Here is a 144,179-nt window from a genome sequence, read left to right as displayed (position 1 = left end):
ATTCAGAAATTTGTCCAATTGCCGCAGTCTGGCTGGGCACAATTCACGAGCCACTGTCAAGCAGAAACTAACTTTATTTTTAGAACACACACGCCATACCACACAAGCTCTTCAGGAATTCCCTCAGAGCCCAACTGCCACCACAGGCTTCCCACAAGCCTCTCAACCTCCCCCACTCCTCCTGCTCTTGAGGCCGATTGGCTGGGTCGCGTGGGGGAGCCAAAAAAAGTCCCCCAATGAGCAGCTCCGTGGTCTGAAAGGGCGGGGAAACAGCCCAATGAGCATCACCACAGAGGAGCCACTCAGTTGGCAGCTAGAAGTTTGCTGGGGACGCTGTGAGCCAATCATCAGCTGGCAGCTGGAAGTTTGCTGGGGCCCCTTCGGCTGTGGCTCTCAACATCCAATGATATAATAAATAACTTCCCATGAGCAAATTTCAATAATATAAGACCAGCCTGGCTTAAAATGCCATATATGTTAAAACCAAATAATTTTAAGCAAGTTCTATATTTCTATATATCAGGCAAAATTAGTGAGTGTCTAGGGGAAAGTTTTTTCTTGAATTACTTTTTTAAAGATTTGCTTAAACCATAAAATTAGTAGTAGCAAATACAATTGTTTTTATAATATATGAAATAAAAATTACAATTAAGTGAATAATATAACAAGCTGCATTGGTCAGCTTTCCATTACTATAACAAAATTCCTGAGATAATCAACTTCTAAAGAGATTTTTAACTGGCTTAGTTTTTACTCCCAGTCCATGATTGGTTGGCCCCATTGTTTTAGACCTGCAGTAAGGCAGTATGTCATAATGGAAGCTCTAGGCCCCACCTTAAAGATTCTACCATCTCCCAACAGCACTACAAAATGTCACATAGACATTTTGAGGGGACACATAAGACCTACACTATAGTACAGGCCTGACCTTAAATGCAATATCATGAGAAAGTGAAATTAAGTATTTTTAAAAAATGTTTATCTTTTAGTTGTAGGTGGACACAATAGCTTTATTTTATTTTTATGTGGGGCTGAGCATTGAATCCAGTGCCTCATGCATGCTAGGCAAACACTCTCCTTCTGAGCCACAACCCCAGCCCTTGAGTATTTTTTATGTTTAATTTGGTTGACTTCTGAAATGGTCCTTATATGAGAATCAAGCATACCTCAATATAAAGAAGTGGACTAACTTTTAAGTCCAATAGAGCCTCAATTTCAGTTCAGCCACTTAGTACTTATGTGAGTTTGAGCAAGCTGATTAAGCTATAAGAACCTTAGTTTGATCATTTGTAAAATGATGTACTTACCCCTCAGAAATGTTTATGACAGCATCCATCACACTGAACTTCTCAATAAATGTTATAGGTTCCTCTTCTTTTTTTCTTTGGAAATCTCCTCCAACCCCTTTGGAAATAATGATCATTAAGTGAAAGAAAAATTAAGTAAATTGATTCTTCTGGCAGGAAAATAGGATAGGTTTCAGAATATCTAGCTATCAAAGAAGAAGGAAGTGAAGGATTTCAGTTAACACCTAGAAGTACATAACTTCTAGATATAAGTTGAATAGTTCTTCCTTCTACAACTCTTCTGAGAACCTCATCAGTGAAAGCCTCTGAAAAGGCAGGATGACAGGAAGGAACAGAGAGAGAAAAAGGGAAGGAATGTACTATGGTTTGAATGTTCATCTCCGCCCAAACTAATATTGACCCTTAATCCTCACTGCAATAGTGTTCAGAGATGGGACATCAGAAGTGACTGCCTCATCTACTAAATAGATTAATCCAGTTATTCTGGGAGTGGACTGTTTTATTGGGAGTTCAGCCCCCTTTTTCCTCTGTCTCACATGTTCCCTTCCACCTTCTTTCTGCCTTCCTCATGGGATAAAGCTCTCACCAGATGCTGGTGCCATAATCTGGGACTTCCAGTCTCCAGAACCATGATCCATCATCATAAATTATCATCATAAATACCAGTCTGTGATATTTTTATAGCAGCAGAAAATTGACTAAGACAGAAGGAGAAAGCAATTTGAGGAAGGACTTTTCAGCCTTTTTACTGGGCATATTAGGGGAAAAAATGATGACAGGAAGATAAGATGGATATAAAATATACAGTTATAAGGTGATCAAACTATTCTGTAACCTATGTTTTCTACTTAACAAAGCAAGGATATCCTTTGATACCAATATTTGTTCATTCATCTATTCAACAAATATTTAGTGAACTACTCTATACCAGGCACTGTTCTGGGGAGAAATTGACAATTAGATCATTAAATCCTCGTATCTAATAAAAGGAACTCATGTTTTTGCTTTTTTTGGTCTTTGAAAATGCAAACTTTTGACTTAAATAAGTCTTATATAAATTCTGTCTTGTTGAATTAAGAGACCTGAAGTTTATTCTTACTTTACATAAGCCAATATGATTTAGAAAAAGATTTCCTTTAAGAACCAAGTGTCAAATAGGAATCTAACAGAACCGCTGGCATTACACACTTAGAAACAGTTTTATTACCTTGCATATCTCATTTCCATGAGCAAACTGATTCTGTTTTATTACCACTTGCCCCTAACTGGAGGGTCAGGTGGGTAGATCCATCACCTCACTCCAGTTCATAGACCTCACTTTCCATGGAATTTCCAGTCCATTTTGGAATTCTAGAGACATACAGAAGAGAAAGCATAGTATAAAATGTTAAACACCTGATCACAGAACTTCATAGCCAAAAGGAATATAGAATATCAGCTAGTTCCTAGTTTTCTATTTTCTAGATAGGGAGATCTACAAACAGGACTACAGATTGTGATTGTGATTGAATATTCACTTAAATAGAGCACTTGGCTTATACTAAATTATTATTTTTTTCTGTTTTTATTTTTTTATTGGTAGTTCAAAACATTACAAAGCTCTTGACATATCATAGTTCATACATTTGATTCAAGTGGGTTATGAACTCCCATTTTTACCCTGTATACAGATTGCAGAATCACATCGGTTACACATCCACGTTTTTACATATTGCCATGCTAGTGACTGTTGTATTCTGCTATCTTTCCTATTCTCTACTATCCCCCCTCCCCTCCCCTCCCATCTTCTCTCTCTACCCCATCTACTGTAATTCATTTCTCTCCCTTGATTTATTTCCCTTTCCTCCTCACATCCTCTTATATGTAATTTTGTATAACAATGAGGGTCTCCTTCCATTTCCATGCAATTTCCCTTCTCTCTCCCTTTCCCTCCCACCTCTCATCCCTGATTAATGTTAATCTTTTTCTCATGCTCTTCCTCCCTGCTCTGTTTTTAGTTGCTCTCCTTATATCAAAGAAGACATTTGGCATTTGTTTTTTAGGGATTGGCTAGCTTCACTTAGCATAATCTGCTCTAATGCCATCCATTTCCCTGCAAATTCCATGATTTTGTCATTTTTTAGTGCTGAGTAATACTCCATTGTGTATAAATGCCACATTTTTTAAATCCATTCATCTATTGAAGGGCATATAAGTTGGTTCCACAGTCTAGCTATTGTGAATTGTGCTGCTATGAACATCAATGTAGCAGTATCTCTATAGTATGCTCTTTTAAGGTCTTCAGGGAATAGTCCAAGAAGGGCAATAGCTGGGTCAAATGGTGGTTCCATTCCCAGATTTCCCAGGAATATCCATACTGCTCTCCAAATTGGCCGCACCAATTTGCAGTCCCACCAGCAACGTACAAGTGTACCCTTTTCCCCACATCCTCGCCAGCACTTGTTGTTGTTTGACTTCATAATGGCTGCCAATCTTACTGGAGTGAGATGGTATCTTAGGGTGGTTTTGATTTGCATTTCTCTGACTGCTAGAGATGGTGAGCATTTTTTCATGTACTTGTTGATTGATTGTATATCCTCCTCTGAGAAGTGTCTGTTCAGGTCCTTGGCCCATTTGTTGATTGGGTTATTTGTTTTCTTATTGCTTAATTTTTTGAATTCTTTGTATACTCTGGATATTAGGGCTCTATCTGAAGTGTGAGGAGTAAAGATTTGTTCCCAGGATGTAGGCTCCCTATTTACCTCTCTTATTGTTTCTTTTGCTGAGAAAAAACTTTTTAGTTTGAGTAAGTCCCATTTGTTGATTCTTGTTTTTAACTCTTGTGCTATGGGTGTCCTATTAAGGAATTTGGAGCCCAACCCCACAATATGTAGATTGGAGCCAACTTTTTCTTCTATCAGACACAGAGTCTCTGATTTGATATCAAGCTCCTTGATCCATTTTGAGTTAACTTTTGTGCATGGCGAGAGGAGGGGATTCAGTTTCATTTTGTTGCATATGGATTTCCAGTTTTCCCAGCACCATTTGTTGAAGATGCTATCCTTCCTCCATTGCATGCTTTTAGCCCCTTTATTGAATATAAGATAGTTGTAATTTTGTGGATTGGTTTCTGTGTCCTCTATTCTGTACCATTGGTCCACCCGCCTGTTTTGGTACCAGTACCATGCTGTTTTTGTTACTATTGCTCTGTAGTACAGTTTGAAATCTGGTATCACTATACCTCCTGATTCACACTTCCTGCTTAGAATTGCTTTTGCTATTCTGGGTCTTTTATTTTTCCATATGAATTTCATGATTGCTTTATCTATTTCTATAAGAAATGCCGTTGGGATTTTGATTGGCATTGCATTGAACCTATAGAGAACTTTTGGTAATATTGCCATTTTGACGATGTTAGTTCTGCCTATCCATGAACAGGGTATATTTTTCCATCTTCTAAGATCTTCTTCTATTTCTCTCTTTAGGGTTCTGTAGTTTTCATTGTATAAATCTTTCACCTCTTTTGTTAGGTTGATTCCCAAGTATTTTATTTATTTTTTTTTTTGAGGATATTGTGAATGGGGTGGTTTTCCTCATTTCCAGTTCAGAAGATTTGTCACTGATATACAGGAATGCCTTTGATTTATGCGTGTTGATTTTATATCCTGCTACTTTGCTGAATTCATTTATTAGCTCTAGTAGTTTCTTTGTAGACCCTTTTGGGTCTGCTAGGTATAGGATCATATCATCCGCAAATAGTGATAACTTAAGTTCTTCTTTTCCTATCTTAATACCTTTAATTTTTTTTGTCTGTCTAATTGCTCTGGCCAGTATTTCGAGAACTATATTGAATAGAAGTGGTGAGAGAGGGCATCCCTGTCTTGTTCCAGATTTTAGAGGGAATGCCTTCAGTTTTTCTCCATTTAGAATGATGCTAGCCTGAGGCTTAGCATATATAGCTTTTATAATGTTGAGGTAAGTTCCTGTTATCCCTAGTTTTTCTAGTGTTTTGAACATAAAGGGATGCTGTACTTCGTCGAATGCTTTTTCTGTGTCTATCGAGATGATCATATGGTTCTTATTTTTAAGTCTATTGATGTGGTGAATAACATTTATTGATTTCCGTATATTGAACCAGCCTTGCATCCCAGGGATGAATCCTACTTGATCATGGTGCACGATCTTTTTGATATGTTTTTGTATCTGATTTGCCAGAATTTTATTGAGGATTTTTGCATCTAAATTCATTAGGGATAAATTGGTCTATAGTTTTCTTTCTTTGAGGTGTCTTTATCTGGTTTGGGAATCAGGATGATATTGGCCTCATAGAATGAATTTGGAAGTTCTCCCTCTTTTTCTATCTCCTGAAATAGATTGTAGAGTATTGGTATTAGTTCTTCTTTAAAGTTCTTGTAAAACTCTGCTTTATATCCATCCGGTCCTAGGCTTTTCTTGGTTGGTAGTCTTTTGATGGCTTCTTCTATTTCCTCACTTGATATTGGTCTGTTTAGGTTGTTTATATCATCCTGACTCAATCTGGGTAGTTCATATGTCTTAAGGAATTTATCGATGCCTTCACTATCTTCTATTTTATTAGAGTATAGGGTTTCAAAATAATTTCTAATTATCTTCTGTATTTCTGAATTGTCTGTGGTGATGTTGCCTTTTTCATCCCGTAAGCTAGTAATTTGGATTCTCTCTCTTCTTCTCTTTGTTAGCGTGGCTAGTGGTCTATCAATCTTATTTATTTTTTCAAAGAACCAACTTTTAGTTTTGTCAATTTTCTTGATTGTTTCTTTTGTTTCAATTTCATCTCTAATTTTAATTATTTCTTGCCTTCTACTGTATTTGCTGCTGATTTGTTCTTCTTTTTCTAAGGCTTTGCGGTGTAGTGTGAGGTCATTTATTTGTTGGCTTTTCCTTCTTTTAAGGAATGAACTCCATGAAATGAATTTTCCTCTTAGTACTGCTTTCATAGTGTCCCAGAGTTTTCGATATATTGTGTCTGAGTTCTCATTTACCTCTAAGAATTTTTTAATTTCCTCTTTGATGTCTTCTGTAACCCTTTTTTCATTCAGTAGCATATTGTTTAATCTCCATGTGATGAAGGCTTTTTCCTTTCTCATTTTATTATTGATTTCCAATTTCATTCTATTATGATCAGATAAAATGCATGGTAATATCTCTACTCCTTTGTAATTGCCAAGATTTGCCCTGTGACATAATATATGGTCTATTTTTGAGAAGGATCCATGTGCTGCTGAGAAGAAAGTGTATCCGCTTGATGTTGGGTGGTATATTCTGTATATATCAATTAAGTCTAAATTACTAATTGTATTATTGAGCTCAATGGTTTCTTTATTCAACTTTTATTTGGAAGATCTGTCCAGTGGTGAAAGAGGTGTTTTAAAATCTCCCATGATTATTGTGTTGTGGTCTATTTGACTCTTGGACTTGAAAAGAATTTGTTTGATGAACGTAGCTGCACCATTGTTTGGGGCATATATATTAATGATCGTCAAGTCTTGTTTGTGTATGGTTCCTTTGAGCAGTATGTAGTGTCCTTGTTTATCCCTTTTGATTAACTTTGGCTTGAAGTCTATTTTATTTGATACAAGTATGGACACCCCTGCTTGCTTCCGGGGTCCGTATGAGTGATATAATTTTTCCCAACCTTTCACCTTCAGTCTGTGTATGTCTTTTCCTATCAGATGAGTCTCTTGTAGGCAGCATATTGTTGGATTTTTTTTTATTTATCCATTCTACTAGCCTATGTCTTTTGATTGGTGCATTTAAGCCATTAACATTTAGGGTTACTATTGAGATATGGTTTGTATTTCCAGCCATATTTGATTATGTATGTTACTTAACATGATTTGTTTTTCCTCTATGATTAGTTTTTCCTTTACTGTACTACCTCCCGCTGTTGGTTTTCATTGTTATTTTTCATTTCCTCTTCCTGTAATGTTTTGCCAAGGATGTTTTTGAAGAGCTGGTTTTCTAGCTGCAAATTCTTTTAACTTTTGTTTATTGTGGAAGATTTTTATTTCATCTTCAATCTTGAAGCTTAATTTCGCTGGATACATGATTCTTGGTTGGAACCCTTTTTCTTTCAGCGTTTGAAATATGTTGTTCCAGGATCTTCTAGCTTTCAGAGTCTGTGTTGAAAGATCAGCAGTTATCCTGATTGGCTTACCCCTAAATGTAATCTGCTTCCTCTCTCTTGTGGCTTTTAAGATTCTCTCCTTATTCTGTATGTTGGGCATCTTCATTATTATGTGTCTTGGTGTGCATCTCTTATGATTTTGTACATTCTGTGTCCTGTAGGCTTCTAGTATTTGGATTTCTTTTTCATTCTTTAAGTCTGGGAAGTTTTCTAGTATTATTTCATTGAATAGATTGCTCATTCCCTTGGTTTGGACCTCTATACCCTCTTGTATCCCAATAACTCTTAGGTTTGGTTTCTTTACGTTATCCCATAATTCTTGGATGTTCTGCTCATGATTTCTTAACATTCTCGCTGAGCTATCTATGTTTTTTCAAGTTGAAAAACTTTGTCTTCGTTGTCTGAAGTTCTATCTTCTAAGTGTTCTACTCTGCTGGTAATACTCTCATTTGAGTTTTTAATTTGGTTTCTTGTTTCCTGCATTTCCAGGATTTCTGTTTGTTTGTTTGTTATATCCTCTATCTCCCTATAGAGTTGATCTTTTGCTTCTTGGATTTATTTATGTAATTCATTGTCAAAGTGATCTTTCATTGTCTGAATTTGCTGTATAATGTCTTCCTTGAGACTCCAGATCATCTGAAGCATGTATATCCTGAACTCTTTGTCTGACATTCCATCAGCTGCAGATATTATCTCATCTAATGTTGAATTGACCTGTATTGTTTGTGGTCCTTTCTTTCCTTGTCTTTTCATACTGTTCATGATTCTTTCTAGTTTTGTGAAACTGTTGTGTTAATGTTTTTCCCCTTATATATTTGTATTGTTCTTGTATAGCTCCAAAATCCCTCTTTTGCAGAGAAAGACAATGTTAACTGTTCCCAATATCTACAGTACATTATCTAAGCACAAGTTTTCATTATTAATACATTTATAGTTAGATTCTAAGTCTATAGATATTGGTTTTAATTATTACTTAAGAATATACTCATTAGTTTCATAAAAGACATACCATATATGGTGGCATATAGAAAACTTAATTTCAGATGAAGGATGTTATACTTAGAGGGAAAGGAGTGAGGGTATGAGGTTAAACTAACTTAGCACCTTTGGAGAACTCTAACCAATAGACTGATAATTTATGGAAGAATGTATAGACTCAACCTCCTATCTGTATTTAGATAGTTACCCTATGTATAGATAGCAAAAGTTAGGAGATTGAAAGTGGGATAGAGAGAATACGAATGAAAAAAAAGAAAAAAAATAACTAGGAAGAAAAGAGAAATAAGAGAGAAGGAAAAGGAAAGTAAGATAGAAATAAAGAAAAAAAAATGGGGGGAAGGTGGGGTATATGCAATTCCTCTATATTATATTACTTTGGTAATTTGGTTGTTCATGCACAGTTCTTGGTTTCACATATGTTGAAGTTGTGGAAGAGAGAGAAGAGAAAGAAAGAGAAAAAAAAAGTCTCTCAGAACACTGTTTTCCTTGTTTCCAGTAGGTGGCGTTGTCTATTCCTAGCTTGAGCCTCTGTATTCAGGGTGGTGGGTATAGCCAGTGTGAAAGGAAATGAGCTTCCACCTGTATCTTCCCTACTCTAGTCTCTGAGGTAGAAACCAGGTGCCTGTACAGTTGTTGTTTTGTGTTGATAGCTACAACCCCCCAAAGCTTGTGGGAAATATTTTGAGTTATTGCAGCTAAGGGTGGGGGAGTTGGGTTAGGGTTAGGGTTAGGGTTAGGGTTAACCAGGTACCTGGATCAGCCACAGAACCATGCTGGTAGCCACACCCCCTTTGGTGGGTTTTAAGGGTTGATGGGCTTCCTCCAGACTAGCACACGGGGCGGGGCCGGGCTTCCTCCTCCGGTCTGGCTTGGTGCCAGGTGGCTTCCTCCTCCAGTCTGGCTTGGCTGGCTTATACTAAATTATAAAATCATATTTCCTCATTATCTTTTATGATAGGGATTACAGAGCAAATCAATTCAAGCAATCCCTAACATTCCTAATCATTATCGTCCACTTATAGAAGCTATTTGGTAAAGTCAGGATTAAAACTTAGACAGTTCAACTGCAGAGACAAAGCTCTTAACTACCACCTTTCAGTGGTTGCATGGCCTTTGAAAATTGCTTCACCTCACTAAATCTCAGTTTCCTCATGCAAAAACCACCTTCCTTATGAGGTTATTAATTATTATCCATGCCTGTATACTATTATGTCTGAAACTTTAAAGAGTCTGAAATTTTACTGTACTTTCAAGTTAACAAGTTAGTCACGGATGTTGACAAAAGACACGAGACTCCTGGGCCAGAACACAGGATAGTCTATTACTCACAGCAACAGCAATGGCCAGAATATCAGCATTTGTATCAGTTCTTAGGCCCTAACTCCCCAGGGTGATTTAAAGAAGACCAGGTGTCACCTACACAAACAGTAGGGTTGTGTTCCAAAACAGTAACCCTGAGCTTAGTGAACCCAACGATTTTTCTTATTCTAGACAAAAATAAACCCAACTTCTACTCAGATTTTTGTATGACCATTTGCTTCCATTTCTCTTAGGTAAAGGCTTAAAAGAGGATTGCTGTAACATATGATAAGTTTATGTAAGAATGCATACCAGTGTATGCATCTTGGAGGATAGCCAGTAATAATAGAAAGCAATGCCTCTTCTTGCAAGACAGGCAAAAACATGAAAGATGCATTAAGAACTGCCCCGAACACCTGAGAACAGTAAATGCCATAGAGTTAAGTATTCAATAAAGATTAATCATTATTATCACAAACATAACTGCCCATGAATAGATTTGGACAAGATATTAGGGCATTTATTCATTCCAGAGAAAGAATCAAGAATTCTGATGGACTGTTACTTCCTACTTATTTCCATTCCTCTAAATCAAATACACCATTATAATGGAATCCCACATAGGGAGCCAATAGATACGCTTACTATGTTGATGGTGGCTGCTTGACTGAGACTTGCTTTCTGTAATACTTCCAGATATATAACTATTAGATCAAGTGACAAAGTTGAGGATGCCTATGATTAGAATGTACTATAGCTTTCTTTTCCTCAAATTAACATATGCTATTTATTTTTATAATCTATTTAGTCTCCCCAATCATACTGATTATGTCTCTGAGCAGTTTCCTTAATCTACTCACTACTTATCATTTCAATGGCCACCTGAACTTAGTTCAGGCTCAGTATTTCCGGGAATATCTTTATTTCAGCCTTTTCATTTTTGTTATGAATTAAGCCTGATTGAAGTATCATTTATATAAGTAAAATTCATTATTTTTTTGTGTACAGTTATATGAATTTCAACAAACATACAGATATATAACCACCATCACAATCAAAATATAGAAGAGTCCCAGCACTCTAAAAATTCTCTCAGGCACTCTTGTGGTCAAATACTCAATCCCTAGTCCCTGCTAACCAGTGATTTGTTTGTTGTCCCTAACATTTTGCATTTTTCAGAATGCTACATAATTATAATTTAATACTGTATTATGTTTAGAGTGTGGCTCCTTTCATTTATTATAATGTACTTGGGATTTATCCATATTGTTGTACATATTAGTAGTTTGTTCTTTTATTGCTAAATGAATGCACCATAGTTTGTCTGTTAACAAATTCATGAGTATTTGTGTGGTATGATGGTTTTTGAAAGTTAATATTGCTAGCTGAACTGAATTCCCCAGGTAGTCAATCAAAAACTAACCTAAGTGATCAATAAAAGGATTTTACAGATGTGGTTAAAGTCCCTAACCAGTTAACTTTAAGCTAACCAAAGGGAAGATCATTCTAAGTGGGCCTGACCTAAAAAGATAAGCCTGTTAGAAGAGGACTTAGGACTTTCATGAGCTTAGACAACCTCTGCCTCTAGAATTGCTCTCTCCTTTCACTCTGCTTTCCTGACTGCTCCTGTGGATAAGAAGCTTCCATTCAAGCTGTTCTTAACAATCTTTGATTCCCAATAGCCCATTAGCAGCATGCTTCTGAAACTGATGTCGCTCATGATTTTCTTTTCTGCCCTAAGTCTTTTGGACACACTTAACCAGCCTTTAATATTGTATAGGCTAATTTCTAGTAAAACTCCACATATATGTGTATCCATGTACATAAATAAATAAACACAGTACCAGCTATGTTTCTCTGGCTGAATTCTGAATTATAGAGAATTTTAGTACCAGAAATTTAGTATGAAAACTAAGGATGGTTCTTTGAATTGGCCCTGGATTTTCAGGAATTTATTTTTTAATGTAATTATATTGGTTGGAAAGCAGGAAGACATGAGCTCACATAGATTTTCAACTAGTCCCTCAGTAATTTGATTTTCTCCTTGAATCCCTTCCTGCAGATACCTAAGATGGTGACTCTTCTACTCTTAGTCAGTTTTGATTCTTCAAAATCTGATTTTCATATATAGAAACTGGCAAAGTCTCTTATTTTTTCTTCTTCCACTCTTTTTTTTTTCTTTTTTCTTTTTTGTAGTGCTGGGGATCAAACCCAGACCCTCATGCATACTAGGCAAATATATTGCCACTAAACTATACCCCAGCCATCTTCCTCTTATCAGCTTCTTATTATTCATCAACTTAGTGGCATTTTGGAAAAGAAAAAAAAAATGTGTTTCCTATCAATAATGTTTAACCAGAGTTTCATAATCTTACTTTAGATATGTCAGTATTACATCTATTTCCTTATCAATATTAATATCAATATTAGGAAGTATTATTACACAGAGATCTGACGTTTTAATCCTATTTACACTTGCTTGTATGTTTTTGTATGTTGTAGATACTGTTTTAAGGATTCTGTTGTCACTGAGTGTACTATTAAGGCAGTGTACTATTGCCACAGAATATTGAAATTACTCTTGTCAGGTGACATCCTTGTATATTATTGCTGAATATTCATTCAAAAAAGACTTTAGAACTGAAGAGAGAGGAAGGCAGACCCATGCCCAGAGCCTTGAAATTCAGGGAGTGCCAGAGAGCAACACTGGAGATCTGATGTGGGAAGCATGTTCCCCAAGTGATGAAAGTCACAGGAGCAAAAATCTCTAGAGCATGGGAGGTCTTTGCTCACAGGGACTTAGTTCTCCTCCAAAAAATCTAGGACACAATGTTCAACTGGACTGCTTCTGTACAATTTTTTTAAAGGTCATATTGTCACAAACAGCAACATAACAATAATTTTTAAGGTAAGAGAATCAAAAGAATTCATTTTATTTTTCCTCTGATTTTGTGTATGTTTGAAATTTTTCATAAAGGTTAAAATATGTGGTTAAAAGGTTAAAATATAAGGTTAAAAAGATAATATGTGCTTAGTGATTAGCCATTGTTTGAATTTGTAATATTGAACCTAAAGAAAATTTGCATGAATATATACCCTTTACACAGATTTTTCACTCTTTTAACTATTTGTTCCTTATACTATCTTTTCTCCTTCCCCATTCCCACTCTCTTCAGATCGATAAATACGATTATGTTTAAAAACATTTAGGGATAAGTTTTCCCCTAAACCCCTAAGTACTAGTTTCCTTATTATCTTTTTGTAAAGATATTCTTTACTCTATATACAACCAGAGATATGAAAAACTGTGCTGTATATGTGTAATAAGAATTTTAATGCATTCCACTGTCATTTATTTTTTAAAAAATAAATTTTAAAAATAATAAAATAAAATTTCATGTTATTTTGTTTTAAAAGAAAGATATTCTTTTATATAACAGTACACACAAACTACAATAAAGTTATCATTGATAAAATTTTAATCTGTTGTCTATTAACATCTGTGTGTGTGTGTGTGTGTGTGTATCTATGGAAAATAGTACTGGAAAAATAGTACTGAAAAAATAGTACTAGAAATTGAACCAAGGGGCACTCTACCACTGAGCTACATCCCCAGCCATATATACAATTATATTTATAATATATATAATTATTAATTATTTACATTATATGTAATTATTGATATTTCACACAGGGTCTCCCTGTTGCCCAGGCTGGATCCAAAATCATCCTCCTTCCTTGACCTCTTGAATCACTGGGATTATAGGCATGCACAACTATACCTGACGTCTTTATTAAATCTTGGCAATGTTTATAGACTTTGTCTGTAAGGAGAGCTAGCAAGAAAGTGTTTCATCTCCTCTGAGGGAGAATATTTCCTACATGCAGAATTGCTCCTGTACAAATAAGGAAAATTAGTTACCTGCTACCACATCCTCTGAAGAAAATGTTCTCTGTTCTGTTTTCTCATAATCAAGCATATTTATTTTTTCCAAATGTACCTGTTCCTCTGATAACCAAGTACTATCTTCTGTCTGTGCTGTGTTTGGTTTAAAAGTTTGAGCTCAAAGGAAGGGACGAATTCACTGCAGCCCCTCCTGAGTGCCACTTTGGCTTTTTAGATGTGACTAGGGGCCCAGAGGGAGTTTAACAGTGACTTTGCACACTCTCCTATCTCAGTGGAATATAGGCAAAGGCAGAGGGCACTGATGGGTCTTGTTAATCCTCCTGAATCAAATGAAAAGTGGCTCATTTCCTGTTCACAGGTTACAAACCTTCCTCTCTTCTCTCACCCTAGAGAAGGCAAAAGAGCACAGTGTGAGAAGTTCTAGTACATGAGAATATGCACAGTAACCTTGGCTCTCTGAATACAAGATTCTTTATATTCAGGGTGGGAAGAGAGTGGCCAAGCAGTATCTATTATTTCTTGCCCTTCCCTAAGTCCAAAAAGGGGAGGAAAGTCCAGGAAGCAAAAGAAGACTTAAACACCTATCTCTACATATTTTCAGGTAGCATACAAGTCACTTTCTACCACTCGAGGGTGAACAGAATTACAAGCTTGATACATAAAATGAATCCTAACCTAGGCCTATCTCTTTTCTGCTCCTCCACTCCAAGAATGCCTAGGTCAATATAGTCCAGGGACAGGACAATTTTCTTGAAAACTATGGGTGTTTTGCATTTTAGAAAAGGTCTCCAATATCATTGAACCCAGGCCACAATCTAGAATAAGAGTAAAGTTACTTAAGGGTTTGTCAAGGTGATGTTAATCTGTCTGGGAAGCAAACTTTAAATGTGACATAGGTCTCTCTCTGAGGTGGGTACCCCAGGAAAATAAATATCCTCCCCAGAGTCTCTCCAAGTGCCTGACTTGATAATAGTATCGCTGGGCAATGTTATTACCTGAGAATCCATGGTGGAAGTGTTTTTGGTGCCACCTCTCTCTATACCTAGAGGAAAATAAAGCAGAAAACGCTTTGAGTTTCAGTAAATAAGGTGGAAGAGCAAAGGGGAGAAAAAATGATTCAGCTGGTTGGAAGAAATGGGACTGTTCTTATCAACCCCAATCAAACTCCTCCACACACACACAACCTGATCCAGGCCCTGCCTCCTTAAGGCTAGGTAGGCACTGTGAACATATTGGTATCATCCTGACGGAAATATGCAAGGGTCTAGTCTTTGTGCACAAAAATGTTACCAGGAATATTGTCAGGCATAGCAAGGCACTCTTTCCCCTGTGTGAAGATCACCATGGTGTGTTTCCCTTCCGTCCTGCTTGATGACAATGTACAAGAGCTTATCCTAAGCATACACTTCAGTCATGATGGTTGAAACACCACTTTGTGAATTTTATGGTCTTGGTGGAGACTGGGTATGCCTCCTGAAGAGATTCCCACAGTTCATACATCACAGGTGAGTCTTATACCATGCTTCAGGAAATCAGTGGTTCTAAAAGTTACCTTGGAGTCCAGGCAACACTCTGAAGCCAAAGTCAAAGACACCATGTGGCCCTCATTTTTGCCTTCTATTAACCATTTTACCTTGAATTGCCTTGCTCAATATCATCTGCATTAAAGCCACAGATTTCCAAAGGAAGTATCTAAAGGCAAAGAAGATATCAAAAGGATGGGGCCACAAAGAAGGAGGCAGAGGTGATTTGGAGGGCCTGGTAAAAAGTGAGAAGAGCCCCCTGGAGTCACATGATGTGACTATTGTCGCTAAACTATAGGCCTGGCATAAGAAGTTGGGTTGTGTGGCTTATTCTGTCTTTATCCAGAACAACTAGATTTTAACATTTTATCTGCCACTATTGAAATTACCCTCTAAGGAAATACTCTTTAAAAGGTTTCACTATAACAAATGTCCACCCATTTGTTATAGTGAAACCTTTTAAAAAGAGTATTTAAAACACAAAAACTCATGTGTTAATCTTAAACAGCAGCATTATTCATAAAGGGTAAACAATGGTATATGAATATCATTTGGCAATAAAAAGAAATGCAGTAGTTGTAAATGATACAACATGGATAAACCTTCACAACACTATGCTAAGTGAAAGAAGTCAGTCACAGAAACTCTCATGTCATTCCATTCAAATGAAATTCCAGAACAGGTAAATAGAGATATCGAGTAGATAAGTTGTTGTCTAAGTCTGGGGATTCGGGTAGAAGCAGGGAGTGATGGCTAATAGGTATGGGATTTTGTGTCAGTATGATGTAAACATTGTGAGATGGAATTTGGTGATTGTTGTACAATACCAAATATACTAAAAACAATTAAATTATATACTTCAAAGGGTAAATTTATGCTATACAATTTATAACTGTTAACAAAAAATTTTAGATGAAAAATTCATAAGTACAAATAAACAACATATTAACAAAATAAAAGATAAATTTTAAAAACTGTCTATATCTAGAATACCGGTGGAAAAGGTAAATATTAAAATTTGATTTGGCAATACATTGTGCTCCACAGAGACTATACTGAGGCAAGTGAGAGCTACAAGGGCACGGAGTGATTCTGTATCTAGCTGAGGAAAAAGTAACTAAACATGAGCTCAAGAAAGACCCTAAGAATCCAAGCAGCAAGACATCATCATATGCATTCTTTGTGCAAACTTATTGGAAAGAACAGAAGAAGCACTCAGCTGCTGCAGTCAACTTCTCACAGTTTTCTAAGCTCAGAGAAGTGGAAGACCATGTCTACTAAAGAGAAAGATAAAATGTGCAGAAATGGCAAAGGCAGATAGGGCTTGTTATAAAAAAGAAATGAAAATCTATGCTCCCCGCCCAAAGGGGAAACAAAAAGGAAGCTCAAGGATCCCAATGCACCCAAAAGGTCTTCTTCAGCCTTTTTCTTATTGTGTTCTGAATATTCCCCCAAATTAAAGGAGAATACCCCAGATGGTTCACTGACAATGTTGCAAAGAAACTGGAAGAATTGTGGAATAACACCATCACAGGTGACAAGCAGCTTTAGGTTAAGAAGGCCATTATGGTAAAAGAAAATACAGAAAGGAAACTGCTGTGTACCAAGCTAAATGAAAGCCTGATGTAGGAAAAAAAGGAGGGGAAGATCATCAGAGTTTGCTCACCCAGCTCTGATGGTTGGAGGAAAACAAAGAAGACGAAGAGAAGGAAAAGGAGAAAGATGATGACTATTAAGTTGGTTCTAGTATTTTTTTTTCTTGTTATTAACCCCTCTGCACATAAATTCACTCCTTTTTAAAGGAAATTTTGAAATGTACAGCTGTGTAAGATTTGTAAGATTTTTAAAACTATATGGTGTCCTTTTTGTACCATTAACACACTACCATGTCTTTAGATAGCTGTCCTGGTAGTATTTTCAATAGCCACTATTTCTTTTCTTGGTACAGTACAGGAATTGTAAATTGGCATGGAAATTTAAGGCAGGTGTTTTCCTGGCACACAGTACAAATGAGTCGTATTTGGGGAGCCTAGTTTTTTCATCTGCCGCTGTCTTTGTTACAGCTTATATGAAATAACTGCTGTTTTAATAATTGAATTCTACTCCGTAATTGGGGAAAAGAGTTGTAGTTTAAATACTTCTAAAAAATATAGTTTTATTAGTATTATTAAAAAAATTGATTGGCTTTGAGAAGTGGAACTGTCAATGATTTTTTTCTTTCTACTATTTTATATTTTCTACACCTTTAAAAAGTAGGCATGTATGAATTTTAAATGAAAATAAACATAAAAGTAAATACACGTGGACAATCAAACACTAAAAATAAGTACACAATAAGTTAATGAAATTTGGGGTGTTTGTTTCTTCTTTTTGTCTTTATTTCCAACTTTTAAAATGTTAAGGCATTTGCATAAGCAAGCACTGCTTATTGTGTCAATTAGCTTTGCATTGCTGTGACCAAATAACTGAGAAGAACAACTTAGAGGAGGAAACATTAATTGGGGCTCACAGTTTCAGAGGTTCAATTCATAGTCAGCCAACTCCATTTCTCTGGGCCTGAGATGAGGCAAACCATTATGGTGGAAAAGTGTGGACCAGGAAAGATTCTGAGCTCATGACAGCCAGAAAGCATTGTGAGAAAGTGGAGAGCAAGGGACAATATATAATTCCCAAGGGCATGCCCCCAATGACATTCCTTCAGCTATGCCCCACCTGCCTATAGTTACCACCCAGTAGTTCATTCAGATTAATAATCCATCAAATGGATTAATGAGAGATTACAACTCTCATAGTGTAATCATTTCACATCTGAACATTCCTGCATTGGGGATCATGTTTTCAAAACATGAGCCTTTCAGGAGATATTTCTAGACCTGAACTACAACACTTATGTAAATAAAGGGGAAACCCTGGATTACGGACAGGGCTGAGCTGTTTTTCATGGTGTTCTCAGTCACCGTAGGCTTGCAGATTCCTGGGAAAGTATTCTGAAGGTCTGAAAGAAAATTCTAATGACTTTCCCAAGGAGGATGGCCAATCCCTCACATGTCCATTCTGGTGATGAAATATTTGCTCACCCAGCTCTGATGGTTGGGATAGTAGGTTACACAGCATGAAGATACTTCATCAGAAGTTACCACCAGAAAGAAAGACACTGCACTACAGTCTATTTATGGTGATTATGAGAAAATACATTTACTTTCCTCCCTTTTCTCTTTGCTTTCACAATTTGTCTAGCCAATGTGCCTTTTTTCCAGTCTCATTTAAGACTCCCCATGAGTTTTCCCTGACCTCTGTGTACCCTACCACTTCATCTATTTGATCTCTTTGTATATGCCCCATGGCAAGCTGCTTTTTCCATGTCACAGTCATTATCACTTCAGAAGATAATTTTCTGTTCTGCCTCTCTGTCTATATCACATGCTTTCAGGAAAAGACAGCCGTCTGTCCTATTCACTATTATATTCCCATTACCCAGCCTAATACAAAATACAAGGTAACATTTATTTCTGGGCTGAATAAAACTACATTCAAAACACATTCTTTTGTGACAATAGGAGCGAACTAACTCTGATTCTCATGATGTAAAATATTATACAAACTTGCTGATCTTCAGGGGAAAATAAATAAAAACAATTCTCTGAGAAATCTTTGAGCAAGCAATTCTTGAGATGTGACTCTCAACTCTTTCTTAGAAATCAATTAAAAAGCAAAATATTATCTTTGCTTTTCCTCAGCAGGGATAGAAGGAAAAAGAGAAAGGGTATGAGACCGAGGAGGAGGAGGGCAGGAGGGGCAGCAGCAGCAGCAGCAACAGCAGCAGTCGCCGTTCCAGGATCAAATTCCCAGTACTGAAAAAAAATATTATGAAATTCAGTTTTCACGAATATATGTATATAGTCTAAACATAAATACTAAGAAATAGTAAAAAGATTAGATGAATAAAATATCAGCTTCAGAATAAAAAAAAGACTTTATCTGTTCATCTTGATGTTTTATAAATGTCTTTAATGTTTTTAGAAGAAACACATGGTCCTTCACTATTCAAGCTGAACAGCTAAATCAGTAGGCCCTTTCAAGGGGGTATCTGAAATAGCTGTCCCCTTCCCATCTCTCCCCATCCATTCCTCCCATGAACATACTCTTGCTACAACCACAGCTCCAGTAGGAAAAATGAATCCTTGGGACCATGGGATGCCCTTTCCCTGATCAGCTGATTAAATCAGCACAGATACCTTCTTCCACCACACAAAATATGTTCTCTCAGTTTAAGGCAAAATATAAATAGCAAAGTCAATTTGGTTTTAGTTCATTCCCCTTTATAGAAAAAGCAAACTTCTGCTGCTTGAATTACTAATTTAAACACTATTTCATTATAACATAGCAAAGGAAAGATGTAAGGAACAGAAGTAGAAAGGAAAAGAAACTAAGGATTTCCACAGAGGTGAAATAAATACACATTCACCCTAGATATGTTCTCTAAATGATTCAATACATTTTGACCTATTGAGAACATATTTTGGGACTGAATATGTGTAGATACTTAAGATATGTACTACAAAGTGATTTATTTATCTTGATATTCCTAAAATAAGTTTCATGGCTTCAATTAAAAAATGTGTACTATACAAGTTAGTCATAAAATTATGAGATAATTTTGAATTTGAAAATGAAAGAACTCATTTCCTTTAGAAAAATAATAGCCAGGCGTGGTGGTGCATACCTATAATCCTACCAGCTCAGGAGCCTGAAACAGGAAGATTGCAAGTTCAAAGCCAGCCTCAGCAACTTGCTGATGCCCTAAACAACTCAGCAAGAACCTGTCTCAAAAGAAAATATAAAGAAGGGCTGTGGATGTGGCTCAGGGGTTAAGCATTCCTGGATCTTGGTTTCAATCCCTGGGAAAGAAAGAAAGAAAAGGGGGGGGGGAGATGCATGGATGAACAGAGGGAGAGAGGGATGGAGGGAGGAAGGAAGGGAAGAAACTCAGGAAATAAAGCTATTTCCAAGAATATTCAATTATTCGGTTTTCAAAATTCTATTAATAGGTACAAATATGGTTAACTTAACTGAATTGTAGGTAAAATAGGCTCCTTGAGATTTCATTTGGCTCTGTTTCTTCCTGTGTGTAGCACAAGGGCTTTTTCATCTTACAGACGTTTTTAAAAATTGCAACAAATGTGCATGCCCAAGTTGGTGACAGCTACACAATGGTTAAACAGACATCTCAATATCCTAAGCCAATTCCAGATAACCATTAGTACTACTGCAATTGGCCAGATCACCCCTGAACCAAGAGTAGGGTACTTCCATCTATAAGTTCTTTCAGGGCTTCTCAGGGCCGACAGGAAAAAAAAAAAAAAACATTCAGAGACCTTAGCCAGGTATTCAAGATTTATAGGATTTGGGCCTTCTCCACTTTCCCAGCTTCCTCTCCAACAACTTCCCCACACCTCTTCTATTCCAGGCATGCAGTTGTGATTCCATCCTTAAAAGCCATGTCTCTGAGCCTCTGCAGTCCTTTCCTTTTGTCTGAAGTGCTTTTATTCTTCTGTATCTGGTAAATCCCCACTAATCTTAAGAGTATGTTCTAGCTTCCTTTTCTCTGAAAAGCCCTCCCTGATTTCAGTACATAATGTTATAATGTGAATAACTTAAATGGAATAACTTAATCAAGTAATCTTAACTGGGAGTGGTTTTGCCCCCTAAGGAACATGTCTGGAACCACTTTGAGTTGTTACAACTTGGAGGATGGGGTTGCCACTGGCATCTAGTGGGTAGAAGCCAGGCTTATAGCTAAACATTTACAAAGCACAGTTCAAGCACCACAACAAGAAATAATCTGGTCTCAAATATCAATAGCACTGAGGTTTAAAATTCTGACCTAACCCTTCTACTTCAGGAAACTACTTTTTATAAGTTACTATAATGAGTAGGTTGGGGTTGTAGCTCAGTGGTAGAGTGCTTACCTAGCACATGTGAGTCATTGGGTTCCATTCTTAGCACCACATATAAATAAATAAAATAAAGGTAATGTGTCCATCTACAGCAAAAATATTTTTAAATAATAAGTTACTATAATGATATTTAATAAAAGTTATGATGGGCTCTTATGCAAATATAGCTGCTTCCCCAGTCAACTTCTAGGAGTGTATAACTTCTAAAATGAACTATAAAACATGTACTCTGAACTACGGGAAATATGAGTCAAGGAGAAAGGGAAGGGTTGGGTTTTTGCATTCCACATTTGATCAGTAGCAATTTGAACTCTGTTAAAACATTTAGATGATAATAAACATACTCAATCTCAGAACATTTGAACGAATTACTAATAATCATTCATTAAAGTATTATTGCTGATAAAATAGATGATGAATTTGGAAAGAATCCTTGGCTACCTGGGAACAAGATTACCAACCTTCGTGACATTTTAGCATGGTATACAAGAGCAGAGTAGTTTTAAAATAGGCAAATACAGCAAAGCAGAATCTGAACATACTCTAAATGATGTCACTTAAGTTTATTTTTCACCCAGATCCCAGAATATACATCAAGAATACAGTGAGAGTAGCAATATTCCCAATTGACCTACTTTATTCCAGTGATACAATAGTAGTATAGTACAAAAGCTAATCTACATTTCTGTCTCCAGCTTCTTATTGACTATAATTTGATGATCTATGGGTGAGCTTAGCTTAGATTTATCTTTCACATATAAAGGCATAACCTTCCAAAGGTAAATCTGTCACTTTCTCATGACAAAATGAGAATTTCTGCATTAGTTTCAATGTCACAATACAATTTTAGAGTCCCTGGGCTCGCAGTCCTATTATCTTTCATTTCACTCTCTGCACTTCAGCTTCAATATCAAACTACTTGTGGATTTGTATAATGTAATGTCTTGGTTTGACTCTTTGCTCCATTTATTCCATTTTACCCCTGATTTTAAATACAATACCTTTGCAAAGGTTCTTTTAATTTACACCTAAATTTCTATAACCTCAGCTGATCTCTCATCTTTAGTGCCTCCATTAATGCTATTACATGATAATGCAATAACAACAACCACAATAATACTAATGGCAATTCTAGGCTGCTATAGCTTGGAGATTTACAACTCAAGTTTAGGAGTCAGAATGCCTGAGTTTGAAACACCTACACACATTAACTCATTTACTCCTTATAACAATCCTATAACGTAACTACTGTGACTACTATGATTATCTTTATTTTACAAATAAGAAAACCTAAGTATAGAAGGTGGAAGTCACTTTCCATAGGTCATACATCAAGTAAGCACTGAGCTGTGTTCTGGTTCCATGGTCTTAACCACTAACCTAGGTACTACACTGCTTATGCTCTAGCCTACCCAGCCCAGGATTTTATGTAGGCATCCATACCATGGGATCACTCTCTCTATTGGGCTCTTTGCACCCAACTAGTTTTCTCCTTCAGTATCTCTTTTGCATATAAAGAGGCAGTCACCTTTACCTTATTTTGCAAATGAGTTATTTTGCAAATATTCTTAGGTAGCTCCATTTGCTTATATTTTATCTCTTTATTTACATTTAGTGTTTTAAAGTTGTTCTGCATTTTCCCAAAGTACTTCCTATAATTCCCATGAATATTAAGGGCTCTGAGTCTACCCTTCTAATAACTTACATGAAAACCTTTACAAATTAAAAAATATATAATACATTTAGGTGAATACCTAATTGTAGTTACAGTAGTCCCCACTTATGCACAGTTTCATTTTCCATAGTTACCTATGGTGCACTATGGTCTAAAAATATTAAATTTAAAAAATCCAGAAATAAACAATTCAAAAGATTTAAATTTCATACCATTCTAAGCACCATGATGAAATTTCATAACATCCACCCTGCCCACATGGGATGTAAAAAAATCCCTTTGTCCAGGGTACCCAGGCTGTATATGAAATTTGTTAGTCACTTAGTAGCTGCCTTGACTGTCAGATAAATGTGGCAGGGCGGTACTTGTTATAGAGATCAGTACTTTAGTTAGTTTCAGGCATCTACTAGGGAACTCAGAACATATTCCCAGAGGATAAAGAGAGATTACTGTATTATTATGAACATAAAAATCAAGTTGGAGGTTGGGTGCAGTGGCACACGCCTGTAATCCCAGCTATTCAGGAGGATGAGGGAGGAGGACCTCAAGTTCAAGACCAGCCTCTGCAACTTAGCAAGGCTTTGCCTTAAAATTTTTTTAAATATTATTTTTAAAGGGATAGAGATGTAGCTCAGTGGTAAGGTGCCCCTAAATTCAATCTCCAGTATTGAAAAAAATAAAATCAAACTTGGAGGCTTCCAGTAACACTTCCTGATAATTAGAACAAGTTAGATTTAGAGATCCTGTAAACAGTAATCTTAGCCTTGATTTGTTAATGCCAAGTACAAGGGCTGAAAAACCAAAGACTTTATTTTCCTAATTCATATTATTGATACAATTGTTTCAGACTACTATCCATTTTGAGGGCATAAAAACTCCCAACACTTTAACTGAAATTGCAATTTAGGTTAGAAGTCAGAATGGGTGGACCGTTTTTACAATCTGTATAGTAGTGGCCCATGAGAAAGAATCTCAGGGAGAATAGAGTAATATCTTGTTCCACCCAGTACCATGGGCACCACTATCATACTGCTTTGAGACACCATCACCATTCAGAAATCTTTAATTAAAATGATAGCTATAATAACTATTCCATTTGGCTTACCCATGTTCTGAGAAGGGAGAAAGTCAAGAAGTTTAAAATATCAATCAGGCACCTGATTTTGTTGAATTAATGAATGGGTTCTAAAATTTACATTCCCTTTATGTAACAGTAATAGTAAAAATCATATCATTAATTATATTGATGATATAACATGGTAGTTAAAATCCAGCTCTCTAGATTGTTCTTTCTGAATATATATACCCGCTATTTGTTCTAGTGAGAGTTCTTGATTTTCCAGATCCCCAATTTCTTCACATTTGTGGGCCAAATAAAAGTAACCACCTTCCACCAGACTTCTGAAAGGATTAAAGTAGAAAAAAATGTTACACACTTAGTATAGTCTTACCTGTATTAAGTGCTCTAAAAATGGTAGCTATTTTATTTTATGTCAGGCAGTATATCAGAGTTTGACATTTGGGGCCAGAAAATTCTTTATGTATAGGACTATCATGTTCATTATAAGATGTTTAGCACATTCCTGGATTTAGCACGTACTAGATTGCCAGTAGCATCTCCCCAGTCATAATAAATATGAGTGGGAGCAAAATTATCCCTGGATGAGAGCCAGTTAGATTCAACTGAACTTTTTACAAACATCTTATTGATTCCTCAAATCAATCTAACAAATATGGAAATTATGTTCTCTCTATTTTACAGAGAAGGAAATACAGTCTTCAAGATGTTACCAACTTGTCCAAGGTGACACAACCTGCCCAGGTTCAGCTAACTCCATAGTCTTGACTTGCTACAAGCTCCATAATGTAGGTGTTGTCTCTCTTCACCCAAAGGTACTACCTATAGACAGAAATCACAGGACAACCATTAGAAGATAATAACAAAAATGAATGTTACCTTTACAGAGTTGGGAGATGATATCAAGAATCTTCATCTTATGCCCATGTCCCTTATACTAAATATGCCTATGCAGAGCAACAGAGTTTTGGTAAGTTCCAACAAGAGTGGGTAAATAATGGCATTATTCTAAAAATACACTTAGAAATGTGAATTCATATAGGGTCTCATCTTCCTCTTTGTCAGCTTCCCTGCCAAGCCCCTCACTGAGTAATACAGATTCTCTTCTCTTTAGCTTCTTTTTGTTTCTACAAACTTTACTTTATTCCTGGACCTCACAAGAGCCCCTTCCCTAAATGTTGCAACGTGCCTGTGTCAATCCAGAGTTTTCAGCATCCTCCTATCAGAGTAAATAAATTTACAAAGTTACTTACCCCAGTAGAAAAGCACAAATAAATCCTTATTTTCTGGAGCACCAGATTTAAATTTCACTAATTGATATTCAAGGCCCTTCAAACATTATCTCTTTCTCTACCCATTGTAATTCTGTCTCTCCTCCCCTCACATTATTCTTCACTATACTACATATTTGAAGATGGGAAGACAGTTTGAACTCCTCATCCTATGGCTTCCTTGCTTAGCAATGCCCTCTTTTCTCTATGTCCCACCCCCTTCTCTCTCTCTGTCTAAATCCTGGCCACTCTTTTAGTTGAAGCCCCTCCCCAAAGCATTCTGTGATTACTACAGCTTCCTCAAGGCCTTTCTATTTAAAGACATTCATAGCTCTGATAGTCCAACCCATTCCACCTATCACCTGCATTTTCACTCTCAACTATCTGCTGGGGTTTTATGTTTTTCAAGTGGATTGTCATTTTGCTGCATGCTAGTATCATATCTCACACTTATCCGTTATCCTCACAGAAGGTTCTTGGTGAGTCCTCACAAATGGACTCCATAGACTCCTCCAGCAGCTTTAGGAATAGGCAGAACATTCAGAGAAATACGTGTCTCTGATCTCATTTTTATGTCTGGGGCTCCACCCAATATGAGGTCACCTCGTGTTCACTCCTACCATTTGCCAACTCATTTCCAGCCTAGGTCTTGAACTGCCCTTAGCTTTCAAGTCTCTGGGTGTCTCTTTCTTATCAGTACACTTGACTTGTGCACCATGGTCTTTGATACTGACCTTCTTCCTTGGGAGTAAACCCAAATCACTGTGCTGGATTGGCTCTTTATGGCCTCTTTACTGGCATCTCTAGAGGTGGAAATTATGACATCATCTAAGCCAATGATTCCCAACATAACGGATGATAAGATCACTTGAGTATTTATTAGACATTCCAATTCCTGGGCCCTGCTCCATACCTACAGCATCAGAATATCTGAAATAAAGCCTTGAATTAACAAGCATCCCAGGTGAGTCTTGTGATCAGATGAGACAAAGAAACACCTAAAATATTGAATAATATTTTACCAACTGATCTGATGATTTTCAGGCTCAATTGACAATCAGAAATTAGGCACTCTGGAGAAAGAGATCACTAATTTTAGGGACTGAGAAGCATTCCTTCTTATCAGTTCCTAGTTTTCCAGCTATTAATATAAGGAAGTATATTTCCTAATGGACCACTAATAGAGACACTAGCTGTGTTATCTAGAAAAAGTCACTTAGGAACTCTGAACTTCAATTTCCTCATTTATAGAAAAAGGTAGAGTTAGACCAGATTAATAGTTATCTTTCATGCGTACCCACTAGAATCACTTTAGGAGATTTTAGAACCTATCTCCTGCAGGGATTCCAATTTAATCAATCCAAGTGATTCTCCTATGTAACTAAGGTTAAAATAAAGTCAATTGGTGATTTTTAAGATGGCTTCTAGGGCTAGGGTTGTGGCTCAGTGGTAAAGCGCTTGCCTAGCATGGGTGAGACACTGGGTTTGATTCTCAGCAACCCATAAAAAAATAAATAAAAGGGGCTGGGGTTGTGGCTCAACGGTAGAGTGCTCGTCTAACACGTGTGAGGCCCTGGGTTCGATCCTCAGCACCACATAAAAATAAATAAACAAAATAAATGTATTGTGTACAAATTAAAAAATAATAATAATAAATAAATAAAGTCATTGTGCCCATATACAACTAAAAATAATATTTTTTAAAAGATGCCATATAGGCTGGGGTTGTGGCTCAGTGGCAGAGTGCTTGCCTAGCATGTGTGAGGCACTGGGTTCAATTCTCAGCACCACATAAAAAATAAATAAAAGATAAAGGTCCATTGACAACTAAAAAAAGTTGAAAAAAATGCCTTCAGGCTCTGAAATAGCTCTTTGATTTTATAATTGTATCATTAAATTTTTGTATCAATTGTAGACATTTATTTTTTGCCCTATATAAAAAATAATGATAAGAATATATTTATCCATCCCTTTAGTATTTCAACAATTTTTTGTTGTGGATCGCCTACAGTCGAGCAGCTCCTGTGCTAGTTACTGGGGATACGGCAATACATGAGAAACATATCCAAACCCACATGGAAAAATAAATATTGGGCCAACATTACAAATGTGATAGTGATCACAAAAGAATACAGAGAGATACAAGGACACATAAAAAGGGACTTAACCTACTCTTTCAGGAAAGGCTTGTAGGAGGAAGTGACATTTAGGTTGAAACCTGACAAATGAGTTGGAATTCTCGGTGTGTGCTGAGCTAAGGAGAACAGCATATTGGAAGCACCTGAGGTGAAAAGACGAGTATACTAGAAAGAGAAAGAACACCAAAAAATCTGAAACTAGTAAGCAAAAGGGAAAAAAGCACAAGTGAGGACCAGGCAAGACCCAGAAAGAGAGTTTAGTACTTATCCTAAGAGCACTGCTGAGAATTTGAATACCTTAAACAGGTGCTAACATGATAAGATTTACATGTTTTAAAGTCCCTACAGTTTTGGAGTGCAGAGATGCCTGAGTGAGTGGCCACTGGGAAAATAGGCAGTTGCAGTAGTCAGGTAAAATATGTTGGATTAAAGTGACGGGAGAAAAATGGGAAAAGGTGAATAGATTCAAGATATCCACCTGAGAAAAATTCAGATGATGTTGGTGACTGATAGTACATAAGAGATAAAGAATCCTGAGTCAAGGTTTCAAAAACTTGAGTAGTTAGGACACGTCATCTACAGATAAAGAATCCTGGAGGAGGAGCAAAAGTAGAAGGGTCATGAATTCAGACTGGGACACACTGAGTGCAAAACACTTGTGTTTCATCTAAGTGGTGGGCTTGAGAAAAATGAGTCTGGACTCAGAGGGAAGACTTGGACTAAAGTTATAAATCGAGAGCTGTCAACATATAAATGATAATGGAAGTCACCAGAGGTGAATGAAATCTCCTACAACGTGCCAAGAGCTATGGAAGGCACTGGGACTACATGCTCAAATGGTTCACAGTCCAACAAATAATATCATGCATGTGCAAGGACAGAATTTTAATTTAACTTACATGAAAACTACATTCAAAATTCCCATTACTGATCACAGCTGGTATATCTCCTCTCTGTTCTACTCTCTGGAGGTTTACCTGTCAATTCATCCAAAAGTTGGCATGTCAACACTGTAGACTTCAATAAAGAGTATCTCTTAATTTACTTAGAGATCTCACTCAACTTTTAAAAGTAAAATTTGCAAGTTGAAATATATTTGCACTGATTTTACATCTTTTAAATATCATTGAACAAGACAATCTAGGGAGTAAGATTTCATGCTTGGTCATTCTCATAATGATGTGAACTTTATAGTTTACAGGGCTGTGATCACAAAGCCCAAGGTCTGTTAGGCCTGTGCCACATGTAAATAAGTTCACAGTCTACAGAGTTCTTGGGACATGATCTGTTTTTTAAATGTACTTTGTAGCTTAAAAGAGCACTGCACCAAACTGCCAAGCCTTCTTTTTGAAATTTCACTTGATACCATAAATAATTATCTATCAATCTAATAAAATTGACATTTCTAATATTCAACCCTTCTCCAGTAATTCTTTTTCCTTCCTCCCTTCTTTTTATTCTTCCCTCAATCCTCTCTCCCTCTCTTTTTTTCCTTTAATTCTCTGCATCCCTTCTTTCATTTTTTCCTCCATCCTGCCTTCATTCTCCAAACAGTTTCTGCCTCAAAGCTTTTATGGAATAAAATAGGATACACATATAAAATATACACACCATATACAATAATGTTAATTGTCTCTTTTTTGCAAAGCACTTAGAACCACACCTAATGGTAGTTCTGATGTTAATATATCAGAAGTAGAAGAGCTGGCATAGAATATTTTATCCAGTTTACCCATTTTATAAATCAAGAAAAGGAAACTGTTTTCAACCAATGTGCTTGAAAATCATCTTAAGATTGATTTGGCCAGAATGTTAGATTTCACACAAATAATGGCAGACACTATATTGTATTATTTTATTAAGTCAGCAGGTCTAGTATAGAATTGAGATGTGCTATGTGTAAAATACCTAAATGAATTTTGAAGTCAATATTTTAAAAGGTAAAATACCTCAATTTTTATATTGATTTACATGGTAAAATAATAATGTTTTGAATATTGAGTTAAATAAAATATATTATTGAAGTTCATTTTACCTGTTTGTATTTACTTTTTAAATGTGGCTACTAGAAAATTTTATATTAAATATGTGACTTGCCTATTTGATTCATGCTATATTTCTATTGAACAGAAGTATTCCAGAATAATATTATTTATCTCATAAGGTTTTTGTTAGTTAATTAACATTTCAGGTCTTCGTAAGTTCCTAAGTTCATCCAATATTGCTAAAGAAATTCAATCACCTACAAAAAATATTAAACCACATGTTCTAAAGAATGCTGAGAATGTACTGGTCACAGATCAATATTGCCCCCAAATTTAATGATTTGTCCAAGGTTACACATCTTATTAGTACAGAGATGATATCGAGGCCCAGGACTATTTATTTTCTCATTGACCTTTTATCGTAGTAGAGTACCATGAACAAAATTGTGAAATGGTTTTCAATGGCTGCAAAACTGGTTTCAGTTGAATTCAACAAATATTTGAATACCTAATAAAAGGTGCCAGCTGGATGCCATGGTACATGCTTGTAATGACAGCAACTTGGGAAACTGAGGAAGGAAGATGCAAGTTCAAGAACAGACTCAGTAACTTAGATCCTCAGTAACTTAGTGAGACCCTGCCTCAAAATAAAAAAAAGAAAGACAGAGAGAAGGAAACAGAGAGGGAGAGGGAAGGGAAAGGGGAGAGGGAGAGAAGAAGGAAAAAAGCGAGAGAGGAAAGGAGAAAAAGAATGACGGGTGTAACTCAGGTAGAGTGTCCCTGGGTTCAATATATAGTACAAAAAAAAAAAAGGTGCAAAGTACTTTGCTAAGTAGTAGTAATTATAGGGCTTAAGCTTTATCATTTTAATGTCTGGGGAACTTTCCTTTAAGTTTAAATGAACAACAAGATTATTTTCATCACACATTTCTCATATTCATAATTTAAGTATGACTTAAATTTCTCATAATCATAATTTAAGTACATTCATGTAGGCATGTTTTCCTAAACTTAAAACTCTACACTGAATATTTGATACATGCAAAAAAGCTATTATGTTGATATAAAACATTAATTTTTACTTTTAGAAATATACATTAAGCTGGTGTTGTGGTTCAGTGGTAAGAGCACTTGCCTAGCATGTGTGAGGTACTGGGTTCAATTCTCAGCACCACATATAAATAAAAGAGTAAAATAAAAGTCCATTGACATCTAAAAATTTTTTTAAAAAGAAATATACATTAAAACCATTATTAACATTTCCCCCAAACAGTAATAATTCTTCTGATTAAAATTTAATTAAACAGACCTGCAGTGTAATATCTGAAATGTACTATTATGAAATCTTTCCTTATAGAATCAGATTTTGATATCTGTTGATATCATTATGTGTTCATGTGTGCTCACCTGCTACTAAAAAACACCTATTAGTTTTTACTTTGGGAACTTTTATAAATATCCTTGATGCACTTAGAGTAATTGTACTTCACCCAGGATAATTCTTGGATGCAAGAGTATTAAGAAAATTACTTTAATTACTTTGTTTAAACTCTCTGAACACTGTTGCTTAGTTGTCTTTTTCTAGTAACATCTTGGTTTTATTTAGAACATCAACAAGGAAACCATCCTTTGTTATCTCAGAAAAATTCTACTTTGTTGTGGTCTTCTTCCAATATGATAATGGATTCAATATATTTTTAGTATTTTTACTTAAATATTTGCATCTATATGTGTAAATATTGGGACTTAAACCATGATAGCTTCAAAAATGGGAGTTTACTCCTTATTACAATGTCTCAGACAGAGTCCAAAATAAAACCCTCCATAACTTGAGGTATATGACCTCATTTTATGTTTTATTACCAAGATATTAAAATAGCATGGCTTCCCAGAAGTAAAGATGTTATTCTGGGAATTTTGCTTAACTTGGAAAAAATGGGAAAGAAGTAGCTTTAATGCCCTCACCCACTTTTAGTAATAAGTGATAAGAAAGACAAAACAGTGCTGGGGTTGTGGCTCACTGGTAAAGCATTTGCCTAGCACCTGTGAGGCACTGGATTCAAGTCTCAGCACCATATATAAATGAAAAAAAATAATGGTCCATTAACAACTAAAAAATATTTTAAAAAAGAAAGACAAAACAATGCACATATTAAAGAATCCTCTTAAAAGACTTGTGCCACTTCTTAGCACAAAAGAAAAACAAATGATCTCAAAGATGTGGAGAAAATATTACATTTCATTAAAAAAACAAGATAATACCATTTTCCCCTCTCCCCATTAAATTTATAACACAAAGGATGGGGAAAATATTCAATCTCCTATCATACCAAGGAATCCAAGAAGTAAATGGGACTCTGGTATTTACTAATGTATCTATAACATCTTTTCTGCAGGGCAATTTGTTAAAATGCATAAAAGGTTTAAAAATACATATTTACTTTGTGTTGGGTACTCCACTTTTAGGAATTTCTCTTAAAAATATGAGATACATACAAGTAATTATGTATAAAAAGAATGTTCAGTAGTGTTAGTTATAATAGCAAGTGTTTAAAACAATCTAAATATCTAACAATTAAAGGTAAATTTTAGTTTAGTTATGGTTAGACTAAAACAGAAAGACTCAAATCATAAGTGAAAAAGGAAACTACAAACTGACACCACAAAAAATAAAAATAATTAGACATTATTATAAACAACTATAAGTCAACAAATATAATAATTTAGAAGAAATGAACAAATTTTGAGACACATACACTGTACCAAGATTGAATCATAAGGAAATAGGAAACTTGAGCAGTCCAGTAGTGAGTGATGAGATTGAATCAACAATTAAAACTTTCCCATAAAAGAAAAGCCCAGGACCAGATAGATGAATTGCTGAAATACATAAAACACTTGAAGAACTAATACAAATTTTTCCTTAATTATTTTAAAAACTTGAAGAGAAGGGAATTCTTCAAAGCTCATACTACAAGGACTGAATTACCCTGATATCAAAATCAAATTAGGATACAGCAACAACCATAAAAAATAAGCTATACATCAATATCTATGATTTTGAACACAGATTCAAAAATCCTTAACAAAATACTAACAACCCAAATCCAACAGCACATTAAAAAGACTGTTCACTATGATCAAGTGGGATTCATCCCAGGGATGCAAGGATAGTTCATAAATATGAAAATCAATAAGTGTTACACACCACATCAACACAATGAAGCACAAAAACATTATGAGCACCTCAATAAATGGAGAAAAAGCATTTTATAAAATTTAACATCACAGGCTGGTGATGTGGCTAAATGGTAGAGTACTTGGCTAGCATATATGAGGCCCTGAGTTTGATGACCAGCACCACAAATAAGTAAGGAAAAAAGGAAGTAAATAAATAAATAATTCAACACCTCTTTATGATTAAAAACTCAGAACTAATAAATTAAGTTATAAAAGAAATATACCTCAACATCATAAAGGATATATTTAATAAACCAACAACCAACATCATACTGAATAGGGAAAAGCTGAAGGCTTTACTATCTAAAATGTGGAATCAGACAAAGATGCCCATTTCAACACAAGAAATCAGTCAAGAGAGAGAAATAAAGGGCATTCAAATGGGAAAAAAGGAAGTCAAATTGTCCTTGTTGACAGCCAACATGATCCTACAGAGAGCAAACCCCAAAGACTCCATCAAAAAAAGAAAATTTCTAGAACTAATGAATTAGCAAAGTTCCAAGATACAAATGTACATATAAATTCAATAGCACTGTCCTACACCAACACAAAATTATCTGAAAAAGAGATCAATAAAAATCAATCTCATTTACAATAGCTACAACAAAATAAAATACCTAGAAATACATTTAACAAAAGAGGTAAAAGATCTATACAATAAAATTTATAAAACAATGATGAGAAAAAATGAAGAGGACACAAATTAAAAGATAGCCCACATTCATAGGTTGGAGGAATCAATAACGTTAAAATGTCCATAAAGATTAAATATTCAAAGTGATCTACAGACTCAATGAAAGCCTTATCAAAACACCAATGGAATTTTTCACAGAAAATGTAATACGAAAAAATATATATTTCATATATATGTTGAAATATATGAAAATACCAATTTTCATTTTTCATGGGAAAAAACAATCCTAAAATTTGTATTGAAGTACCAAAAACTGGGAATAGTGAAGGCCAACTTGAACAAAAAGAACAAAGCAGGATCCATTATACTGCCTGACTTTATATTACAAATTGGCATAAAAAACAGATACACAGGCCAACGGAACAAAATACAGAATCTAAAAGGAAACCCATGCATCCATAAACTGATTTTCAACAAAGATTTAAGTAGTGGAAAAAGGACAGTCTTTTCAATAAATGATGTTGGAAAAAAATGTATACCCATGGGAGATTAATTAAACTAGACTCCTGTCTCTTAATAGTTACAAAAATCAACTCAAAATGGATTAGACTTAACTGTAAGACCTGAAACTACAAGAAAAAAATGGGAAACACTGAGGACATTGAAATGGGCAAGAACTTTTCTTGACAAGACCTCAAAAGCACAGGAAATAAAAGCAAAAACAGATCAATGGTATGACATCAAATTACAAAGCTTCGCACAGGGGTGGGTATGTAGCTCAGTGGTAGAGCACTTGTCTAGCATGTATGAGGCCCTGGGTTAGATTTGTATCATTGCAAACACAAAAAACTTCTGTCCAGCAAAGGAAACAACCATCAGAGTAAAAAAACACCCTACAAAATAGGAGGAAATATTTTCAAACTATACATCTGACTAGAGTTTAATACCCAGAATATGTAAGTATATTAAAAAAAAAAAAAAACTCAGTAGCAAAAAACAAGTAACTTACCTAAATAGTCACTTCTCAAAAAAAGACATATAGAAAAATGCTCAACATCATTAATCATCAGGGAAATGTAAATAAAACCACAATGAGATAACACTTCACTCCAATAAGAAAAACTATTATTAAAAAGACAAAAAGAAATAAGTAATGGCAAGGATGTAGAGGAAAATTAATTCTTGTATGCTGTCAGTGTACATGTAAATTATTGCAGTCACTGTGGAAAACAGTATGGAGGTTCCTCAAAACATTAAAATAGAACTACTAAATGATACAGCAATCCCACTATGAGGTATATATCCAAAGAAAATGAAGTCAGCATATTGAAGAGCCATCTGCATGCCTATGTGCACTGCAGTACTATATAATAGGCAAGAAATGAAAACAATCTTGTTAATCAGTGGTTAATGGATAAGGAACATATGGTATAAATATACAGCAAAATACTACTAACCCTTAAAAAGATTGAAATCCTGTCATTTGTAACAACATGGGTGGAGTTAGAGGACATTATATGAATTGAGATAAGCCAGGTACAGAAAGACAAGCACCGCCTGATCTGATGCTATAGTTATACCTCACACCCACTACAAAAATGAACCCAAAATACATTATAGGTCTAAATGGAAAATCTCAAGCTATTATAAATATTTGTGATGTTGGTTTAGGTAAGAACTTTTAGATTAAACCACAACAGCACAATCTATAAAGAAAAAATAAGTAAACTGGACCATACAATTTAATAATTGGCAGGGCGTGGTGGCGCACACCTGTAATCCCAGTGGCTCTGGAGACTAAGACAGGAGGATCGTGACTTCAAAGCCAACCTCAGCAACAGCAAGGCCCTAAGTTATTCAGTGAGTCCCTGTCTCTAAATCAAATACAAAATTTGGGCTGGGGATGTGGCTCAGTGGTCAAATACCCCCAAGTTCAATCCCCAGTAACCACCCCCCCAAAAAAAAATCTATCAAGGGCATACTAATTAACTGTAAATATTTAGTGAGAGATTCCCTGAAGAATCATATTGTTGCTGGTCATTTTATTATTATTATAATTTAAAACCTTATCATCTATCCTAAAGAATTAAAGTCATCATACTATGGTAATACATGCATACCCATGTTTATAGCAGCACCATTCACAATAGGCAAACTATAGAACCAGTCTAGGTGTCCATCAATTGATGAATGGATAAAGAAAATGTGTTTTATATACACAATGGAGTTTTATTCACCCATGAGGAAAAATGAAATTGTGTCATTTTTAGGAAAATAGAGCTTGTTATGCAGAATAAGCCAAACTCAAAAAGTCAAGGGTTATAAATTCTTTCTTATGTGGAAGCTACACAAGAAAAAGGAAGAGAAAGTTGGCAGAGGATCTCCTGAAAATTGAAGAGAGATCAGTAGAGAAAAGGGACCAAAGGGAGGCAAAGGAGAATGGTACCAGCCAAATTATATTGTTCTACTGTGTGTATGTACAAATACATAACAATACATCCCACCATCATGTATAATTATAATGCACCAATAAAAATATGGAAAAACCTTTTAATCCTGATTTAAATTAAAAGTATTAGTATGGCTTCATGATGCATTTTATCTTTAAAAAATCATTTCCTAGCTTTTTACTCAGAGAAGACCTAGATACAACAGATATGATCATCTCATTAGCAATTAATCATCTCCCACATCAGCACCAAGATTGTGTCTCTAACACTATTTTCCAACTAAACAATGCAGGGCTTCTTGGAAAATTAACTGATCTTAAGTCTAGGGCAAAAAATACACAAAGTGAATCTGCAACATCTTTTCACATTCAACTATCAAAGACTACCATCATGTATAATTATAATGCACCAATAAAAATATGGAAAAACCTTTTAATCGTGATTTAAATTAAAAGTATTAGTATGTCATGTCAAAGGACTCAGGAGTTAACTTAAAGAAGCTCTCACTGACAAAGATAGAATATTAATAACTTCAGTGGTTTGGAAAACATGATACGTGTTTAACCCAGACACTGTTAAATTCTACAGAACAACCCCATTTCTTTTTTTTAATTTTTTTTATTCTAATTTGTTATATATGACAACAGAATGAATTACAATTCATATATATATGAAGCCACTTATATAGAGCACACTTTTTCATATTTCTGGTTGTATACAAAATATATTCACACCATTTGTGTCTTCATACATGTACTTTGAATAATGATTTCAATCTCATTCCACCATAATTTCTTACCCCACGCCCTCTCCCTTCCCCTTCCATTCCTTTGCCCTAACCAGAGTTCAGAACAATCCCATTTCTTATCAAATAAACTGTGAATGAGCAGAGAGGAAGAGATTGAAGGAGAAAGGGTAAGAAAAGGAGGAAATCTACAGATTTAAAGAATTGAGGGACATAATAATCAACTGTAATCTACACATATATGTAGAACATTATTTGGACAAAGTATAAAAAGAGAATTTATGAAACAATCTGGAAATTTTAAAATAGTATTTGGATATTTAATTATAGTGAATTGCTGTTATTTTTATAAGTAATAACTTGATAATATTTTTTTAATTTTGTAGTTATAGATGGACAGAATGTCTTTATTTTATTTATTTTTATGTGGTGTTAAAGATCGAACCCAGTGCCTCACACATGGTAGGCAAGCGCTCTACCACTGAGCTACAGCCCCAGCCCTTAATTATATATTTTTAAAGTTCTTATTTTAAAAAGATGCACAATGAATGATTCATGCACAAAATGATATGGAATCTGCGGTCTGCTTCAAGATGAGGGAGAAGACAAGGGGTTGGGGACATATATGAAACAGGAGTCCACAAGTTGAGAATGATTAAAGCTGAGTAATAAGAACATAGAGGTTCTCTATTCTCTTCGTGTTTTTTGTATATGTTTGAAAGTTTTCATGATAAAAAGTTTTTCAAAGAAGGTGCTAATTTCTACCAGGAAAAATAAAACTGAAGCTTGTGAACAAACAGAAGTAATACTTCTCAAAATGTGGTCTAATGATCAAATGCCTCTTCACAAGCACTTACAGGGCCTGTTTCAAAATACAGATTCCCTTCAAATCTAGAACCTCTGGGAATCTACTTGGGAATTTTAACTGTGTGTTGAATTTTTTATAACTATTGCTTTATAGATAAAGCACTTAGGAAAGAAAGGTCTTCCTAGGTGGCTTATTAAGACTGCATGCTTAGAGATGAACTGGATCTCAAAAGAGCATTTCAAACTCTTTTTCCTGGAAATTTATTTTTGAGTATTACATATCCAAAGGATTTACAATATTAGTTTGTTTTTATTTTTTGTCCTATTCATATTTAAGTAACCCTTTTGTGAGTTTCATAACACTCTTATAATGCAGATACTTATGATTACACTTATTTTGCAGACAAGGAAACTGAGGCATAGAGTTCTTAAAACATTTTCAAAGTTGTACAGTGAATTAGAGCTATGTCAGATTTAAAAGTTAGGACTTTATATTTTTAGGCTGGAATTTTCTTATCCAGAGGTGTGAAATAATTTCCTAACTACTTCAAAGAGGAATTGACGGGATGCTACAGGTTTTTTTTTTCTGCTTTTGTTGCATTTTGTTTTATTTATCGATAGGGATTAAGTTAATTTTTATAATGAAACTCTTCTTATCAGAAATTATGATTTTAGAATCTAAAACCACTAGTCATGAATAATAAAGACAAAAATAATATATTGTATAGCTCGGAAACTTCTATTACTCTAAGAGAACTTATCTCTCTAATAAAGGATTATATTACACTAGCTTCAGAGATCTAGCTTCCGATTGTGTTTCTCAGGAAGGACATGTCTTTCCTTTCTAGTTCTTTCTCTAGATCTTTCTCTATTAAGTAACTTTACTTGTATTTCATAAGGGACATAATATTTTGGCTACTGTCCTTATGAAATTCATTAAAGATTTCATGTTCTTCAAGAAAACAAAGTTTATGAATGAATGAATTCCTGAACTGAATAAGTGAAAAAATGATTCAGGATCTCATGAGTCTTCTGAGAGGAATGTTCAACCTAGATAAAGGTTTCTTAAAAGAGTCAAACTAAACACTTTAATTTAAACCCTGTACATTGTAGAAGAAAACACAATAACTGGTTTGTACCCACAGAGGACTCTATCTACTTGTTTTTTGTCTTAACTTGACTCCAAGTAAAATCACAAGTGGCATAATAATTTCTGATTTTTCAAACAAAATAGCATCCCAAGTTCTAAGTGCCCAACTTCCCTCAAACACTTTCATCTCCTCCCACTTCCCTTGATCCTACATACATTCCTCCTGCAAAAGCCATCCTGTGACCCTACTTTCAGAAGGCTTCAACCACATAGCCTCAAGCACAGTGGAAGTCACACCTATGATTAACATTAAACCAACAGTAAGTATTGCTTTGGTGATCCAGAATTTAACCTCAGCCTTACACACCCAACTTCCACTCTAAAATCATTGGGCACTCAAACACATATCCATGTGTTGTTTTGTTTTGTTTTCCTAGGTCAAGTCAACATTGCAATGATTTTTAAACCAAACAAAACCTACAGGCAAACACAGGTGAACTGAGGTAACTTGCTTGCTTACACCATAGCAATACAGGTGGAATTTTCCTGACTAGTTGCTTCACAAAGAGAAACTAATTTAAGATGCCACGACAGAAATGTATGGTGGCCATAAATAAATTTTGATTAATGACTTGTTAAAATTTTATTATTGCCAGCTAAGGGTAAAACCACCTCAGCTAAGAAGACTTCTGTATTATAATGAGGGGATTCTATAAAGAAAAATATACTCTGAATTTGTAAATAGTTATCACTACTATATCATGTATACTTTACTTGTTCTTGTTGATTCACTCAGGTGGACACATATCTGCATGATTTTCCTTCCTTCATTTTTTTTTTTTACAGTACTAGGGCTTGAACCCAGGACCTCATGCATCAAGCTGCATTCCCAGCCATTTCTATTTTATTTTGAGACAGAGTCTTGCTAAATTGCTATGTTGTAAGGTTGGCCTGGAACTCTTGATTTTTCTCCCTCAGCCTCCCCAGTAGCTGGGATTATGGTGTGTGCTGCAGCATCTAACCTTCTGCATGTTTTAAAAGTGTCAAATTACAAATTTGGTACAACAAATGCCTAATCACTATTTGCTTACTCCGCTGATATTAAAGGTTCAATAACTACTTTATTTAACTGACTCAACCATGTACCATGATCTAACTCACAGAGATGGCTGTATTTAATTTTGCTTTTTCAAAAATGTAAACCAGGGTAGGGGTTGTGGCTCAGTGACAGAACACTCGCCTCACATATGTGAGGCACTGGATTCAATCCTTAGCTCCACATAAAAACAAATAAAGAAAATATATTTTTTAAAATGTAAAATAAAACATTTTAAGCGTGTTCTTAGTTGTTTGGACATTCAGAGGACAGTGGCATCCATGTGGCAGAGTTCAAAAGAAGATAAGATAATTTTGATAAACAGACATGTAAAGGTATGTACGGCAAGTACAGGCAGCTTGTAAAGCATCTTTCACTAGTGTCATTCACAAGCCACACTGACTGCTAGATTATAAGACAGAAACACCAATAAGAACTCTTTGAATGGAGGTAGGAGGAGAGCAGAGTTGAGACCAGGATAAGAAACGTGAGGTGCCTGGGTGGAAAATTCAGAGAGACACACACTTGCAGGACCTGAGAGTGAGTGCATCTTTAAATTTTGCACCCTAGGCACACACTCATCTCATCCTAAGCCCCTGACCTTACCAAAGCCCCAAAGCGATTGTGGCTACAGGATCAGGTACAAGGGTCCCTAATCTTCACATTCCACAGCTAAAGCTAAACTTCAGTATCAATTTTATCTCAAACAGAAAACATCTACTCACCTCTAGCCCAGTCCTTGGAGATTCTAACTTCTCCCTTGAAGGGGCCAAGACCAGCCCAGTGTGCTTTATTATTAGGGCAAAGTCCCTGCATTCTCCCCTCAAACTTCTGTGATAAGAACCGGGTCGTCCCTCTCTCAAATCCTCCAAACATCCTTGTAAACACCAGACCAGTATCCAGGCCCTCTACCTTCTGACAGAATTCCTTAGATTGTGGTATTACCTTTGCCCTGCTGGTCTAGCTGCTTAAGAGTCTGTGGTTCAGTCTATTTCTTTACAAGTGGATCTCAGTATTTTCTACCCTATCAGAGTTAATAGAACCATCAAATCATTGTGACAACCAAAAATGTCTTCATATATTTTTTAAATCATCAGCTAGGGATACCCCTAGCCTTGGTGAGAATCATTGGAAGAAAAGACATATCTTCAGTAAGAAACAAGTCAAGAACTTCAAAGCCTGGATTTTTCTGTTTTAATGATTCATAAACCTTGTTTGTGTAAAAATTATCTAGGATAACTGCTGATCTATTTAACACACATTCTTGTAAAGCTTAATATGTGCCTGAAACTATTAAAGAACTCCCTATCAATATAATCTCATTTAAATCCTCACCATAACACTTTGAGTTAGGCACTGTTATTACTCCCATTTTATGGATTAGGAAACTGGGACTTGAGAGATTAATGATTTACCCAAAGTCACACATCACATAAATGTAGAAGCTAAAATTCAAACCTAGGAGTTTTGAATACAGGGTTAATGGTAATAAGCACTATTCTATAAGGCAAACAACCAGATCCCATGCCCCCCCAAAAAAGACTAGGAAGTCTGTATCTGAATAAGACTTCCGGGTGATTTTATATATGAGAAGGGCACTCACCTATGGACTGATATTTGGGAACCACAGAACTATACCAGACTTCATTTGAGAGAGACAGTCAGAGGACAAATCTACATTGGAGTATACTGAAAAGGCATGGAAGAATAATAATTGGGGACTGTTCATTCAGAACCTCAGAATACAGACTAATAGCATCATTTTAATACAATGATCCATGATGAACTATATATTGTTGGAATAAAATAAAGGATGTAGCATCACGCACGGGAATACTATAAATAGCATTAATAAACATGAATTATCCTATTAATTAGAATACACAACAGCAATGTATCATGAACAGAGGAAGAATAGCCTAGCTGGTTGTAGAGTGGGCTGTAGAAGGATAGTCCTGCACCAGTTGGGCATGAAAAATAATATCAGCTAACCCCAAAGTGTGAGGTTAAACAGCACAGAACTTGCAGCAACTGAAGAAGTAAATAGAAGCAATTGGATAAACACGAAAAGAAAAAAACTATAAAAATGTAGAAACAGGTTAGCACCATGCCAATATGATCATCATCACTTTGTTTAGTATTGTCATCCTGAGTGGTTCCTTTGAAGAAACAAAAACAACAGAAGAAGGCAAAGTCATAAACAACAACCCACTTTTAAAAGGAAATTAACTGATGTATACCAATAAGCAGTTTGTGGATACTCAATATGGACATAATTGTGAGTCAAAAAAATCAATCAATTTAAACATTAACTATAATTCATACTTTTCTAGCCAGACAATAGATGATGGGGTGCAAAGAGGACTGTATTGGGATGCTCAGTCTCTTTAGTTTTATATATAAACTTCATCTCTAGACACTAGTTAAAAAGATATCCCAATTGATGAAGTTCATTCCAAGGTTTTTGAAAATGGATCCAGAGGTGGTTTAAAAGAGAAATGCCACCAATTTTCATTAATATAACATTTGGCAGTAAAAGTCTTTAAAAAATATTTACCTTGTACCTTAGCCTCCAAAACTAAATGAACTTTTCCAAAATTTCAGCATACTACATAGTTTTTTTTAAGGGCCAATTATATTAAGAAAGGTAAATAAAGTTCACTTTCATCCAACCTCTTCAACTTACTATAACCCCAAGTTTCATTTTTCACTGCTCTTTCATATCCTGGAACTAAGTGATACTTACCTTTAGAACCCCTGTGTCTTTGCAAAACAAGAGTCTTTTCTACTACCCTGCGTTTTTCTATTATATTTTCCCCTAATAGAGTTTCAACTATATTAATTATAACTACATAATTAATACATAATAATTACATATTAATTATAACATTTAACCAATTTAGTAATTTCTATTTCAGAGAGAATTGGATGGATGTTAATAATTGACAATGGTCACATGCAATCATGTTAACAGATTAACCGAACTCCTAAGTATACAACACAACCATCTACCACTATACCCATTCTGTTCATACCTTCTGAAGGTGACAGAAATGAACATGTTCATTAACATGACCCAAAAGGATAGCTATTCTAAGACATATAAAAACAAAAATAAAGTTTTATAAACTTAAAATTATTTTCATAAATGTTTCCATAATCAACTTTATAAATAAACTAGTTTTCTAACACTTAATCATTGACTTAATTCAATATTACCTCAAGGTTTTAAGTTATGGATTTATGTTTAAATTTATGCAGTACTAAATATAATTATTATTGATATAAAAAGTTTATCTGAATGCTCATTTTTTCATAAATTTAAACATTATGAAGCAGTAATACAAACTTGATTAATCAATAAAATAAGTTTAGTAAATTTCAGTAGTGTATCTTTTTATGAGAAAACAAATCTAAATGTTATAAAGTATAAAATATGTACATGTATTTTACTTAACATTGATACATCAGAGAAAAGACATATAATTGCTTTTCTTTATTAAATCAAATTTATTGATTCAATTTCATTTTTCCAAAGATTCACTTTAATTACATAAATGTGATTCTTAAAATGTTTCTGAGCTAGCAGTTTTATAAAAAGAAATTTTTTCCTAAAAGTCTAGCACATTTAAAGTACTGGGGATTTATACAACTGCTTATAAACTCTATAAACCAAAGGCATTTTAAAATAAGGGACATTATAGTAGATTTATTAATACCCTTTAACACAATGAAATATAAAGCCTGTTAAAAGTATAAATACAGAGACACATACAGAGCTTATTGCTTCATTTTTACAACCTCAATCTCAGATTGCAAGAAAAACACAGAAACAAAACTTCACCAGTTCAAATCTTACATAGCTATTCTCCTTCTTAGTGAGTACAAAATTAATTTGAAATCACAAAAGACAAAAAAAAAAAAACTAGGGGCTGGGGATATGGCTCAAGTGGTAGCGCGCTCGCCTGGCATGCGTGCGGCCCGGGTTCGATCCACAGCACCACATACAAACAAAGATGTTGTATCCACCGAAAACTAAAAAAAATAAATAAATATTTTTTAAAAAATTCTCTCTTTCTCTCTCTCCCCCTCTCGCTCTCTCTTTAAAAAAAAAAAAAAAACTAACAAACTGAGTTCACTGGCATCTGGGTTCACTGGCATCTCTCTTCTAAAAGAGACTAGATGTCTGTCATCCAACAAATATCACCAAATGGTTAAACCATAATCTAAAATTCCAATCATTGCCACTGCCTCTGTGGAATAATTTATTAGAAATGTAAAAAAGCAAAAAAAAGAAGAAAGAGGTAAAACAATCAATAAAAAGAAAAAATAAAAAGTATGGATTTTATAATCTTTAGGATTTACTCCAAAAGCCAATAAGATATACCTTGGGCTTACCCCCTGGAGTGCATTCCTTTAAGTCATACAGTCTGGCTTCATCACGAGTCCACTTGACCATCTCCACATAAATTTGATATTTTCAATATTAGAGAATAATTTTCAAAAATCATGTTTCCCATGAAAATATGAAGTTAGCACAGGGCAAAATTTTATTAAACTTATTAATAAAAGATCCAATAAAATGTTAAACCAATTCAAAGAGCATTTACAACTAGGCAGTATGTTAGTAAAGAAATGTTAGTAAGTCACATCCTGTGGTGTTATCTGGTCCACAAAACAAATTATTTGTACTTCACCCAGACAAAAATCTACAAGTTAATCTCTTTCCTTTGCCCTCTTCCTCTATAGTTAATCCCTGCCTGAGTTGGGCTGATTTACTGTCAATAGAAAGTCAAGCCCAGAAGAGCACTGAAAGAACACCCAATAATCTCTTTAGCCTATTTCCAAATTTTGGTCTTTTTTTCCCTCAGAGGATGATATATTGCAAATACTGCATGGGATATACACTAAAAAAAAAACTATTCATTCATCTGAAATTCATACAAAACTATGTTTTAATTTGGCAACCCTAACCACAAGTCGACAAAAACGTATCTGGTCAGTACAGTTTTGTTCCAGCACTGTATGTCTTTAATCTTTACCTTAGCTTCATATCTTTGCCTAGATAATAAACATTAACTGTGTTTCTACTGGGCTACTATTCTTTACATTTACCACTGGGAGGCGCATAACCTTGGATGTGAGGGAGTGAAGAGATCGCAAAAGCGCTTCTACCTCCAGTCCACTAGGGGACGACTCGGGACCCTCGCAGGCTCCGCACCAGGTTCTGCGGTTTTGCACTCGAAGTAGCTATGCGCATGCGCATAGATACTTTTGGGCCAGACCTGGTCTGCGCGTGCGTCCGAGTGCAAATGACATTGGTAGGATTCAGAAGGGAGATGGAGGGGGGGGGGTGGAGCCTCTGAGAACGCGCACGCGCCGTGTTTGGGACTAAAGGCGGCTGACGCTTCCAGTGTGCATCCTGCATATGCTGCGCGGCGTGGAGATGCCCATCCGTGGGACGCGGTCAGACGATAGCGCTGTGTTGGTTTCCACCGATAACTCTACAGCACAGAAGGAGGAGCTTAGCAACAAGGTGAGCATGGGATGCAACGAGAAACTTCGGGGCCCAGGACCTGGCGTCACTGGGCCCCAGAGATGGTCTGCCGCGGGCAACCTGGGGACTTGGCTCCACCTTAGCTTTACTGCTCTGCTTTGTTCTTCTCATTCGTAGCACTTGACAGCTGCAGTTAATCCTTTCCTGAAATAGTGGCATTAACTTAAGGGAGAACTTGAAACTTGCCTTGAGACTAGACCCAGGTGAGGGTCACATTGGGGCGGAGGTTTTGGTTGATTTTTGCCCCCTTGCTCATTTTAAACCAGCCAAACCTCAAATCTGTTGGGCCACGAATATTCTCCACCCAGTTATCCGTGCCAGCAAACTGGGAGTCATCCTTCATGTCCATCACGAAGACCTATATGTTCTGCCTCTGAAGCTCATTTTAAACATGCCCCTTTCATCTCAGTGCTTAGTACACTCTTAACGCCACCGAGCAGCCACCTTCATATCCTGTCGGGACCCCAGCAAAGGCTTACTAAGGTATCTCCTCCTCTCAGTTGTTACTTTTTCTTACCTAGATTATAACATGCGTCTGATTGTCACTTCTCTCCTGAGAAAAAGGGGAAGAGGAAGTCAACATAGCATTAATCTTAACTGCCATAAATAGACAAAATCTTCAAACCTCCATGAAGAAGAATAGGTATAGCCTCTCACATATTAAGTGTCCTAGATTCTACTTGGTTCTGCCCCAAACTACCAGTGACATGTTGTGCAAGTGTCTTTTATCTCCCTATATCAGTATCCTTCTTTGACATAAAAACTATATCTGCCATTCCTAAAATAAATGGGAAAGTACTGTACAAGCAAACTAAATTCTGGAGAAGATTGTACAGATTTTGCCTCGGAATTTAATTCAATCTAGTCCACACCTCTGTCAATTGTGGAGACAGGTGCACATTCATAGTGGTAGGGATGATTTTTCAAAATATAGCACAGACTGATTGTTACCATAGTAAGCCATTTACTACTGATGTAGTTACTGAAAAGAGTTTAAAAAATATTTGTTTTTACTTAATTGAGCTGTCTTCTACTGATTAAAATGTGTAGTCTAGTTCAACAGTGCCAACACTGTGCTTAGTCTAATATCCAAAGGGGAATGATTCAATCACAAAAGTGATAACATCATACTGCCCCAGATAGGGCATTTAGTACTATTTGGTAGATCTAAATGTCTGAATGTATCATTTAGTACATAAGTTGATAAATATGGAAAATGGAAAACCCCAAGATAGTGTAGCCTGGGGAAAGGAAAGAAAAAGCCATACATTGATAACTTTCATCTCTTTGAGATAAATCCTTTTTAGATGCTGGCCACTGGTGGGGAGAAAGTGTTTCATGAAATCTAGAATGATAGTCTCTAGGAAACACTAATCTCTTCCAGATAAATCCTCTCCAGGCGCTGGTCACTGACCCCCCAACCCAAAAATCCAAATTCCTGAGTACCCAAACTGACACACTCATTAAATTACCTCTCAGTATAACTTATATAAGTCTAAACTCCTCCTTTGGCCAGTGGCTCATTTTCCACCAGGAAAATGGGTCCATTCCTGTGGGTATAATCCATTCCTGAACAAAAGGCTGAAGTGATCCTTGAAGTTTGCGTCCAGTGCAGTCCTTTTTTGCTAACATAAGTCATGAAAAGCACTAGCAATTAGAAAAAATAGTCCACCTCTTATTCCATTTTTTTAAGCTAACACATAACTTTTAAAAGTTAATCAAAAGATTGGTATTACTTTTGGTGCATGTTGCCTGTTTTTAATAAAAGGTATAAACTGTGTTTAGTAAACTGACCATTGGCATGAATGCTGCTTACTAAAATCAACTTCTCTGTCTGAACTCATTGGGTTACCTAACTCTTGGCAGATAAAACCACTGTTTCCTCCTCTTTTTCCTACCTGTCTCCCCTCATAGACTGCTGTTGGAAAGAACCTATATATTTACAGATTGCCCATTTGGACAATTAGTATGTGATAGCCCCTTATCCTAGCTCATCTTTCAAGTTTTAAAAGAGTCACTTCACGGACTTTATTGAGCAAACTTTGAAAACCTCTGATTTAAAGAGTTTTTCTTTATTTCAATAGATTAAAGAACAAAAAATTGTTGTGGATGAACTTTCTAACTTGAAGAAGAACAGGGTAAGTTATTAGAGGAATTCTGAATAGTATGTTGCGGGGGGGTGGGATTGAATATTTGTATTAACTATATAATAAAGTTATAAGAATTATGTGTAAGAATTGCATCTGGCTGGGTGCGGTGGCACATGCCTATAATCCCAGCAACTTGGGAGGCTGAGGCAGGAGGATCGCAAGTTCCAGGCCAGCCTCAGCAACTAAGCAAGGGCCTAAGCAATTTAGTACAATCCTGACTCAAAATAGAAAGAGCTGGGGATGTGGCTCAGTGGTAAGGCACCTCTGGGTTCAATCCCTAGTAACAAGAAAAAAATAAAAGAATTCTATCTGTGTAAGATTTCAGCATCTTTTTAAATTGTAAACATATTCCTAGTTTGGGCTTTTTTTTTTTTTTTATGTGTATATAGATAGATTTCATAGTTGAAGATATTTTCCCCTGTCATATTATCATTCACATTATCATTGGAACAAATGTCACTAATTGTACTTTGGTATCTTGGAGCTACAATCACCAGTGATCTTATTTTGTACTTGAATTGGTGTTTTCTTTTGAAGCAAATGATCTTTAAATATGTTGAGAAGAGGGGATACTGTTCCTTTAAATGATTGTAGAAAACTGTTAACAAAAAAGGATAAATTGCTTCTCCTTCCTCCAAAAATTGTAGACAAATCTTGTAAATATTTGATATGGTTATTTAATTCCATTTCCATCAACATTCATTAATAAGCATGTATAATTACACTGTGAAAACTCATTTTAAAGTTCAAAAAGAAATGATTCTAAAATTTAAAATGATTTAAAAATTTAAAGCATTTTAAAGATTATTTAATAACTGACAGTTTAGACATTTGTGATATTGTCTCTTGTATGATATTAGAGGTTATGTCAAATTAATGCAAGCTTTCTGGAGGAAAAATTGATGGGATGTAGCAAAGCCTTAAAAGTGTATAACCCAGCAGTTCTATTTGTAGTAATTAATACTTAAGACAACAATGGAAGCACACAAGAATTTACTTTAGCATTAATTAGTGAAGAGCTGGGAATACTTTATTAGAGGACTAAGCAAATAAACTATAGTATGTTTTACCATATAATATTGTAAAAGAACACTTATTGATAAGAAAATATTATCAATATTTTCTGATAAAGTAAATAATAAATGTGTAGTTTGGTAGGAGGCTTTTTAAAGAAAATGGTATTGTATACACAGAGGGAAAAAAATTTTACTTCAGCATAAATAGTATCAATGGTGTGGTCGCATACCTTTATTTGTTCATTTGTTTTTGCTTAAGTATTAGTCTTAACATTTTATTCCTGAAATTCAAGAATAAGTTATAATAGCATCCAGAGTTTTCACATCTACTCTTTTTAGATCAAATCTTAATGTTAGCCTAAATTATGTTTTGCAGAAAGTATATAGGCAACAACAGAACAGCAACATATTCTTTCTTGCAGACCGAACAGAAATGCTTTCTGAAAACAAAAGTAAGTTGTTGAGGTTTTTTTCCTTTGTTTGTTTGTTTGTTTGTTTTAGTGTTTTGTGTGGAAAGGCACAGAAAATCTTTTGTAGGTTTTCTATGAAAATTCATAATGATGCCTCAATTAAATTATATACAAATGTTTAGATATATGTCTAAAGGTTGATAGTGATTTCTTTCAAGTTATCTTTCCAAATATAGTAACAAAAAAACCCATAAGATGTGTTGGAAAGCAGTAGTTATTAACATGTACTTAAGAATTTGAGAGATCTATGTAGGAAAAACCATTATACCATTTTCTCCCTTTGTTACTGTGAGGTCAGGCAGCGGCGACCAAAAGGAGGCAGATTTAAAAAGGCTGCTGATCGAGGCTTTATTGAGATTTTGCTCCTAGGCGAGACCCTCAGACCAACAGGGTGGGTCTGAGGAAAAGTGGACAGCTTGACTGGACTGGAATTTTTATTGGGATTAGGGCAGGAAGGGAGGGTTTGGGACAGGAAAAGGGGATTTTTAGAGTCCCTTGTCCTACTGGGGTTGGTCTAGGGGAGCTGGCCAAGATCCAGGATTGGCCAGGAGACTCCGCTGATTGACAGGTGGTTGGGTCAGCAACTGATTGGTGGTTCTTTTACGCGCAGGTTGCTTGGTGCTTTGTTCCTCAGCCACCTCCATCGACCTAACAGTGACTTTTGGTGAAATACTTTGATCCTCTAAGGTCTCATGGGGTTTAAAATAAGATTGTATGTAAAAGTGCTTAGCCAAATGCCTGAACTAAAATAAGCACTTATTGTACACTATTTCTCTGAAAGATCAACATGCTTTGTTATAGCCCATTATAAATTATTATTGGCCCTCACACAGTATGTGTACTTGTTTAGTTTGATCTTGGTAAGTAGCCTGTGTTGGCTTATGAATTATTAAGTAAAAGTTCAAGAATTTTACTTAATATTTTTTCTTTCTCCCTTCCACAGATATCTTGGATGAACTGAAAAAAGAATACCAAGACATAGAAAATTCAGAGAAAACTAAAATCAAGAAATAGTCACGTTGATTTCATAACAATGTGTGGCATCTGTTGTTCTGTAAGCTTTTCTGCTGAGCATTTCAGTAAAGATTTAGAAGAAGATTTACTGTACAGTCTTCAGCGACGGGGCCCCAATAGTGGTAAACAGGTTTTAAAGTCTGGTGTTAACTACCAGTGTTTATTCTCTGGTCATGTCCTTCATTTGAGAGGTGTTTTGACTGCCCAGCCTGTAGAAGATGAAAGAGGTAATGTGTTCCTATGGAATGGAGAAGTCTTCAGTGGAATAAAGTTTGAAGCTGAAGAGAATGATACTCAGATTATGTTTAATTATCTTTCCTCTTGTATGGATGAGTCTGATATTTTATCACTCTTCTCAGAAGTCCGAGGTCCTTGGTCTTTCATATATTATCAAGCATCTACTCATTACTTATGGTTTGGTAGGGATTTTTTTGGTCGCCGTAGCTTGCTTTGGCATTTTAGTAATTTGGGCAAGAGTTTCTGCCTCTCTTCAGTGGGCTCCCAAAAATCTACAGTGGCAAATCAGTGGCAAGAAGTTCCAGCATCTGGAATTTTTAGAATTGATCTCAAATCTACTGCCATTTCTAGATGTGTAATTTTAAAATTATATCCTTGGAAATCTGTTTCTAAGGAGAATGTTATTGATGAATGTGTTAATAGACTGAATCAAATTTCAGCAGACTTACCAACATTTGTGTCAGTAATAGCAAATGAAGCCAAACTATATCTTAAAAAACCTATTGTTCCTTTAAATATGATATTGCCACAAGCTACATTAGAAACTCAATGCAGAAACACTTCCAACATTCCACCTACAAGAGAGACACTTCAGGTCTTTCTTACAGATGGACACACGAAAAAAGTAGTTCAGCAGTTCATTGATGTCCTAAGTCTTGCAGTCAAGAGACGTGTCTTGTATTTACGAAGGGATGAAAACCTGGTACCAAATGAAGTTTCAGAACTTTGTAATAAGAAAGCAAATGTTGCAATCCTGTTTTCTGGAGGCATCGATTCCATGGTGATTGCAACCCTTGCTGATCGTCATATTCCTTTAGATGAACCAATTGATCTTCTTAATGTAGCTTTCATGAGTAAAGATAAGATCTTACCAACTAGCTTTAATAAAAAAAGAAGCAAACAGAAAAATTACTGTGAAATACTTTCTGAAGAATTCTCTAAGAATGTTGCTGTTAATAGTCCTGATGATGATAATATACCAGATAGAGTCACAGGAAGAGCAGGACTGAAGGAACTGCAAGCTGTTAATCCTTCTCGAATTTGGAATTTCATTGAAATTAATGTTACTCTAGAAGAACTCCAAAAACTGAGAAGAACTCAAATATGCCACTTAATTCAACCTTTGGATACAGTTTTGGATGATAGCATTGGCTGTGCAGTCTGGTTTGCTTCTAGAGGAACTGGTTGCTTAGTGATACAGGATGAAATAAAATCATATCAGAGTAATGCAAAGGTATGGTTCATTATTTCTGCTTTTAAGAATTTTTGAGCCTAATTTTGACCCTTAAAGCTTTTGGGCATTTAATGTTGCAAGAATATAGCATGTTTTAATTGTATTTAAACTATAATATAGTGGATGTGACTTCTTAATAATTGAGCATATCTTACTATTTTCTGACTTTAATTTTTCTCTAAAAATGTTATCTTTATGGCTATAATTTTTAAGCTTTTATTTTATTGTATTGTATAGTAGGCCATATTTTCATATGGAGTTCTTTAAACTTCTATAGGTTATTCTCACTGGAATTGGTGCAGATGAGCAACTTGCAGGTTACTCTCGTCATCGTGTCCGTTTTCAGACACTTGGACTAGAAGGGTTGAATGAGGAAATAGCAATGGAACTGGATCGAATTTCTTCTAGAAACCTTGGTCGTGATGACAGAGTTATTGCTGATCATGGAAAAGAAGCAAGGTATTTCTCATTAGTTGAGCATTATAAGGTGTTTGGGTAAAAACAGTAGACTATAAAAGGAGACTTTTAAAGTTTATATGGAGATTGTTCTATGAATGAGGGAACAGCAGTAATGTCTTGGCTTCATTGTTACAGACAGTCATGAGCAAAGCTGGGAGGGGCCAGGGAGCAGTTGTTTTCCAGAACTCTTTCTCCAAGAAATGTCTTTTCAATAAAGTTCCAAGTGATTTGGTTACTTTTAAGACTGACAAAGAGACTAAAAGTAAAACAGATAGTGTAAGACCAAGAGAAGGTATTTAAAGAGGTTTGTTTTGTTTTAAACAAAACCAGTATAAAGTACAAGCTCCTGCCCCCAGACTTTTTTCTCCAGTGATAGAGAATCTGGCTTTGTCTCTCTGGATGGATCTGCTTGTATCCCTATATATTTGAGTGTTCAGTGTTTCAGTGGTGGTCCCAGTACTAGATTTCCCTCTATGGTTCTATGATTGTTTTAAAAAACCCAGTTTAGTCACATTGCAGATTACTTAAAACCTTCAGAGACCAAGGTACTTTCTAAAGAGTAGAATTCTGTTTAAGTAATCTACTGTTTTATAGTCTACTGTTTCATCTGATAAGAGTAGTTAATTCTAATGGCCCAGTATAAAAGTATCATGTTGCATTAATATAAGAGTATAAATGAAAAGTGTTTAAAACAGCTAAAACAGAATTATAACAAATACAAATTATAGTGGTTAGAGCTAAATAATTATGTATCTTTAAATACATAGTAATAGTAATCTGTTTGATTAGTCTGTATATGTATTTTTGAAGTTAGTTCATTCTTATATCCTACATAAAAAAAAAAAAAAAGCCTGTATGCTTTCCCATCCTTCTACTAACGGTAGGTAAAAAATATAATAAAATATGAACACTAGTGTCATCATACTGCATTTTGAGAAATTGGTAGGAGTGGAGAAAGGGATGTTAAAATATTGGAAACAAACTAAAAAGCAATCAAAAATTTGTGGGGAAATAGAGAAGTGTAAAGGCAGAAAGTTTTTTTTTTTAATCTAATATTTTGTTCTGTTATACTAATTTGTCATCATTTGAACAGTTTAAATGTAATTAAACAATTTGAATACCATAAGTGAGTGTTTTTTGAGTCCAAAATTGTGGAGCCCTTCTATGTTGGTTTTGTATCCTTAAAATTCAGTTTATTTAGAAATGGTGAAGATCAAACACAGATGAGAATGAGTAGTTAACTGAGATCATGCTTGTTTTCAAGGCATACCCAAGATAACTTTGTGAAACAATTTGAAGTTGTTTCTTTATCTAATTTATTTGAGACATTATTTAGTAACGTGTATTAAAATTGTCACATTATGAAATACTTTTTTAATGTGGTTAAATATTAGTCATAAAATTATATGAATAATCTTTAACAGATTGATTTTATTTTTATACAATTTCATTGTTTATCTGTTTATTTTAGATTTCCTTTCCTGGATGAAAATGTTGTCTCCTTTCTAAATTCACTACCGGTTTGGGAAAAGGCAAACTTGACTCTACCCCGTGGAATTGGTGAAAAATTAATTTTACGTCTTGCAGCTGTAGAACTTGGTCTTACAGCCTCAGCTCTTCTACCAAAACGGGCCATGCAGTTTGGATCTAGAATTGCAAAAATGGAAAGAAATAACGAAAAAGCGTCTGATAAATGTGATAGACTCCAAACCATTTCTTCAGAAAACCTTTCTTTTAAAAAAGGAGATTAAATCATAATGTCATAATCACAATGTAACAATATTTTCTGAGTGATAGTTTTATAAAAATAAAATATTCTACTTTATTATTGTATAATGTAGTGATTTTAAGTTTTTTGGGTGAATTTTTACTTTTCCTGTCACAAAGGTCCTAAAACTCTTAGAATTCCCAAACGATGGTAGTGTCTTATTACTTACCCTGAGCCCCTTTTAATCACACTTGTGTTCAGGTGTCTTGTGGTGGGGTTCTCTACATAATCTCAGGATGAGGCTGGCCACTAGAAAGACCACGTATTAGAGAGTCGTTTTGATCCCTGCCTACCAACTTCTGGACTGGGATGAGATAGACTGGAAATAAGTTCTATAAATACTCTTGAAAGATTTGTTGAGGCTGGATGTGATGGCTCAGGCTGTAATATATGTGTAATAAGAATTGTAATGCAAAACAACAACAACAAAAGTATATGTATAAAGACATGAATTGATGTGAACACACTTTATATACAAAGATACGAAAAATTGTGTTCTATACGTGTAATAAGAATTGTAATGCATTCTGCTGTCTTGTATTTAAAAAAATAAAATCAATTAAATAAAAAAAAAGTACAAGAAAGAAAATACAGAACTGAATTCAATAAAGTAGAAAATGATTAACTATGGGGAAAAAAAAAAAAACAGGGCTGGGGATGTGGCTCAGTGGTCAAGTGTCCCTGAGTTCAATCCCTAGTACCCCCGCAAAAAAAAAAAGATTTTCCTGTTTGGAAGTACTGGGAGGATGGCAAGACCAGAGATTCCCCTCACCCCACCCACCGCTGCCAACTCAATGCCTTGCCCTGTGCATCTCTTCCATCTGGCTGTTCCTGAGTTATATCCTTTATAACAAACCAGCAATGTAAATAAAGTGTTTCACTGAGTTTTGTAAGCCATTCTAGCACATTATTGAAACGGAGAAGGGGGTTGTGAGAAGCCCCAGTTTGTAGCTGGTTGGTCAGAAGTGCCGAGGACCTAGGAGCAATCTTCTGGATTTGAGTCCTTAACTTGTGGCATCCATCTGACATTAACTCTGGGTGAGGTCAGGATTGAATTATATTGTAGAATACCCAGGTTATATTCAGAGAGTTGGAGAATTGGTGCGGGAAAAACAAACTCACAACTGATATCCGAAGTGTTGTATGAGAATATAGAGAAACTGAGTTTGTTTTCTGGACTTTTCACGGCAATTATTTTGCTATTGTTATTGCCAGGGATCTTGGTTTAGGTAGGAGTCTGACAGATGAGAGAACTAAGGTTTTGAGAAGCTAAACAATTTGTATGAGATCCACACTAGTGAATAATTCTTTTGAATAATAACATCTCTTTAGATAGCTCATTTTCAAGAACTGCTTCTTTCTAGCACTAGAACTTCTTTATTTAAGTAAAAGGAATTGATTTTTTTTATATATATTCTGGAGACTGGAAGTCGAATATCAAGGTGTCAGCCAGGTTGCTTCCTTATGAGACCTCTCTCCTTGGGTCACAGTTGGGTACCTCCATGTGTCCTCACATTGTGTGTGTGTGTGTGTGTGTGTGTGTGTGTGGAACTTACCTATAGCTAAACCACTCTTCTTTGCAGGGGGTGAGGGGGAATGTCCATCTAGCTATCAAAAGACTTTGTCTCTACCTGTTTTCTGTATCACTAGTTGTTATGGTTTTGATATTAAATGTCCCCCAAAGGTTTATGTGTTAAAGATCTTGGTCCATAGCTGATGGCAGCGTGGAACCTTTAGGAGGTCAGACTGAATGGAGGGAAGTCAGGTCACTGGGGACATGGCCTTGAAGGGGATAGTATGACCCTGGCCTCTTCCACTTTCTTATAACTTCCCAGCAGCCATGAGGGGAACAAGTTTCCTCTACCATGTGCTTCCCACCATGATGTACTGCCTTGCCACAGATCAAAAGGCAACAGGGCCAAGTGACCAAGTACTAAAACCTCTAAAATCATGAGCAGAACTAAATCTTTTTCTCCTCTAAAGTTGTTTATCTCAGGAATTTTGTTACAGCAATGGACAGCTAACAACCTTTTTGTATTTTGGAAACTTTATGCTCTTTTTGATATCTTCAGCCTCTTACTCTCTCAGATCCTTTCTGTCATCATTTTTAATGTTGTAATCTATGTATCAATTTAAATGCACATCCTGATCCTCCATCTTTCTCTACTTCTCGTCTTTTTTTTCTTTTTCTTTTTCTTGGTATTGGGGATTGAACCTAGGGACACATTTTATTGCTGTGCTACATTTCGAGTTTTATTTGAGGGTCTTGCTAAGTTGCTTAGGGCCTCACTAAGTTGCTGAGGCTGGCCTCAAACTTGTGATCCTTCTGTCTTAGCCTCCCAAGCTGGGGGGATTATAGGTGTGTGCCACTGTACCTTGCTTCTACCTGCCATCTCTTGCCTCCCATCCACACTTGCTGTCTTTACACTTTAATCTGTTAAATCCAACCCAACATCCACCCACATTACTCAACCAATTACTCAACATCCACCCACGTTACTCAATCACCATACCAACATCACTGGAAACGGTCCTCAAATTGGGCTGATATCCTTTCTGGATCTGGCCATTCTTTTGATTTTTTTTAAAATCACAATATGAAATTTTAAGATATTGACAAACAGAAGCCTGTCAAAAGCTTTCACATGCTCTTCCTTTATTCCTTGGAAAATGCAGTGGGCAAATCAGTCTTAGATATTACCTGCATAGCTTTCATCCCTCCATCTGAAAGCAGGTAAGTTCAAGAATCTCTATGGTGCTAAGCACAAAATTGACATTGCTTGTGTCAGGAGTAGATGAACTTACGAGGTGAGTCCCATAATCTAGAGTTGAATATGATAATTACCATTATAATAATACAGTACCAAACTAAAAACATCTGTTACATTCTGCTATGTGGCAGGCAACATTCTATGAGCTTTATATGAATTGTTAATAATAATGTAATCAGTAGAACCTCTGTAAGAATTTCTGGGTTATCTGCTTCAGTGTGTGTGTGTGTGTGTATGTGTGTGTGTGTATTTGTGTGTGTACATTCATGCATTTAATCCACAGGAGTCCTGGTTTACAGCCTTCTTGCAATTTAATCTTGTGAACGTTGGGATGAAGTTCTGTATTAATCTTTAAACAAAGGAATAAATCTTTCCCAAGATTTGAGGAACATAGAACAAACCATTTTGTTACCTGAACAAAAAGCCTTTAACAAGAAGAATTTACATATATTTCTTATGTGCAAACACAAATTGCTTAAAAGGAGATAGTGATGTTTGACATCACTTGTCTTGGAATAGCTATTACATATTTACTAATATTCATTATAATAATGACATGGTTGGTGTAAAAGATATTCTGCCCCAAACAGTCATCAAGGACCTCCATGTTACTAAACTCAGTACTAAGAGTTTCAATTTCTCATGTTCCCTGATCTGGCAGCAGCATCCAATGAAGCTGGCCATTCCCTAATTCTTGAAACACTTCTCTAGGTCTCTGACCAATTTTGATTTTCCTCCTGCCTTCCCGGCTATTCTTTGATTCTCTTCTTTGCTGATTCATACCCTCTCTACCTGACCTTTAAATGTTAAATTTCATAGGTCTTTATCCCAGGTTCTCAACTGTACATTCTCCCTAGGTGATTTCAACATTCCCCGGACTTCAATTACCATAAGCTTGCCCAAATTTATACACCTTACCCCAAGTACCGCTCTTAGCCCAGGTGCAAGACATATTTTACTAATCTCTTCCAGGTACTTTGGGGTGAATTGTGTCCACAACTGAGTTCATAATCCTATCCTGACACCCTATGGCTCCTGACAAAAGTTCCAGGGTGGCTTTGAAACCACTTTTTCAAGGACTATTTAACATATTTCAAATAGACTACCTCATTATTTCTCAAATCCATTCACAATGTTGACACCTTCATATCCACTACCACCACCTTAGCCCAGTCTTTTAGGACAAGTTCAAAATCATGATCTGTCCCTCACCTACCTCTACAGTCTCATTTTATGCCCATATCTCTTGTTCACTATACAAGGTTTTGTTCTGCTTCACAAAAATGTCAACCTTTTTCTCATTTCAATTGTTCTTCACCTGCTGTCCCCTCTCCGTGAAAAGCTACTTCAATTCATGCTTAGATAGTTCTTTGTCATCTTATAGGCCCATTTAAAAGTAACTTCTAAGGCAGCCTTTTCCAATTCAGTTTGGTATAAGTGAACTTTCTTTCAAGTACTGTCATTGCATCTTAAATTAATTACATTGGCAAATACACCTATTATCTGTTTAATTGAGAGATTCTGGGGGTTTTGTGTTTGTTGGCCCTGTTTTCTAGGGTCTCCACAGTGCCTGGTTCAATAACTGAAGTTCCATAAATGCTTACTGAATGAAAAAAAATAATGAAGATGGGATTCTAACTAGGGACTTCTCACAGCCTGGGGCTTTTGCCTCTGCCACTCTGTGGGATGTGTGTGTGTGTGTGTGTGTGTGTGTGTGTGTGTGTGTGTGTGTGTGTTAGTAGAAACAGGAGCACAGTGCCCAGAGATTAAGGCTGGACTGAATTCTAGAAAGAGGTCAGGTGGTTCTTCAACACAGTGCAATCTGAGCAGTGACAAATGACCACAGGCTGGCTGCGGACAGTGTGGCAGGATACACGCGAGAGTTCTTCCACCGGTTGCCCCAGTTATCGCGCGAGCTCACCTGGGGCGCCTCTGGCTTCTCCCAAGGCCTGTGGACCAACGGCCTCCATCCCGGCCTTGGCACCACCAGCCCAGTGTCTGCGGGCCAGCAGAGCCACAGAGCCGGGAGGAGACACCCCCACACCCAACAGGCCTTCCGTCCCAGGAAGTTCCTCTCAGAGTCTTTCTGGAGCTTCCCTAGCTTGCTCCTCCTGGTTGGAGGTCCTGTCGGTGAACTCCAGAGCTAGCAAGAAGCCTCGCCAGGAAACTACCGTCTCCGGCTTCTCCGAATACTCGGGGAACCATGGCGGACACAGCTTTCCTTGCCTAGAGGAGAAAATAGTTACTTCATAGTAAGCTTCTCCCCTTTCCTTGTCCTTTTCAGTGTCCGTGGCAGAGGCGACCTGGTGGTGACCATAGGTTTTGGCCTTGAGTATGGACACACCTGGTCTCTGATTTTGAAAGGTGTGAAACCTCAGGCATGTGGTGAAGTGGGCAGAATGATTCCTATCTTGCTGAGCTGAGTTCTCCGAGTGTGATGCCCACATTAGCAGCTCTCTAAAGCTGCAATTAATTTAAGATTGAAAAAAAAAAAATGTAATGGCTGACCATGACAAAAAATCGACCTTAAAAAGATACAAGGTACAAATTTTTCTAGGAAAATCCAGCTTCATTCCCTTAATAAATTTTATTGTTTTTCTTTCCTTTTAATCCATTGCAGAAAACTTCAAAAAGGACACACTACATTTACTTAGAAATGTTAAGATTGTCCAAAAAAGGAATACCCAGATTTGATCAAGTTCAAGATGAAGAAATTTACCTGGAAAATTTAGCAGTACAGAGAAATGCTTCTGCTTTTTTTGAAAAATATGACCGGAGTGAAGTACAAGAGTTACTAACTACAGCACTAGTTAGCTGGTTGTCTGCCAAAGATGATGTTCGCTCTCCACTGGACATGCCATGTGGACTTATGAGTCAAATGAATAACGTGGGCTTCTCCACAGCAATCTTACTGACTCCTATGGACCCAAGGGCCCTATTAGACTACAGAGAAGTCCATCAGATCATAAGGGAATTGTCTGTTGGAATTTATTGCTTAAATCAAATCCCTTCAATCAGTTTAGAAGCTAATTATGATCAGAGTTCTTCTTGCCAGTTACCTCCAGCTTATTATGATACCAGAATTGGGCAAATTCTGATCCATATTGACTACATGTTGAAAGCACTGTGGCATGGAATATACATGCCCAAAGAAAAACGAGCTCGATTCTCCGAATTGTGGCGTACCATTATGGACATTGATCCAGAGGGGAAACCTCAAACAAGTAAAGATATTTTTGCAGAGTTTAGTTCAGCAGGTAAGAGAATTTAATACTTCTTATTTTTATTTGAAACCATTTTTAGAATCATTTACTTTTGGCTCAGCTTATATCGCCTTTATTTTTTGATATAAATTTCTAGATATAGCAGTCATTTCTAAAAGATTTAATTCCAAGGACTATTTTCAATAAGACTTTTTTTAGAAATGCCACCAATCTTGCCTCTTTCATCTTAGTCTCCAGTTACTGCCGAATGGATCAGACTCCAAACCACCTGATAATTTCCAGTTTGTACTTTTTAATCTTATGGAACCTAAGCAGGAAAATCAGTAATAGAACCAAGAAAAGAGTAGAACTTGAGGGCAATGAGAAAAATCTCCAAACTTGAAAACAAAATGATTACCAGAGTGGTTAACTTTTCACATTATGGTTTTTTTTTATAAACCTCAAAAAAATGAATTATGTAAGAATCCAAGTTGAGAATGAATATGCACTAGCAAAACTAGATCTTGGTATTTTAGTAACATTAGGTTTCATGAAGCTTTTCTTAGTTCATTTAATTTTTATTTCTTCCTCATCAAGGCTATACTTTCTATAGCCTGAATATAAACAATAGATTCTATTTAATCTTGTTGGATCCACATCAGCTTATATAATTTTTTATCAAAGTTTTTAAAAAAAACGTTTTATTTATGATACCTTTGCAGAAGGTCCAGTAGAATAAGGAGAAAAATAGGACATGAGTGTCCCAAATCTTGCTGCCAACTATTTTCATTGATCAAATATATCTAATAACTTTCTAGTTGATTTCCAGAGTTTCTGGGCATAGGCTTAAAAAATAAATCTCAATTTTTGTACATCTGCATTGTAATTTCATCTGACTGGAGGAGAGACCATAGTGATAGACTTTATCATATCTGAAACTAAAAAAAAAAAGATGACAGCCCATCCTTCAGCAATTCAGATGTTTCCTTCTTAGCTATTCTTTTTATTTATTATTATTTTTGCATAAACTTACTGAGGCAGGAAAAGATTAATATTCTTCCCCAATTATCTAGATTTCCCTTGACTAAGTATATCTGATAACTGAAGCTTTTAATAGTAAAGCAGATGGAAACGAACCACTTTTATCTGAGTGGAATATACAATTGGGAAGAAAATTATTTGATAAAGTAAATACTTTAATTGGTCAGTGTAGATCTTGTTACTAGATAAAATGCCTTGAAAAGTAAATTAAAGGGCTGGGGATATAGTTCAATTGGTAGAGTGCTTGACTCACAAGCACAAGGCCCTGGGTTCAATCCCCAGTACCACCAAAAAAAAGAAAGAAAAGCAAATTAGTTACTTATTAGTATCTCAACAAAATTTGGAAGATTTAATATTGGTAGAACATAAATAAAATTCGTATGACAAGCTAGTTTCATAGATTTATCTTTTTTTCTTCCTTGTCATTGATAGTTAAATCAGAAATTATACATACAAAAATTTGTAAAGGACTCTCATTTGATATATTTATTTTTCAAATATTCATTGAACTTTTATTTCTTGTAAAGCACCAAAATAAGGTCTGTTAAGAACAAGTAAACAATAAGCTTTAGTATAAGCTCTATGAAAATAGGGCCCAAATTACTTTATTTATTCTTGTAAGTTTAGTGTTTAAATATTTGTTAAATTGCATTAAATGAATTGAATCAATGAATAATTATATGGGGAATAAATAGTTATACATAATATTAGGAGGGTTGCTACCATTATAGGTAGATCAGATTGGAGATTAAATATAACATGCGTATCCCCCAGGAATTTAATCATTTTTACTGAGAGAGAAGCCCCTCAATAAGGGTGTCACAGATGCTTTCATAATAGAGAATATCATGATATGCAGGCCACCTAAAATTTCCTGTATATCGTGCTCCACATTTAGAATATCCCGGGTGTCCACTTGCTATGGGATCTAAGTACAATGGCTACAATTGGGTAGTCATCCCCAAATACCACCTCCAGCACTACACAACACCTCTAAATCTCAGAAGCTGAAACACAGAGGTGTTTGTTTGCTATCTGTACCATTAACTACAGTATGTATGTCTGAAATGCTGTGAAGTTCAAGTGCATAATGACAGGAAGGAAACCTAACTCACCTGCTACCGGCTGGGTTTCCAGAGGTGTTAAGTACCTCCATGACTCAAAGGTAGCTGAGATAACTAATAGCTCTCATTTCTATGCAAGCTAATCAACTTAGTAGAGAGTAGGTTCTAAGAGTAGTGAGTATAAGACAGAAATTCTCTCTTGGCTGGTGTTAGCACCATCTGAATAGATACAAAGTACCTAGAATTGGAGGGTCATTGGACCCTAAAAGAATATAGCTAGCTGTATCTGGAACCTAAAGGACACTGTCTTATTCAGGTTCTTAATTAGGATGATTAGGGTCAAGAAGTACAAAACAGGGCTGGGCTACATTTCAGTGTCAGAGCACTTGCCTAGCACATGTGAGGTACTGGGTTCAATCACTGCATGAAAATAAATAAAATAAAGGCATGCTGTTCATCTACAATTACAAAAACAAATATTTTTTAAAGTATAAACATTGCCAGTAATATCCAGTGAATTCTGTTAGGTTTTGCATTTCTTTGATTGGTCTGGTCTTTCTTCTCAAAGGCACCAATATTTTGGCATCATGTAGATTCATCGGTGAAGATAATATGGCATGACCACAGTCTTTAAAAATGTTAAATTTCATCCAGAAATGCTTTCACTGACAGTAGTTTAGGACCTCCAAAACCAGTTAAGGCATGTAAATAAAATGCAAATAAATTAAGACATTATTCTCATATCATGACATTTCTAGCCTGCAAGAATGCACCATCTATGAACCAGGAAATGAACCTTCACCAGGCACCAAATCTGACTTCATCTTGTACTTGCCAGCCTCTGGAACTATTAGAAATAAATTTGTTGTTTCTAAGCTACTTATTTGTGCTGTATTTTGTTATAGTAGCTCAAATGGATTAAGACAGGATAGAAGAGAAGACTACCTATCCATCTATTGGTTCCTGTCCCCCGTTGGTGAAAGTTTGCATGGCAGGAGTGGTTAATGTTCTCACTTTTTCAGATTTGCTCATGTATCAGAAAGGCTGGATGGGTTCTATCAGGATTTCCACACAGTAATAGTACCTCTCCATTGGCATGCTCAAGGAACTGATATCGAATCTTGTAGTTGCAGCTGTATGGTGGCAAGCTGGCAGCATGATTGTACCTCATAATTCTAGTTGGGAAAACAACACCTCCATTCTTTTTTTGAGGGCGGGCGGGTACTAGAAATTGAACTCGGGCACTCAACCACTGTGCCACATCCCCAGCCCTATTTTGTATTTTATTTAGAGACAGGGTCTCAATGAGTTGCTTAGTGCCTTGCTTTTGCTGAGGCTGGCTTTGAACTCACAATCCTCCTGTCTCAGCCTCCCAAGCAGTTGGGATTACAGACGTACACCACCATACATGCGCCACCACACCTGGCTAGCACCTCCATTCTTGACATCAATGGAAACTTGGTTCAAACCTTGTGATTAACTATGCAATGCCTTAAATACAGAGCTACAGTGGGTTTCCCAGGAACTGTGCAGGAAGTCAACTCTTTTTTTCTGAGAGCAGACTACTAGGAATCAGTCTTGGCCTAGTGAAATTTTATCTATCAGTTCAAAACCACAGCTTAGAAACTCACTCAGTCATCTGTTCATCTTGTGTTTTTTTATTAGCATCTATTATTCCCTTACTGTCATCCTAACAGGATTTCAAGATGAAACCATATGTACAATCTGCTGTATTTATCCAGAAGCCACATATGAAATTTTTACCATTTAAATTTTTTCTTTTTTTTTTCTGTGAAGGTGTGACTGATATTACAAAAGATCCAGACTTTGATGGAATCTATGATGAAGACTTGAATGAAGATCCAACATATGATCCCAACAGTCCTGAAGAAAAAGCTGTATTTATGAAATATGCTGAATATATTATGCTAAAGTTGACATTCAGTACCACACAAGTTCAACAATGTGAAAATGTCTTTATATTTGATACAGCCTATTGGCTTACCAATGCTATACAATGTAATCAGGATTATCTTGATATCTGTACCTACCAGAGATTACAGCAAAGGTTGTATCTTCAAAAAAAACTTATTCAAAAACACTTTGAGAAGAAAAGTGAAATCAGAAGAGGCATAGGCTATCTAAAGTTGATATGTTTTCTGATTCCATTTTTACTGAGTTTAAAAAAGAAGATGAAAGTCCCATACTTAAATGGTCTGCTTCAGCCTTTTTCAGGTAAGATATCACCAAAAGTCAAATATAAGATATACATTAAATATATATTTAAATTCAGTTTTTTCAAGTATGTGGTTCTAGGTATGTAAAATGTTAAGAATAAGAAAACAAAATTTAATGTCTCCAATGTTATGAAAAATATGTGACATACATAATTATTTTTATATTCTATGCATTTTGTGTTCTCAAAATGCATTATAGGGGATGGGGTTGTGGCTCAGCAGTAGAGTGCTAGCCTAGCAAGTGTGAGGCACTAGGTTTGATTCTCAGCATCACATAAAAATAAATAAAAGTATTGTGTCCAACTACAACTAAAAATATATTTTTAAAAAATGCATTATGGGGTTGTAGCTCAGGATTATCTTGATATCTGTACCTACCAGAGATTACAGCAAAGGTTGTATTTTGTAGAGTGTTTGCCTCAAATGTGTGAGGCACTGGGTTCCATCCTCAACACCACATAGAAACAAATAAATAAAATAAAGATATTGTGTCCACCTACAACTAAAAAATAATTTTTAAAAAATGCATCATGGCTGGGCTTGGTGGCGTATGCCTGTAACCCCCAGTGGCTCCGGAAACTGAGGCAGGAGGATAGAGAGTTCAAAACCAGCCTCAGCAACAGCAAGGCCCTAAGCAATTCAGTAAGAACCTGTTTCTAAAAAAACAGCTGGGGATACTCAGTGGTTGAATGCCCCTGAGTTCAATCCCTGGGCCCCCTGCCAAAAAAATGGGTTATGTACCTTATATTGATGAAACCATCCACTAATTTTTCAGTCAGAATATTGAACAAATCTAATCCTTGCTGTTATCTTAGAAAATTGTTATTTTAAATAAGTTATATGTATGGTTTCATTACTTTCCAGAAATATAGGCTGGTTATTTTTATCATTTGAGAAATATCCATCTATTTATTTATAGTGTCTCCTTTTACCTAAACTAACTCAGGTAACTTTTTGTTTATTTAACCAAAGATTTCTAATGCACCAAATTTCAATCTTTTGTGATAATTAGGGGTAAAATATCAGTCTTGAGCTCATTCACAGAAATTAGCAAGTAGAATAATGTTTTGACTATACCTTTGAGATCTCTGTACACTAAAACTACAGAAATGACCAAAATGCATGATATAAATATATTCTTAATGTCATGTATATAAAGAACATAAGTAATTTTTTAAACTGTAATTGCCAAAATTTTAATTTCATGTGGAATTTTTTTAACTTTGCTTATATGAAGAAAATTTAGATCTTCCAAATATGACTGTTGATGTGTTATTAATTTTTTAAATAAAATTTTTGTGTTTGTTTTCATTTTTGGAGATGACAAGGTCAAGACCGAGCGAGAACTGCCTCCATTTATTTATGGACGAGATTTTAAATGCCAGCATTTTCACTACAAAGAGAATCAATATTTTCATGTTCATGGAGGAATTGAATTTGATATCAGTACCCCTTCAATTGAGAGTGCTTTGGAAGATTTTAAGGTTTAAATTGTTATCATTCCTGAGATGGTTTGTTGTTTCACAACTCTTTTTATCCTATTTTTCAACCAGAAAGAGCTTATGTTGCAACAGGCACTGTGTAATTATTCTTACAACTCACTAATTTTTTCACACATTATTTTGACATACATGAATTAAGTAATATCCAAGGAACTATGTTGTACGTCAGGGATAAAGTGACAAATAAACTAGGTATGTTTATTATCCTGTCAGAATTACATATTTCCAATGGAACATATTTGTCTCAGAATAGTTAAGAGTAAAGTAGAAAACTATGAATATACTGACTAAAATTCTTCCATTTCCCTCCAAGATTAATCTTAGAAAAGACACCTTCTAGTTTGGGAATAGTAATTATTCACCTGAAATTTCATATAGACATCACACATTTCAATTGTCATTGCTTCTTTACCTTGTCTTTATTATAATTTTTTCCTTTTGTGTTGTATCCTTCATTCTCAAAGGAGGGATTGGATGCATACAGTTATTACTACCAGGATTTTCTAAGCTACTATCTTAAAAATTTGTCATTTATAAATATACAATTTCATTTAAAGTAGTCATAATTTTTAGATTTGTTTAAAGATATGTACTTAGTAACATAACTCATATTTTAGAAAAATTTAGAGAAAATACGGGATTGTGCTGCTAATACGTTTGCAGATGATTCAGGCTACAAAGAATATTACTCAATACCAGTTATGGAATTTCATGGAAAAAGGTAAGGAACTTTCAGTAGTTATTCACACTAATCACATATTGTATATTAGCAGGAAACAGGGAAAGTGGCAAAATGCTCAGGCTAACTTAAAACCTTATGTTGGTGATCCTAGAACAATAATGGCCTCATTCAAGGCCAACATCATACTGCCTCAACAAAGTATTGTTATTGTTGTTATTTCTGAACTTTGATACGTTCTGTATGTTAATCCTTAGAGTTTATAATTAGCAGAGTGGTTAAATTAGAATGGAGATGGGAAGCAAATCCTCTGGGATAACTGAAAGCAGTAGAGTTGTTATACAACACTTCCATTTCCAAAAAGAATATGGTTTAAAATCCTTTTCTACCAGTTTGTTATGCCTGTCAATTTTTTGAAGTGGTATGTTTTCTCCCAGTATATCTAAGATCTTGTATGTGCTGTGTTCTTGAATTTTTACACTTTCAACACTGAATTTTGGAAATATGAGATTTAGAGCTTAGAAGAAACATTTGGATTACAGGTTGAGAATTAAAAGCATTAAGAAGATTTTGTTTGTTTGAAGGTGTGGAGGTAGTTGAGAGGATAGGACCAAGTCTAGAACTCTGGAGCATAGTAACTTTTAAGAGAGATGAGAAGAGGGAGCAAAGGAGTCTGAGAGGGACTGATACAGGTAGACGAGAACCAGGAGTGTGTGACAGCATGGAAGCCAAATGGGGAGAATTTTAAGAATATGGAAACAGGTAAAAGCATCAAATGAAACAGAGGGAAAAAAATACTGAGTCAATTTCAGACTGATGATTTAATCAGAGAATTTTAGTGGCGTTTTGGTTAAAGAGTGTACTTACCAAATTTCTAGAGATATATGACCTACCCAAATTAAATTAGGAGGACATAGTAAATTTCAACAAATCAATTGCAAGCAATGAAATTGAAGACACCATCAAAAGTCTACCAACAAAGAAAAGCCCAGGACCAGATGGATTATTAGATGAGTTCTATCAGACTTTCAAAGGAGAAAGAATACCAATCCTCCTCAAATTATTCCATGAACTAGAAAAGGACAGAACCTTTCCAAATTCATTCTATAAAGCTAGTATCACCCTGATACCAAAACCAGACAAAGACACATCAAGGAAAGAATATTTCGGACTAATATCCCTCATGAACAGAGATGTAAAACCTCTTAATAAAATACTGGAAAATCGCATATAAAAACATTTAAAAGATAGTGCACCATGATCAAGTAGTTCATCCCAGGGATGCAAGGTTGGTTCACCATGAGGAAATGAAGCAATGGGTGAGCATCCTGGAAAGGAGATCAGGAAAGCAGGTCTGGGAGAGGCAGAAACCACAGGAGGGTTGAAAGAGGGCACAGCCTGAAGGGCTTCAGGACGGGTGTGGGTGGGGTGGGGGCTAGGACCCCAGCAAGGAGCCTAGGCAAGGGACCTAGAGGAGGGCCCATCATTGTTAATAGACTTAAAGATGAGAATCACATGATTATCTCAGTAGATGTCGAAAAAGCATTTGACAAAATACAGCAACAATTCATGTTCAAAACACTAGAGAAACTAGGGATAATAGGAATATACCTCAACATTGTAAAAGCTATATATGCTAAATTCAAGGCCAACATCATTCTATATGGAGAAAAATTGAAAGCATTCCCTCTAAAAACGAATAAGACAGGGATACCCTTTTTCACAACTTCTGTTCAATATAGTCTTAGAAACTCTACCCAGAGCAATTAGACAAAAGAAAGAAATTAAAGGGAGAAAAATAGGAAAAGAAGAACTCAAACTATCCCTATTTGCTGACCACATGATTCTCTATTTAGAAGACCCAAAAATTCCACCAGAAAACTTCTAGAACTCACAAATGAATTCAGCAAAGTAGCAGAATATAAAATTAACACCCATAAATCAATTGCAATGCTGTACATCAACGATGAATCAACTGAAAGAGAAATTAGGAAAACTATCCCATTCACAATAACCTCAAAGAAAATAGAATATTTGGGAATTAATCTAACAAAAGAGGTGAAAGACCTCTATAATGAAAACCACAGAACACTAAAGAAACAAATTGAAGAAGACCTTACAAGATGGAAAGATCTCCCATGCTCTTGGATAGGCAGAATTAATATTGTCAAGATGGCCATACTACCAAAAGCACTGTACAAATTTAATGCAATTTTTATTAAAATTCCAGTGATGTTCTTTGTAGAACTAGAAAAAGCCATCATGAAATTCATTTGGAAAAATAAGAAGACCAGAAAAGCCAAAGCAATCCTTAGCAAGAAAAAATGAAGCAGAAAGCTTCACAATACCAGACCTTAAATTATACTATAGAGCTATGGTAACAAGAACTATGGGGAGGTGGCAAGCACCTCACTAGGGGATTCTTCTTCCTGCCCATGAGGGTGTAAATCACCAGAGAAAATGTCAGATATAATTAGTGAAGAACAAAAGACAAAAAAATTCAGAATTATAGTTTTAAGGTAGAGTGCTTGATAAATCCAGCCCAAACAGGAGCTGGAGCTAGACAATTTAAAAATTACTCCCATCCATGTTTTTTTTTTTCAAAGTCAGGAATAAGGTTTCAGGGGTGGAGTCTTGTTTTATGATGTCTTGCAGTCAGCAGGTTGATTGGCATCTTAGCAGGTAACACCCATCTCTGAGAGGCTGTGTGGCTACAGCAGGTCACTGCACCTCGGGTTCTGTGGGACCTGGGGCAGAGCTTGAACAGGACTCACAATGTGTCTGGGCAGTCTTGGCTGGAGGAAATTTCCACTAGAAGTTCCCAGACACCAGATTCTCCTATTCACTAGGATGCGATGCCGATGTAGTCCACACACAGCCTACAGATGGCTCTCAAAAAAAGGAGCATGGTATTGGCACCAAAACAGATATGAAGACCAATGGTATAGAATAGAAGACACAGAGGTAAGCCCACATAAATACAGTTATCTCATACTAGACAAAGTCACCATAAACATACAGTGAAGAAAAGACAGTCTCTCCAACAAATAGTGCTGGAAATCCATGTGTAACAAAATAAAATTGACATGTAATAGAATGGGAAAAAAATCTTTGTCACATGAACCTCAGATATAGCACTAATCTCCAGGAAATATAAAGAACTCAAAAAACTTAACACACACACACCAAAAAAAAAAAAAAAACCAAATAACACAATCAATAAATGGGCATAGGAACTGAATAGATACTTCACAGAAGAAGAAATACAATCAGTCGACAAATATATGAAAAAATGTTCAACATCTCTACCAATTAGAGAAATGCAAATCAAAACTACTCAGATTCCATCTCACTCTAGTCAGAATGGCAATTATCAAAAATACAAGTAACAAGAAATGTTGGCTAGGATGTCAGGGGAAGGAGTACACTCATACATTGCTGATGAGACTGCAAATTGGTGCAATCACTCTGGAAAGCAGTATGGAGATTCCTCAGAAAACTTGGAATGGAACCACCATTTGACCCAATTATCCCACTCCTAGTTTTATACCAAAGGACTTAAAATTAGCATACTACAGTGATGAAGCCATGCCAATATTTATAGCAGCTCAATTCACAATAGCTAAAACTATGGAACCAACTTAGGTGCCCTTCAACAGATGAATGGATAAAGAAAATGCGGTACATATACACAATGGAATATTACTCAGCCTTAAAGAAGAATGAAATTATGGCATTTGCTGGTAAAAGGATGAAACTAGAGATTATCATGCTAAGTGAATAAGGCAATCCCCCAAAAACCAAAGGCCAAATATTCTCTTTGATATGCAGATGCAGACTCACAATAGGAAAAGGTCGGGGAGAGTGGAGGTTCATTGGATTGGATGAGATGAATGAGGTGGAAGGGAGGAGAGTTAGGAATGGGAAAGACAGTAGAATGAATCAGACATAACTTTCCTATGTTCATATATGAATACACAACCAGTGTAACTCCACATAATATACAACCACAAGAATGGGAAGTTATACTCCATATATGTATGATATGTCAAAATACATTCTACTGTCATGTATAACTAAAAAGAACAACAAACAAAGAGAATGTATTTACCATGAGTTGAAGGGTATATGGAGAAAAGTTAATGAGATGGAGAGGTAAAAGTAGAGTTTATTAATTTGTTTCAAGATGCAGGACAATGAGGAAAATAAGAGAACTAAGGCATAGGGAAATGCAGGATAAAAGATAAAAGGTGGATCTTCCTGTTGAATACTGCCTGGGTGAACATATGGTACTAGAGCTGAAGTCAAAGACCATGTGACTAGTGTCCTCCATGATTTTGAAGGATGGAGGTCAGCACATGGATGGAGATATTTTTGAGGATATGTTCACTTTTATTTGAGAGTATCATTCCACCATACATGGAATCCACATACCAGATCTCATGCCTCTGGAATGGCCAGGTAGTGCACATCTCTCTTCAGGTGAAATTTCTGACTCACAGACTGAGCTCCCATTGATACACTCTATCTTTGCCCAAGCTGAATAATGTCCTGGAGACATTTATATGTAAACCTTTACACTTCTGGGACACCAGCATTCCTGGGACTACAGGGAAGCAGGTAGGATATAAGTTACACTTGGTGAGAGGTTGTTTGGGTGCAGGAGTGTGGTTGATATACGCATACTGCCACTGTAAGAGACTCTGTCATGTTGTTGCAATGGGATTTCATAGTGGAACTGTTTCTCTAGTTTCTGACTAAAGCATATTTGGTCACCAACCTTGGTGAATGATAGGTTAATTGATATGAATTTTCAAAACCAAAATACGCTTTTTTTTTCCTGACCCCAGCCAGCATGAAGTAAAAGGAAGAACCCACAAGTAGAGGGATCTAATAATATCTTCTTGTTCTCAATACCAATTACTAGAGGACCTCAGTCCCCTATAAAATCCAACCCCCATAAAAATATTCCTAGAATCTCATATACTAATGGGTGAGTATTCTCAGCTACCATGAGATATTTTCAGTTTCCTCCTTTCCTGCCCTGGCTTCTTGTGATCCACCACTGGGTCTCCAAAGCCCAATAAGCCCCAAGAAGGCAAACACAATGCCATTGTTATCTCTGACACCCTAGCTTCTGGTTGTGGGGCTGGAGTCATCTCTAGGGCCGGCTCCTTTTGATGCCTGGGAAGTTGAATGCATTCACTGTGAGACTTGTTAAAACCTATTCAATGAAGTAAGAATTCCTTGCCCAATTTATTGGATTCAAAGATGTGCTGCATTAAAACTCTAATAATTTGGTGAAAAACTGCTTTTTTCAGTCATTTTGCTTGTGGTTGTTCTTTTCTGTAGTGTGGAAATCATTCTAAATTGGGGATGGACTAGAGAGTAATTCAAATGATTGAAAGAATGCCATCTCAAAATCTTATCCCTTCTTTGTTTCTAGGGGCATTTTTATTAGGTCAAGTTCATAAATCCTGATGTTCTCTTTCCTCAGAATGATTTGTTTCTGCCAGGTGTGGTGGTACATGCCTATATTCCCAGCTTATTCAGGAGGACAGTAGGCCTAGGTGGGATGGTCACTTGAGCCTAGAATCTTTGAGAACAGCCTGGGCAACTTGTGAGACCCCATTGCAAAAAAAAAAAAGACTTATTTCTTAGGAGGATCTTGGTCTCTTATGAAAATAAAATTTATTCCACTTGGTCCTGCAGTCATACCCAGAAACATCTGTATCACACATTCGTTTTAGACTCTCCCATCATACCAGAATCAAAAAAAAAGGGGGGAGATACAATCAGATATCCAGTGATTTGGCAGTATTTAAGAGCTGAGAACACAAAGTGTAAAGATGAAAATTCCTGAAGCGAATTAATTCTATTTGGAGAACATACCAGCACCATGAAGCTGTTTTACTGTTGGAGAGTAGAATTAGAAATTAACTTAATGTGACAGATGTGTCCAGAAAGTGTGATATTATAAGCTCCTCACCATATTCTCCAGCTAAGTGCTTATTCCTAGTCCGACAAAAGTGGGGGGAATTATTTTTAAAGTTAGGCTTTCCTAAAGTCCCTGCTGATAACCACACTAAGGATTGAGTAAGAACATTAGAATGTCACCACGCAGTAGTCATATAAGAGCTACTTGGCTGAAGTATTCAGCCACTAACCTTTTAGTATTGACTATCTTGGATTTCTGTGCTTCTAATGATCATCTCTTTGTGTTCAGTGTTACTGTTGCGATGGGCAAAATGTGCAACTTATGCAGCCTAGGGGGAGAAATAAAGAATGTCCATGTGCTTCTGCCCTTTTCAAAGCTTTATTCACTCATATCACTCAATACAACTTCACTCTATAGATTCTTAATCAAGAAAATGACAATCCTTAATGCTAGGCACTGCAATAGACATAATCAGTTCCCAGCAAACAATTCTAGATTAATTCTAAGCACTGCAAACACACTAAATCATGATAGGCTCATGACAGACATTCCCTCTGCATGCTAAGCTCAAGTGCCATATCTAAAGTCTCAAGCCTTAGGCTTTAAGTCCAACAGATGCACACTCACTCAGACCACGGTGATCAGATCAGGAACCAAGGCAGTCTTCTCCTGCGGTGGAGCTGATGGCTGGCTGAGGAGCGGTCACAGGGAGAAATCCTCTTCTCACCAGAGTCAAGAGACTGCTATAGAGTTTGAGAGAAGTGAGAACAACACAGGGGATCAGGCTGATAGAAGAGCTAGGATGTCAGTCCAGGACCTCATCAGGCTCTTAGGCTTGTGTGCAGCAGCTGGCTGAATGTCTGTTCATTTGCTCCATCATTTTTACTAAATTTTGGGACTTCTGACCACCCTTTCAATCCCTATCAGCTGCTACCAGATTTCTCAGTGACATTATTCATCCTGAGGTTAAAGCATCTGGTCTGGTGGTCCCCACCCTGATTTTCTTGCTTTTCTTATCAGGGCAAGAGTAACAAGCCAGAGACTTCACTCCCGAGTTTTTCAGGATGGAGAGAAGTGACTCATTTGTGCCTGGGGGCTATACTGGAGGGCTCCATAGGTGTGCTTGGTGACACTTTAAAATGGAGTTGCTTAGGCTAAGGCCTAAGGCCATCCTTATGGTTGGCCTACTGTGTACTGTTGTGCATCCAACCCTGGGAGTTATAAATTCTCTTGGTCAAAGCTCACAGGGTACAGTAACCTTTATCATCTGTTGATTTTTTCCGTTTCTGGACTAGGAGCTATTCCTACAGGTTCTGGATATTTTGTTTGTATTAGATTACTAAGCAGAATTTCTAGGAGGAAATGGTGCACGTACCCTTAGTGTTTGTTGAATTTCTAAGTCTTTTCATTGCATGAGCAGTGATCTTAAGAGTACCAGGGTCTTAAAGGTGGTGAACAGCACTTGTTCCCATAGTAATAACAGCCAGCATTAGCCCCCAGAAGAAACAGATGAAAAGACAGGTTGCTGGCACTGTGATTCTCATGGAATTGGATGATGTGGAGCTGGATAAAGCTGGTTCAATCAAAGTTCAAGGACAGTCTCAGTATGACTTCTGATACCTAGATCTATGGAGGCAATCTCTGGGAGCATAGGGTACCCACTTAGGGGTTTGTAATATTCTTTGTAATATTCTTAATTTTATCAGCTTGTACAATACCAAGGGAAAGTGGGCTCTTTTCTTCTAAAAATTTAGCTTAAAAATCTGATACAAATTGAGCATGCACATTTGAACCATACAGTTAAAGCCCTTGAACCCATCACCACTATCATCTGAAGAGCATACCAGCCCTCAAATCTAAGTAAAATTCGGGATATCTGCTCCTTGATTTTGGAGGCTGGAATCTAATAAGCTAGTGTAGTCCTCATTGATGAGGGCGGCACTTCCCACTAGTGAGGACCTAGGGACAAGTGAAAAGCCCCTCTACCTGGTCTGATACTATATCTGTGAGATGTGTATTAAGATATCCTTTTATATTGTTGTGGTCTAATTTCCTTTTGTGGGGAGGTAGTGGTGGATAAAAAGAATGATACCATCAAATAAAATGAACAGGTCCTCAGACATACCTCCATTCATATACTGAGATATATTATGTTGAGAAAATTGGAGTTGAAGTGAAGGTCAAGGAAAAGCGTAGGAGCCTCTGAATAATTCATAACAGAGCCTTGCCTACAACCTTCCTGTAATTGAACCTTTAGGCCCAGTTATCCTCTACAAGTCAATAAACAATGAGTTTCCCTAGCATAGTCATTAACTTACTTCCCTAGGAACAAATTTCTCAGCACTCAGGAAAACTGATAGCCCAAGCAGACAGAATATAAACCTGGAACTCTTTTTCTCAGTTTTGACTTTGAAGCAATGCTGCTAATCTCTGACATGGGAAGGACAGAGTCAATCCAAAGGGTCTATATGGGGAAGATACTTTTTTATATAAAGATTTGGTTAATAATGGTTAATAACTGTAGTTAATATATTTATAATCAAGTACAATTTAAACTATATTATTATAAAAAATATTTTATCGGCATAGAAACAAGTAGCAAATCATTTCAGAGTTAGAAAAAACATCTTTTTTTCTTTTTTCTTTCTATAGCTACTATGTGATCTATTTTGATCTTGAAATTTTCTATCAACAACTATATAAGACACAGTGGTGGGGAGCTATAAATGAAATAGTGAACACTTTAAGAGTGAAAAGACTTCCGCTGACAGATGCTCAATTACATGAACAATTTAAAAAAAAGTTTGGCTTCAAAAAAGCTATAAAATGCAAGGTATTTAAGTAACTACCACATAATTTTATAAGAAGTTATCAATAAATATGTATCTCAAACTTCTTAGGAATAAATAATAGGCTAAATAAAATTCCTCAATACAAAATAAAAATTCCATATTTTAGTAGCTATACATTTGTGATTTATAAATTTTGAACATAGTATTAACTTATTAATGAACTAGAATGTGATTACTACTTATTGATTGCTTATTTTATATGCCTGTCACTATTCTAAATTTTAAAGAAACTTTTTTAAGTTGCTAGTTTTGTTATCATTCCTATTACACAAATGAGAAAGAAATTTGAGATGTAGAGGGTTAAGAATCTTTCCCAAATTCACACATTAGTAAATGTCAGGACCTGACTCCATTCTAGAAATGAAACCCAAGGAACAAACCTAACAGCCTGTATTAAATTTCTCATGTCTATTTAACAAACCTTGACACAGTTTCTGGAACTGATCAATGAAGCTCACCAACTTCAAAGGTAGACTGGTATTTGTTTTCCATTTATTCATTTTAATGTCCATAATTTTAAAATTTAATAACCAGTTAGTTTAATTTTTAAATTTTAGTAGTCAGAATGTCTAAAAGAAAAGCATGACATTTTAAACTCTTCATTTTGAGACATAGAGCAAAGAAAACAAACTATTTCCATAGCTATATATTCCAAGTTTCTGGACATCTAAATTAGATTTTCTTTAAATTAGAAAAATGAATCCAGTGATCTATTTGCTTTTTGTTTTGTTTTGTTTTGTACTAGGGTTTGAACCCAGGGGCACTTAACCACTGAGAAATACCCTCAGCCCATTTTATTTTGAGACAAGGTCTCTCTAAATTGCTTAGGGCCTCACTAAATTGCTGAGGCTGGCTATGAACTTGTGATCCTCCTGTTTTAGCCTCCTGAGCTGCTGGGATTACAGGCACATGCCACCATGCCCAGCTCTATTTGCTTCTAAAGTATTTTCAGAAAAATATTTGTCTTCCCTGTTTTCATTATTTTCAAAGGAGGATCTACAACTTACCCTAAAGGGTAAAAAGGAAGGAAGGAAGGAAGGAGGGGAAACGAGGGGAAGGGAGGGGAGGGAAGGGGAGAGAAGCCAAATATTTATTTTTAAAAGATCCCAGTGTTTCTTTATAGTCTAACAACTTTCAAGCATTGCCCAGTGAGAAATTTTCATTTGGATCTTGTGAAAATTCTACTATAATTGAGCAGTATTTATGTGATCCTGTTAATGTATCTTGGTTTTTATTTCCTTAAAGCAAACCTAAGGTATAGTTTTAAAAAACTAATTCTGGCCTTCTTAATAACTTTAGAGTATCCCATTTGGTTTGAAGGCTGCTGTAGAAAGAGGGTTATCTGCTGTTTTCCATACATTTAGCCGAAAAACCTCAAGCTCAACAATCAATGTTTCAGATGAAGGAGGTTATGCCATCTTCCATCATGCTGCTCTGCACAACAGAGTGCCTATTATATGTCAACTGTGCAATGCTAAATTCAACGTCAACCAAAGACGCTTTATTATGTTCAGCCAAGGTACTATAATGTTTTTAAACCTAAAATATTTCTCTTTTTCCTTGTTCAGCATTACCAATGCATATTGATTTTAGAGCAAGGTTAAAATCTGGTATTAGTTTCTCTTGCAGAGTTTGGGGTTTTGTTTAATTTATTGAAGACGGTCTCCTTTTAGTTTTCTATCACTTGTTGGTAGCTTATATAGTACTGTTTGTTGTGTTGTCCCTCATTGAGATATACACTTTATAAAGGGCAAGGATTTGGTCTACTTTGTTGCCATGGTTTCCTAGTGTTCAGAAGAAAGTTCCTCAGGAAATATTTGTTGAATGAATGGATAGATGGATGGATGGATGCAGGATAGTATTTGATAAGCACTGGCATAATTAATATATACTGATAGACTATAGAAATTGAGAGGAAAAAACAGATAAACATGAGTATTAGGTTCCAGTAGAACGTTCTTATCCTTTTAATTATTAAATTATATTTAATTATAAAGCATTCTTTTATAATAACATAAGAAGACTAGCTTGGTTTAAACCTTAAAATGCCATTTTTTGCTACATATTTTTATATTCACTGGAATAAATTTAAGTAGCTGGAAAAGGGAAACTGATAAATTGTCAGAAATGACTGATGCAACAATATTGACAAAAAGAAATGGTGATTTTTATATTGCAATGAGGTCAGTTAATAAGCTGTGCTAAATTTTTGCATATGCCAAAATAAAATATTATGCTTTAACAAATTCTTTCCTCTAAGCTGGGCATGGTGGTGCACACCTGTAATCCCAATTGCTTGAGAGACAGAGGCAGGAGGATCGCAAGTTCAAAGCCTGCCTATTATGGTTTAGATGTGGTATCCCCCAAAAGCTTACATGTGAGACAATGCAAGAAGGTTTTGGAGGAGAAATGACTGGGCTATAGCTTTAACCTAATCAGTGGATTAATCCCTGATGGGGATAATTGAGTGGTAACTGGAGGCAGATGTAGTATGGCTGGAGGAAGTGGTTCATTAGGGGCGTGGATATGGGGTATATACTTTGTGTCTGGAGAGTAGAGTCTCTCTGCTTTCTTATCACCATGCAAGCTGCTTCATTTCTGCCATACTCTTCCACCATGATGTTCAGCCTCACCTTAAGCCCCAAGGATGGGACCTGGCTGTCTCTGGACTGATAACCTCTGAAACTGTAAGCCTTCTAATAAACTTTTCCTCCTTTGCAATTGTTCTGATCAGATCTTTTGGTCACAGCAGCAAAAAAGCTGACTAAAACACAGCCTCAGAGACTTAGTGAGACCCTTTCTCAAAAATAATAAAAAATAGAAAAGGAATGGGGATGTGGCTCAGTGACTGAGTGTTCCTGGGTTCAATCCCCAGTACCAAAACAAAACAAAACAAAAAAACAAATTCTTTATCAGTATGACTCAAATGTCTTATATAGCTCAGTGGTAGAGTGCTTGCATGTTCAAGACCCTGGGTTTAATCCTCAGCACTGAAAAAAAAAATTTATATGGTACTCATATTAATCAAATTCAAATAAAATATTCCATCTTATTATAGAGTGAACCTTGTTAAAATAAAGCACAATTCAGTTAAATTTAAATGAAATGGGTAGCCCAAAATTTAAAGATGTTATCTTTAAAACTTTTTTTGAGTAGGTACTGGGGTTTGAACCCAGGGACATTCTACCACTGAGCTATACCTACAATCCTTTTTATTTTTTATTTTGAGACAAGGTCTTGCTAGGTTGTTTGGGTCCTTGCTAAGTTGTGGAGGCTGCTATGAAGTTTTGATCCTCCTGCCTGAACATCCCAAGGCACTGGGATTATAGGCACACATCACCTGTGAAAAGAAACTTTGGCAAATTGAAGTCTTATTCATCCTCTAACTTCTTAGATTTATTTCTATATGTTGAGAATTGAGTAGATATTGAACTATGAAAAATGTATAACTCTATTGACAATATTATTGTTTAAACAGCACAAAATTATCCCAACTATGGGTTTTAACAAGCCACTTAAAAAGTAGTTTCCAAATGGTCTGATGTGATGTCAGGTGCAAACAGTGTGCTAGAAGGGCTAGACCAGAAGTCACATTCGGCACTGTTTTATGTTATCTTGCCTTTTATATCTAAATATAGTCTTTTTATTTACAGACATCTTTCTGACTAATTTTAGGAAATTGTTATATATGAATAATATGTTTCTATGTGTGCTACCTTTTAAAACAGAGCCATCCAAAATGGACATGAAAAAAGAAAGAAATGGTAAGACATAAGTAAGATAAAGTATTTTTAAAGGTGACTGTGTATATTAAAATTTTTCTAATAGTATATAATCTGCAAAAGGCTTTGCCTTTGAGAATGTCACATAATAATGTTTCATATTTATTTTGAAGTATAAATTTTTATGTGCATGGTTATTTGTTAATACTCCTCATATATTTTGGGTGCTCTCTCTCTCTTTCATCTATGGAATTTGTTGTCACCTCCATTTATTTTTATAAGTTCAAGTCCCTAAGTTGTTTTTACACCTTACAAAAAGCAGTTAATTTAGATACTATGCCATCCAGTGTCAGTAATGATCTACGAGGTATGAGGAATGATCATCTTTTGCTTCCTTTTTAAAAAATTTTTAAATTTTGTGTTTCTGAGGATTGAACCCAAGGCCTCATGCATGCTAGACAAGCACTCTACTGCTGAGCCACATCTCCAGCTCTGGAATTATCATTCTTGTATGAGGCAATAGATTTGATATAAATATTGGGTATGGAGAATAACAGAAAAATATGATGTTTAACCTTTCTCTATTAAGAAACTGGACCTTCACACTCTAAGATAATTCAAGGAGAGTTTATTTATAAATAAACCACTTTAAAAGATCTGAACTGACAAGGGAAGGGGATAGTTACTTGAACTGATCACCTTACAGTGGTGGAGGAATACAGCAAACCTGAAATGACTGGGCCTCATTCTTAGGCCTCCTCTGATTTCCTGCCAGTGCTCCCCATTGGCAGACCCTGACAAGAAACCAGAGGACAAGGGTTACTAAATCTGCAGGGGCACAGAGCAGGGTAGTAAAGGGACATTAGTAGACTCAGAGGGGAAAAGGGAAGTGTACCTGGCTCACCTACCCTATAGGAAATTACAGTGAGTAACAACAGTGTGCTTCTCTCTTTCATGCTTTTTATTTTCCAAGTATCACTATGTCTACCTTATATAAAATTAATTGTATCTTCCTCACTCGAATTTAGTTACCTCAAAGGACAATGGTTTGGTCTCTATTGTTTACCAGAGTTCCCTAGGACCCAGAATAATGCCTAGCCTTAGTAGGTGCTCAGGAAAAAATTGTTAAATGATTGCATGGTAGTTGAGTACAAGTAGCTTTTGATGATCACTGGCATAGTGTGTACTATGTATATACACAGTGTGTACTATGGAAATTCAGAGGAATAGATAAATATGGCTCTGGGTCCCAACTACAAGGTTCACAGCCAGAGAATAGTGTTTTTAGACTATATAAATACCTTCAGAACTTTTCTGATTCTAGTGTATCTTAGGACAGCATTTCTAATCCTCACCATCATCTTCATTGTAGGCTCCATAATTCTCTGTTGTATGTAGGAATCACCCAGGGATCTTGTTAAAATGCTAATTCTGATTCAGAGGGACAAGGGTGGAAACCAACATTTTGCGGTTCTATTAAGCACACTTTCAGTAGTAAAGGGGGAAATAAGAATTGGATTCTTTCCTTGAGGTTGTACAGAAAAAAATTTTTTTTTGAGAGGAAACAGTATTTGTGGGGAGCCTGGCATGTTTCTGGGGGTGGGGGGGAAGAACTCTTCAGGTCATTTTTATGTTTCTCCTGCTGAGAGTAGCTAACTGATTTTCATGGATTGAGACCAACCATGATTGAGGCTATTCAGAAATCTCACTTACAAGCTAGTGTAGCAGACTTTTTTTTTTTTTTTTGATACTAGGGATTGAACTCAGGGACACTTCACCACTGAGCTGTCACATCCCCAGCACTATCCCCATCCTCACTTTTGCTGAGGTAGGCTTTGAATTTACAATTATCCTGCCTCAGACTCCTGAATCACTGGGGTTACACACATGCACCATCATGCCTGGCATATTAGCAGACTTTTGCCATACATTTTCCCCATCTTCCTGTCTGACTACCCACATTTCCACCCTCCCTATGAGGCCTTTTTACTCCATTGAAGAGTGCTAGCTTGACGTGGCTCCAGTTTGGATTTATGGGTAACACATCTCCTCAACACTCAGCAGATTTTCAAAGTTCCAGCTTCAGTCTGACATATGCCAAGTCTTACTCCTGCCTGCACATGTGCTGACACCCAGTTTTACCTAGTTTTCTCTCTTGAACATAGTTGTAGCTAAAAATGGCTTCCCTTGGACATGTTCTGGACATATTCTGGAGAGATTCCAAAATCCTTCTAGAGAAGTATGTTAATCAGTTTTATGTTACTGTGACAAAATACCTGAGAAAAACAACATAAAAAGATGATTTATTTTGTCTCATGGTTTCAGAGGTTTTGGTCTACAGTTGGCTGGCTTCATTACTTTTCATCCTATTGCAAGGCAGGACTTTATGGCTGCCAGGAGCATGTGACAGAGAAGGCTGCTCATCTCATGGTGGCCAGGAAGCAAAGAGAAAGAGAGAAAGACAAAGGTCTAGGGTTCCAATATCCCCTTCAAGGGCATGTCCCCAGTAACTACCTTCCTTCCAGTAGTCACCACCTTTTTTTTTTAATTTGTTCTATTTAGTTCTATATGACAATAGAATGCATTTTGACACATCATGCATAAATGGAGTATTGTTAAACCATGACGTAAAGAGAAAACCACTGACTCCAATTTTAAATCAAATTAAAGCAAACTTGTAATTCTGGCCAGGACTGTCTCTTCTGAAAACTCTGGGCTAGAGAACAGTATCCCAGCTCTTTAGGAGCATAGTTTTATAGCACAAAAAGTTGCAAAGGTGGGGGGGTCTTGAGAACTTACAGATAACAGGATTTGACAAGCATAATACAAAGGCGGTTAGTAGCTTAATGATCTACATGGCTTAACATTTCAAGGCAGAGAATAAATTTAGATCCCAGCTTCAGAATTTATGAGGCACCACTGAGGTTTCAGAAAGGGTTGTTATCTGGTCAGGAAAAGCTAGGCATGGGTGAGTTCAAGGCACGGACAGGAATTCCAAACAAGTTTAGAAATCACAGTAATTTATACTAAAACAGAAATTAACTTTTCATGACTTTGTGACAAGATGGCTCACAATCTTAAGGTGGAATTAGGCTGGGTTCATCAGTATAATTTCTCATTCTTTGCGTTGTACATGATATAGAGTTACACAGGTTGTATAATCATATATGCATATAGATAATGATATTTGATTCATTCTACTATCATTCCTACCTGTATACCTCCTCCTCTACACTCACTCCCCTTGGTCTAATCCAAAGTACCTCTATTCTTTCCTAGCCCCCACCCCCTTATTGTGAATTAGCATCTGCATATCAGAGAAAACATTCAGCCTTTGATTCTTTGGAATTGGTTTATTTTATTTATATGACATTCTCCAGTTCCATCCTGTTGAAGTATAACATTAGAGAAGCACACCAAGGCAAGCATATAAATCAGGGTTTATTTAAAAAGAGGTAACATAGATTTCTCCCAGGAGGGAGAAGGGGTCCATAGCTGGTATCTTGGTATCATGAGAAGTGAGGCATTCTGCCCTTTTTTATATGTCCTAGGCTTCCTTTGTTCTGATGCTCTCTTCCCCTTATCTTTCTCTTTCCTGCATACATGAGTGGGCCCAGGAGATGCTTGATGGGATGGCCAAAAGGTGTGAAACAGGTGGTGAAGGGGGAGGGCCGGATAGGATGGAGCAGCCCAGGACACATTAATTAAAACCGTTTACAACTCAATGTAGGGAGGGGCAATTCCTGGGATAGGTTACCTTAGCAACAGGTTGGAGCAGGGGCAGGTTATCTTGATAGGGTGGAGGGCTTTGAGGGCATTTCATTCCCTCAGATGGCAATCTCCAACTTCTCTGACTCACTCAAATTGGCCTCCTTGATCCGACCTGACTTGATTTACCTATTTATACTAACTGCTTGTCTAATTCTGGCTTCAATGCCATAATTTCATTCTTCTTTAAGGCTGAGTAATATTCCATTATGTATATGTACCACATTTTCTTTATCCATTCATCTGTTGAAGGGCATCTAGGTTGATTCATAATTTTAGCTATTGTGAATTGAGCTGCTATAAACATTGGCATGGCTGCATCACTGTAGTATGCTGACTTTAAGTCCTTTGGTATAAAACTAGGAGTGGGATAATTGGGTCAAATGGTGGTTCCATTCCAAGTTTTCAGAGGAATCTCCATACTGCTTTCCAGAGTGGTTGCACCAATTTTCAGTCCCATCAGCAATGTCTGAGTGTACTCTTCACCCCCCACACATCCTGGACAACATTTCTTGTTACTTGTATTCTTTTTAATATTTATTTTTTAGTTTTCGGTGGACACAACATCTTTGTTTGTATGTGGTGCTGAGGATCGAACCCGGGCCGCACGCATGCCAGGCGAGCGCGCTACCGCTTGAGCCACATCCCCAGCCTCATTACTTGTATTTTTGATAACTGCCATTCTGACTGGAATGAGATGGAATCTCAGAGTAGTTTTGATTTGCATTTCTCTAATTGATAGAGATGTTGAACATTTTTTTATATATTTGTTGACAGATCATATTTATTCTTCTATGAAGTGTCTGTTTAGTTCCTATGCCCATTTATTGATTGGTATTTGTTTTTTTGTTAAGTTTTTTGAGTTCTTTATATATCATGCAGATTAACGCTCTGAGGTACATGTGGTAAAGATTTTCTCCCATTCTATAGGCTCTCTCTTTATGTTGATTGTTTCCTTCCTTTGCTGTAAAGAAGCTTTTTAGTTTGACTCCATCCTATTTACTGATTCCTGATTTTACTTCTTGTGCTTTAGGAGTTTTGTTAAGTCAGTTCCTAAGCTGACATGATGGAGATTTGGGCTTACTTTTTCTTCTAGTAGGCATAGGGTCTCTGATCTAAAGTCTAGGTACTTGATCTACTTTGAGTTGAGTTTGGTGCAGGGTGAGATATTTGGGTCTAATTTCATTTTGTTACATATGGATTTCTGGTTTTGCCAGCACTGTTTGTTGAAGAGGCTATCTTTTCTCCCTGTATGTTTATGGCACCTTTGTCTAGTATGAGATAACCATATTATGTGGGTTTGTTTCTGTATCTTCTGTTCTGTATTATTGGTCTTCATATCTGTTTTGGTGCCAATACCATGCCATTTTTGTTACTATGGCTCTAGAGTATAACTTAAGGTCTGGTATTGTGATGCCTCCTGTTTCACTCTTCTTGCTAAGGATTGCTTTGGCTATTCTCGGCCTCTTATTTTTCTAAATGAGTTTCAAGATTGCTTTTTCTAGTTCTATGAAGAATATCATTGGGATTTTAATATGAATTGCATTAAATCTGTATAATGTTTTTGGTAGTATGGCCATTTTGACAATGTTAATTCTGCCTATCCAAGAGTATGGGAGATATTTTCATCTTGTAAGGTCTTCTTCAATTCGTTTCTTTAGTGTTCTGTAATTTTCATTGTAGAGGTCTTTCACTCTTTTGTTAGATTGATTCACAAAATTTTTTTGAGGCTATTGTGTGTGGGGTAGATTTCCTATGCCCCCACCTTTTAAAGGTACCATTATCTCCTAGTAGTACCACAGGGTGGCAATCAAATCTCTAACATATGGCCTATGGGGGACAACTAAGATCCAGACTACAACAAGAAGTGAGATTCAACTTAGGCCATCAAGTTGAGGTAGTAAGGTAGGCAAAAAGGAAGGAAGATGGCATTTCAGTTGAATAGAAGAGTAAAAGCAAAGACCTTAGGTTTGAAAATGATTACTGTTTAGCCTGCTATGGACAGAACATTCCAAATTGAAGAAAATTAAGCAATTTCTAACCCCCCACTGCCCCTTCCCTCTACCTCTTCTCTCCCTCCCCCTGCACCCTCCCTGTCCCCTCTGTCCCTTTCTCCCTCTCCCAATCCTCTCCCTCTCCCTCTCTGTGACTTTTAGTAAATTAGTAAACTTCATTTTTTTTTTCCCAGTGGGTTTTAGGTTTACAGCAAAATTGAACTGAAGCACAGAGTTCCTAAACATATATACCTTCCAACACTATTGACATCTTACCACATCTGCTAAAATTAAGGACTTGTATTAACACATCATTACACAAAGTCTGTAGATTAAATTAGGGTTTATTCTTGGTGTTTTGCTTTCTATGGGTTTAACAAATGGTTAATGACATGTAGTATCATACAGGATGGTTTCACTGTCTCCAGTATTCTCCCTACTTTCAACCCCTGGTAACCAGTGATCTTTTAAATGCCTCCATGTTTTCCAGAATGATATCTAGTTAAACTCATACAATATGCACCCTCTTCAGATTGGCCTCTTTCATGTAGTAATATGCATTTACATTTTTTCCATGTCTTTTTATGGCTTGCTGAATCATTGTTTTCTTATCACTGAATTATATTTCATTGTGTGGATGTACTACAGGTTATTAATCTGTTCACCCTTTAGTTGGATTTTGTTTTATGATCAATTCTGATGATCCCTGTGTTTTAATTGGTATATTTAGTCCATTAAGGTCTAAAATGATGTTGATATATTGTATTAATATCTACTATACTTATGACTCTTTTCTTTTCATTGCTCTTGTTTTTGTTCCTGCTTTTCTCTCCCACACTTTTTTTTTTTTGCCTTTTATGGTTTAATTTAGCATTGTATACGATGTTATTTTCTCTTCTTCCTTTGCATATTGTTTATACTTCTGTTTAAAACCTTTTTCAATGACTTCCCTAGAGTTTATAATAAATATAATGCAAGTCTACTTTCGAACAACACTATACTACTTAGGTAGTACAAGTATTTTGATAGCAAAATATTTTAAAATCTTCCTCCTGTCCCTATATCATTGCTGCCATAATTTAATTTATGCATATGCACAAATAAGCATTTGTCTTTTTCTATATGTAGTTGAAATCTTTGTTATTATTATTTTGAACACTTATCTGTTAGTTCAGTGAAGAAAAATTGTTATTCATCTCTTCATTCTCTTAATATCCTTCTTTTTTAAAAAATAAATTTAACTTTATTTATTTATTTATTTATTTATTTATTTATGCGTGCTGAGGATTGAAACCAAGGCCTCACCCATGCTAGGGCAGTGCTCTACAACTGAGCCACAACCCCGGCCCCTAATGCCCTTCTTTCTTTCCATTATAGAGCTAAGTTTCTGGCCTATATGATTTTCTTTCTCTCTGAAGAAATTTTCAATGACTTTCAAGTCAGGTCTACTGGCAACAAATTCCTTCAAGCTTTGATTATCGAGCTTTTGATTCCATTTGTACTTTTGGAGAATAATTTCACCATGTGAAGAATTCTAGGTTCATAGTGTCTTTCTCTGTATTTCACTCCACTCTTCTTGCTTGCATGGTTTCTGGGTAGAAAGTGGGTATAATTTGTATCTCTGATCCTCTGTAAATAAGGTGTTTTTCCTCTGGCTTCTTTCAGGAATATTTTTAAAATCTTCTCTTTTCTTTAGTTGGAAAATTACATACTAAGATGTATTGTTTTGTTTGTTTGTTTGTTCACTTGTATTTATTCTGGTTGGTCTTCCCTGAGCTTCCTGGATCTAAGGTTTGATATGTGACATTAATTGGGGAATATTATGTCATTATTGTTTCGAATATTTCTTGGGTTCCTTTCCTTTCTTCTTTGTTTTTTTTTTTCAGTCTTTGCTTTTTAGTTTGAGGGGTTTCTATTGCTATATCTTCAAGCTCAGAAATTCTTTCCTCAGCTATGTCCCGTCTACTAATAAGCTCATTAAAAGCAATCTTCATTTCTATTACAGTGTTTTTGATCTCTAGTATTTCTTCTTGTTTTTTTCCTTAGGATTTTCCTCTGTCTGCACACCTGTTCTTGAGTACTATATACTTTATCTATTAGTACACTTAGCACATTAATCATAGCTGTTTTAAATTCCCTATTTGATATTCCCAACATTCCTGCTATGTTTGGTTCTGATGTTTACTCTTGTATTTATAAAATGTCTTTGTGATTTTTAGTATGTCCTGTAAATTTATCTTTATAACTAGACATGATGTACTTGGTCAAAGTAACTGGTAAGTAAGCCTTTAGTAATGTAATAATAAGGTCTGAATGGAGGTAAAGTGTTCTATAGTCTTATATTACATTTCAGTCTGTTAGTGATTGTATGCATCTGGACTGTAAATTTCATCAGTGCTCCTTGGTCCACTCCTTCTATCCCTTAAGTGGAACAGGATGTCTAAAGGAGGATGGAGTTGGGTATTTTCCCCTTCCCTTAGGTGAGTCAGTCTCAGAAAATTCCAGCATGATAAAATAATTTTTCATGAAGGTAGACCTTGTTAAGAACAGAATGTTCTGGAGTATTTCAAAATGAGATATTTTCTCTCTTCCTGCCCGAAGCATGAAGAGATTTTTCTCTAACACTCTATCCACTGTGAGGGTCTGAACGAGTTCCTGGAGATAAAACACATAAAAGCATGGGGCTCCCCCCATAACTGGTCCATCTAGTTGTTTTTATTTTTTTTGTGGGGGGGGGGTGCCAGAGATTGAACTTAGGGGCACTCGACCACTGAGCCACATCCCCAGCCCTATTTTGTATTTAATTTAGAGACAGGTTCTCACTGAATTGCTTACTTCCTTGCTTTTGCTGAAGCTGGCTGTGAACTTGAAATTCTCCTGCCTCAGCCTCCTGAGCTACTGGGATTAAAGGTGTATGCCATCACAGCAGGCTCCTATAGTTTTTAACTCTTACATTTGTTCATGCTGAGTCTCTACCAATTTGTCAATTACAGTTAAGGTTTTCCTGTCCCGGTACTGGTTTCCACTGAAGTTTTTGTTTGTGAGTTTCTGCTTCAGTAAGTTGTGATTCTCTGTATCTACCTGTCTGACTCTCTAATTTGGGGGGCATCAGTTTACCCTGTGACCTCACTTCTCTGATGAATCAAAGAGGGGATATTGATTTTTTTCACTGTTTGGATTTTTTACTTGTTAGGATGCAGCAGATTTATTTATTTATCTATTTTTGCAGGACAGGGAGAGTGGTGGTTTGACCTAGCTAGGTTTTCGTGCATGCCAGGCAAGTGCTCCACCACTGAGCCACATCCCCAATCCTTTTTATTTCATTTTATTTTCAGACAGAAGCTCATTAAGTTCCCTATGCTAGCCTTAAATTTGTAATCTCCATGCCTCAACCTCCAGAGTTGCTGGGATTGCAGGCATGCAGCACTGCACACAGCTTCTGGAGTGATGGTTTCTAAGCTCCTCACATGCCAGACCAGAAACTGGAAGATTAAGCAATAATTTGAAATATGGTGCTTCACTGATGAAATACCATTTAAGCTGAAGAATGAATGGGAGTTAACTAGAGTCTGATAAGAGAGGAGTTGTTTGGTAGAAGGAAGATGTCAGGGAGCAGAAATATCCCAGCATGACCAGATAACGCATCATCCAAGTCAGGGAGTCTTGAAAACAAAAGGGGGAACTCCTAATGATTATGGTAGTGGAACAGGACAGACCAGACCTTTCCTGGGCAATATGGGATGTATGATCACCCTACATTTGGGGAGCTATAAGAAAGCCAGAATGAAGAAAGTGAAGTGTGTTTGGGTGTTTGAGAGTTGTGGCTGGTTGTTACTTGTAATCAGATGGCCTTGAGAAGCTACTTAAAAGTTTTAAGCAAGGAGATGAAAATATCAAGCTTACAATTTGAAAATATGGATAGGGTAAGTGAAATAACAAGGTGAACACATTAGTTAAGAGGTGAATATGGCTTTGATCAGGATGGTGGTAGCAGTGGAGAAAGGATTTTGAGATACATAGTCTTAGTGATGAACTGATTATAGAGATGAAATGAGAGGGGGGTGTTAAGAAGCATTGCAGGTTTTTTTCCCTAGAACTGATTAGACCATTTTTTTTTTTTTTGGCAGGGTCGGGGGGTTACTGAGGATTGAACTCAGGGGCAATCAACCACTGAGCCACATTGCCAGCCCTATTTTGTATTTTTATTTAAAGATTCAGTCTCCCTGAGTTGCTTAGCGCCTTGCTTTTGCTGAGGCTGGCTTTGAACTTGCAATCCTCCTGTCTCAGCCTCCTGAGCTGCTGGGATTACAGGCGTGTGCCACCGTGTCTCCTGGCTCAATTAGATAATTTTATGCCAAGGTAACCAGCACCCCAGTAGAGCAGGTTTCTGCTAGGAGGTGTAAGTTGCCTGGGAAAATAAAAAGCCTGGAATAATCAGTAAGAAATAAAGACAAAGCCAGAGATTAGATTTAGAAAGTGGGGCATCTGATGGTTCTTCCAGCTCTGATAGGAACTGGAGCTGAACAACTGAAAAAGACACCAATTCCTTATTTAAGGGGAAGTACATCAAAGTCAGGGATATGGTTTCAGTGTGGAAGGGGTCTTGTTTCAGTATAGCAGGGATCTTGTAGTAAACAGGTTGTTTGGTGCTTGGCAGGTTTTGCCCATTTCTGGGCTACTGTGTTTGATCTTAAGGTTGTGAGTTAAGGCAGGGTTCCAGCATGATCTGGGCTTTCTCAAACCAGGGAATTCCACCCAGGAGTTCCCAGAAAAGCAGCTTCCCTGCCTTATGTTGGCTCAAACAAACCCATAATTCATATATTGTTTCCAATAGACCTTGATATCATTCGTGGATTTAGGGAGGAATGAAAGAGGACCAGGTTTAGAGGGAAGGACAGGATGTGACGTGTGGAGATGCTTTAGTGAGATAATGTTGTTGAAGATCTGGAGCTCAGAGAAGAAATAAGACATATCCTGGAAGGCATGAATTTGCAGATGGTAAATAAAACCACTGAGAATAGAAAAGGGTCTAATATGGAGCCTTAAGGTTCATTTAGATACTGGGACAAAGGGAAGGTCCCAAAGGAAAAATGCAAAGAAGTAGCAGGTGAGGGAAGAAAAATAGAGACTATGATATCATCAATGCAAAGGGAAGAAACTATTTTAAATAGGAAGAAGTGGGAAACAGTATAAAATAAAATACTGTTGACAGATAAATGAGAATTGACATGCAGTTATGGTTTGGCTCTGGAATGCCCCCCAATGACTCATGTATCGAAGGCTTGGTCCTCAATGCAGCTGACCTCAGGTAAGGCTTTTGGGAAGTGATTGGTTGGATCATGAGGGCTGTGACATCATCACTGTTCACTGATAGCTGAATACTACTGGAAGGCGGTAGAAATTGTAGGTAGTAGGACATGGTCGGAGGAAGTAGGCCACTGGGAATATGTATGCCCTGGAATTTATCTTTCCTGACCCCTGCTCCCGCACCCCCCCCCCCTTCCTGGCTGCTATAGGCTGAGAAAAAACCTTCTTCCATATGCCCCTTTACCATGATGTTCTGCCTCACCTCAGTCCCAAAGCAAGGAGCCCACTGATCAGGGACTTCTGAAACTGAGCCAAAATAAATCTATTGTCCTAAGTGATTTTCCTCAGGATGAAAAGCTAATACAAATGCCCACTAGATTTAGTGACAGAGACGCCTTTTGTAAACATATTTTTTTCCAATTTCAAAGGATCTTATTTCTTACTACAAAGCATTTTAATAAAATAAAAAAATAAAAAGAAATAGCTAATTTTACAATTATTTTAAAATTTCAAATATTTAATATTTTCAATGTTATTTATTTTTATTTTTCTTCATTTATAAAGAAATGTGATATTTTAATGGTCAGATATCCTGAGTTAAATAAATTCATCCTTATAGTGATTATTTTAGAGATTTTTATATCATATAATCCTAAACTCTGTGGTTGGCTACCAAAAAGGCATGCTTTATAGGAGTGAAATGACTGAAATAATTGTTCACCCATTGTAGGCCCAACACCTCTGCACCTGGCTGCACAGGCTTGCTCATTAGAAACAACCGTCTGTCTACTCTGTTTCAAAGCTGATTACACACTTTCTGAAAAAAGAGGATGGATGCCGATTCACTTTGCTGCTTTCTATGACAACATCTGCATCATCATTGTCCTTTATAGGAAGGATCCTACTTTGCTAGAAGCTGAGGCTACAGCTGAGTAAGTTTTAAGCATTCATAAGAATATAAATTTCTGCTTTTTTCACACACTGACACTATAAGACATGATTGATACGGGTGATTTGAAACATAGGCAAAGCTAACTCTGAAGTCCTTTCTGATCTGATCACTGTCTTTTTCTCCTTCCACTTATCTTTAGAATTTAAAAAGATAAGATCTTCTATCAACTTATGTATGCTTTCTAGATGAATAAGGACTGAGCCCTAGGGAGATTTTCCTACCTTGTCCTAATAATATGGTTCCACAAATTCATTGATCAGGTTAACTACTTAGTGCCCTGGAGGAAGCCTGAGACTAGGCATTAGAACACTGTTCTAAATTGGACCTTATGCAACCATGAGGTAGCCCTTGACTCCTCATGAAAAGGGCAGGGGGATATCTAGTAGTATATGGAAGACAAATACAGTGAAAAAAGAGAATACTTTGAAATAATAAAACATTCCAATCTTTTGTTTCACAATTTAGCTGAGAATCAATGTTTGGGGTGGCGGCATAACTTCTTCTGAAGGTACATTCTTGTCTAGGAATCTAAAAAACAAGTTAGTATTTTGAATCTCTGAACCTTTTTAAAGTATATTTCATTCATGTTTTTCTATGTCTTCCTAGGTCTAGCCAGTCCATTATTATTCAGTGGCCTCAGGCTAGCATACTGATTTGACAGTTATAAGGGCACTGGCTTCCTCTTGTTGCTCCTTCACGTATGGCTTCCATGGTATACAATGACAATTCCACTTCTATTATTGCCTACATTTTAGCCAAGAGAAGAGAGAAAGAGGAAAAGTATTGGCACATTCCTTTCTCTTTAGGGAGTGGCCCATGTAACTTCTATTAATGTTTTGTTGACCAAACATGGTCATATGGTCATACCTATCTATAAAGGAGGTTGGGATGTAATACTGGGCTGGACAGCCATTTGTACAATCAGAAGATCTTTACTATTTAAAAAGCATTGGTGGATTTTTCATAAAAGCTGTTACTTTCTGCTACAATGAGAAAGTTGGAATTTGAAAACTGGAAATGAAGTATGAAGAAATGGCATAACTACTAACTGAGCTTTAGGTTCATCATTTGTGAAATGTGCTAAAAATACTTGACTTCCTTTTCCCTTCACTCAAGAATTGTTGAAAGGAGGAGAAAGGATAGGTTATTCTAAGAACTTTGTGCATCATAAAATTTTAAATAAACTCTAAGACATTATATATATATATATATATGTTGGGAAGGAGGACAGGGGCCAATACTAAGGACAATTAGTGGAGGCAAACTGTTTGCATGTGGAATATACATGATGAGAATTCATAAGGAAGAGAAAGAAGGTGTTGGTGTAAATCAGAGTGCCTCCAACAGCACTTGGAATAGCTTAACAAAAATTAAATATGACACTATAAGTGTGCTTAAAATATTATTCTAATGCATTCCTTGATTTTTAGGAATCAGTGTACTCCGTTGCTACTTGCTGCTACTTCAGGAGCACTGGAAACTATTCAATATCTGTTTTCTCTTGGTGCTAACTGGAGAAAAACAGATATTAAAGGAAATAATATAATTCATTTATCAGTGCTAACCTTTCACACAGAAGTACTCAAGTATATAATAGAATTAAATATTCCTGAACTTCCAGTTTGGAGAACTTTAGTAGGTGAGTATAGAATATATAATTTCTTTGTAAATAAATGTTCTAGTTATTTGGCTTAATTATTGATATTTACACAGAAATGGGTCAAATAAAATGTTACATATATCATATCTTATATGTTTAAAATAATGAAATAAAACAAATTAAAATCAGAAATAAAAATGCAAATGATAAAGATCTATATTTTTGTATGCTAAAGTAGTTTTATTTCTAAGTTAAAGATCTGTATCCCCAAAAGACTATATTTTACACAATTATTTTTATTTTAGAAAGTTCTCAGAAATCAAACCACCCTCTCCTCCATCAAAAAAGTGAATTTTTTTAAAAAGGGAGGAAAATAAAATTTAAGTGGAAAAGGCTGCTTCTAATTTTTTCCTTAATGCCTAATTTAGAGACAAATTCAGCATACTTTTCATATTTTGGTAAATATTTTATGAAAACTTATGTTTGGAGAAATTTTCCCAAATTTGTAGTCCATCTAGACAGAAATATTATAAGAGAAAGTGTTACTAGACCAATGCAATGTATACATATAATTTTACTCCTTCTCAAGACCCCAATAAAATTATATGAAGATTAAATAATAATACCACCACTGGTAGCAGAAAAGCATTCAAGGAAAAATAAGAAAAGATACAGCAGTAGTAAAATGTTAAGATGATGGAAACATGTACAAGTCTTAGGACTTAGCTGGCTAGAGAAAATCGTTGCAAGCCAATGATGGAAAAGCAGAGAACCTCTAGAACTTACACCAGTTCCTCAAAAGACTTAAGAAACAGCAGTGCTAGTCAGAGGTGCTCTCCTTATAGCTTAACCAGGAAAGACCCAAATATACTGAGGCTAGATTTACTCCATGAAGAACAGAAGGGGAAAGGACCTGGGAAACTTAGAGTCTGACCCAAGAGAGAAGCAAAGTTAACTTCATGGGTGATAGTAAAGGCTGAAGTTCCAGAATGGAACTGTGCACCCCGCCCTAGAGGGAAAAAGCAGGAGGAATTTGTCAATAGGTAGAAACAATTCTAAGAAAATGAAATAAGGAAATTATTACCTACACTGAGAGATAATAAAAGTGAGAAATGAAATACAATTATGCTACACTATAACACTCTTCTATGAATAGCATTTATATAGGCATCTTAATGAAGTGCTGAATATTGATTTCATTAAAAGCTATAAATATGATCAAAGGGAAGAAAGAGGAAATGGCAGTGCAGTGTTGAAAAAGCTTGTTTCCCTTTTTCATAAAACATTTGGTAAATAATATCTAAAATTGATATAGCAAAATGTTGCAGTGTGTGGAAATAAGTAGAAATATGGAGATGTGTAAAGAGCAGAAGGTATTGGGAAGAAATAAAAGTGGTTATATTTGGAGAGATGAACTCCCTCTCCCCCCCCGAAAAAAAAAAAAAAAAACACAAGGAAGGTAAGGCCACAAAAAATATTTTGTTACAGGCCTTTTAGTAACATTTACCTATAAATCATGAGTATGAAATAAAAACACATTAAAGCAAAAATAAAATAATTGGACAGTAAGGCCTAATTTTTTCCCCCAATACTATATATCTTTAGTGGTACAAATAAATTTAAGATTTTCAACCCTATTTCCCTGGTTTCAGAAGTCTGAATATCTGGTTTCAAAACTGGCTTAGTACCAATTTTAGAATTTGCTGGGTAACAGGAACATATTCCAAGTATATCAACCCCAAGAGATGCTGGAAAAGTTTTCAGTGTTTATTTATATGCATATATATCATTCTTTTATTATTTATTTATTTATTTGTGGTGCTGGGGATTGAACCCAGGGCCTTATGCATGTGAGGCAAGCACTTTACCAACTGAGCTATATCCCCAGTCCTCTCATTCTTTTTAGAGAGAGGACTATCTTGTTATTTTTAATAGACTAAACCATTGCAAATACCTACCTTAATAGCAGGAAGTTTGGCTCCTAACAAGAACAGCTTAATGACAAAAAAAAAAAAAAATACCCCAAAATATCATGGCCACTGCTTCCTGCAACCATTGTTTAGAAGTCTTGATAACGAAGGAACAGAACAATAAACATGAACATCTGGCTTGTTGCTTTGCCTTGAGTTCTGCAACAGCTCTTCCAACTTATACTAGCCTTTTTCCCTTATGGGTAAAAGAGAATTAGTTAGTTTATTAGAAGTCTCCAGGATTAGTCCTTGGAGTGGAAGCTGAATTTCAAAACAGTTCCATGAGTGAACTAACCAAAGTTGTACCATCATGGATTTGGTAGTAGAATGGGTAGATAAAGAGATAAAGAAAGGATATGTCTGTAGATATTTCTCACACCTTATTTTGTTAGATTTCTGTTGATGTAACAAATACTTGAGATAATCAATTTAGGAAGAGGACAGTTTATTCTGTCTCACAGTTTTAGAGGTCCATGATTGGCTGGCCCCATTGCTTTTAGGCCTGTGCAGGAAAGTAAATACATCATGGCAAGAGCTATGGCAGAGGAAGCCTATTTACCTTATAGCTGAGTGAGGAAAAAAGAGGAAGAAAAAGGGACATTCAAAGGCAAGCCCTCAATGATCTAAAACCTTGTACTGGGCCCCACCTCCTCAAGGTTATACCACTTCCCAATAGCAAGCAATGAGCTGGGGATTAAGCCTTTAACACATGGACCTTTGGGAGACATTTCAGATACAAACTTTTTAGCACCTCACAGAGAGAGGGCTATGCCCAGAGGAGAAATTAATGCATGCAGTGTTGGTCACCACATTGATCTTAACCCTTGGGTTAGCTTTGCTTATATGGAAACAGAATGCATCATTTCACTATCTCTTATGTGAATTACAGCTTGTGTTTTTTTGTTGAATACTTACCAGAAATGTTGCAGTGTGAAAGTTTTAAACGAAGGATGATGGCCGTCATGTCCTTAGAAGTAATTTGCTTAGCAAACAATTGCTACTGGAAATGTATTTTGGATGCAGGTAATGCAAAATCAATTAACTATATTTTTCTTATGTTATTTTAAGTAGAGCTCTATTATATTTAGGTCAACCACTTTTTAAAAATATATTTGAGGGGGTGGTTCTGGCAACTGAACTCAGGACCTTGTATGTGTAAAGCATACCTTCTACTTTGAGCTGTACCCCTAGCCCTAATATATTTTTAAACTGTAAAAGAATCTTTTTAATTGGCTATAAGATTTTCCCTGTTTTTTCCAAAGATCCAATACTTTATTTAATTAATTTATTTTATTTTCCATGTGGAAGTTGCACAGGATTCAAAACTATATAAATTTTACAGAAATTCTATTTCTCTAAAAGTTCACAAACTTAAAAACTAATAATAAATTACTTATCATACTACTCTTATATTTAGAATTTATCCCAATTCTGTCGCAGAATTTATTTTTAAAATTATAATAGCAGAGCAAGTGTTAGGCTGGATTTGTAACTATCTGTGCATTTAGAATTAAAATTAATTTCTTAGCCTTTCTAGCCTGCTTCCCTCATTAATACAATGGTTTAATGTCCTAGTTCTTTTGAGAACAATACTGTCTGATATAACTTCCTGAAATAATGAAAAAAGCCCTATCTGTCCTGTTGGATATGGTAGGCATTACCCTAATGTGGATATTGAACACAGATAAAATGCTCTGTAAGCATTGTTGGATCAATAAATTAAAATTATTTAATTATAGACAGTCACCTAAGAGCATGTAAAAAAAAGTTCTTTGTCCAAAAAAAAGTTAACCATAGACTTAAGTAATAAAGGATGTTTCATTTCAGGTAGCTAAACATATAAATAAAGCTCTAATTATACATTTCATATTTTCCAGCTCTTTGTGTATGTTCTATAAGGTGCTATCTTTTTATTTCATATTGAACTGATGTAACAAGCATCCAACTGAAGCCAGATTCTTTATTTTCACTATGCCAAATAATTTCCAATAATGAGGCTAATGTTGAATTTTACTAGATTCTTCACTTTTTGTTTTTTGCTAATTGGTATAAAATAAGGATAAAATATAATAGTATCTTTAAATAATTGCACAAATACTCACACAAAATTGATGTAATAACCAAAGCTGAACTCTACTATGTGATAGCTCAAAAATTTATCAATGATTGTAACCCAAAGAACAGTGTTTTATAGACAAATGTTTTAAAATGTATGATTGTGTGCTATGAATAATGAAAGTTGCCTATACTAGGGATAAGAAAGAAAAGTATATTCATGTAATTTCAAATTATTGTTTTATATCTTATAAAATTATTTGCTAATGATTTATATTGCAGTGCCCATAAACATCATTTAAATCTTGTCAAGATAAATTGACTTACTTCAAATAATTTGTTCTTTTTTGTTTTGGTCTTTTCTTTTCAGGCACCATTCCTGCCTTAACCAACCTATTAAAAATTCCCAAAATAAAATTACAATGCAAAACTGTTGGGTTATTGAGTAATATTTCAACTCATCTAAGTGTAGTGAATGCTTTGGTAGAAGCAGGAGGCATCCCAGCTTTGATTAACCTTCTGCTTTCTGATGAACCTGAACTACACTCTCGCTGTGCTGTCATTCTGTATGATATCGCTCAATCTGCAGACAAGAATGCAATTGCCAAAAATGTAAGCTCTTTTCACAGAACATCATTGTGTGTGTGTGTGTGTGTCTATGTGGGTGTGTTGCTGGGGATTGAACCAGGGCCTCATGAATACCATACAAATATTCTACCACTGAGCTGTATATCCCCTGCTCTCATAGAACATTCTTGTCTCATAGTAATTCCTTCATATAGAAGCTAGAACAAACATGAATTGGTGGGAGTATATTATGTATACAACCAGAGATATGAAAAATTGAGCTCTATATATGTAATAAGAGTTGTAATGCATTCTGTTGTTATATATAAATAAAAAAAAAAGAAAGAAAGGAAAAAAAGAAGCTAGAATGAGAGAGAGACCCAAGTTGATGGAGGAATGAGAGGGAACTTGGGGAAAAATATTTCACTAAGAAGTTGACCTAAATTAGGGGTGTTTTTTCATATGTTCATATATACTGATTGTTTCTTGCTGTTTATAAGAAGATATTAGAAGAAGCACTACCATTCTAGCTATCTCTATCTGGCTGAGAAATGGAGTCTAATTGTGTACCAGAAAGAATGAATTAGAAGAAAATTATTTTTTTGGTGAACTCCAAGCAATCTTTTTCATGCTGTATTTCTTCAAATTCTGCTTCATTATGTCCGACAATATTATTTTATTAAGATCTTTTGATAGATATTTATTTATAAGTGCAGTTCCTTTATATAATTTTCTTTGGTTTTATATAGTTGCTTCTTCATTATGGATTGAGTCTTTTGCATTATAAAATGTACATTTTTCTCAAGCTTAATACTTTTACCTTAAATTCTACCTGTGCAAAATTATGCTTGTGTTCTATTTTCTTTGTGCTCACATTTAATCTGCTTTTGCTCACGCTTTTATTTTTAATTTTTTGGAATCATTTTAGCTACAAGTGTTTGTTACCAATCATTTGTCAATATATTAGCAATAATAGAGACATCCAGGCCTACCTCCAGGTTAGTCAGTCTTATTCACTTAGATCTCACAATGTTTCACTGGTAATTTGACAGAATTAGAATAAATTTGTCTCTTCTATGCAGTATACATAGGTTGTGCTTTATCATTAACTTTTTATTGAGTTAGTCACTTACATGTATTGATGTGTATGTTTTATTTTAGTTCTGTCATAATATTGTGTTATTTTATTTTTTCATATGTTCTTTAAATTTTCTACTATTTTGTGCTATTCTCCCTTACCCCTTTTTCTTTATCCTTATGTGAAGTTCAGGACTTACACATCAAAATTAGTTACTCCTTATTTCTTATACTTGGTATATCTTTTTAACATATACATTTGCATTCTTTCATTTTGGAAATGTTTCTATGAATTCATATCTTTAACTTTTTGTGGTATTATTTTAGTACATTCATAAAAAATATTTATTGATACTATTCCAGATGCTAGGGTTATAGAAGTGAATAAAACAGATACAATCACAGCTTCTATATAGTTTTTATCCTAGTTGATGGTTACAAGACAACAAACAAGCCAAATATATAGTATGGTATGAAGGAAAAAAAGTAAGGAAAGTGGGGAGAAGAAGTCTGGTGAAAAACAGTCATTTTCCAGTATTGGTCAGGGACTGGTTTCAGGACCTGTGCAGATACCAAAATCCCTAGATGTTCAAGTTCCTTATATAAAATGGCATAATATTTGTATATAACTAATGCACATCCTCCTGCAAACTTTAAATCATTTCTAGTTTGCTTAAACTGCCTTATACAATGTAAATGCTATGGAAATAATTGCCATGCTGTATTGTGTAGGGGATAAAGACAAGAAAAAAATTGGTACCTATTCAGAACAGATACATCTTTTTCCCATTTTTTAGAATTCATAATCAGTTGAATCCACAGATGTGGAACCTGGGGATATGAAGATCTGATGAAGAAGTTAACATTTGAGTATAGTCCTGAAGTAAATGAGGAAGTGCTTTTATATGTTTTTCTATTGATAAGTGCATGCTAGGCAGAGGAAATAAGAGTAATGAAGTAAATAAATAAATGAAGTAAGATTGTGCCTGGCATGTTTGAGGAATAGCAAAAAATCCAAGGTAATCAAGGGAAGAAAAGAGGGAGACATTCGGCTGAATAATGGTTGGCCATATCACATAGGGTCATGTAGGCAATTGTTAAAGACACCTTGGCTTTTAGTCTGAGTATGTTAGGAAGCCACTGAATGGTTTTGCTCTGGGAGGTTTCAAGAAGAGATTTAAATAACTCTACCTACTATGTTGAAATAGGGAAGCAAGGGTAAATGAAGGAAAATGACTTGAGAAACTTTTGCAGTAATTCAGGTAAAGTATAGTGCATTGATCAAGGGTGATGATAATGGAAGTGGCAAGAAGCGGTTATATTCCATATTATATTTTTAAATTTGAGTCACACCGAATTTGTGAAAAATTGAATCATTTGGAGGAACTAACAAAAAAAGAATAGTCAATTGGGTAGCAGAAAACCTGAAAAATTTGTTGTCTTATGAGACAACAAGGAAAACGTTTTAAGGAGAATGATTGACAGTGTCAAAGGTTGTTGTAGAGGATTCAAACTAGCAGATTAGAGGAAGGCTGCATCCCAAATTGCTCCATGGCTTTGGATTCAAGTAGCAGGAGTAACTGCTTCTCCATGAGGTAGGTGAATGAGGGATTTCACTAAAACTCAGTATTGGACAGCTGGAGTATCTTAGAGACTCAGAATTTGGATACATTAAACAAAGAAGGAAGAGTATGTTGGAGCCAAGCCAGTTGCAGCAGTGGCAGTGGTAACAGTGCTGGTTCACCATAAAGGGAGGGAGAACACAGAAAGAAACACAACAGACAGGTTTGGTATGGAAAAACATGAAATCATAAAAGCAGCCTGAACTTAGCTGATCCAGAGTCTGTACTTTGCACTGGTGCTTAAAAAGTGATGTTTTTTAGAAGGCCACCAGGAAGGTGAAAGCCATCTTGAGGCAGCCATGCTGCAGCTGCTCTGGAGCTAGGAAATCACAGCAAACCCTGCAACACTATCCCAGCATGGGGCTGTCATGCAGCCTAGGGTATACCTAGAAGAATGTGAGTGAAACAAGCACAGAGATTTTACCCAGGGAGATTCAAGTTGGAAGCAAAGGGGAACACAAACTTTCTCCTTCTTTGAGTCTGGTGGCTCACATGACCTACTGAAGAAGTCAGGAATCTGAACAGGCAGGTGTGAATACACTCAGGGACTAAGCCTAGAAAGGATGTGCTCCTGGTGTATTGGCTCCTCTGCCACATGAGAAGAATTCTTGGGAGACTACTGAGATCTAGATTCCTAATAGAGATTGGCAACTGCCATACCCTAGGGGTGTGTTGATCTACTCTCCAGAGCAGACATCGCCCCAAAAAGCCCCTAAGGCCTGATGAGAACCAAGTCCCACACATTGTAACTCCCCTCATAGAACTCTGCAGCAGTCCTACCCTTAGAGTGCATCATTTGGTCTGTGCAGACAACACTCCAACTGATAGTACTTCCCATTCCATCCTACCTCATACTGGTAAGAAGAGAAGCTGTGACTTATTCAACCAGCTTTAATTTTAGGCCACTCCAACTGGCAGCTCAGTACACAAAAAGAGCAAGGTGTTAACCCCCACCAGCCCTTGCTCTTGTTCTCAGTACACAGATCAAGAAGAAATGGAAAGACAGTCAAGACATAGATGGTAACCATCCATTCTCATCAACTATTTTGACCACCTCAGTGGAAATGATTCCTTCATTTCTCATTAAGAATCTTTTCCTTTCTGTGTGTGTTCTTATATGTTTCTTTTTTGATTAGTTATTTTGTCTTGAGTTGCCTTTTGAGGATTAGGCTTTTAATTTGTATATTTTGGTTTTGCTTTGTATTGAATTCATTTGTTTCTCATGTTTCTCTTTCTCTCCTTCTGCTAATGACCAAATTCTATTGTTTCTCTTATTTTTTCTCCTCCTTCATTATAACCGTCAACTGATACATCTCTTCTTCATTTTCGTGTTCATGTTTTGAAATTATAAACTCTTTTCTACCTCCCTATTACATTTCTTTTATCTTAATTAACTGTATTCTTACCATCATTTAAAATTAACTGGTTTATATAACTCTTGCCCCCATCATTAATACGAATGCAGTTACTATTACTTTGGATGACACAGTTGTCACCTGCTGTTTGTTTTAAATCCAAATATAGTTTATTGTTATTGTTTTTACTGTTGACAATTACTGATGAATCCTGTTTATTTATTTATTTATTTATTTATTGTGTGTCTGTGTGTGTGTGTTGTATGTGAATTAATGTTGTAGTTGTAGAAACTGGATATTTATTTTAATGCTATATATCGTTTGTATCAGTTGTTACCATTGTCTGCTTCCATCCTATTCTGTGAGGTGCTAAACTTAAAGGAATGCTATAAGTTCACAGGTTAGAGACTGCTGTTGAATTAAACTGACAAGGTACAAAAGACAGTGTACCTTGCTCCACACACAAATTAATGATGTTCTGTTTTCAACTATACAAAGAATAGAGAAAAACTCAAATTAATGACCAGGCCTCAAGTGGAAATGGCTCAGGGTGGAGCCACCAGGTTCCACCGACTGCAGCAAAAATAGAACTAACACAAAGGCTGGAGAAAACCACACCTACAAAGAGGTCTCAATCTAGATATTTCTAGGATCTTTTGGTAAGTGAAAGACTGTGCCCTACAAAGGACCACACATGAGAGTGGAAGAGAAATCCCTCCCAACAGATGCATAAAATTCAACACAGGTATAAAAAATATTTTAAAAAGAAATTCCAACAATTTCTAAGTTCATATTTCACCAGAAATTGACTCAAAGATATTGAAGTGGATAAAATATCAGATAAAGAATTCAAAAAAAATCATTATTATTAAAATGATCAATGAATTCCAAGAGAACATGGAAAAATGACTGAATGAATTAAGGAAGTCAGTAAAAGATATGAATGAGAAATTCAGTAAGGAGACAAAAATACTGAAAAAGAACCAAATAGAAAATTTGGAAATGAAAGACACAATAAATCAAGTAAAATGTTCAGTTGAAAGTCACTTTAATAGACCAAGCTGAAGACAGAATCTCAGAGCTAGAAGAAAAAGTGGCTGGCCTAAACATTCAGCATTAAAGAAAATAGTAATGTTCAAAAGATAATGTTCAAAATAGTAATGTTCAAAAGATACAAGAACTCTTAGGGGAAACATTAAGAGACCAAATATAACAATCATTGGAATTGAAAATGGTTGTGAGAGGGAGGACATGGAGGACATATTTCTTCTTTTTAATAACATAAAAATTTCCAAATTTTCAGAATGAGATTGGCTTTCAGATACAGGAGGCATTCAGAACCCCAAGTAGACAAGATGAAAAAAAGAACTCTCCATGACACATTATAATGAAAATGCCTAACATATGGAACAAAGATAGAATTGTAAAAGCCTCAAGAGAAAAACACCGGATCACATGTAGAGGCATGCCAATCAGAATCACTTCCAATTTCTCAGCAAAAACTCTAAAATCCAGAAGGGCGTGGAACGATGTGTTCAAAGTCCTGAAAGAAAATAAGTGTCAACCAAGACTGCTATATATAGCAAAGTTATCTTTCAAAATTAAAGAGGAAATAAAAACCTTCAAAGATAAGCAGAAACTAAAAGAATTTGACTAGTAAACTAGAACTACAGAACTTTATAAGAAGTATTCCACAAAAAAGAAATAAAAAACAAACCCCAGAGCTCATGAATGAACAAATCTCACTTAAAGAGTAGCTAAACAAATTAGAAACAGGAATAAATTACACAGTAGAAATAAATGAAAATAACAGGAATTAATAAACATATCTCTAGAATAACACTGATTGCAAATGGTCTCAACTCTCTAATTAACATATGTAGGCTGTCAGAATGGATAAAAAATCAAGACCCAACTATATGTTGTTTGGAAGAGATGCACCTTATAGGCAAAAAAAGACACAGGCTGAAAATGAAAAAAATGGAAATTGATATACCATGCAAATGGACCACACAGACATAGACACACAACACACACACACACACATAAAGCAGGAGTAGCTACTCTCAAATCTGACAAAGCAGACTTTAAGCCAAAATTAATCAGAAGACATAAGGAAGATACTGGAAAAAGGAATAATCTAACAAGAAGATATAACAATAATGAATATTTATGTTTCAGATTTGGGTGCAACTACTCAAAGCCCCAGATAGAACCCAGTACAATAATATTGGGTGATTTCAACACACCTCTCTCACTGTTAGATAGGTCATCCAAACATAAACTTGATAAGAATTCTTTGTCCTGAAAAATATTATATATCAAATGTATTTAGCAGACATCTATAGAATATTTCACCCAACAGCAGCTGAATACACTTTCTTCTCAGAAACACATGGAACCTTTTCCAAAATAGACCATATTTTAGGCCACAAAGCAATTCTTAGCAAATACACAAAAAATTGATATTAATTCCATGCATCTTAACAGATCATAATGGAAAAAAATTAGAAATCAACATGACAAAACCCTACAGAAAATATACAAACGTGGAGATCGAACAATACACTTTTCTTTTTTTTTGTATGAGAATTGATCCCATGGGCACTTAGCCACTGAACCACATCCCTAGTCCTTTTGTATTTTTGGTACTGGGGATTGAATTCAGAGGTACTTTGCCACTGAACCATATCCCTAGCCCTATTTTATATTATTTAGAGACAGGGTCTCATTGACTTGCTTAGCACCTCGCTTTTGCTGAGGCTGGCTTTGAACTCACGATCCTCCTGGTTCAGTCTCCCAAGCTACTGGGATTACAGACGTGCGCCACTGTGCCTGGCTTCCCCAGTCCTTTTTTGTATTTTATTTAGAGACAGGGTCTTACTAAGTTGCTTAGGGCCTTGCTATGTTGCTGAGGCTGGCTTTGAAGTCATGATCCTCCTGACTCAGCCTCTTGAGTTGTTGGGATTACAGGTGTGTGCCATCATACCCAGCACACTTTTGAATGATGAATGGGTGATAGAAAAAAATCAAGGGAGAAACTAAGTTTATAGCTGAGTGCCTATATAAGAAAACCAGAAAAATCCCAAATAAGCAACCTAATGATGCACCTCACAGGCCTTGAAAAAGAAGAACAAATTAATTCCAAAACCAGTAGGAGGAAGGAAATAATTAAGATCATAGCTGAAATCAAAGGATCAATGAATTGGTTGGTTCTTTGAAAGATAAATAAGATTGAAAAGCCCTCAACCAAACTAACCAAAAAAAAAAAAAAAAAAAGGAGAAAACTCAAATAATAAAATCAGAGATTAAAAAAAAAAAAGAAATTACCACAGTCATCACAGAAATCCAGGCAATCAATCATTAGGGATTATTTTGACAATTAATATTGGAAAATCTAGAAGAAATGGATTCATTTCTAGACAAACATTATCTGCCAAAACTGAATCAAGTGGACATAGAAAGGCTAAACAAACCAATAACCCTTCCAACAAAGAAAAGCCCAGGACCAGATGAATTCTCAGCTGAATTCTACCAAACCTTTAAAGACCTGTGCTAATACTCCTCAAATTATTTCATGAAATAGAAAGGGATAGAACACTTCCACATTCATTGTATGAAGCCAGTATCACAAAAAAAACCAGATAAGACCACATCAAGGAAAGAACACTGCAGACTAATATTCCTAATGAATTTAGATACAAAATACTTAATATTAGCAATCATGTTCAACAACCTATTAAAATTATTGTACACCATGACAATTTGGTTATGTTCTAGAGATGCAATAACGATATATTATACACAATTCAATAAATGTAATTCATCACATTAATATAATTAAGGACAAAAATCACTTAGTCATCTCAATAGATGTAGAGAAGGCCATCAACAAAATTCAGCACCCATTCATGATAAAAACACTGTGTAAACTAGGGATAGAAGGAAACTACCTGAACATCATAAATGTTATATATGAAAAACTCAAAGCCAGCGTCATAGTAAATGGGGAAGAACTGAAAGCATTTCCTTTAAAATCTGTGACAAGAAAATTATGTCTACTGTCACCATTCCCATTTAATATAGTGCTATAAATTCTAGCCAGAGCTATTAGTCAAAGAAAGAAAATAAAAATAGGGATAAAAATAGAAAAGGAAGAAGTCAAAATGTTGCTGTTTGCAGACGATATTAAACTATACCTAGAAAATCCCCAAAAACCTACACCAAAGGCTACAAGAGCTGATAAATTTGGCAAAGTACATTACAAAATCAAAATACAAATATCAACAGCTTTCCTATATATCAACAATGAATGTGCTGAGAAAGAAACCAAGTAAACAATTCCATTCACAGGAGCCTAAAACAAAAGTAGGAATAAATCTAACCAAGAAGGTGAAAGCCTTCTACAATGAAAACTGTAGAACACTAAAGAAAAAAATGAAGAAGACCTCAGAATACCTCCCATGTTCATGCATAGTAACATTAATATTGTTAAAATGGCCACACTTGGGGCTGGGGTTGTGGCTCAATGGTAGAGCACTTGCTTAGGATGTGTGAGGCCCTGGGTTCGATCCTCATCACCATATAAAAATAAATAAAATAAAGGTATTGTGTCCAACTACACCTAAAAAAAAGTTATTGAGATTCAATGCAGTCCCCATTAAAATATCAATGGCATTCTTCACATAACTAGAAAAAACTGTCCTAAAATTCATTTGGAGGAATAAAAGACCCAGAATAGCCAGCACAATTCTAAGCCAAAAAAGCAATGCTGGAGGCATCATAATGCCTAACTTCAAATTATACTACAGAGCTATAATAACAAAAACTGCATAGTACTGGTAGAAAAACAGACACAGAGACCAAAGGTTCAGAATAGAAAATTCAGAGATAAACCCAAACATCTACAGTCATCTGATTCTTGACAAAGGTGCCAAAAAACATACATTGGAGAAAAGACAGCATTTTTTTTTTTTGAGAGAGAGAGAGAATTTTTTAATATTTATTTTTCAGTTTTCGGTGGACACAACATCTTTATTTTTTTATGTGGTGCTGAGGATCGAACCCAGCGCCCCGCACATGCCAGGAGCACATTACCACTTGAGCCACATCCCCAGCCCAAGACAGCATTTTTAATGAATGGTGCTGGTAAAACTGGTTATCTGTATGTAGAAGAATGAAACTGGACCTTAACTCTCACCCTACACAAAAATCAAACTCTAAATGGATCGAAGACCTAGGAATTAGATGAGAAACTATGTAACCCCTAAATAAATATGGAGGGACAACACTCCAGCATATAGGCACAGGCAACAACTTTCTCAATAGGACCCCTAAAGCTCAGGAAATAATGCTAAGAGTTAAGAAATGGGATGGCATCAAATAAAAAGCTTCTGTAAGTAAGGGAAACAACTAGTTATGTGAAGAGAGGACCTACAGATGTGAGAAAATCTTGCTAAAATCACAGAGGATTAACATCTAGAATATAAAATGAACTCAAAAAACTTTATACCAAAAAATCAAGTAACTCAATTAATATATGGGCATCTGAATTAAACAGAAACTTCTCAAAAAAAGAAATGCAAATGGCCAAAAAAACATGAAAAATGTTCAACATTATTAGCAAATAGGGAAATGCAAATCAAAACTACACTGAGATTTCATCTCACATGAGTCAGAATGGCAGTCACCAAGAATACAAACAATAATAAATGCCTGAGAGGATGTAGAGAAAAAGGAACACTACTACACTGTTGATAGGATTGTAAATTAGTACAATCACTATGGAAATCAGTCTTTCATCAAAAGACTAGGGATGGAACCACCATATGACCCTGCTATCCTACTCCTTGATATTTATCCAAAAGAACTATAGTGATACATGCATCTCAATGTTTATAGCAGCACAATTCACAATACGCAAACTATGGAACCAGCCTAGCAGAATAGAAAAAGAAAATGTGGCATATAAACACAATAGGATTTTATTTACAGGAAATAGGTCATCCCTCAAGGTCAAGAGATGTATATTTTCTCTCTCATGCAGAAGGTAGAGAGGGAAAAGGAAAATAAAGGTGGGGGGAGTTCATGAAAATCAGATGGATATCAGTAAAGGAAAGGGACCAAGTGGTAGGAGGCAGAGAGGAAGCAGGTAGGTGCTGTGGAGCGATAGTGTCAAAATTATATCGTTATATTGTGTGTATGAATAAATGTAATAAAATGTAATAAATCCCATCATTATGTCCAACTTTAATGCACCAATGAAAAAAGTGGGAGGGGCTGGGGATGTGGCTCCAGCGGTAGCCCAGTCGCCTGGCATGCGCGGGGTGCTGGGTTCGATTCTCAGCAACACATAAAAAATAAAAAATAAAGATGTTGTGTCCTCTGAAAACTAAAAAAAATAAATATTAAAAAATTCTCTCTTAAAAAAAAGGAGTAAGAAAAAAGTGGAAAAAAAGGTTGTAACATGAAAATTAACTTTTCTGTGTTTTAGTGTCTCTCCCATGTACTCTTGTTTTATAGTGATGTTTGGCTCATTTTTTCATTGATCATAATACACTGCATTTGTTTACAACTTTCATCTACTTTGTGGCAACATTTTTCTGATGAGCATTTGTCTTAATATGTTCCTGCTGCTATAACAAAATGCCACAGCAAAGATAATTTATAAACAAAAAATATGACTTTATTTTCTGATAGTTTGAGAGGCAGGGAAGTCCAAGATCAAGGTGGCAGCATGTTCAGTGTTTGGTGAGGGTTGTCCTCTGCTTCCAAGATGACACTTTATTGTTGTATCCTCAGAAGGTAGAAAAGAAAAAGGGCCTAGCTATTTCTTTCTGACTCTTTAATTAGTCACGTCCGGAAAGCTTGTGTATTAATACTATCACAGTGGGACTTAAGTTCCTATCTAGGAATTGGCCAGGAGTGGAGGGACACATACATTCAAACCATGATATCATTTTTCATCTATTATAAGGTTTTCTGATTTTTTTTCTTATACTTTGTTTGGTGAGATCCTGTATATGTTCTTTTTTGATCATTACTCATATTCTATGAGATAAATTCTTTCTGGTCCAGGAAGCATATGTGGGAAAGGACTTAGACACATGTTCTAGGATAGCAAGGCTATTTCTTATGCCTTGTACTAATGCATGTGTTCTTTTGGCTTTACTTTTACCTAGCCAACACAGATAGGTGGTTCATAGTGCCTCATAAAGCAGATTCTACTCCATAATGTGAAGTCTTTCTCTTTCTTTTTACCTCACCAATACACTATTTCTTTCAAACTTATATTTTCAGCATGATTCCTGGTTCTCTGATTTTTGAAACTCTATAGTACTGGCGTTCTACCATTCTAAATGCCTATTCCTATTGTTTCAAACATGGCATTCTGTTTTAACTCTATCTTGAGTTACTTAATTTGGAAAATTGCTTTATCAGCATTTCCTGTGATTTGTGGCCATGGGAGTTCTCCATCATACCTGTTGGCAACTTGTACACATTTATTATATTTCAGCATTGCAGATGTCCCCTTGTCTCTCATTTTTCTTGGTATTCTTGCATTACTTTTGTTCGCAAGGAGAAATGATATGTGTACTCCATTTAAAATTAGGGAATTATATTAACATTTTAAAATAATATTTGGTATTACACAAACATAATTACCAATTACCAGTGCAGTGTTCACAATGGCAAATATTTCCAAATGGTGTAATATATTCAATTGATCTTACTAGTTGCTTCACTTCTTAGATATTTATTAAATATTACAGTGAAATTGGAGCCTCAAGTTGTTCTAGATGCTATTTTTAAATGTATTTATTGAATTTTTGCCATAAATATTTGCTCAAAATTGTGCTGTCATTTATCACATCAGTAGACACAATCATTTATAGTCGATTGTTGTCTTGTAAATGAGCAGATATTTACAGCAAGAAAGATTATAGACTTGTTTCTAAACTAAGATTACATTTATCTTAAATAAATTTAAATGTAATTACTTTTTGTTTATTTTTAGAATGGAATCCCAGCTCTGATAAATCTCTTGACAGTAAACATAGAAAGCGTGTTAGTAAATATTATGAATTGTTTACGTGTATTATGTATAGGAAATGAAAACAATCAAAGAGCAGTAAAAAACCATAAAGGCATCCCACACCTTATCAGATTTCTGAATTCTGACTCTGGTGAGTCTCTACTTCTGTTATTTAAAAGTGATCAGATTTATTAAGTGAAGCAAACATAAATTTGGACTTGTCCTATATGAATATTTGTGTCATAGAATTGTCTTTAAGTGGATCTAGACATTTAATGCATCTAGACATCTATAACCTAAATAGCTGGAATACCTGAATTTATAAGTAATTGACTCTCGAAGCATTATTTATTTTATTGAACCCAGGGCCTCACACATACTAGGTAAGCTCTCCACAACTGAGATATATTCCTAGCCCCTTAAAAGCACAGTTTTAAAAAACATTTAATTAGATAGTTTTATAAATGGAAATGCTGACATAAGTCATGAAAATGTGCTCAGCGAGATAGATGTCTGTGTGAATACTATAAACATTGCTCATTGATAGCTATTTTAAAAGTTACAAGAACTTCATAATTGCTGTTACACATTTTATATTAAAATTTAAAGCAATTAGGAGGCATTAGGTCAATTATCAGTTTCTAAAGTGCACCTTAGTACCAATAACATCAGAAGACATAGGCTTTTTTCGACAGCTACTGTAAATAGTCTCTTAGGTTCTTTAAGAATAATCTCATAAATAATTTCACTCCATAGTCTCTTAGGTTCTATAGAATAATCTCATAAATAATCTCACTCCAGTGAGCATACTTAAGAACAAGTTTCAAATTTGGAAAGAGAAAAAAATCAGGAAAAGCTTGTCCCTTTTTCTTCCTGCTCAGCTTATCATCTTGTGTTCCAATTCACCAGAAATAAATACAGAATATATACATTGGTAAAATATAAGTGGAGGGTTTGGATAAGGAAGTATTGCATAGGGCTTTCCTTTATTTTTTTCTTCCTTTTTGGCTTTAGGGATGGAACCCAGGGGTATTTTACCACTGAGCTATATCTCAACTCTTTTTAGTTTTCATTTGAGAGAGGGTTTTACTGTTTGACTTGTTACTTGCTGTGGCTAGCCTCAAACTTGTGATTCTCCTGCCTCAGCCTCTCCAGTCGCTGGGATTATAGGCATATACCTCCACGTTTGGCAGCTTTCCTTTACAACGTCAAATTTAAGCAAGTGTCATCTTCCAAGAATGTGTATCATGCAGTGAAATCATTTGAAAGCTCTCTATTCAAAGTTTTCCTCTATCACTTCATTAATTAAGGCTAGTTTTAGAGAGGATCACCTTTTAAGCCTATTTTAACCATACAATTTTCTTTTTTTGTGGTGTTGGGGATTGAACCCAGGGTAATCATATATTTTTTACTTTTTTTAATTTAATTTTTTTAAAATTTTTGATTTGTATTTAAAATTTTAAAGCCTTTATTTTCCTTTATTTTCTTTCAGCCTGTACCAGATATTGGAACAAAGCACAAATTATTGCAATTTTAATAAATAAATGAAGTATGAGTTCCTGGAAGAAAGCCATAGAAATCAATTATTGAAATAATTCCTCTTTTTTGCCTTTTGCCTTATCTAAATTCTAAATAAAAGCATTTTTTCCTTTACTGGTTTACATTATCCCTGCCCCACCAGTCCAAGGAAAATGAAGAACTTAATAAATTTTAATTATTTTTTCTCTTTTAAGTCTCATATCCAACAAATAATCCTCTTTGATATTAGCTGGGTTGATAAGTTATAGGGGATTGCAAAGGAATTTTATTCATTCTGGTATCTTCTTGACTATTTTGAACCACTCTAAGATTTCATGCACTAAGGTAAAATGGCTCCAAAGTAGGTTCCTAAGCATTTTCTTCAGGCAATGGCCTTGTTGATATCTCCATGGTCTAAATATCCACGTCTAGATTCTTCAGATTTAATCTTGCTGAGGTCCCTTTTGTTTTAGGTCTTTGTTTCATCTAGCTTTAGCCATTTGTATTTACACTGTTGCATGCACATGCACATTTACATGTGTGCGTGTGTGCATGCGTGCCTGCCTTCATTCCCACAATGCTGCTGATTTTTTATGGCACACACCTTCTGCCCTTTTTTCAAATTGAAGCAGGGACATAGGAATAGACATGGATAGACATGGGAATCAAACAGAGACCAAAACTTCAGCCTCAATGAGAGAAAGTTTGCTTTTGAGAAAACAGCAAAAAGTACTAAAAAGAATGTAGGCCATGCATTTGCAATAACTCATTCTTCAAACTTATTCCTTTGTCTCAGAGGGAGGAATAAGAGAGGCGTATTTTTATTCTTAACATTTATGAGTTCGAAATGGGTGAAGAATTTCTACTTTTCTGTACTAATGCAGGAATACTGGGTAAGATGAATGGTTTTCCCTATACTCTCAATTTTACTAGAATGATAATATTTAAAATGTAAAAAGTTGACCATATCTTCTCCTTTAAATTATTCAGACTCTTTTTATCACCTAAAATAAGATCTACATTTCTAGCATGGCCTGTAAGTCTTCCTAACTTCCTTACTTCAAGAGCAAGTGACCCATCACTTCCTATCATTCTCTGTCTTATATTATTTTCAAGTAATATTAAACTTAATGCTATTCCATACCCTAACTCTACCATCTTACTCCACAAGTTTAAGGACATTATTTTGTTGGTTCACCATTATATCCCTATTACCTAGAACAGTGTTTAGCACATAGTAACTATTCAATAAATATTTGCTGAATGAATTATGTAATGACTAAGCAAAGAAAATAATCAAAACAAAAATAATATATTTGATATAAATTTATATAAAGTGACTACACAATATTGGGGAAGTAGCTCAGCGGCAGAGAGCTTACTTATTAATATGCATGAGGCCTTGTGTTCAATTCCCAGAATGCAAAAAAAAAAAAAAAAAAAAAAAGAAAAAAGAAAGAAAAAATATATAAAACCAGTTAATAAGCATAAGATGTTTAAATTAAACAGTAACCAAAAATACAAAATAAAATGAAACACCATTTTTTGCCTATCAAGCATACACACACACACACACACACACACACACATAAATTTAATGATAATACCTGTATTAAAAAAGGCACAATAACATTAATACTCAAACTCTGATTACAGATAGTTAAAATGCGATTATTTTTGTAAAGTACTTTACTGAAATGTACTGAGTTATTCCAGTAATTCCTGGAATACTATGCTAAGGGAAAAAAAATACAAACAGAAAGGAAATATCTTACATGCTAATAAGATTTCTCCTGCAATTGTTTAAAACAGTGAAACCTTTAAAATAACATATTTTCAAAATGTGAATGGGCTAAAAAAATGTGATATATTTGCTAATGGAATATTTAGAAGACATCAGTGTTCATAAAGAATGGGAAAATATTTTAATGGTAAATAAAAACGCAGAATATTGCTTTTGTAGCATGACCATATTGAATATGTACAAAGTTGTCTAAATCCACCTATCCTCATAAGAAATAACAAATGAAATTAAATCTAAAGTTTTATTATGTTTAGGTGATGGATCCACAGTTTTTCTTTTACTATTTTTCACTCTAAAATTTCTTTTAACATTTTATAAATGTGATATAATATGGGAAAATGATGATATAGACTGCACTTTGATAGTTACTTTATAAAAGGTCTCACACAACTTGTTCTTTGATTCATTTGAAGATGTGTTGAAGGCTGTTTCATCTGCTACAATTGCTGAGGTTGGGCGTGACAATAAGGAAGTTCAGAACGCTATAGCTATGGAAGGAGCTATTCCTCCCCTGGTAGCTCTTTTTAAAGGGAAACAAATTAGTGTCCAAATGAAAGGTGCAATGGCTGTGGAATCACTGGCAAGTTATAACCCTTCCATACAGAAGGCATTTCTGGAAAAAAATTTAACTAAATATCTCTTAAAACTCCTAAAGGTAGGAATTTTATCATTAGTAACTATCTTTCTTAGATAACTTATTTCCATTTTAGATTTTGTTTAGTGAATAGAAAAACAAAACTAATTCTGGAATAAATATTTTATAAAATATACACCTAAAATTGTTCAATAAATGTTCACTGAATGAATGGAATTTTTTAAATAGGCATTTCAAATAGATGTTAAGGAGCAAGGAGCTGTAGCACTTTGGGCCTTGGCAGGACAAACACTGAAACAACAAAAATATATGGCAGAACAGATTGGATACAACTTTATAATAAATATGCTTCTGTCACCATCAGCTAAAATGCAGTATGTTGGTAAGTTATTTTCCATACATTAATCTTCACAATGTATAAGCACATGGATTGTCATACTTATCTCTTTGTTTACTAGGAGGTGAAGCAGTCATAGCTCTGAGTAAGGACAGCAGGATGCATCAAAATCAAATATGTGAAGGGAATGGAATTGCACCATTGGTTCGTTTACTAAGAATTAGTAAGATAGCTGAAGGCACACTTCTCAGTGTCATCAGAGCAGTGGGATCCATTTGTGTTGGTTTGTACACTTAATCTCAACTTCTTAAATATCTTTAAGAAAAAGAAAGAACTTGGTTAGAGAAGTAGAAATTGATCTTTTCCTCTTGAAACCCACTGCTAGAGCCCTAAAACATATAATCTAGAAAGGCTTATAAAAATTTTCTCCGAGACCTTAGTAAATATCTGAGGTTTAATTAAAAACTTTGCATTGATTTTGCTCTTGAACTCTGAGTGGAACTGAGACTTGACTATTTTGACTTAAAGCAATCTCAAAATAAATACCTAATATGCACTGAAAGTTGCTTTCAATAGTACAACGCTTTGTTGAATCTTCATAAATTGTCTATTTTTTCCTGGCCATTCAAGAAAAAGAAAAGAGAGAAAGAGAAAGAAAATAAAACTCTTCTTTGAATTTTAAGGGCTATGTTTTTTGAAGATCTTGAAGAGTTCCTAATATCAAGACACGTTTTTCCATCCCAGTCTCTTTTCATAATAATTCTTTTGTTTATAAAGTGGCCTTTATTGCAAAGGGATTGATGTTTTGAGTTACCTGGAAAATGTTGAATTGTCAATGATTGACCTACCAAAAGTAAAAATTTGGGTTCTTTGCTGACCTTCATGTACACAGTGAGCTGACTGTAGAATGTTTCTTGCAAACAAGGGGAAAATAAGATTTTTATTTCTAGGTCACTGTATTTCCTGAAAAGAATATACATCTGAAGGAAGTACATAGATATTAGGTCCCAAATTTTATTTTCTTTTTGATTATTAAAACTACTTTCAGAAATTCATTAACTCCAAGGTAATTAGCCACAGAAGAAAATGTTCCTTTATTTTATTTTATTTTGGACAGAGACTATAGTATAAATTATAAGTGTTCATAAAATTCTGGAAAATGATTTTATACACAAAGTTGCTTACACATACATATACACAATCAATTTCTTTATATTAGTTCACTACATATCAATGGGGAATGGAGGAGAAAGTAAGGGAACAAAAGTATTCTTTGTTCCTTCTAATTTCCCCAATTCTTTCAAATTTCCCCCAGATAACAGTCTGTGGCTGTCTTTTCATTGTTCATAAAGAGACCCAATCTTGTATTCATACTTAAGTATACAAACTTATAATTTGTATTTTGACATTTATAGGACAAAAAAGAATTAAAACTGTGTGTGTCCACTACAAACAGATGACCAGAATTCTTCATTCAGTTTAAGTCTGCATAAAGTTGTAGGTTATAAAGACTTATAGGAAGTTTTTTTTTTAGTACATGTAATTTAAGGAATCTATAAATCTTAACTCAGTGATTTACCCTAGTCATTTTTGTAGAAATAAACTTTTTATGGAAAATATTAACTATACACTTGAGTACTGAGAAAAAATTTTTCCAATAAATGATAGCTATTGTTATTCCTTGATAATATAGCATTTTAAAAATTTATTTGCTGTATGTCTATTAGAAAGCCATCTGTAATTCTAATAATAAATTCTCCATGTTTGTTAACTATACTTTTTTTTAAAAAAAAAAACTTTTTTAGTTGTAAGTGGACACAATACTTTTGTTTTATTTATTCATTTATTTATTTTTATGTGGTGCTCACATGTGCTAGGCAAGTGCTCTATTGATGAACTGCAATCCCAGCCCCATAACTATGCCTCTTAATAAGAACTTAAAATAGGGTTGATATAGCCTTTCCTTTTGTAATTTACTAACCACATTACTAACCATCTTATCAACCAATAATACCAAGTTACAATTGACTTTGTCATTTACAAGATGGAAAGAATATTACCTCACTGACATGTGAACTCTTACAGGTGTCGCCCATACAAGCAATCCTGTTAGTCAGCAATTTGTTGTAGATGAAAATGCCCTTCCTATACTTATCCAACTACTAAGAAATCACCCTTCACCTAATATTAAGGTATATATCAAAGTTCAAAACTTTTTTTCTGAAAGAGCAAAAATTAACATAAAGATCACATTTTAAAATAATTTGTATGTTTATCATAGTTCACAAGCATAAAAGTTTCATCTTTTTAAAGAAAATCTTTTAAGTTTTAAACAAAAAGGCCACTACAAACCATAAGAGTAGTAAATTTTTATTAAAATATGATTTCTTCAAATATGACAGGAAAATATTATATTCTTGTTGTTTAAAGAAATGTTTTCCTGAGAATATTCAATTATTTATTCAAAGAACATCCTTTCTATTTGGTGTGGAGAGTGAGGATGAGTGATTTACATGGCAATATATTGTTAATGCTATACCATCAAAGCAGGCCTACCTTCCACTAAGTAGCATTCTAATGAATTACAGAAAGATTATGACAAAAAGAAGGATTTAAAGTGCTCTGGTGTTCTTTATCATCTTCCCTTCTTTATGGTTTTCCCAAGGCTTGACATTACAAAGAACTACTTTGTTGAAGGATTATTCACTCTTCCATTTACTTCTAGTAAAATGTGCTTAAGAAAATAACATTCACATCTCTTCAAATCCTTTTAACAAGGCTTTAGAAATTGACCAGGCAGGAAATTATAACAATAAAACATACATTTTCTTGTCAAAATTTGGTAGGGGCTCTGTTGGAGACAAAGAAATAGACAATATAAGGAGGAAAATATGTAAGTAAACAGCAATCTTTCTTTTAATGGATATATTTGCTAGACAAATTATGTGGCCTCTCTGTCTATGAAGAAGAGGTTATTATAAGAGTTAAGAAAAAAGAAGCATATGCTAGCAAAGTTTCAGGTTTTACTTTTGACTTTCAGAGTATAAGGAAATTCCTTAAGACTGGAAAATGCCATGTAAAAATAACATTTTTATTTTAAAATGTGCATTGACATGAGAAAATAGTTTACTTCAATGGCATCCAGCAATATTTCAGTATGTATTTTTAATGGGTTTTGAACATAAGTACTTTTCAATATTTTTCCTCAAAAATAAGATTCTAGAGGCTGGGGTTATAGCTCAGTGGTAGAGTGCTTGCCTAGCACCACATATAAATAAGCAAAACCAAGGTTCATTGAAAACAACAAAAAAAGATTCTATAATGCATAAATATTTCACAACAATTCAATAATTATGCTTTTTGAATTCATAACATTTTCATATAAATGCATAGTGTAGCATTTTAAAACCTATTCTACTTAATCTCAGTAATATTCAAGGTTTATCCTCCTAATGGGCTTAAAAATAACTCTAAACCTAGAGGAGAAAAAAAGCTATACCTCAGTCTATATCACAAAGCTTTGCTTAAATTAATAGGATATTTCTCTAGAAGTTGTGTCAGAGAATAGTCAGATAATTACAATCAATGGATTATTCCTTAGCAGATTTTATAATATCATTCCACAATATATCTGATATAAATGTTTGTATAATAAAATATGCCATTTGGTAAAAAATAATTTCTAAAAACCACATATTTAGGTTGAAGTGGCATTTTCCTTAGCATGTATTGTCCTAAGGAATGAAGAGTTGCAGAATGAATTACAACAGAAAGAAGGATTTATGTATTCTGATGTCCTTTATCTTCTTCACTCAACAGATAAGGTATACCTTTACAAAATATTAGAGCTCCTTTGGAAGAAAATAGTTTGTATGCCATACTTTCAAATTATAACCAAATTTTCTTCATGTAAATATTCCAATGTATTACTAAAGGAACAAAATGTAAAAGATCTCTTTGTAGGTCGTTAGTTTATAATGATACAATAATACAGCTCCATATTTTTCATAATTATCATATTTCATCTTTGAAATGAAGCAATTTTAATGCTTGGTGATAAGCCAAAAACTCTCTCTCTTCTGTCCTGAACCAAATCTTCAATCTAATTTCAGGCTCTTTCAACTCTCAGTCGTATACTTTTTATCCAATACTTCAAAGTTATACTTCTCAATTTGTGATAAAGAAACAGATTTCCCCAGTAGTGCCCTAGAGTGATGGTTTTTAAAAAAAACTTTTAATTTTTTGAAATAATTTTAAGTTTTCCAAAAATTTATAAAAGTAGTACAGTGGTATATCCTTCAGTTTTCCCAAATGTCAACCAGAACATTAATACTGATATAATACTATTAACTAATATGCAGACCTTATTTAAATTATGCCACTTTACTCATCAATATGTCTGTTCTGGCATCCAATCCAGGATGGTGTATTACATTTAGTTGTCTCATCTCTTTAGTCTCTACTTTGTGAAGCTGAGTCATTCTGTGTCTTTCATGATTTCATGTCTATCCTAATTTTGGTATTTTTGATGAGTCCAGGAAAGTTATTTTACAAATTGTCCCTAAATTTGACTGTATTTGACATTTTTCTCATAATTAAATGGAAGTTGTGCATTTTAGCAATATCACAGAAGTGATGTAGAAGTTCACTCCCTTCCCAGTGCATCCAATCAAAAGGTGAATCACGTTAGTCTTACTACGGTAATGCTTAACATCAATTACTTAAAGTGTTCTCTGCCACATTTCCCCACTATAAAGTTACATTATCCCCTTTGTAATTAACAAGTATCTTAAGGTGAGACTTGAGATTATTCAAATATTCTGTTTTGCATCATGCTTTTGCTCATCAATTTTAGTATCCATTGATGCAAATATATATATATTTGGGGGTGTGAACAGGGGATTAAGCCCAGAGGCACTTAACCACTGGGGCACATCCCCAGCCCTTTTCTGTATTTTATTTAGAGACAGGGTCTCACTGAGCTGCTTAGCGCCTCGCCTTTGCAGCCTCCCAAGACGCTGGAATTATAGGCATACCCCACAACACCCGGCCCTTGCCTTTATATTTTTAATATTGGTATTCAAATATAAGGAAAAGTTGTTCCTGTGTGTGTGTGTGTGTGTGTGTGTGGTGCTGGGGACTGAACCCAGGGCTTTGTGCATGCAAGGCAAGCACTCTATCGACTGAGCTATAACCCCAGCCCAAATTGTTCCTTTTAAATGTTTATTCTCAGTGTCTGCTATTCTGTTGCCAATTTGTGTTGACTGTCACTGGTCCATGGGTTGCACTTTGAATAGCATCATTTTAGAGAAGGAGGAGCTGTCCTGTCCCCAGGGAAGAAAATTACCAACTATGTCTCAGTTCTCTGTGACATTTTAGAGGGACACAGGAGGATTGGGAGGGAGGGCATCTTATTTTTTTTTTTTTAAATGTAAGACTTTACTGAGATGTGCAAAAAGACAGAAACAAAATATATGGGAAGTAATATGGTAAGGAGACTAAATTTATGTATGATTCTCTAAGCCCCAGTTCCCTCTACTCTGTTCCTTCCTAAAGTTTCTCTTCTTTATTCTCTCCCTCATACAGACCCTTTCCCTTTGTGCTACCACTTATGTCACTCTCAAGCATTCTTCCTTCCCTCCCAGATGTTACCACTTGTTTCACCCATGTTTGTCTAATAACAGATACATCTTTGTGCACCAGTTGTAAGATGAAAGGACTCTTAGGGAACTGAGGAACTAAACCAGAGGATTTATTTGGTTATGGTCATACTTTTTAATTCTAAGAATCATTATATGTTGAGTTAAAAATTTATAGGCATACACTGTATTAATTTTGTCTCAAACTACTTGTTCCATAGGGGCATGTTAGGGCTATTGAGAAAGTACTGAGCTACTGTGATCCTTAATTAAGTGGGAGACTTATACACACCTATTATAGAAATTAGGAGGGGATGGAGGAATGCTCAGCAGCTAAATATGCCTCTGAATAAAGAGCTATTTATGGATAATAACAAATTCTGGAAAATCCTAGCCACATCAACTTTGTCTACATGGAAATGCAACAGGTTTTGGGTCTTTCTGGAACATCTACCCTACTTGCAGAGTTTGTGTAAGCATACTGATTCTAAGGGAGAAATTGACTTTTATTGTTTGCCCAGCTTCAGAATATTAAAATGTATTTTTTGTTTGTTTTGTTTTGCATTTTTGTTTTGTGGTATTGGGGATTGAACCCAGGTCTTTGCACATGCTGAACTATACCCCTGACTCTTTAATATTTCATTTTGAGACAAGGTCTCACTAAGTTGCCCAGGCCAGCCTTAGAACTTGTGATCCTTTTACCTAAGCCTCTAAAGTAGCTAAGGTTATAGGCATGCACCACTGTACCCATCTAAAATGAGATTCCTAAAAGGAAATTTTTTTCTTCCTATTCCTCTATGGGATATAGTACAATAGAGTTTACAAATGAATTTTGTTTACACATATACTTATTTAAAGAGACAATGAGAAAATCCAACAATTCATGAAATTCATTGTTATACAAGGGAAGTTTTGATTTATCAACTCTACTTTGCAATCTTGAAATGAAAATAAAATATAAATGTTGCAACAAAAAAGTTGAAAAAATTAAAATTATTGTTTCCTCTTACCATTCATGTGTTCCTGACAACCTAGTTTTCTATTTTGTCTATTTAGTAACATTCTAGGGTAACTCTCTGCTATTTGTTTTCCCCAGTAATGTCAAATTTTACTACCAGTAAAAAGAATACAATGTTTTAATGAGTAAGAATTCACAACCTATTCTGTTGAGTAATATGATAAATGAAGTTCATCACTTCTCATTGCAGGGTATTTGCTTAAGAGCAGGCTATGCATTAACTCTTTTTGCCTTCAACAATCGCTTTCAACAATACTTAATACTGGAAAATGGAATAATGACCATATCAATTTTTGAACCTTTTCTTAAATCAACAATTGAAACTGAGAGGGCAATGGCAGCATTTCAGGTACAAAGTCAGAGGTTAACACTTCAAATTGATGTGTGTCTTTTTAGTGAAGACTAAAACTTTGGGGGTCTAGTAAAATGTTTACTGACTTGTAAAATTTAATACTTTGTGTATCAGCTCCAACTACCTCATATTAACTCTATTATCTGTGAGCGCCTCTTCATTTTTATAGAATTTTACAAGTTAGTTATAGAGCACTTTGTACCTCATCTGATGCTTAAACCAACCCTGTGAGGCTGATAGGTAGGTAGAATTATTTTCATCATTCAATATTATAAGGGAATAAATGAAGAAACATGCTAAGTGTCTAAGACAGTTTTTTTAACTGTAAATCTTTAGCTGATCACACTGATTTTACAACCCTTTAACAAGCATTTGTATCTGTTATCTTCTTTATCTTTCTGTCTCTCTTTTCTATCCTATGATTTTTAGGAGAAGTATTTTCTATGAGTCTATAATTAAAAGAGATAAAAGTTGCAAATATTATAGAAATAACAATTCTGCCTTTTATGGTCTCTGCTATGACCAATAGGGATGAGTGCTCTAACTCCTTCCTGCCACCGCTTGCTTCCCTTCTTTTGGATCCCATCAAATACCCACTTTACTCGCCCCCCTCCCCCCACAAGAACTAATCTCCATCATAAAACCTTAATTAGATAAGCTGAGTAGAAAGTGTCAATGATTCTATGCTTTTCTGTTTTAGATTATTGTATTAGCTAAAGTCATTATAGATGTGGACCACATTACTTTGTCTGCACGAGGTGTTACTATTTTAGTTGATAGTCTGTATTCAGTTCAGCCAACTACTCTTGTTTTGACAGGTAAGAAATGACTAGAACTAATTGTATTCACATAAAATTATTTTCAGATTTTTTTGTAATTTGAGCAATAATAAAACAATAAGCCTGAAACCATTTCATACAGTTTGATGAATGAACTCATTTAGTCTAAATGGAACTCTAGAATAAGTCTACATGGAACAATAGGCATCTATTCTGTACCCTGAATAGGAGGAGAGTAACTCTGAACATAAGACTTTTTGACTTCCCAATTACTTTTCCAAATCCCTAAATATTTTCCCAGGATTTAAAATGAGAATTCAACTATGAGCTAACAACAATTTGTTTGTTTATTGTGGTGCAGGGATTGAACCAAGGACTTTGTGTAAATTAATCAAGTGTTCTACCACTGAGCTACATACCCAGACCTACACACTCATTTATAATAGTATGATGAATTTATATTCATGTACCTCTATCTGGTTACCTATTGACCATTTAAGCACATTTGTTAACATTTAAGCATTCTGTATATTGCTATGGAACACAGCAAACCAACATGGTCCAAAAGAGTTATTGACACAATTTTAATTGTGTGACTGTATCTATTCCAATCCTAAATCCAATTTGCACACAACAGGTGATCAATATTTAATTGACCTAATACATCACTCTCAAGGCAACATAAAACAGTGTCAGAATGACAGTCAGTGACTAACAAAATAGAGTACTTTTAAAAACTGAAATATATCACTGAGAGCAGCAAAGGAAACTCCATTTGCTATGCTATAGAATTGTATTTTTATGAAGTATATTTGCATGGCAGGGAAAAATTAAGCAAATAAAAACTTTCTTATGGAAACTAGCCAGGGAAACATGTTTAAAAGAAATTATTAAATATTTTTTCATCTAAATAACCTTATTAACTCATTGTTATAGTAATTTTGTGACTGAAAAACAATCACAATTGGGTTAAAATTTTGTTCCACAAACTATTTTGTGCAAGAAATGTCATATTTCTGATGACTTTCAAATATTAATTTCCCTAGTCTGGGGAGAATTGAATCTCAAAAATTACTGAAACTTCTCTGCACTTTGCTACCAAAGTCACTTGCATCTCTAGAGTCATTTTTATAATTGTGGTATCTCAGAAAAAGTAGATATTCTGGCCTTGGGTATATTGTGAAATAATTGACTGCTCAGTGTCCAAGTTGACAAGATTCCCAGAAGAGGCTCCAAAGGCATAGGAATTTTGTAGAGACTGGGATTTCCATTGCCAACTGTCCAGTTGTGCCAGGTTCTGTGAGTCCCTCTTAGCTTTTTTTTTTTTTGTGTGTGTGTGGTGCTGGGGATTGAACCCAGGGTCTTGTGTATACGAGGCAAGCACTCTACTAATTGGGCTATATCCTCAACCCCCTGTCTTAGCCATTTTCAAAGTTCCTTCTCCTTCTCCTTTGAAAATTACAAATCTAAGTTCTCTTAACTTTTAGATTCTCTACCCCCTCCATCTTTTTCCATTTTTTGTTCCCCAGCTTCAAAGACATCTTTTTAACTTTACAGACAGGTTATCTTAAGACAGCTTTTGCTTTAGGCTATACAATCCAGCCCTCTCCATCCTGAGGCAATAAACACAGAGAATTCCTTGGCTAATAATGTAGGCCAGAAAAATACATTTCTCAATAAAGTATCTACCCACACAGGTAAAAATACATTTATATTTTAAACATTGCTGGTGGGATTGCAAATTGGCGCAACTACTATGAAAAGCAGTATGGAGATTCCTCAGAAAACCTGGAATGGAACCACCCTTTGACCCAATTATCCCACTCCAGGGTTTATACTCAAAGGACTTAAAATCAGCATACTACAGTGATGCAGCCATGTCAATGTTTATAGCAGCTCAATTTGTAATAGCTAAACTATGGAACCAACCTAGGTGTCCCTCAAGAGATGAATGGATAAAGAAAATGTGGTGTGTGTGTGTTTTAATGGAATATTACTCAGCTTTAAAGAAAAATGAAGTTATGGCATTTGCTGGTAAATGGATGGAGTTGGAGAATATCATGCTAATTGAAATAAGCCAATCCAAAACAAAAACAAAAAAGAAGGCTCAAAGTTTTCTCTATTATGTGGATACTAATTCACAATAAGGGATCGAGGCACTAGGGAAGAATAGAGTTACCTTAGATTAAGTAGAGGGGAATGAAAAAAAGGGAGGGGATATAGGGATAGGATGAATAGTACATTGAAATAGACTATTTATTAATATATATATATATATATATATATATATATATATATATATATATATATATAACCGCATGAGCAATGTGATTCTACAACATGTACAATCAGAAAAATGGGAAATTACACCACATCTATGTATGATATATCAAAGTGCATAAATGTGTTCTACTGTAATATATAATTAAAACAAAAAATTTTTAAAATATAAAACACCAATATGAATGAAATAGTATTAAGTTGGTAGATACACATTTAATTATTGAATCACTTTATTCTTTTCGGTCCCCAAACATTTCTTTTTGTGGTAAGAACTTCAATTATTTTAAACTTCTATAAGAGATATACCGCTTGATTTTTAAAATACAATTATACTCTTAAAGCCATTTGAACTGCAAAACTACATTAAATTATCTTATGTTAATTCAGTCATTATGCTCATTCTTATTTAAAAGTAACACTCTAAAAACCTCAAAATAAAATATATCTTGAAGCCATGGAAGGAAGAAAACCTCTAATTTCAAAAAATAATCCCCCTTTTAACTATTACTTTTTGTGACAGAAAAATCAAACCATAATTTTAGGTCAATTTATTCCACATTTACTATATGCATGGTTTCCCTCACCATTTCTTTCTTTCTTTTTTTTTTTTTTGGCCTTCAGGAGCATTCCCTCACCATTTCTTAAGATGTCTATGACTCAAACTTTTTTAATGTTATGTACAAATGTACAAAAGCACAGTTGATCATTTAAATGACACAAGTATTTTTTCTTGTTTAATTTATAGGAAACTTAATTGCTAGCCTGGCTCATTCTAGAGCTGGTATTCCAGAAGCATTTACTACATTAGGAACGATCCATCAACTCTGCTACCATTTGTACTCAGGAAGAGAAGAGGTAAAACAAAACAAAACAAACAAACAAACAAATACCACCCCCCCAACTAATTATAAAACTAAATATGCAAAAATAAAATAATTTGCTCCTCTCACTTTATTCTCCTCAGTTATATAATAAATATAGTTCATGTTACTAACTCAAAATTAGGTGAACTTTCTAGTACTAATTAGTCATATCTACCCTCCACAAAATTATACATTTGTTTTAACTCCAAGACTTAAATAGGATTTTAATTACAAACAGTATAATATAAACAACAACAATTAAAAATTTAAAAAGAAATACCTGTTCAAATTTGTAATTAAAATGTTTATAGCCGGGTGTGGTGGCACATGCCTGTCATCCGGCTCAGGAGGCTGAGGCAGGAGGATCAAAAGTTCAAAGCCAGCCTCAGCAATGGCAAGGTACTAAGCAACTCAGTGAGACCCTGTCTGTAAATAAAATACAAAATAGGGCTGGGGATATGGCTCAGTGGTTGAGTTCAATCCTCAGTACCCACCCCCCAAAAGTTTATCAAGTATCTCACAAAAAGTGGTTACCTTGTGATCTAAGACATTTCTCTGATTTGCAATGAATGAAAATGGAACCCAAAGGAGATTTCCTTATGTGCTAAACAGGGTTAGAGGTGAGAAGATGTGAAAGAGTCCATGCTGGATGTAGCAGTGGATTGCCTCTGAGCGTGTGCCTACTGTTTTCCCCTAAGATCTAAAGTATTTCTCTAACTTTTAGGTGTATTAGAATCACCTGTGGGCCTGTAATTCCATAGATTGTTAGGCTCTACTCCCTAAATTCTTGATCAAATATATCTGAGATGGGTCCCAAACTTTGCATGTCTAATAAGTTCCTAGCAACTGAAGATGCTGGTCCAAAAACCACACACTGAAAACAGAACAAAAAGGAGTAGAAGATATGTGGGCATTTATATAGAGCAGCTTGATGCCAATGTGAAGACCAATAATGCCAACTTTCTGGTACCCCTAATAGGCCCGTTTTATATTAATTTTATGAAAATTTATAAAATATTTTATGCTACCAACTATTTAATTCCCTACTAACTCCCCAAGAATACATTTTAATTATCATATAAAAACCTAATTATTTCAGAGTCAAGGCAAAGGCTACTTCATTTAAAGTAAGGAAACTACTTCTTTTAGAGCTTGGTGGCCTAATACTTGTGCTTCCTTCTTTGTTCTTGTGAATGTAAAACTGTTTCCCTGAGTGGACATTTTTAGCCTATTTTCCTGGTTTCCGATGACAACCACCTGAGCAGTTTTGAAAAATCCTGAAGTGGGACTCAAAGTTACCCAGGTAAAGCTAACTATAGCACTGAGTTATTTTAAGAACAGCCTTTGGCTAATAAAGAATTGTTTCTTATTTATTTAGGTTCGAGCAGCTTGCTCCTGTGCTCTTGGCTACTTAACTTACAATGCAAATGCTTTTCGCATCCTATTAAATGAATGCAGGAATAAACCTAATCAGTTCCTTCGTATAACAAATAATATCAGCAGAGATGCAAGTATTAACCCAGTATTTTTAAAGGAATTTCAAATGAAACAAATGGTGGGACTTCCTTCTTTAAGGTATTGTGTCTATATTTGAAGTTGCAGTAGTAAAACTGATAGATTTTATTAAGTTTATCAACCACAGGGAAATAGCCTCATATGAATATATCCTCTGTATGCTGAAGGATAAACTTCATTCTAAAGGTCCATTGCCAAAGCCTGATTTATTTACTTAGTTATTTATAATAGCACTGGAGATTGAATCCAGGGTCTTGTGCATGGTAGGCAAGTCCTTTACCACTGAGCTATATCCCTCACCCTATTTACTTATTTTTGACAGAGTCTTACTATTTTGCCCAGTCTGAACTGGGCAACTCCTAAACTCAGGGATCTACCTACCTCAGCCTCCCAAGCAGTTGGAATTAGAGATGCAAGTCACTACTTGCAGCTCAAAGCCTGTTTTAATTCCAGCTTAGTATTAGAGTCATGGGTACAGATAAGAATATCACCAGACCCTAGGGACCTTGAGTAGCCAGGAAATTTTACATTTTAGATAAGTTTTTGGGACACTAGTCAACTCCATGTCTGATCAAAGCCATTTAATTTTTTTTTTTTTTAGTTGTAGATGGACACAATACCTTTATTTTATTTATTTATTTTTTTGTGGTGTTGGGGTTTGAACCCAGTGCCTCATGCATGCTGGGCAAGCACTCTACTACTAAGCCACAACCCCAGCCCTCAAAGCCATTTTTGATCAGACTAGAGAGAGATTTGAGAGTTCTGAGCCACACAAGACTAATACCATGGCCTTAGCTTCAAGCAGATCTTCTGAACTTGGCCAAAGCTAGTTTAAACTCCCAGGTTAGAAATGGGGTGATCAGATCCAGTAGCTGGAGTTACGATAAAGCTTACCAGGCATTTATTCAGAAAATTCTGTCTCAGTGTTGTAGTTTCATTATGAACTTAAGCCTCTGAAAAAGCATGAGAAAGAATCTCTTTACTATGGGTACGTTTTCTTTTCTGGAGATGTAGTTGAATTTTGAGTCTTTTCTACAAGTAGTCATATTCACATACAGGAAATATAACTACTCAATATATAGTATTAACTCTGTGATACAGAGAATAGAATTCAATAGTGTATTATGGTTATATACATCAATTTTAAGTATATAGAAAAATGAGTACATCTTCAGAGTCATTTTAATTCTTTGAAAAAGTGAACGTCTGCTGGGCATGGTGTTACACAACTGTAATCCCAGAAACTTGGGAGGCTGAGGCAGGAGGATTACAAGATCACAGCCAGCCTCATCAATTTAGCAAGGCCCTAAGCAACTTAGTCCTGTTGTAAAATAAATAAATAAATAAAAAGGGCTATAAATGTGGCTCAGTGGTTAAACACCCCTGGGTTCGCTCCCTGGCACCAAAAAAACAAAACAAAACAAACAAACAAACAAATAAATAATAAAAAACCTGAAAATCCAACACTTATTGCCTAATTTTATATAATAAACCAGAATATCTAAATTTTCATTGCTATAAATAACAATGTTAAACATTTCCATTGATTCAAAAATTTAATTTAATTTAGGATAAACAGTGTAAGTAAGTAGTATTTTCAGTCATTCCCCCAGTTAACCTAAATAACAACTTTGTGGAATAGGAAAAATACAACCCTTTCTTGGATCTGTTTTCTTCAAAATCCAGTTGCAGTGTCTCTTCTTCCCATTACTTCATGCAGATTAAATGACTCAGTTGTTTGAAGTGTGTAAATTAGTGACAGAATACAAAATACCTATAGGTAATATGCATAATTTTATGTATGTTAATCAACATATATGAAAAATAGGCCATTAGTCATTGAACATGATATATGGAATAAATCTTCATATATTTCTTCATGTTTTTCGGGTTACACTAATGTCTTCATTTATTTTATTATCTGATTAAAATTTTTTCCTTTTTAGTCTGGAGAGGAATGGAGGACCATCCATAATTCCAGTCTTTAAAAAAGGTAATTAATTATTTTTTATTTTATTTCTGAGATATCTTCTAGCCCTGGCATTTTATAATTCTGTCCATCCCTCCCTAAAAATCTGAAATGCAGAGACAACCAAAAAAAAAAAAAAAGGTATCTGTAAACTTCTCTTTTGTAATTCTATATACCTAAAATACCTTTTTAATTTATAAGCCCATGTTAATCATTTCTTTTAAGGACTTGCGTAATATCTCTTGCCAGAAATTCCTCTCTGTTTTTTTCCACAAGCTAAACATAAAGAAAATTCATTATTTAAACAACATGTATGTATGGTTTAAATAATGATCTTGCCATTGTTATACTTCATGTACAGTGTATCTGTCTATAAATTTTTAGAGCAGAGACATGTTTCCTATTGATACACTATTTGTTTTGTATATAGTTGGTAGATGACAGTTGAGGGCTTGGGTCTGAGGAAATAAAAGTCTAGATCTTATATTACTTCTTCCAATTAGACATTTAACAGGTAATAAAATTACTTAGTAGTTTCATGTATATGCTTGTTCATGACTGCTTAATGTAGGACCAAAGTCAATATTACTTAATATATGTCCTAGTCCTATAGTTGTTATCAAGAATAGAATCATTCAGAAGTGAAGATCAGTTTTCTGGAGTCAGAAAAAAAAGGAGAGAAGAGAATAGGGAGAGATAATGAAGAGAGGAGGAACTTCATTTATTCAGGGAGTATGTGAGGGAAGCTACATATGTGTGGAGGTCTATTTCTGAGTATCATGGCCATACAGAAAAGTATCTTTCTCTCTCTTTTTTTTTATAGCTTCTTTAGCCTAAGAGTAATTTACTTTAGCCTAAGAGTAATTTACACATAAGAATAAAGTCAATCTTACTCTTTCTTCACTTTAATTCTGGTTTCTAAACAATAAACTGTACATCTGTACTAGTAATGGTCTGATGAAGTTTTTGCAGTTGTGGTAATGTGAGAAAAAATAAGGACAACATAGGGAGTTTCTGATAAAATTAATTTCATTCAATGTGATGTCTGTTATTTTAAGATAAGCCTTTTATACTTTTTTGGTGTTAAAATATCCTTCACAAGATGATATTTTAAGTTGTTGGCAAGTGTTTCTTTATTAGTGCTAACACGGCATAATAAAAAGTTGGTAACCACATATTGTTCCCTACAAATTTTTGGTCTCTGAAATCTAAAAGTCTGGAAGCCAGTGATCTGTTCTCTCAGTATGTTTAATTTATGTAAAGAAATAGAACTACTTAGAGGTGGAGTAATGAGACTATACTTATATTTAACTGTGGCCTTCTAATTTTTTAGGGAAAGAACACCGAAGAAAAGCAAAACCTAAAATTCAACCAAAAGATTCTTTGACTTTAATACCTCCTATAACCAACTTCATGGGACTCTTCAAAAAAGCAAAACAGACCACTGTTTCCCATAATGTTTTTTCTTTTTCATCTGCAATTTCATCAGATATCATAAATGTATCAAGACCAAGAATAGCGTGTTTGAACCAACTTGGGAAACATGAACAGAAAGCCAACCCAGAGAATGCAGAAGGCTAATAAAAAAGAAATGAGTATGAAAGGATTCCTGAGAAATTTAAAATTTTAAAAATATGATAAAATATACATAGCTGAGTAATCTTTCCCTTTTTGTTTAAAGAATTTAACCTTTATTTTATGTACTTGTTTATTGTTGTTTATTTGTTTTTATGTGGTGCTGAGGATCAAACCCAGGGCCTCACCTGTCCTAGGCAAGTACTCTACCACTGAGTTATAACCCTAGCCCCAGCTGGGTAATCTTTTTGAATGGAAGTTCTTGATATTACAAAGATTTTCTTTACCAGTAGATATGGGGTAAGAATTTCTGCAGTAGACTGCCTGTACATAAATCTCCAAGATTTATCAACTGATATAGGTTGAATTGGTATGCCGAGTTAAAGAGGCCTGACTCAAAGCAGCCCTCATGATAACACTCATTTTAATACCTTAAGATATTTAATGAAAATAAATTACAAATGTGATGCTTTAAAATGTATACTTTAAAAATATTTCATTTAAAAGTAAAAACTGATATAATTTCTCATCAGATATACAAGTGTGGTTAAAAAATACAGCAACCAGTGTTGACCATTCTCCATATTTATAGAGAATGCCTTTGTTTTGCAGATATAAAGGATGATTTCTTTTTGGCTTAGAACCAAACAATGCTTTTGCTCAAAAGCACTTTTGAATAGGTGCAGTTTTGATATACATTTGCTACTTCTATTTTACAACTACAGATAGTTGGGCTTCACTGTGTTCTTTAATGTGCCTCCTCCCCTTTATTCCATCCACTTCATTCAATAGCCCCCATACAGTTTAAGGGTCTTGCTATAATCCAGTCTCTTCCTGGGCTGCACTAGTCATTCAAAAAATATATTAATGAGTAGTTATTTTCTATAACATGCCTTAACAATAATGATGGTGATTATGGAAGCTATATGGATTTCAGGCTTTCTTAGACTCCAAAGTCTGTGTTCTTAACTATTGAAAACTAAGAAACCTCTTAAATATTTCAAATTCAATTCTAAATTATGTTAACTGATGTGAGTTGAAACATTCTGGTAGATGGACTAAAATAGGAAATGCAGAGGGCAGAAATGGTATGTTTTAAGCTAGAAAGGATAAATAAATCTAAATGATAAGAAAGTGTTATTTACTAGGTACTGATAAGGATAAGAATTCATATCAATGGAAGTATTATAGAAGCCAGGATCATTTTCAGTAAAAGTCAAAAATAGTTTCTGCTGTCCTGACTGAGAAAAAGGGAAAAAGCATTAGGTTGTATGATATGGGTACAGGATTCAATAGAATCACTATATGTCTTCCAAGGTTTTGTTTTCTACCTGTCAACATCTATGCAATCTTTCCCCATAAGATGTTTTACTTTGATTCTTGCTAATGAAAAAGCCACGCTCCTAAGGCTATAACATATTATTATTATTTTATCAGAAGAGCATACATAACAGAAGGAAGTCTTGATGATTAAGTAATATATTTATAAAATTTGATACTCAAGAAATTGGGAACTTAATTTGAATCCTGAAATACTACCTGTAGAGACTTTTTTGAAAAGCAAACATCAAATCTTCATTTTAAGTCGTGGTACTTTGATGGCAGCTTCTGCAACTTCTTTTGATATATCTACTCCAAGAGGACATCTGCATCATAATCAAATAAACCATATTATTTCAAACACTTTCTTGATGTTCCATTGCTAGTTTTGCACACTATTTGCTTTAGAATTCTGCAAAGTAGTGGAACTATTTAATGTGTAATTCATCATATATGGTGATGCTTCTTACAAATACAAAAGAATCTTAAGCTAGGATAATGAAGACCATTTCACTAAGAAATCTAAATTCTGAGATGTTTTTGAAAGAGTTCTGTTGTTCTCCATTACTCTAAATTAGAAAGTTAAAAACAAATGAAATATAAGTATTAACAAAAGATGCCTTATAATTTTTAACAAAGCTAAAAAGATAAAAATAGTTTATCACATAAAGTCAAACATGCATTTATTTACATTTTAAATTCCCCAGGTTTCAAAAGTTGTCTTACCCCTTTTCAACCTTCCTTTGCTGCTACTGGCTGGAGAGGTCTTAGCTCCTATGTCTTTTTTGATTTCTGCTCTATAAATAATTTTAGCTTCAGATTTTAATCCAAGATAAGGCTGTGGCCTGGAAAAAGCCATCATCTCCAGTCTCAACACTGCCACAATAGGGCACAACCAGATCAGTGGACAAAACATATCTGAGGTTTAGTTATTGGCATAAGGGATTCTGACACTGCTAATCCAACTCAGTTCGTTCACCATGAGAATTAATAGTCTATGGTTCATGCAGCATAACTGTCTAGTGATGGACCATAATGCTGACAATATTTGAAACACTGAATGAAACAGTCTTCAAATTATAATTGTCAGATTATGAAACACAATTGTGCTTTACCATTCTAGATCTAACTTAGACCACAACTTGAGAGCAAATTTTAAAAACTGTGTTATTACTAGAACTTTGATTTGGGAGAGGAAATAGGCTTGCAGTAAATAGTTATCTTTTGGCTGCTTCCCAGTTACCCTGTTAAGAACATAATCACAACTCCGTCTACACCTGAATGCTTTCTGCTTGTTTTGTTTCCCAGCATACCAGCTGGTCCTGAAAGCTTCTAGACATTGCAAAAGTCCAAATTATGGATCTGGTTTCCATTCTGATCCCAAGTAAGGAAATGCATCATTTCTACACATGTCCAAATTCTAACTCACCTATGATTTATCAAAATTTTTCTAATTTAATTCTGTAGCAAAATAAACTTCTTAAAAAGTGTTAACCTCAATGAGGTTCATGAAAAAAAAAACTGATATAACTGTCAAGTACCACCAAATTATTAATAAAAACTTTATATATAAAAGCCAAAACCATTCTTTGGTTTTTATAATTTACCTTACATAAATAATATAAACTAGGGCTAGGGATATACCTCAGTTGGTACAGTGCTTGCCTCACGTGCAGAAGCCCCTGTGTTCAATCCTCAGCACGGCAAAAAAATAAAAATAATAATAATAATATAAACTATACCACATACTTTGGTTCGTAGCGGATGCCTTCTATGTTGTCTAAAATGCCCAAGCCAGCACGTAATCTTTCAATACCATTCCTAAATAAGAACCATTAAAATAAAATTAATAGCCTCAAGATTTAAAGGAAGATTTAGTATGATGAAATGGTTAATTAGTATACTTATGAGTGAAGCTCATATATTCTATGGCTTACCATGCAATCATAATGCCATTATCAGTGCATAGTCTTGGGGGAGGACACAACAAAGTGCATTGTGTTGCATTTGTTACAATTTCCAGAGCTCTCCGTATATACAAGTTACTTGCAACACCTCCAGATACAACCTAAAGGAATTGATAAGACCCAATGAACTCCTATCACATATGAACCAAGTCATTTATTAAACCTGGGGAAATGCCAGCATTACTATAAGGTGAAATGACAAAACTTACTAGTACTGCATTACTTTGAGATAGCAAGTCTCTCTGCTTGCAAAACAGAATAGCACGATGTGTTCTTTTTGCAATGTGGCACGCAGTTGTATGCTGTACTGCAGCAGCAATGTCTGCAGCCGAAGACAGGATTTGCCCCTTCTCAATTCCTGCAGAAATGAGCAGGTATTTTTAGGCTCCACTGAGAAATATTTATTTGTCCAATTTTACTAATTAGAAATATACCTTCCTCTTTCTCCTTTTGCATTATTATTTTATCGATAACATGTTGAAGCCCAGAAAAAGAAAAATCACAATTTTTAGCACGCTGCATGGGTGGATTGATATCAAAATGGAATCTGTTTCCTTGTTTGGCCAAATGTTCTATAGCCTTCCCACCACTCATGGTGGAGCATTCTGGATGTTTGATTAAAGAGAGTCTTCTTGCTACCTATCAAAAACAAAAACATATTTTTAATGAGTTGTAAATTAAATATTTTGAAACCAAAAGGTACAAAGGAAATGAATTGAAAAATGTAAAATGCTGAATAAAATATGCTATACGTCTACAAATATGGACTACAGCTGATGTTCAGTAAAGCAAACCACCCAGTTCGTTATGAAAACCTGATCTGTAGTGGCCTATCACTGCCCTGCTACTTTTGCTCTTATATTGGGTTTAGAAAATGAGTTTGAAATTGACAACAACTGCTTAATGATGAACTTCAAATAAGAACTTGTCCTATTCTTTCTATCATTTCAGCTGTTGGCAGCAGTTTGTTTGTTTTTAACATGGCCGTAGACTTTGTAGTATTCTAAAAAGGAAAAGAAAAATCTGTGGTTTCAGTAATTTAATCATAGAAATTTGTGCATCTTGATGTCCTTAGGTTAATCTTTATGTATTTTGCATTTTGTGGTATATTACAGTTTACAAAGCACTTTTTGCATATATAGTATTTGGATAAATATAAAATTTCAGCTGCAAATTATTTGAACCTTTATGTATTGGATGTAAAACCATTTTATTAGGAACTGGTAAGAAAGAATTACAAAATTATTTACTACTTTTTTTTCTTACTATACATAATTTTTTCAGTCTATTTAAGATATTGAGAAATACTTAAGTGAATGGTAGTAGCATATCTATTGCTATTTAATTGAAACAGACATCATAACAAAAAAGGGTGGAGGGTGCTGGGGATGTATCTGTGATAAAGCACCTAGCTTGCATGAGGTGCTGGGTTTAATCCACATCACAGAAAAAAAAAAAAAGAGAGAGAGAGTGAAATTAGTTCTTAAATAATTACCTTGTCAAGCATGTCACCTGGTGCAATGTCCAAAGACTTTCCAAGAAGCAGAAAATCTGAAACTCCTCGAACTAATGCCAAGAGACAGTGACCTCCAGAAATCAAAAGAACTAAAAATGGAAACTCTACTTTATTGGTCAACCTAATAGTAAGTGCGTGAGCCTCCATATGATGAATGGGGATGAATGGCTTTTTCAGCTCGTCTACCAGCTGTAAACTAAATGATAAGCCTACTCCTAAGCTTAAAGCAAGTCCTGGCTTTATGGTAGTTGCAATCGCTGAGAGTTCACTTGGAGATATTCCGCTGGCACAAAGAGCTTCTTGTACTATTCGTTGAATGTTTTCTCTATGAAGTTGTTGAGCTACTGGAGGAATAATCCCACCTGTTCTGAAACAAAAGAACAGCTTATTATAATTTTATGATTGTACAATAAAGAATGAAAAATTATGTTATAGCTGAATGCATGATTTCAAATTAATCATTATGTAACTGAAAACATTAGGATTTTCAAATTGTGTGGTCTATAATGCTGCAACTATGATAAGAACTAAACATGATGTTATGAATTCAGTATGAAGGGATGCTTCTGATTTTCCAAACTGGTACACAGAACTCCCATAGATTTGCTTGTTAATGAATGAAATCACCAAAACAATCTTAGAAAGCATTCTAAAGAAGTCTTGAATAAGGGAAGGACAGGATAAAATTATATTTTAGGAAAACAAATTTCCTTGAACATAGAGAGAATTTTAAAGAGATCATCACAAAAAAGTATTTGGATTAAAAGGCTGGGAGTATAGCTCAGTGGTAAAGCATGTGCCTAGCATGTGCACAGCCCTGGGTTTGATCCCCAGCACTGAAGAGGAAAACAAAAATCATTTGTGTAAAGTGATTATATCTTAAACTGGGTGATTGTGGTAATGGAAAGAAAGGGATGGAAAGCCTTCAAATCTGTAATAATAACTAATAACTAACATAAGGGTATGGAGGACCAAGTCATCAAAGATGATTCAGATATTTGGCTGGAAGGACTGGAAGAAAAGAAATACTAACACTGAGAAACATGATGGAAATTTTGTGAAGATGAGTTTATTTTTAAAAAGACTGCACTTGAGGTTACAGCAGGATAGCAGACAGCTTGCAATCCTAAAAGTTTGGGAATCCAGTTCTCAAGAGTTGGTAATTAAGATTTTTGGTTCATGTAGGATAGTGTAATGTGAATAGTAAAGAATTAGAAAGCAAATTTTCTAGCAATGATTATGCAAGCATAAGACTGATTTTTACAATCTGAGAAACAGTACAATAAAATATAGAGTCTGAAAACATACCTCTACTCTAAAAAGAAAATCATCTTCAAACATCTGATGTTGTGGGTGGGAAGGACAGTGGAATGAGATGGACATTATTACCCTATATACATGTATGACTATACTACCAGTGTGACTCTGCACCATGTACAGTTTGAGGAATGAGAAGTTGTGTTCCATTTGTGTATAATATGTCAAAATGCATTCTACTGTCATGTATAACTAATTAGAACAAATTTTAAAAATTGGATGTTGCAAGACCTGATACTTCTACACACAGAAATGCAAATTATCAGTAGAATATTCAATTAATATTTACTTAATAGTTAAAATACATACAAAAAGAAATTATCTTATTTCAACACATTCTTATATTCCTTAATTATTCAAAGATACATTTTATTTTAAGAAAAGAAAAATGTTCAAAAAGATTCAAAAATTTAGTACACCCAGTAGAAACTGAAAAGACTATGGTAATTACAGTTATCATCTGCACCACTTGTTTGATACTCACTTGATGCTGCCTTGCTCTGCTAGATCTCCTTATAGTCTATACATTATGTCTCTGATTAGATTCAGCTTTTCGAAGGGAAGAAATTTTTAGTATTTCATTGTCATGTAGTCCCTTTCATATAGTATGTTACCATTTAAGGGTTACTCTGTCTCTTTACGTAAATTATTTCTAATCTCAACAGAATCAGAGAGGATAATAAATTTGCCTTAAGTCACAAAGCCAATACTAAATGCCTAATTTAGGATTCAATACCAGTCTGTGATTCCAAAATACCAGCCCTTTTCACTAATCAGATGTTCTAAATTAATGACTTGGAGGCATATTTTAACATGTTTTGAATTAGCCAATAATTTTTTAAAATCTGGAGCTATTACATTAAAAATATGGATTTTTTACTTTCTCTTAAAAATTTTGATAATGACATAGGTCTTATAGTCCTGCCTGGCAACAATTGGGTAGAGCTGAGCAGTGACCTTCTCCAGATAATTTATCCTTTATATCTAGCCCACTTATTTATATAACCTTGCAAACATCTGAGTTTATAAACCTTGCACTATTTTAAGATTTAATAAAACACTGCATCATTATTTAAGTAACAACATAAGTTGTATAAATGTGAATAGGATTTTTTTTTTCAGGGATTAATATGGGGTAGAGGTCGGGTAATGAGTTAAGACCATAAAACATACATGTTGAAGAAAGAAAAGGCATTGTTGAGAGAAAATCATTGACTAATACTAGAGCTGGTAAAGAGCTTAGTTCCTTTTTGGCAACAGGATTAGCTAAGGTTGGAAATTTAACTGTAGATAGTCATAAAAGCGAGGGTCAGATGTTTGAGGTTTTTCTATAGTAATTATTATAGGCTTTAACACAAAGGAATATGAACTTGGCTCCTAAAATTTAACTTTCATACATAATAAATACAAAAGAATGGTTCCATTTTTTTAAATTAAATTTTTTTAGATGTTGATGAACCTTTATTTTATTCATTTATTTATATGTGGTACTGAGAATCAAACCCAGTGCCTCACACATGCCAGGCAAATGCTCCACCACTGAGCCAGAACCCTAATCCTCTTTTTAAAAAGAGGTATTGGGGATTGGACACAGGGGCACTTTACCACAGAGTTAAATCTCCAATCCTTTTGTAAAATTTTTTATTTTGAAATAAAATATATTTTATTTATAGGCATGAGGTGCCAAGCCCAGCTCATTATACTTTTCCAAAAAAGGTAGGGATAACAAAGATATAGTCTACTTACTTTAAATGAACTTCAGTTTGGGAATGTATTGCTTCTCCCAACACATTTCCAGTTTCATCTACCACCGCAGCTGCTGTATCATCACAGCTTGTTTCAATACCCAATACTATTTTATGAAGAAATAGTGTTCCAGGATGAAAATTAAAACTTCTTAAAAATCCATCAACTTTCCTTTTGGATGGTTTAAAAAAAACTCGTGCTGTCTTATTCAATATTAGCATTATTACTAGTATATAGATAATTCCTGGAAAATAATTATAGAAACAAACATTACTTGGAACTAACATTAGGAATTAACCCACTCAAAATAATATGTGTGACTTATTTTTCAATACATACTTTTATAGAACTATAAGAAACTCTGCAAGAGTTACCAAAATTTTATAAAAGTTCCAGCAACCTGTCGATGTAAATAAAAGTATTAACGAGTATGAGGTTTTTCAAGAGGGAAAGAGAAATCAGATAAAACATTCTGTAATATTACAGGTTGAGGATCCCTAATTTAAAAATCTGAAACACTCCAAAAACTGAAATTTTTTGAGTACTGATATGATGACAGAAGTGGAAAATTTCACACCTGACTCCATGAATTATATCAGTCAAAACAGGTACATTAAAATATTATATAAAAATTAACTTCCAGCAATAGTATAAAGTAAGGTATATTTGAAATATACTTGAATTCATTTTAGACTAGGGTCCCATTCCCAAGATATCTCATGTATATACTAATATTCCAAAATCATCACCCCACCCCGAAAAAACAAAAAAGAAAAAGTCTGAAATCTGAGACACTGCTGCTCTCAAGCATTTTGGATAAGTGGATAAGGATGCTCAACTTGTGATATTGTTTTCATGCCATTCTTACCAATCTATTCGTTATTCTTTACAAAACAACTAATATTAATTACATGGATATTTCTCTAAAAACTGCTATTTTTCATAGTTAAAACCAAGATAAAATGTTTATTTTTTTATATCAAACAACAAATGCAAATAAAACAGATAAAAATAAATGCATCCTATTTCCTGGAAACATTTCTCAAAATAAAATTTAATCATTTGGTTTTAAAACAAAAGTTCATGTAAGACACACATATGCACACCCATCAAGACGCAATCTTGTAGTTTAGAAATAAGTCTTTTCATGAAGTTCATCCTAAAGAAACATATCTAAACTAAAATAGTGCAACCCAACACATATTTTATCCTTAATTACAATCTTAGGAATTAAATCTCCTTTTTTTTGCCACCAGGTTTATCATTACAAGTTTCTTCTCAACTCGTTTTTCTCCCACAAATTAATAATCCATCATTAAAGCACCCTAGTATTTTCATACTGCAAAGTAGGTCCTTTCCCTATCACACGAATGGACAAAATTAGGGGTTTAAAAAGGCAGCGAATAATATCGAAACTGAACAGAGAACATCCAGAGATTAGAGATGAGCGACCTAGTCGCAAAGGGCAGCTCAAGGAATGAGGCCCAGACAGAGAAATAGATTTGCAGTAACTCAATCCGAGCAGGGCAAATTGTGAGAAGTACTTCCCTTTCAGAGCAAGAACGCTGCTGAGTGACCGGGTGACTAGGATGGCAATGGGATCTCTGCTCTAAGAAAAAGGGTAGGGGGCTGCTCTAATTAGAGTTAAGGGGGAAACCTCTTCTCCAGTTGCACGAAACCATAGTGGGGCGAAAGGCGAAAGGTTAGCAATTCCACCCTCCTCCCTCCCGAACCTCAGTACCTAGCACTCGTCTCCTTTCCCTAGCAAAACCGGCTGACTGCCTCTCTCTGGCACAATCAAACCGGAGACTGGCGCCCCGGAAGTGATGTCGTCAGCACCGTGTTGGCGTCCTTCGTCCTGCCCTGGTTGCTGTAGCCCTAGAAAGCCGCGTTACTGCTCTCTCTTTCTTTTAAAATTTTTATTCTTATTTGTTATATATGACAGCAGAATGCATTATTACTCATATTACACATATAAAGCACAATATGAAAAAAAATTTTTTCATATGGAAACTGGCGCTCTTAGCAAGAGAAGTTGAATGTCCGATTTTGCCCCGGTCTCCGTTTGTGCACTGGTGCATTTCTTCCAGATTTGTAGGTAACCAGACTTCTGTAAGGTCACATAGCTAGTGACTGAGCCAGAGGAAGCCGAATGCAGACTTGCATTCGTTTAACATTGCGCTACATTCCTAAACAAGTTTGTGTGCGCTTTTGACTGGAATTTGGTTGCCACTGTGAGAAAAGGATGAAGTAGATTATTTGCCATTCCATTTTTAGGGGAACTACTACCAAGCCAGAATGTGGTGGCCCGAAATACTTAATACCGTACTTATCACAGAAAGGGTGTAAACTAGAAATGCCCACAAGAATTTGCCACGAGTTCCCAGAGAACGGACGTGCTTCTGGTCGGACAGTCTAAACCGTTACTCCCAATTCTTCACTAAGAGTAAAAAGATCTTGGTTTATTTTTGTAATCTTAAAGTAAATGGCCGTTGTAAATATTTTAAAAATAATACTTTTCATATTGCATTATGTAGTCCCTGCTTACTGTGTAAGCAATCTCCAGCATGGAATGTATTCATATCCTTTTTTCTTAGTTCGTGAACTTGTTGCCATTTGTTTGAATAAATACATTCCAAGAATTTTTTCTCTCCCCTCGCAAGGCTTTAAGGTTTCAGTAAATAAGGGCCTTATAGTGCAGTGCAGTGTATGTGTGTGTATTTGTGTCTTACATGGTGTTGAGTGCTGAGTATAAAGGATTGGTGAAGTATATGGAGAAGTCACAGAGAACACTCTAGGGGTAGATACAAATAAGTAAATGCATAATTACCACAATACTGTTGAGATTGTTTTTGGTTCGAAATTAACGTTTTTCCAAACTTTCATTTATGTGAAAATACATCAGTAAAGTGTCATTTATTATGTACCCAGCACTGTGGTAAATTAATTTATTTAATCTTTACAGCAACCCCCAAAGGTAGTTACTATCTTCATTTTAGGTGCAATTAGGTGCAACTGGGCCACAGGGTTTAGATGATTTGTAAACCACACAGCTAGTAACTGCAAGTTAGGATTAGAAGTCAGCCCATATGGCTCTGGATCCAATTTTCTTAATTGCCAGAAAAACTCATATTTTCTTTAGGGTGCATTGTTAACATACACTCCCAAATAAAAGGATAAAAGAAGAATTAAGACCTAAAGATTAAGAAAAAATTAGTCATCCTGTTTGATTATATGATAGAAGTTATTTCTGTTATATAGTGGAATCTAGTCTGAACATGAAACCTTTCATAGCTGGTATTATTTTTCTTACAATTGAAATTACATTCAGTAGGTGTCTCCCAGAGCTCTCCTGTGCTGTCAAGAGTTATCCCTTTGTGTATGTTAACATATCATTTAGCTGATTCCTGGTCTAAACACTCCTGACAGTATCAAATCTCTATGCTGCACTATGTGGAATAGCAGAACTCTAGAGTACAAATTTAGGAAGTGAGGGAATACATCCTCATTTTTTTCTACTATACTGGAGAGGGTTTTTTTGTTTGTTTGTTTTATTTTTTGTGGTGCTTGGGATTGAACCCAGGGCCTCATGTATTTGAGGCAAGCACTCTACCAACTGAGCTATATTCCCAGTCCAGGAGAGGGCTATTGAGGGAAAGGCAAGTATGTATGTTGTCTGGAATTTCATGCAGATATCATATCGTTAGAATGCCACCTTTGTAACTTCAGAGTTACAACTGAATCTAAATACTCCCATTTTGTCCAATTTACCACTTGTAATCCTTAGAGAAAAATTATATCTGATTTTTTTTTTTTTTTTTGGTGATTCTGGAGATTGAACCCTAGGCCTTAAATCCCTAGGCAAGTGTTCTACTACTGAGCTACAACCCCAGCTAATAATAATAATAATAATAACAACACAACAATCATCATAATAATTGTATTTTATAATACTTATTTCCTAATTATGTCTTCCTAAGTTGGATTTTTTTTTTTTTTTTTTTTGAGACAGGATTGATATGTTGCCCAGGATTGATATGTACTAAATTCCTGGGTTCAGCCTCTCATTGCATCTGGCTGGATCTTTCATCACGTATTTTTTTTTTTTTCTTTGTGCTAAGAACTTTATTAGTTGTTAGAACTAAAGAGATAAAAGCCATTCCCCTCCTTAAGGATTTCAGTCTAGTGGCAAAAGACAGATAATAGGCAATACAGAGTTATGGATGTAGAAATGGAAAGTGTACACTGAGAGGCGTGGCTTGGAGAAGGCCTAGTAAACTGCCAGATGTATCCAGTGGCCTGGCAGGAGCATGGTGATTACTTGGTTTCAATATCTTGATTCTTTAAATAGGCTTGAAATTGCCTTATCAGGTCTGGAAGTGACTGGACTCTGGGGTACTGAATTACACATCAAAGATTGCTAAGAAATTGTTGGGTAAAAAGCATTGATGCTAATGTATTAAGTTGTGAGAAATGCAGCGAAGGGGAGCTAGAATAGTTGCGGTTGCTGATCATCATCTTTGTGTTGACCAAATTACAATTAAAGCTAAATCCAAATCATAATCAGAGGATTTCTTGGTAAATACAGAATGGAAATGAGTTTGGTGCTTTTAGTGACTAATATTTCTACGCCTTAGTCAAATCCTTCCCACTGAGTCACATAACTGTCTTATGTTTTGTGGTACTGGGGATCAAACCCAGGACCTTGCACATGCTAGGTAAGTGCTCTATCACTGAATAACATCCTCAGCCTGTTCTTATTTTATGGTAAATTGTTCAGGCTGACTTCAATCTTTCTGCTTCAGTCTCCGGAGTAGCTGGGATTACGTGTGTAAACCATTATGTCGTTTGTCTTACATCCTTTGTTCATTGGATTATGCTGAAAATATGCTACTGTTTGCCTTTCTCCTAATTTTCTTTACTATTAGTGGTGATACTTTAAAATTTTTCTTTTTATTAGTGGTGATACTGTCAGGTCTGCTTTCTGGAATATATTTTGCTTTTTATGTTTGCTAAGCCATTATGCTTATTTTACAATCTAACTTTCAGATTGTCTTTTTTATGATGTACATATTTATAATTTTAAGTGTATAGTTAAGTGGCATTAGATGCAGTCACATTTTTCTGCAATCCTCCAATCTTTCATCTCTCAAACTGTAATTATATACCCATTCAAAAACTGCCCTTTCCCCTCCTTCCATAACCCCTGGCAACTTCCATTCTACTATCTTTAGGATTTGATTACTCTAACTCCTTCATGTAAGTGGGATCATACAACATTTGTCCTCATGTCTGGCTTATTTCACATATCTTAATGTCTTCAAGGTTTATTCATTTCTAATTTGTATAAAAATTTCCTTCTTTTTTAAGGCTAAATTCTATTATGTATATATTCCACATTTTAACCATCTGTTGGTGGGGCACTTGAGTTGCTTCCACCTTTTGGCTATTGTGAAAAATGCCACTGTGAACATGGGTGTACAAATATCTGTTCCAAGTTTTTGCTTTCACGTTTTTGTATATACTCAAAATTGCTGGATCATATGGTAATTTTGATTTTTGAGGAGTCTCCATACTCAGATGATCTTAGTGTACAGGGTCTAAGTGTGGTTTCAGTAGGGAAGACAGAGGGTGAATCTCTTTGTTGTTTCCCTATACACTCTGATTGTTAAATGTCATGATAATGCTATTAGAGAAGCATATGGTTTGAGTAGAATTCATAGAACAAATGTTTCAAAGGATCACTGTATTTTATCAGGCAACAGGCAATAAATCAGTTAACTTTTGAGTTCACATTTAAAAAATGATAAAAATGAAAAAATAATGCATATTTATCTTGATAATATGATCAACCTAAATATACAACAGTTGAAAAATCTGGAAATTTTTCCAAATAATATCATAAATAAAAATAATTTATAATTGTATAATGGGGAAGTCAGAAAAAAATCCTTTCATATTTTGTATTTTAAAAAGAGCTCATTCTGGGCTGGGGTTGTGGCTCAGTGGTAGAGTGCTTGCCTCACATGTGTGAGACACTGGATTTGATTCTCAGCACTGTATATAAGTAAATGCATAAAATAAAAAGTTCTATCAAGAACTAAAAAAATAAATTTAAAAAGCTCATTCTACAGTGTTAATGAATTTGGTTTGTTCCTTTACTGTACTTCTTATATTTGAGATTATCTTTGTAAACATGTACTTATGTAGAGTGAAAGGACACAATGATAAACTTGGTGTTATCTACTAAGTATAAAATTATACAGAACTTAAGAGCTATAGGTGAATCATTTCCATTATCATGATTTATCAAGGGTTTGAATAACAAATCATGATATGGAGTTTGATTCAAACTTCCTGTTTTACTTATATTTTTATTAAACCTTTTTCTAACTATATTTTGGATTATGGAAAAGTTCTGAGAATAAGATAAACAAGTTCTGTGAGCCCAATACCCAGTTAAGGTAGATAAAATGTCACCTAACGCAGTTGAAGCAGTATGTGCACATACACCCAAGATATTCTGAATTTGATGTTTATGAATTCATTTTTTAGCTAAATGAGAAATTTTAAACACACACACAAACTACTTGCTTAATCATTTTTAATTAGAACTGAAATAAAAACCTGCAAAGTGTCACAACTTTTCTTTTTGACACCAGGCTATTCTTATTTCCCCCTTCCCTAGGCCTCTCTAATATTACCCACACTAGGTACTGTCCATGTTACTGTTTTGTGAAGTAGTTTTTTCTATACTGTTAGACTTTTATACTGACTGATTGGGTTGTTGTCTTCATGAATACCAGGTTCATTTTTTTTTTTTTTGGTGGGGGTTATATTTCCTGGTTTACTAAATCCACTTAATAAGCATTTGAAGGTAAAACCTTCATTAATAGCACTACATGCTGAAGATGTGAGATTTTAGTGACTATTAAAGTGAATCAATGATATTTGGCTATCAAAATAGCAAGTGATATTAGGTTGCACTGAAGGAAAAAAAAAGCATTGAGAACAAAAGAAGTGGTAGTACAATCATGTCACATCTCTTTGCCTATTGAATTTAGAGCACAATTATTAGGAAAGTGGGAGAAATTTGAAACTATTGTTTGGAAAATGGTGAGGTAGTGAGGACTATGGTAATGTTTATTCAATGCTGCTGTTTCAGTGTTATCTTTAAATAGATGAAGAGTTATGTGGAATATGGATTAGACTTCAGATCAATGTAAAACAAGTTCTAAATTCCATTACCAAGCTAATTATTTTTTAATAAAAAATTGAGATAATTATGGATTCACATGCTCTTGCAAGAAACAGTACAGAGTGATCTTTTACCCCAGTTTCCCCAAATGGTAATATCTTGCATAACTATAGCACAATAACATAACCAGAATATTGACAGTGAAATAATTCAGATTTGATTCAAACTTCCGGTTTTACTTATACTTGTGTGTGCCTATACATGTGTGCATTTCGCTCAATGAAATTTTAGCATGTGTATTTTACA

The 144,179-nt window shown here is 35.2% G+C and overlaps 4 protein-coding genes across 4 annotated transcripts; 3 read left to right on the top strand and 1 right to left on the bottom strand.

Moving 5' to 3' along the window:
- Positions 1-44,706: 44,706 nt before the first annotated feature.
- Positions 44,707-49,565, top strand: Asdurf (ASNSD1 upstream open reading frame). The gene is made up of 4 exons (XM_027925029.3): positions 44,707-44,882; positions 46,988-47,041; positions 48,446-48,521; positions 49,483-49,565. Exons 1-4 carry the CDS (start codon positions 44,775-44,777, stop codon positions 49,551-49,553), a joined length of 309 nt encoding a protein of 102 aa, XP_027780830.1. The 5' UTR covers positions 44,707-44,774; the 3' UTR covers positions 49,554-49,565.
- A 7-nt stretch (positions 49,566-49,572) lies between these two features.
- Positions 49,573-53,319, top strand: Asnsd1 (asparagine synthetase domain containing 1). Its single transcript, XM_071618993.1, has 3 exons — positions 49,573-51,024; positions 51,302-51,483; positions 52,955-53,319. Exons 1-3 carry the CDS (start codon positions 49,573-49,575, stop codon positions 53,232-53,234), a joined length of 1,914 nt encoding a protein of 637 aa, XP_071475094.1. The 3' UTR covers positions 53,235-53,319.
- A 5,359-nt stretch (positions 53,320-58,678) lies between these two features.
- Ankar (ankyrin and armadillo repeat containing) lies at positions 58,679-128,815 on the top strand. Its single transcript, XM_027925003.3, has 22 exons — positions 58,679-59,279; positions 63,128-63,565; positions 64,888-65,051; positions 65,687-65,790; positions 74,339-74,519; positions 75,838-76,057; positions 90,060-90,261; positions 91,712-91,920; positions 94,770-94,874; positions 96,277-96,518; positions 108,545-108,713; positions 112,298-112,539; positions 112,708-112,861; positions 112,938-113,099; positions 114,902-115,008; positions 116,518-116,640; positions 119,664-119,822; positions 120,526-120,643; positions 123,633-123,742; positions 125,129-125,325; positions 127,212-127,258; positions 128,568-128,815. The coding sequence occupies exons 1-22, from the start codon at positions 58,679-58,681 to the stop codon at positions 128,813-128,815; spliced, it is 4,302 nt and encodes a 1,433-aa protein (XP_027780804.2).
- Positions 114,605-138,501, bottom strand: Osgepl1 (O-sialoglycoprotein endopeptidase like 1). Its single transcript, XM_027925006.2, has 9 exons — positions 138,417-138,501; positions 136,676-136,919; positions 133,592-133,979; positions 132,531-132,735; positions 132,306-132,454; positions 132,067-132,197; positions 131,879-131,950; positions 130,349-130,455; positions 114,605-115,667 (listed from the first exon to the last, which is right to left on the bottom strand). The coding sequence occupies exons 2-8, from the start codon at positions 136,894-136,896 to the stop codon at positions 130,377-130,379; spliced, it is 1,245 nt and encodes a 414-aa protein (XP_027780807.1). The 5' UTR covers positions 136,897-136,919; positions 138,417-138,501; the 3' UTR covers positions 114,605-115,667; positions 130,349-130,376.
- Positions 138,502-144,179: the final 5,678 nt, after the last annotated feature.

The sequence above is a fragment of the Marmota flaviventris genome, chromosome 11, assembly GCF_047511675.1.
Source record: "Marmota flaviventris isolate mMarFla1 chromosome 11, mMarFla1.hap1, whole genome shotgun sequence".
In the NCBI taxonomy this organism is placed as follows: domain Eukaryota; kingdom Metazoa; phylum Chordata; class Mammalia; order Rodentia; family Sciuridae; genus Marmota; species Marmota flaviventris.
The sequence above is the reverse complement of the archived record's forward strand: the minus strand, read 5'-3'. Positions and strand labels throughout refer to the sequence as shown.

What these genes read in the sequence shown, in the direction of transcription:
- Asdurf (XM_027925029.3), top strand. Translation starts at nt 44,775, where the DNA reads ATGCTGCGCGGCGTGGAGATGCCCATCCGTGGGACGCGGTCAGACGAT. An exon ending in AGGAGGAGCTTAGCAACAAG is followed by an intron (nt 44,883 to 46,987) that starts GTGAGCATGGGA and finishes TTATTTCAATAG; the next exon opens with ATTAAAGAACAAAAAATTGT. An exon ending in CTAACTTGAAGAAGAACAGG is followed by an intron (nt 47,042 to 48,445) that starts GTAAGTTATTAG and finishes TATGTTTTGCAG; the next exon opens with AAAGTATATAGGCAACAACA.
- Asnsd1 (XM_071618993.1), top strand. Translation starts at nt 49,573, where the DNA reads ATGTGTGGCATCTGTTGTTCTGTAAGCTTTTCTGCTGAGCATTTCAGT. An exon ending in CATATCAGAGTAATGCAAAG is followed by an intron (nt 51,025 to 51,301) that starts GTATGGTTCATT and finishes AAACTTCTATAG; the next exon opens with GTTATTCTCACTGGAATTGG. An exon ending in GATCATGGAAAAGAAGCAAG is followed by an intron (nt 51,484 to 52,954) that starts GTATTTCTCATT and finishes TGTTTATTTTAG; the next exon opens with ATTTCCTTTCCTGGATGAAA.
- Ankar (XM_027925003.3), top strand. Translation starts at nt 58,679, where the DNA reads ATGTTAAGATTGTCCAAAAAAGGAATACCCAGATTTGATCAAGTTCAA. An exon ending in GAAATGTATTTTGGATGCAG is followed by an intron (nt 94,875 to 96,276) that starts GTAATGCAAAAT and finishes TTTTCTTTTCAG; the next exon opens with GCACCATTCCTGCCTTAACC. An exon ending in AACTACTCTTGTTTTGACAG is followed by an intron (nt 120,644 to 123,632) that starts GTAAGAAATGAC and finishes TTTAATTTATAG; the next exon opens with GAAACTTAATTGCTAGCCTG.
- Osgepl1 (XM_027925006.2), bottom strand. Translation starts at nt 136,896, where the DNA reads ATGCTAATATTGAATAAGACAGCACGAGTTTTTTTTAAACCATCCAAA. An exon ending in CTCAAAGTAATGCAGTACTA is followed by an intron (nt 132,198 to 132,305) that starts GTAAGTTTTGTC and finishes CAATTCCTTTAG; the next exon opens with GTTGTATCTGGAGGTGTTGC. An exon ending in AATGGCATTATGATTGCATG is followed by an intron (nt 131,951 to 132,066) that starts GTAAGCCATAGA and finishes GTTCTTATTTAG; the next exon opens with GAATGGTATTGAAAGATTAC.